The 116,100-nt window shown below is 39.3% G+C and overlaps 4 protein-coding genes and 15 non-coding genes across 19 annotated transcripts; 2 read left to right on the top strand and 17 right to left on the bottom strand.

Moving 5' to 3' along the window:
- Positions 1–14,431: 14,431 nt before the first annotated feature.
- Positions 14,432–21,087, bottom strand: LOC124127068 (angiopoietin-2-like). Its single transcript, XM_048399520.1, has 4 exons — positions 20,409–21,087; positions 15,641–15,771; positions 15,440–15,536; positions 14,432–14,687 (listed from the first exon to the last, which is right to left on the bottom strand). The coding sequence occupies exons 1-4, from the start codon at positions 20,746–20,748 to the stop codon at positions 14,515–14,517; spliced, it is 741 nt and encodes a 246-aa protein (XP_048255477.1). The 5' UTR covers positions 20,749–21,087; the 3' UTR covers positions 14,432–14,514.
- Positions 21,088–26,121: 5,034 nt separating this feature from the next.
- LOC124114536 (mannan endo-1,4-beta-mannosidase-like) lies at positions 26,122–36,918 on the top strand. The gene is made up of 9 exons (XM_046475164.2): positions 26,122–26,197; positions 26,973–27,027; positions 31,290–31,349; positions 31,755–31,940; positions 32,199–32,402; positions 32,966–33,185; positions 34,701–34,848; positions 35,294–35,365; positions 36,659–36,918. The coding sequence occupies exons 1-9, from the start codon at positions 26,153–26,155 to the stop codon at positions 36,908–36,910; spliced, it is 1,242 nt and encodes a 413-aa protein (XP_046331120.2). The 5' UTR covers positions 26,122–26,152; the 3' UTR covers positions 36,911–36,918.
- A 1,677-nt stretch (positions 36,919–38,595) lies between these two features.
- Positions 38,596–38,710, bottom strand: Trnal-caa. The gene is made up of 2 exons: positions 38,673–38,710; positions 38,596–38,641 (listed from the first exon to the last, which is right to left on the bottom strand). It is a non-coding gene; the product is annotated as a tRNA-Leu (tRNA).
- Positions 38,711–39,081: 371 nt separating this feature from the next.
- Trnay-gua lies at positions 39,082–39,172 on the bottom strand. The gene is given in 2 exon segments: positions 39,082–39,117; positions 39,136–39,172. It is a non-coding gene; the product is annotated as a tRNA-Tyr (tRNA).
- A 1,536-nt stretch (positions 39,173–40,708) lies between these two features.
- Positions 40,709–40,823, bottom strand: Trnal-caa. The gene is made up of 2 exons: positions 40,786–40,823; positions 40,709–40,754 (listed from the first exon to the last, which is right to left on the bottom strand). It is a non-coding gene; the product is annotated as a tRNA-Leu (tRNA).
- Positions 40,824–42,822: 1,999 nt separating this feature from the next.
- Positions 42,823–42,937, bottom strand: Trnal-caa. The gene is made up of 2 exons: positions 42,900–42,937; positions 42,823–42,868 (listed from the first exon to the last, which is right to left on the bottom strand). It is a non-coding gene; the product is annotated as a tRNA-Leu (tRNA).
- A 371-nt stretch (positions 42,938–43,308) lies between these two features.
- Positions 43,309–43,399, bottom strand: Trnay-gua. The gene is given in 2 exon segments: positions 43,309–43,344; positions 43,363–43,399. It is a non-coding gene; the product is annotated as a tRNA-Tyr (tRNA).
- A 1,553-nt stretch (positions 43,400–44,952) lies between these two features.
- Positions 44,953–45,067, bottom strand: Trnal-caa. Its single transcript has 2 exons — positions 45,030–45,067; positions 44,953–44,998 (listed from the first exon to the last, which is right to left on the bottom strand). It is a non-coding gene; the product is annotated as a tRNA-Leu (tRNA).
- A 371-nt stretch (positions 45,068–45,438) lies between these two features.
- On the bottom strand, positions 45,439–45,529 carry Trnay-gua. The gene is given in 2 exon segments: positions 45,439–45,474; positions 45,493–45,529. It is a non-coding gene; the product is annotated as a tRNA-Tyr (tRNA).
- A 2,071-nt stretch (positions 45,530–47,600) lies between these two features.
- On the bottom strand, positions 47,601–47,715 carry Trnal-caa. The gene is made up of 2 exons: positions 47,678–47,715; positions 47,601–47,646 (listed from the first exon to the last, which is right to left on the bottom strand). It is a non-coding gene; the product is annotated as a tRNA-Leu (tRNA).
- Positions 47,716–48,086: 371 nt separating this feature from the next.
- On the bottom strand, positions 48,087–48,177 carry Trnay-gua. Its single transcript is given in 2 exon segments — positions 48,087–48,122; positions 48,141–48,177. It is a non-coding gene; the product is annotated as a tRNA-Tyr (tRNA).
- A 1,638-nt stretch (positions 48,178–49,815) lies between these two features.
- Positions 49,816–49,930, bottom strand: Trnal-caa. Its single transcript has 2 exons — positions 49,893–49,930; positions 49,816–49,861 (listed from the first exon to the last, which is right to left on the bottom strand). It is a non-coding gene; the product is annotated as a tRNA-Leu (tRNA).
- Positions 49,931–50,301: 371 nt separating this feature from the next.
- Trnay-gua lies at positions 50,302–50,392 on the bottom strand. Its single transcript is given in 2 exon segments — positions 50,302–50,337; positions 50,356–50,392. It is a non-coding gene; the product is annotated as a tRNA-Tyr (tRNA).
- Positions 50,393–53,278: 2,886 nt separating this feature from the next.
- Trnal-caa lies at positions 53,279–53,393 on the bottom strand. The gene is made up of 2 exons: positions 53,356–53,393; positions 53,279–53,324 (listed from the first exon to the last, which is right to left on the bottom strand). It is a non-coding gene; the product is annotated as a tRNA-Leu (tRNA).
- Positions 53,394–53,764: 371 nt separating this feature from the next.
- On the bottom strand, positions 53,765–53,855 carry Trnay-gua. Its single transcript is given in 2 exon segments — positions 53,765–53,800; positions 53,819–53,855. It is a non-coding gene; the product is annotated as a tRNA-Tyr (tRNA).
- Positions 53,856–54,953: 1,098 nt separating this feature from the next.
- Positions 54,954–55,068, bottom strand: Trnal-caa. Its single transcript has 2 exons — positions 55,031–55,068; positions 54,954–54,999 (listed from the first exon to the last, which is right to left on the bottom strand). It is a non-coding gene; the product is annotated as a tRNA-Leu (tRNA).
- Positions 55,069–55,411: 343 nt separating this feature from the next.
- Trnal-caa lies at positions 55,412–55,526 on the bottom strand. The gene is made up of 2 exons: positions 55,489–55,526; positions 55,412–55,457 (listed from the first exon to the last, which is right to left on the bottom strand). It is a non-coding gene; the product is annotated as a tRNA-Leu (tRNA).
- Positions 55,527–63,466: 7,940 nt separating this feature from the next.
- LOC124127056 (protein phosphatase 1G-like) lies at positions 63,467–78,577 on the bottom strand. Its single transcript, XM_046490510.2, has 10 exons — positions 78,359–78,577; positions 76,899–76,974; positions 73,932–74,129; positions 72,609–73,366; positions 70,185–70,354; positions 69,587–69,689; positions 68,045–68,279; positions 66,876–67,005; positions 65,907–66,000; positions 63,467–65,246 (listed from the first exon to the last, which is right to left on the bottom strand). The coding sequence occupies exons 1-10, from the start codon at positions 78,467–78,469 to the stop codon at positions 65,031–65,033; spliced, it is 2,091 nt and encodes a 696-aa protein (XP_046346466.1). The 5' UTR covers positions 78,470–78,577; the 3' UTR covers positions 63,467–65,030.
- Positions 78,578–80,736: 2,159 nt separating this feature from the next.
- LOC124114514 (nuclear receptor-binding protein-like) lies at positions 80,737–113,926 on the top strand. Its single transcript, XM_046475122.2, has 14 exons — positions 80,737–80,970; positions 93,428–93,550; positions 93,826–93,927; positions 95,411–95,500; positions 96,423–96,463; positions 97,149–97,243; positions 98,081–98,161; positions 98,601–98,653; positions 99,058–99,159; positions 99,943–100,075; positions 100,356–100,461; positions 102,120–102,170; positions 102,775–103,081; positions 104,302–113,926. Exons 1-14 carry the CDS (start codon positions 80,851–80,853, stop codon positions 104,398–104,400), a joined length of 1,503 nt encoding a protein of 500 aa, XP_046331078.1. The 5' UTR covers positions 80,737–80,850; the 3' UTR covers positions 104,401–113,926.
- Positions 113,927–116,100: the final 2,174 nt, after the last annotated feature.

Here is a 116,100-nt window from a genome sequence, read left to right as displayed (position 1 = left end):
GTCCTTGATGTCCCTGTGGTAGGTTAAGGACAGGGCATCCGCCACATCCTCGGCACCCATGTCACGGATCACCTCAATGTCCCCAAGGATAACTGATTTAATGTCCTCATTTCTCCGGCGGCTGATGTCAAAATATTTATCACGGTCTGTGTTAAATAGAAAGACAGGTTCCAGACGATGGATGCGACCGATATCCTGGGAAATCACAAAAACCTGGCAATAATCAGTCCGGTTCTTCTTGCATTTTGATGCAAAATGTACAAGATCCCTGTCCACTGGGGTACCTGACAATGTGACGTGGACACCTTGCTCCTGGGGACGGGACAGGTAGCCATTCTGTCGAAGGTGTCTCCTCCACATGTCAACCTCAGTGGACAGGTCCGTTACATGCATGTATTCGGTTTCGTCTGGCAGCTGGATGTCCAAAACATGCATCATCTGTTGTTTCATCTGTTCCATAAAAAAATGTATATATTGTCAACAGGGTATGGAATTAGCCAGTTTAACTGGAGCCGAGGTATATGCCGAGGTAACAACTCCGACCCATCAAGCATTTCACTGGGGCACGCCAGGCATGCTCAATAAATACAAGGTGAGTACATACGGCAATAATATGAATACAAATAACAAATTTAGACATGTGTACATGACATTTATTCCGTATGTAACGTACTTACATATATATTCATAACTGAATACTGTGAATTAATTATGTTCTATTTATAGGGAGAAAACACCACCACGTGCAAGTCACCCGAGACAACAGGGGCTAGGTTCCCTTCTCCTGGGGAAACTACCCATCACAGGGAACAGCAGACTGACCTGTCCCACTTTAGACAAGCAGAAGAAAATCGCTGTTCCCTGTGTGGGATCGAGAGGGATGGGCCGGGGGACGAAGAGAAGGGTCCCTGGGTCGGGTGTGATGGTGACCAGTGCATATACTGGGTACATTACAGATGTACTGGCCACTATGTGAAGGACAAGGACCTCAAAAAAATAAAAATCAATACCATTCTATTGTCCACGGCATATTCCATAAAAAGATTGAATACAATGTACTTGTTTGTTGTTAATTTCATTGTGGCTTTGGGGTAGGGGTGGTGGGGACAGACACGGGCGATGACGTTTAGTAAATGTCTCATATTTACTTACATTCTCAAGTCTGTCAATGTTGTGGCATATCCTATCCCATCTCGTGGGTGTTGGTAGGCCAGGGGGCATCCATCTTTTAATGCGGCGGTTGCTGCTTTCTAAGATAAAATCACCCCCTTCACCCTTGCTAGGATGGCCAGAGACAGACATCGATGTAGTGCGGTCAAGGAAGGCACGCACATCTGTTGAGGCGAGGCGACGGGTATGGAACTCTGTCAGGACAGAATGTATCATAATATATTGCAGTTCATACTTACGTTTAAAACATTAATTGCAAGGGGAGATAATTCAAATGAAGCGTTAATTGTAATATGATACTATCGTTAAATGGCATGAGATTGTATAATTATTTAGAATGAAAGTGTAGTTTTTAAGTACCTGAACGTTAGTTCTTGATATTGTCATGTTGAGGCCGTAGTACAGATCACTCACACGGGTTTCACTCTCCCGAGCATGGTCCTGGTTCCCACGCCTCATTCCAGCTCGGAATAGATATACGGAGAGTACATACGTCAGGATGGAATCGACCATGAAACTATAATTGTCATTCTTGACAGTAAGCATCCATTTGGCATATCCGTCTGCTGTTGGATTGTGTTCTCTGCGGATGGCATCTCTGACATATGGTAACAACAGTTCCCTGGTTGTTCCCATGAGCAGGATCTCAAGTGTCTGCCACGCCTTGTGGTGATCGGAGGCGTTCTCACATGCAGACAATGCCTTTGGTGATCTATACCCTAGCATACCTGCCAAACCTTTAATGACCAAGGGCCACAACAACTTAAATATGGCACGAACCATGTTGATTTCCTTATGGCCGGGACCGGGGACAAGTAACAGGCGACCAAATGCCAGGTGTTCACTAATGTCACAATCGTGCAGGTTGTGTGACGTCACCATGTGTTGTCGGAAATCATCTGACCCACTGCAACACTCCTGACATATGGCGCACTGATACGTTGAGGCAATTAGTCGGGAAGCCTATCACACCCAACCACTCTCCACTGTCTACCACCCCCTACATTGGTCTCCACCATAATGTGCTGTAACACCCGTTTGCATGAATCGTAGGAACAGGGATTTACATGAACAGGATTTCCAATGATTAAGTTTGGTTTGGGCATGCTGATTGTTTCACTAATTTCATATTTTTCCGAACATGTGGTTTTTTTAGTGAACTGTACCTCATCATCAACATTTTGTACCTCATATTCTACCTGTTTTACGTCACTCTTAATTTCTGTAGGTGGGACATCAATGCCATCTCTTAAAAGGCTACAAATCTCTTGTTCAGAGAGGACAATCTTAATTTGTGCATTCAGGAAGCGCATCCTGTGTTCCCTGAACACCCCAAAAACATCCCTTGCAGCTATCATGGCGGATTTGGTTTCTGCAATAGCAGCTGGTGTGTACACTAACCACTTGTACGGGCAGTACTAGGGAGAGGTTTGTAGAGACGTATTTAGTTGGGGCTCCATATGCAAGATGGTGGTGATGACACTGATAAGGGCCTTGCAGTCATAACGGACACGCCAATTCCTTGCAAAGACCTGGTTATTGTCAAAAAAAGTTACCATATCCCCAGATTCTGGACATTTAATGGGCTCATTGCCAATTGTGTGAAGCCATTTCTGAATAGTACTGTACGAGCCACAAGGGCTTGAGGCTGCATTTACACTGCATCCACCCTTACTACCTGTCATGAGATATAACATGAGATTGAGCACAAACGTTAGTGGGGCCACAAGTCCACTTTTACATGTGGATAACAACTGCTCATAGCATCGCACTAGCCTGCCCATTTTTTGTGTCCCTGATGCATCATTTACACCCGTGGCACCCTTGAAAAAGGCAACTGTGACAGTATTTCTCTTTTCTAACCAGTCTTTGCTGTCAAAGGATTGTAATTTGGTCATATCTTTTTAATCTTGACCAATAGCATCTGCATCTTCCAATAAACTTTAAGTTTGGGATTGTCCAAGTGCATTGGCAATTACAGTCAATTCATCGGTGTCATATCGACCATCCACAATGTTCTGTGCCACATCTTTAGCATTTAACTTCTCACATGTTGGCACAAAATGTTCTTTGGCATATTCATAACAGGCTTGACATAAAAAGTTCTGGGTTGGCGTTAAGAGATGCCTGTCCCTTAGGCTTTGTATGACTGCAACTTTGAATTTCTTGCATTTCCTGATGTTTTGTGGACGCAAGTCTGTGCGACCAAGTGTGAATTCCACATGATTGATACAAGGACAATCCATAGTTACCCGTACGTTGCAGCGTTGTGGAGAGATGCTTTTATCTGATATTTTGTGGCTTTAAATACCCCGCCTTGAGACTTGTGTATTTCTGTTCGACCAATGACATTACTCCATGGGGCAATTATTGCAATCCACGGAAAGGCAATAATATTATCTGTTCCTATCTACTTTCTTATTTTGTCCCCTACACATCACCATAGAATTTGTTGTTGTCGACTATTATTTGTTTGTTTTGCGGAAAATACGATATCTCACCAGACATCCGGTCATGCGCAGTAGCCCATTGCAGATGTCGGCTATCCATGTGTGCTTCGTGTGAGTTTGGTAGGTTCATTTCAGCGTTTTGTGGGTTTATTTTTGTATTTAGTGAATTGCTTGTGTATTTGGACATTTATTACACCTCGACAGTCGCTATTTTGTAGGTGCCTGAGTTTTCGTCTGTGCATAATATGAATTTGCATTTGTCAGTCGTACTCATGCCTGACAACCGCTTTGCGGAAGTACGCATTAAAGGCACACTCCCTTGTTTTGATCGTTTCACCCTTGTAATAGACCGAATGATCTATGGTATTGTAGCTCATTTCATCTATTATAGCTGGTATCATCTATTATAGATCGTTTTAGGGGTAACCCGGACCTGATTAAAGAAATATTTTTTTCCAAACCAGTAAGATGCTCTTTTTTATTTATGATATATATGGTAATAATGGTGTTTTTGGAATCTGTAATAGTTTTTAAGTGTATTTGTATGCTGTATGTGTAATACTTTCAGTAATCTGAACAATTTGTTTCAGGACATCGGAGCGACGCCGTTCGAAATTACAAGAGAACTTCTGACAACCAAAAGGCAACGGTCTCTGACATACTTAGTATTTTGAAAAAAATGAACTCGCCATCACGTGAAGAAGCTGATCCAAAAAGAGCAGATGACCAATGACCTGAAGACAAACTAAATCGAACTGTGACGCTCAATTTCAATTTCATCTAATATTAATAAATAGTTGAGCCATGTTCTGTTGGGTATTTTTCATGCAGAAAGGTAATTCAATACAGAGGGTATTTTTCGGGACAAAAACCAGGCTTTCAGTAGAAAATCTCCCGGGATTTCTTGCAGAAAGCTCGGGGCTTACCCTAGGAATGCCCGGGGCTTACCCTGGGAATGCCCGGTAAACTACCAGTAGAGGTTTAGTAGGTAAAAGAAGACCCTGGCGAGACAATAGAGTGACGTCACTAGAGGTTTAAAATGGATGATAGGGATTTAGTTTACTTATGTTGTTTTGCGTTTGTTGAGGTATAAATGAAGATTCTCCTGCGATGCTAGACGGGTAGGGCGTGCTTGCATCAGCTCGCAACTCCATCCACACATTGCTTCATAACAAACCAGCCTAGTGTGGCAAAGGTATGATTAATTTTAGTGGAAACCATCATTACCTAAATGGCAAACTGTGTACCATAGTGAGTGAGTTGGGTTTAACGCCGCTTTTAACAGTATTCCAGTTATATCACGGCGTGTCGGCTTGTGGGAGGAAAATCCGAAGTGATGCAGGTCTCAGACGTTTACCACTTCGGTGAAACCCATGAGCGCGGGTATGGTGCTTACAAACCTAGAAACATTATCGGGGCGAACCGGGATTCGAACCCACAATCATAGGTTTCTGGAGTGCCCAAGGGACGCATCGCGGCGCCTTAGATGACTGGGCCACCCGTGCCCCGTGTGTACCATAACGTCTACTGATGTATTCATAGTAAAGATGCGTCAGTATTTATTACATAATCAAAGTGTTTTCAATGCAGTATATACATGCCTTCGATAATAACTTGACTATGCCAAAATAGGTTGTTCCATGATAATTGCTGAGTATTGATAGTTACAAACCATGGCAAATTTTATACCATAATATTTATCAAAACACTCTGAATGTAACCTATGGCAAAACCTATGGTATAGTTAATTTGCCACAGGTGACATTCAATCTAAAAAATCTATCAAAATGAGGTTACCACTAAGTCTATTTCATATAATTAATTTAACACACTTCGACTTCAGCATCATAAGTTGTAACACTATGAACATACTAGGATTTATGGGTGATGGATTGAAGCAAATGCCACAAAACTGATTATTTTATTTTTATCCCCCATGTTTTATTTATTTTTTCCTGAATACAAAAACCATTCCATCAATTATATAAATCCATCACTTCTTATTCAAAATGTTGGGGGGCGGTCGGGTAGCCTAGTGGTTAAAGCGTTTGCTCGTCACGCCAAAGACCCGTGTTCGATTCCCGACATGGGTACAATATGTGAAGCCAATTTCTGGTGTCCCCCGCCGTGATATTGCTGGAATATTGCTAAAAGCGGCGTAAAGCCGTATTCACTCACTCACTCACTCAAAATGTTGGGTGGCTTCCCACATGATGTTACGGTCTTGGTTCTTGAACGTGTGTTCTGAAATAGCGGATTTCAGGTCTAGGTTGTTGACAAAGGTCTGATTTTTTAATCTGGTGTTGAGGGGTCTGAGGGTTTCTCCAATGTACTGGATGTATATATAACAGGAATATTGCTGAGTGCGGCGTTGAACAACAAACAAACAAAACTTCTTGTCAGTGTTTTCATCACCATTTTAAAAGTTTTATTTTTTAACATATAATTTTGTTTGTTTGTCACCTGTAACAAAACGATAAATAAATGGGTGGTTCTGGTTAAAGTACCCACTGTGGTTAGGCCAATGGTCTTATCAAGTGAAGCATTAATTTGAATGAGGAAAGATTTGTTTGTTTGTTGTTTAACGCCGCACTCAGCAATATTCCAGCTATATGGCGGCGGTCTGTAAATAATCGAGTCTTGACCAGACAATCCAGTGATTGACAACATGATCATCGATCCATGCAATTGGGAAACGATGACCCAGTGGCCCAGTCGTCTAGGAGTTGCGTCCCTTGGGCACGCCAGAAACCTATGATTGTGGGTTCGAATCCCGGTTCGCCCCGATTATATGTTTCTAGGTTTGTTAGCACCATACCCGTGCTCGTGGGTTTCACCGAAGTGGTAAACGTCTGAGACCTGCATCACTTCGGGCTTTCCTCCCAAATTAAGCTGACACGCCGTGATATGACTGGAATACTGTTAAAAGCGGCGTTAAACCCAACTCACTCACTCACTCTGAGGAATGAGGGGCCCGATGAAGCGAACGTAAAATATTGCTTTCCCTTCGTGTTCTGCAGCGTCACTGGGCTCAATTAATGCTGCATAAATGTGCATCCGACTATGTGGTACCTTTTTTATTCCTCTAAATAATTTCAAATTTAAAGGCTTTAATGGACCTGTATCATAATTATTACAGTCCATACGTAAGAATTAAGTCTTTTTTTTCACTCATATAGCACACAAAAATAAATCACTTATTTTTTTACATACTCTTAGCTGATTCCTCCTAAACGGTGATCGACCATGTGGTCCTTTACCGGTAGCCTTCCCCATAATATATTTAACTTGTACTGTAGGTTTCTGTCAGGTTCTAATCTGGTGATATAGAGGGCCTCGAGGTCACCTGGACATTGTGGTTCAGTCGTATTTGGCATTCGCAATGTTCATGTGAAGAGTTGCGTCCCTTTCACACGCCAGAAATCTATGCTCGTGGATCGAATCCTGTTTCATCCCGATTATGTTTCTAGGTTTGTCAGCACCATACCCGTGCTCGTGGATTTCATGAAAGTGGTAAACGTCTTAGACCAATCTCATTAAAATCAGATCTTAGTTCTCGCTACCGCTAAAGAAATAGCGAGATATTGTTAAAATAAAAATACTTTCATTCATCATGGAAATGTTCACTCTCATGTAATATATATTATCATTTATTTAGATATGTTTCGTGTGGCATTTCGTGCTATCGCCTTTTTCTTTCAAATAATATCACAGACGGTATTATATTACATCATAATGTCCACTTCATTTACAATTATATAAGCTGTGTTATGAATCCCCAATATCATTCGTATTGGGGTAAACCAATAAATAAGTAACTTTTGAAACGTTTACCTCCATAAACGCAAACACATATTAAAGTCAAAACTTATAAATAAATAAGTTAACAAAAATAACTTCACAGACTGTTTATTTAATTATAAACACACAACACTCGACAACAATACGAAATCAGTGAACAATGCAATAATATAAGGGTAACGCTATTTTTCAGGGCATTATCATTTGTAGAAGCCCGAGGTTTTCCATTAACTGAAAAGACCGAGGGCTTCTGCAAATGATAATGCCCTGAAAAAGAGCGTTACCGTTATTATAGCTAAAATGGATGGAATTTATTATCAAATAAAAAGAAACAACATCGGTTTTGAAACATTTACTGCAATCAACACGAATGTCACTGACCACATTTTACAAATATGGAAACGTCATAGAACAAACTAGATGACGTCACTATAATACGTGCCGTCATTTTCTCTACCCTATGACGTCACCTAACAACGGGCTTGATAATGGCCCGTCGTCAAGCAATATGAGGGCATTATCAAGTTACAGTGGCCCGCTCATTTCTGATAACGTGCGGGCGGTTTAATGATAATTCTATCCATTTTAGCTATAATAACACAATAATAGCACAATAATAGCATAATAATATAATAATGCAACCAAAGCCCCGCCCATCCTATTATTAGCCAATCAGGAAACAGTAATTTATTAGACAGGCAGACAGTTTTAAGGCCTGATATATGGTCAAAAGTACATATACAATGCAATAACTTCAGCTTCCATTTGAGAACAATACATATTAAGTGAATTTATAAAGCGTACATTTAAGTTCTTGCAAGGGAGATAACTCAAATTAACTACAATGTTAAATGTGAAACACGTATTTTAAGTAAAAAGCTGTGATATTACCTTGCTGCTTAGACTGTAAAATATTTACAAGGTCTTTCTACATTTAAAGGCCAAGCAATATCTGGTAAATATCTATTTTGCAACAATAGATTTTTTACCAGTTAAATATAACATGACACTCAGCCCAATGTCACCACTATCACAATTTGTATATGCACAATCAGACTCCTGGCCCTCTTCCTTGGACGTTTATTTTTGAATTGTGCAAAGATTAGTTTTACTTACAGAGTGCCATTATTACGGTGGCCCATACCCGCCACTGGTGAGATCATTTTTCACTGTATACCTCTATATTTTATCTCATATTTGGCGTCCGCCAGACAAAATATAGAGGCATACAGTGAAAGATGATCTCACCAGTGGCGGGTATGGGCCACCGTACATTATTGATGATATACATTATAAGTTTAATAAACTGACGACAAAAAGAAGCTTTATCATAATTAAAATAACTCTAGTTAACAAAAACCATAAAACATGGATGAGTGTAGTAAAGTGTGTTGTAAAGATCGAAATCTCAATGAAATCGACGTTTGATATGAGTCATACGGCATCCTATATTGGCGTGACAGTTGCCCCAATTAAGGAGGGGAGGCAAAAACAAGTTTTCAATGTAATGGACACATCTAAAATCGCTTAAGTTCAATGGCACTTCACATTAATAGAGGGTATGACCATCCCCTGCTACAACAGTAATTGTGGCACCCGTCACAAACACATGCAAAGTCAAGTCAATTGTTCACCTGGAAAAACACAGGAACACATCGTCCATTTAAAATAGGGAATTGCATCAGACATTATTTTTGTCACTGATGCGTCAAATTTGAAAATATCCTCCACATAAAAATCTTCTACCATAAAACTTTTTGAAAGCTTTACGGAGGCATTGAATGTTGTAACCTTGGTCAAACAACTTCTGAGCAAGAGTCGTAGGACTCTTTTTGAAATCTTGGTAGAAAGAGCATGCTCGATTGTACCTCAAAAGTTGTGAAATGTAGACACCAAGGACTGGAGCTGCTGGAATATTGCCCGACATGAAGGGAATGTTGACTATTGGAAATTTGAAGTCATCACTATTGTCATACAGTGTTGTGGAGAGAGTTTTGTCATTCTGAATCTTTATGCAAGAAACGAAAAAAACTCTCCGGCTCTCAGAAAACGTCAGTCGTTTGAAGACGTCACGAGAGATACGTCGGCCTGGGTCAGTTCCTGTCGGTTGGCGGAGGACGTGGTTGCTGTCGAACAGGTCGATCCATGCCAACCCCGAGGTGGTGTATGGGGAACATGTTTGGGGAGCGTTCAGACCACGGCAATGCGGCTGGATTCGGACTGAATGGGGTCTGACGTTGTCATGCAGATACAGGACACCCCGTGGCAGCTGTTGTAGAAATGGTGGGACAACCGTCAAGAATGTCATCCATGTAACGCTGAGCTGTCACATCCCCGTTAACGATGACCAGTGGTGTCCTTTCCTGCCACAAGTTCCTCCCAAGATCATAACACCCCCTCCACCGTTTAACACGCTGTCTTCCATGAGCTCTGAACAGACAGAACTGACTTTCATCAGTGACTATACCAGTCACGTCGCAGACAAAGCCGTACAGTCCTGGACCATCTAAATCTCAGACTGACGATGATGTTGCGCTTTCAATAACTGTTCTCTTTAAGGTCTGTAAGCCCTAATTCGCGTTCATTGGGCGTCAGTCGTGGCATTTCTGTGGGGGTTTTATTTACCAGTGTGAGTGTCTGACAGGCCGTCCGTATCATGTATATACCCTTATTGCACAGGTAATTTCGGCTCCCCAAGCAAAACGTGAATTTCACTTTTTCTCTTCATAAAAACGTGCCGTGGATGTGTATCACGTTCTTCATTGAGCATTCTTGTGTTTGCACGATGTGCTTTGCATTGATTTAGTTTAAACTTGTGTTTTTAAAATGTTTGCAATTTCATTTTTAAAGTGGTAAATTTTCTTTTGGCTGTCAGTTTATGTACATTTCTGGTTGTAAATTGGATTTTAATCTGCTTAAGCCTTCAGGGATTTGGATGATTTTGAATCATGCCAGTTAGACGTTGCTTTCAAATGTCAATAAAAGTATCTCCAACATCTGGGGAGATTCAAACAAAGGCAAAACACGTAGAAAAAATAAACTAAGTACACACAAACAACTACACCTACATCATGGCATAATTATACTTCTAACCAATTTAACTGCAGTCACTTCCGCCAAGAAGAGATAATTCTCTACCACCACCAAAATATTTAAGGGTATCTCGAATATATGACAGTACACATTTATAAACCAAGAGTTTAAACATAAGCATATTTATTGAGCATATTCAATGAAGTATCAAACAACGCGATTCAGCAAATAACGTGACAGAACTGGCACACGGCTGACTTAGACAGGATCAACAAGAAATAGCAGATTTCATTTACAATGTGTGAGTCACATCTATGTATACATGTACCATCTGGTTTAATGAAACTGTATGAAAGACCGGTCAATGACAAAAATATACATTTCCATATTTCTTCCTGAAAACACAAACACATAAACTGACATATTCCTACAGTAGGCGGAAAATCCCCTTTGGCCCACTTGAAAACAGATTAACTTTGAAGTATTGTCATGAAATTGGAATCTTTTACATGGTGCTGTATGTATGACTGCAATTGCGTATTTTGGAATTATAGCATGACAAAGCGAGCGAGTTTACACCGGTAAAGGTCGCACTTTCATCACTGACGTTTTCAAAGAGTAATAATTACCACCCCAGGTAGTCCAGGTGATCCCCTTGGCCAAGCCTGTGTTGTTATATTCTCCATTTAGATTCGAATAAAGGCATTCGTTATACCACCACCCCCCTCGGTGATCTTCGGCACAAGAGTTAGTATCGCTATCAAGGTCACGATCATGGGCTGAAAATGCCTGGCCATTGTGATTTTGCATCGAGTCACCTGTAACAAAACGATAAAGAAATGGGTGGTTCTGGTTAAAGTACCCACTGTGGTTAGGCCAATGGTCTTATCAAGTGAAGCATTAATTTGAATAAGGAAAGATTTGTTTGTTTGTTGTTTAACGCCGCACTCAGCAATATTCCTGCTATATGACGGCGCTCTGTAAAATAATTGAGTCTGGACCAGACAATCCAGTGATTGACATCATGTGCATCGATCCACGCAATTGGGATCGATGACATTTATCAACCAAGTCAGCGAGTCTGACCACCCGATCCCTTAGTTGCCTTTTACGTATGGGTTGCTGAAGACCTATTCTACCCCGGAATCTTCACGGGTGAATGAGGAAAGACTTGCACTGTTGTATGCGTTTTCAACCCAGACCCTTAAAACAAGTATCATCTATTTTAATAATGCATCTATCTTAACTGGATACATTGGTTCCTGAAGCCCGAGATCTTGAAGCCGGATGAATGTAGACCATTTTGTTCGGAAAGGCCACTGCTTACCTTCACGCCACTAAAGCTCAAAATGTGCAGAGTATAGATTTCTGCGGGGCCACTGATCACCGTCACGCCAATAAGGCAGGATATGCAGAACATATAGTGCTTCAATGCCACTGCTTACCATCACGCCACTGAAGCCTGAGCCATGTAGAGCATATTGTTCTTCAATGCCACTGCTTACCTTCATGCCACTGAAGCCTGAGCCATGTAGAGCATATTGTTCTTCAATCCCACTGCTTACCTTCACGCCACTGAAGCCTGAGACACGTAGAGCATATTGTTCTTCAATGCCACTGCTTACCTTCCCGCCACTGAAGCCTGAGACACGTAGAGCATATTGTTCTTCAATGCCACTGCTTACCTTCACGCCACTGAAGCCTGAGACATGTAGAGCATATTGTTCTTCAATGCCACTGCTTACCTTCACGCCACTGAAGCCTGAGACATGTAGAGCATATTGTTCTTCAATGCCACTGCTTACCTTCACGCCACTGAAGCCTGAGACATGTAGATCATATTGTTCTTCAATGCCACTGCTTACCTTCACGCCACTGAAGCCTGAGACATGCAGAGCATATTGTTCTGCAAGGCCACAGCTTGCCCTCATGCCACTGAAGCCTGAGACATGTAGAGCATATTGTTCTTCAATGCCACAGCTTGCCCTCATGCCACTGAAGCCTGAGACATGTAGAGCATATTGTTCTTCAAAGCCACTGCTTACCTTCACGCCACTGAAGCCTGAGCCATGTAGAGCATATTGTTCTTCAATGCCACTGCTTACCTTCACGACACTGAAGCCTGAGACATGTAGAGCATATTGTTCTGCAAGGCCACTGCTTACCTTCACGCCACTGAAGCCTGAGACATGTAGAGCATATTGTCTTCAATGCCACTGCTTACCTTCACGCCACTGAAGCCTGAGACATGTAGAGCATATTGTCTTCAATGCCACTGCTTACCTTCACGACACTGAAGCCTGAGACATGTAGAGCATATTGTTCTGCAAGGCCACTGCTTACCTTCACGCCACTGAAGCCTGAGACATGTAGATCATATTGTTCTTCAATGCCACTGCTTACCTTCACGCCACTGAAGCCTGAGCCATGTAGAGCATATTGTTCTTCAATGCCACTGCTTACCTTCACGCCACTGAAGCCTGAGACATGTAGATCATATTGTTCTTCAATGCCACTGCTTACCTTCACGCCACTGAAGCCTGAGACATGTAGAGCATATTGTTCTTCAATGCCACTGCTTACCTTCACGCCACTGAAGCCTGAGACATGTAGAGCATATTGTTCTGCAAGACCACTTCTTACCTTCACGCCACTGAAGCCTGAGCCATGTAGAGCATATTGTTCTTCAATGCCACTGCTTACCTTCACGCCACTGAAGCCTGAGACATGTAGATCATATTGTTCTTCAATGCCATTGCTTACCTTCACGCCACTGAAGCCTGAGACATGTAGATCATATTGTTCTTCAATGCCACTGCTTACCTTCACGCCACTGAAGCCTGAGCCATGTAGAGCATATTGTTCTGCAAGGCCACTGCTTACCTTCACGCCACTGAAGCCTGAGACATGTAGAGCATATTGTTCTGCAAGACCACTTCTTACCTTCACGCCACTGAAGCCTGAGACATGTAGAGCATATTGTTCTGCAAGGCCACTGCTTACCTTCACGCCACTGAAGCCTGAGCCATGTAGAGCATATTGGTCTTCAATGCCACTGCTTACCTTCACGCCACTGAAGCCTGAGACATGTAGAGCATATTGTTCTGCAAGGCCACTGCTTACCTTCACGCCACTGAAGCCTGAGACATGTAGAGCATATTGTTCTTCAATGCCACTGCTAACCTTCACGCCACTGAAGCCTGAGACACGTAGAGCATATTGTTCTTCAATGCCACTGCTTACCTTCACGCCACTGAAGCCTGAGACATGTAGAGCATATTGTTCTTCAATACCACTGCTTACCTTCACGCCACTGAAGCCTGAGACATGTAGAGCATATTGTTCTTCAATACCACTGCTTACCTTCACGCCACTGAAGCCTGAGACATGTAGAGCATATTGTTCTTCAATGCCACTGCTTACCTTCACGCCACTGAAGCCTGAGACATGTAGAGCATATTGATCTGCAAGACCACTGCTTACCTTCATGACGATGAAAGTTTGTTTGCTTGTTTGTTTGTTGTTTAACGTCGCACTCAGCAATATTCCAGCTACGTGACGGCGGTCTGTAAATAATCGAATCTGCACCTGACAATCCAGTGATTGACATCATGAACATCGATCCACGCCATTGGGATACGATGACATGCATCAACCAAGTCAGCGAGCCTGACCACCAGTTCCCGTTCGTCGCCTCTTACGACAAGCATGGGTTGCTGCAGAAGTGCGAGAAATGTAGAGCATTGTGTTAGCAAGGCCACTTCTTATTTTCACGCCAATGTGGCCCCAGATATTGTGAGAATATTGTTCGCCAAGACCACTGCTTACCTTCACACCACTAAAGCCCGATATATGTCGAGCATAGTCTTCTGTAAGGCCACTGCTCTCCTTCGCGACAATGAAGCCGAAGAATGTTTTGAGCATATTGTTCTCAAAGGCCACAGCTTACCTTTGCGCCACTGAAGCCCGAAATATGTCGAGTATAGTCTTCTGTAAGATGACTGTTCACCTTCACACAATGGAACCAAAGATTTAGTGAACATTGTGTTCTAAAAAGACACTACTTGCCTCTGTCGCCACTGAAGCCCGAGATATGTAGAGCATAGTGTTCCATAACGCTGCCGATGGAGAAGTGTTGGTAAAGAGCATAACCATGTTCCCCTTCAAAGTTCTCAAGGTCGATACGCAGCTCGAATTGTCGCCCTTGCGTGATGCGCCAGATGTTCTCATTGCCTGAATCATAACGACATGATTGGAATTTCAAATATTTTGGGGGTTTTACTACATGTCTTTACTATTAAGGTTAGTAGACGTTACTTACCACCCCAACCCGATGACGTGGTTCGTTATACAGTTTTTTTAAGTAAATTGTTTTTCCATGATTGAGCGCGTCAGACTTAACGCCCCTAAAAACAGTTTTTACCCGTTCACTGGTATGGCGCTGAATACAGACCACATTTAACACTACCCGGTGATGAATAGGTCTTCAGCAACCCATGCTTGCCGTGAAAGGCGACTATGCTTGTCATTGGAGGCGACTAACGGGATCGGGTGGTCAGGCTCGCTGACTTGGTTGATGCATGTCATCGATCCCAATTGCGTAGATCGATGCTCATGATGTTAATCACTGGATTGTCTGGTCCAGACTCGATTATTTACAGACCGCCGTCATATAGCTGGAATATTACTGAGTGCGGCGTTATACAACAAACCAACAAACCAACAACCCTTTTCATGATTCTTGTGATGCCTAAAGTCTCGTTCAATGTGCCTAGTATTCAAAATTGCGGACCTGTTATGTTTTATGCAAGAAAAGGCGCATTGTCGGAATGTGACTGTCATACTGTCGCAATGTCATTGCAGTTGTGGTTAAGTGTTTTAACTGTTGCGATGTTAAAGCTTGTGTTTTAACTGTTGCGATGTTAAAGGGTCAAATCAAGCTTACGCCTACCCATATGTTTCATAGATTACTTGAACTGACTCACCCAACCAGTATTCCCGTTCTAGGTCACCGAACCCGTCTTTGTACTCATTCCAAGTTCTGTAGAAATTGTCGGATCCGTCAAGTCGTCTTTGGATCACCTAAGTTAAAATCAGTGTTACAGTGAATATATATTCTTTATTGTCACAAGGTACACGGACGTTCGGTTGTCACAATCGTGATGGAATCAAGTCTTGTTTCTTACCGTCCATCCGCCACCGTTGTGAGTCAGATCACAGTAAGCTCGGATCGGACTTTTCCCGTCAGGTGGCGTAATGGTGTAGGCGCCATCTGCCGCTGAGGCGATGTTGGCTTGAATCTCACTGCAATCGGGACCTACACAGACAACATTGACATTACCCACTCAACCGGACATGGGTACAGGACAGACAGTTCAACCATGTTTGTTCGCATTTCCATGGGAAGCGTTCGTTAAATAACATTCGTATCAAGGCGCACTTAAACGTAAGGTCGGAAATGTTAACAAGCAAACGCTTTTGTTATAAATATCATTCCCTTCCGGTACGGTAAACATTTATGTGTAATCATTCGTAAAACGGTTGTCTACAGCTAAAATAACACTGCTCCCACTGGTATCAAGCTGGAGTGACTACAACCAGATAAAGATAGATAGATAGATAGATAGATAGATAGATAGATACTAGATAGATAGATAGATAGATAGATAGATAGACTTCAAGTTATAGTTTACTGTTTGATTGGGTTTCTAAACATGCTAAAGGTTAGTGATAAAAGAAAAGAAAAACATTAATATGCTGCTTGTCACAACACTTCATATATATACATTATGAGTTGTGACAAGCAGCAGATTAACATTAATAACAACAGGTAATGGATAACAACTTATTATCCATAAAGTTGCATGTTTTTTTTTTATTTTTTATCATTTTCCAACCTTAAGAAAAACAATCAAACAGTAAGTTATAACCTGAAGTTAAAATGTTGGAGTACGAACTTCGTTTTATTTATTCGTTAATGAGTTGGGAAGTACTGTTCTGTATTTCTTAGTTTTTATATTTTTTCCTATTTGCCATAAGTGGATCATTTCTTTTAGACAGATTGTTACTGGAATTGCCTGCTTGTTCTACAAATGATCTATTTAGTCAGCATCGGACTTAGCTGATGATATATCTGATTCTGTTGTATCAACCTAACAAATTAGAACCGGGGCATCAAGGCTGGCATCTTCAGTATTTGTGTTTTAGTTCAAGAAGATCTTCTCCAGCCTTTTGCCCCAGGGTGAGATTAATTGCTGTGTTATTTCCTGCCACAAACCTATACAGATATTTTGTAACTCTTTTAAGTTATAACTTACCCATAGTTTTCAGGACCTTCATTTATGTTCTAGTTATGCCTTCCGCATCCCAATCATCTTGCTTGTTTGTTAGTTTGTTTGTTGTTTTACGCCGCACTCAGCAATATTCCAGCTATATGGCGGCGGTCTATAAATAATCGAGTCTGGACTCTGGTCCAGTCCAGTGATTGACATCAATCCACGCAGTTGGGATACGATGACATGCATCAACCAAGTCAGCGAGCCTGACCTACCGATCCCGTGAGACGCCTCTTGCGACAAGCATAGTCGCCTCTTACGGCAAGCACGGGTTGCTGGAAACCATATTCTAACCCGGATCATCACGGGTCACCCGGGTGGTCATTCGTGACCAACTCGTGTTATTCCGGGACAAGCCGAATAGCGACTCGTGCCCCTCTCATGGCCATTTTTGCGACCGGGTTCCGTCTTAGCGCAAACGGGCATACCTAAAACAGTTGTCAACCCGTTCCGTAATAGTTCACATATATTTCCCCATATATTATATACTGAACAACAAAAGTTCCTGTGACACTGAATAAGATTTAATGCAAAGTTATGTTTTTTACCAAATCTGAAACAATTTCGGTTTGCAACAGATAAAGACTCCTGTAAGTGTTCAAATGGTTTAATTTGCCATACTAACTTCAGAAAAAGCGTTATTTCATATAAAAAACATGAACATGCCAAAATGTCAATTTACAAATCAATAGCGTGTGTGTCCACCTCTGGTTGCGATGCAAGCAACACATCTTCGTCTCATGAAATGGACCAGGCGTCGCACAAAGTCCTGTGGGATATCTGTCCATATCTGTTGGAGTATGTTTCGAAGTTCCTGGAGTGTCTGTGAAACACGTGGTTGACGTCGAAGGCGCCGATCCATCTCATCCCACATGTTCTCGACTGGTGAGAGATCAGGGGAGCGAGCCGGCCAGGGGATGACATTCACGTTGTTTTGTTGAAGGGAAACCTGATCAAGTCGAGCAATATGAGGCCTGGCGTTGTCATGTTGAAAGGTAATGCCTGGGCCATGACGACGCAAAAACGGTGGAACAACAGGGCCGATGATCTCGTCGCGGTAGCGCTGTCCATTGAGATTTCCCTCTACCACTATCAAACGGGCCCTCTGTCTTGCTGTAATCCCATCCCATACCATAACGCTGCCACCCCCGAACCGGTCTTCTTCCATGACACAATGATTGACGTAACGTTCACCTCGACGTCGGTACACTCGAATCCGTCCATCGCTGTGGCTGAGGTGAAAACGAGACTCCTCCGTGAATAGAACTTGTCCCCACTGCATTGCCGTCCAGCGTAGACGCTGTCTGCACCACTGGAGACGTCCTTGACGGTGGTTTCCTGTCAAAATGGGACGTCTGGCGGGTCTTCTGGCGACAATCTCTGCACATCTGAGGCGACGACGTACGGTTTGTGAAGATATTCGTCGAAGGCCAGGGATGCTTCTTGCAGTCACTGTTGCTGGCTGGAATCGATTTCGTAGGTATGTTGTTCGAATCCAGTTGTCTTGTCGATCATTGGTTACGCGTGGCCTGCCACTCCGAGGATGGTCTCTGACTGCATTCGTCTGTTGCCAACATTGCCATAAATACCAAATGGTGTTTCTGTGGACGTTAAATTGTCTTGCAACATCACGTTGACTCGATCCTGCTTCAAGCATATCAATGGCTCGCAGACGCTCATTTTCGGACAGACGTGGCATTTCGTAATGTTGAATAATTGCGTAATTTTGTTGTTTTCTGAGTGGTTGTTGTCCGCACGATGCTAAACAATGCATATGGAATCCCGTTAACGCACACGTTTTCATCCCCATTCTTGGGTAGTGAAATGCATGGGGCTTGCATAAAAGTCAACTTTTGCATGGAATGCATGCTTTTCTGTAGCAATTGCGTTTTTGTGACTTGATTCCATACATGTACTACAATATTGAAAACCAAACTTTACTTGTTTGAAAAATACACAAAAATATTTGTGTCACAGGAACTTTTGGTGTTGACTTCAGACTGCTCGTGGTTGATGCGATTGTATCAGGTTCAAGAGTGTAGGGTATTGAGATTGGGTAGCAGCCAATGTTCTATCAAATCTGAAAATAATTACTTTTCCTGGTGCTAGTCACCTCATTTCTTTGTTGCCTTAGAGACAGACCCACACCCATGGACCAGACCCTATCAAAGGATGACGCCTTTCCCCTTACCTAATGGTAGGTAGTATGGGTGCTTTTTGTACAGTTGACCAGACTAGTTTTATTTTCCCAGGTTTGTAAAGGTAAATGATTTGGAAGCCCTGGTAATCACAAATGCTGCGCAGATAAGGTAAACGCATATATTGGAGGAGCGTTCTCTGAAAACTGCTCTACCAACGCCACGCGAAGTGTACCTAAATAGTTCTTCATGAAGAGCGATGATAAATGTCAGGGAAACATTCATTGTGTCCTTATTGTCCTCCGAAATTCTACTACAGCTCGGTGGCATCTCCTGCTTCTAAAGATTATACCCCGTGCGCCTTTTTCTATCAACCACGCACTGTAAAATGTGTATAGAATCCAAACACATACAAGACGTGTTTAGGAACGTGTTGAAATCCCAAGCGGGGTACATCTATTCTATTGTTATATCTAAACTCGTTTAGGGTCTAAATAAGCCATCGTCTCACACCCTAAACACAATATCCCCATAGTCTATACATGTTAAAAACATTAACATGTATTATGTTTGAACATGTCTAGAATGTCAACACAATTAAACATGTTTATGACACAATGAACACCATTGTGTATTTTCTTAATAATCTAAACATGTTTAGAATATAAAGTGCATATCATTGTTCATTAAGTCAAATATGGATAAGATGTGTAACATACATTGAAATGAGATTTGCAAATCAGATTCACAGGGACTTGCATAAGGCATATACCACCAGGATATAAACGATCTTGGTATTATTTGAACATAAACATGTACAAATACACCAGCCTAAGTTTACAATTGTGACGACAAAAGTCTCCCTAGCACACACACACACACACACACACACACACACACTTCTGTGTAGAATGCGCCCCTTTCATAAATTATCCACAATGAATTTCAAGGGCGTTTTCGGGTCTTTCCCTCAATTATACCCTAAACACGTTTAGCTCTTAAACACAATTCTGAACATGTAAACAATTATGAGAATGTGGTTAGGTTTGTGTTTAGGATCTTCACGCATTTTTATAGTGTGTATTAAACATTATTTTTCTCTGTTCCGTTTTTAATTGTGAGACGTCTCCTATTTTGTTGGTTTTATTTATGACACTTTTTTTGGTACGACAGACCAACTGTTCGGCAAGTTCGATAATACACCCTTGCCAAACTCATAAAGGGATTGCCCCTTTCTTCCTCAATTGTAAAGAACTTACACACATATGTACTGATGTCATGCTATTGTTGACAAAGCAAATGTATACCCATTATGTTATTCTTATAACTAACATTATAACCCATTGCACATCATTTTCCCCTGAACAAAAAATAATCAAATGACATTACATACGCCTAATAATGAAGTATGACTTCTAATATAAGAAACCTATGAAAACAACAGATGGTTAAGTGCACACCCACTTTACGCCCCAACTTACCAGTGTCCTTGGTATATTGCACGTAGTACTTGAACCCTGGCTGGGGATCCATGTCATCCTTGCTTGTGTATGTCCACGAATGAGCTTGACAGGATCCGGTTTCTGAATTGTGGAAAAATGAAGCGCATTTTCTGTGTCTTTTGCACATGGAGGCACAGCCAGACACTGCGAACTCCGTTTTCATCCATATCAGACTGGAATTACGGGCAAGTGCGTCTTGGAGAAGCTGGTCAGGTCTATAACTTCCCTGTCGACACTGACAGGTGACTCGAGCCACAAGAACAGCTGCTATGAACGCTGTATGCAGAATATGGTACTTCTGGACATTACCTGCCATCATCAATCAGCAACCAGAACTTATTCGTATGAAAAACGCAACGGTCTTACCGATCAATGACATCAATGGTTGTTATATCGAGTCGCTGGGTGTCTTCAGTATCTCCCTATACGCTTGTATATGTTCAAGCGATATTCATGCTGCATGAATAAGGGTGGTAGATAGTCAGGCGGTGTAAAATGTGTTGGTCAAAACCTTTATAGACTTGCACTGCCAACAGACTGAACCAGGTACACACAATGCCGTATGCATTCAATTTGATAATTTCTCAACTCTTGGCACTAAGGCCTGTTATTATTTGGAATATATGTTCCTCCAGTCGCATCAGCATTTGTATGTTGCCGCTCGCCACCGCCACTGATTTGGTTGGCCAGTGGTGTATTGAGCAAAGCGACTTTGACTGTGAAGTCATCATCTGTGGGGACCTGAATGCATGTGTAGGCGGTTGTAACAACCGCCAGAGACACTGGTTCAACCAGGCCTCAACAATGCAGCCTTTCCTGACAAAAACAGCTGTTCCGGTTGAAAACAGACAGTCATGTTTTGTAAACGCTTTTGGTCGTAAGCTACTGGAACTGTGCTTCACTCATGATTTATTTACAATGTATCTTCAATGCAAGACCACTGGATAAAGATAAAGGATGAAGTGTAATCGATTATTGTATTTGTTCAGTTAATGTTCACAGTTATTGTCAACCAATGCTTGTCGATAACATATGTCTGTATGTTTATATTCGGACATTTTTCACCCTGGAGTATCTAAAAGTGATGTCTATCTTTCCACCAAAACACACAGGTAAAAATGAAATCCATATAAGCGTGAAGTGTTTATAGGAAGTATAACAAATCTATGTACATCTTTTAACGAGCTTATCGTTCTGATACTTTGGATTTTTATCTTGCCCTCAAAAAAGATGTGAATGTTGTTCTTTGTGCCGCTGAATGTATGAAGGTACATTGTGTTAAAAGTTCATCCCGAAATACGGAGCTCATGTAAAAATCATGATTCGAAACAACGCTTCTGAATTTATTCATGCTTTGGAATTCCCAGGGGTTTCCTAAGGAAGGTGGCAGAAGTCCGCCTGTGTTTACGCCATTTCAAGAATACAGTCTCGTGAAAAACGTATGAACGTCAAAATGTGTCGTTCGAACGTCAGTATGTCCCCGGTCTCTCGTCCAATGGAAAAGCCTTACTGTATATAATGTAAACTTCACATTAATATTAAGAATCGATTTTTTGTGGGAGTTCATTGATGTATGAAGTTTCCTATAGTTAGAGCGAAACTGTAAGAGCGTGGGAGCTAGTTTATAATTTTTTTCATTTTACTATTCCACACCTCGAATGATCTTTAGTAGTACGTGTGACCTAATGTTTACATTGGCAGTCCATACAACAACAAGAATAGAATGTCTCTTAAAGAAAGGAGCGGGGACATGTAAACACTACCACGCGCTTATATCTGTGAACACTCACTGTATTGGCCCTCGTGTTATCCACGACTGCATGCGAACGATGAGGCCTGGCATTGTCATCCATGTACTGAGGTCGAGTAGCAAGAGGGTGGTTGTCAAAATGAAGAACGTCCCGGATGTACTGGGCCCCTGCTAAGTTGCCCCTAGCAGCTTTGTGGTCGCTTTGTGACTCGTCTAGCCCTCAGTCGTGCTGCTTTCAGACGGTGCTGAAACGACGATTTGGCAACCACAGCTGTTTCAGACGAGTACTTGTTAAAAAGGGTTCTCGGCACATGAGACGAAGAAGGTCCCTGTCTTCGCGATGTGTCGTCACAGGAGGTCTTCCGGATCTGGGACGGTCCTGTACATCACCGGTCTGAGCATGTTTCTCGACTAAACGGCTTACGACTTTGTGATGATACCCCAAATTCCGACCAATGGCATTACAAAACATTCCTGTGTTATGCATGCCGATTATTTGACATCTTGTGGCGTTTGATAATCGCCTTCGTGCCATGGACACACAATGTCATGGAATAACTGTTTAAACCCGAGCTTAAGAAAGCAATTTTAACGTTTGGATATACTGTTTTTAGAGATACATGATTACATCATCTTAAGGAAACATAAATCTTCTCGTAATTTTATCATGACTGTTACATATATTGGGACCAAACAACAATGAAGGTGAGGTGAAATGGGGTTTAACGTCGCGTCCAAGATTATTGCACTTGTATAGCTACATGCTACACGTGTGTGTGTGTGCGTGTGCGTGTGTGTGGCTGCTTGTACCCTGCCGGACTGATGCCGATTTATTGTGCTAGCACACTGAGATACCATGCCGCAGTTTAACATGAATATCCCACTCAGACACAGTATACTGACTCCGAGCCGACCAGTCCTTGTTTTAGCCCCTTAATGCCGAGCGCCAGACAGGGTAACAACAAGTACCATCTTTTAACGTCTTTTGGTATGACGCGGCTGGGGGTCGAACCCCGGACCTTCTGCTCTCCGGGCGGACGCTCTACCATTAGACCACGGAGGAGGTCCAAACAACAATGACATATACTAGGATGTGCTTAACCTTTTTCTTTGTGTATATGTTGACAAATCAAGATAATTAACTTGAAACTATGGACTCGATCTGTGTGTAGCTTGACAAGTGACAGCTTACAGCAACTACAACAGACTGGCCTTATGCCAGATTTCTCTCGGTCCGCTTTACATATCTTTGGGAATAATTATATAAATGTGTTACTACAACAGCGACAGTCAGGTGCATGGCCATACATCTATATACATCAAAGTGTCGGTATCACCAGCTCTCTGTAGGGCTTCAATGACAGCACGTGGAACTGTACAACCAATGTAAACACAGGATAACTACCCAAATGGAAATGTTATTTCATGTTTTAGGACATTTTCTCAATAAAAGTACCATACTATGATATAAGTTTCTCTAAATGGGTTATCTAGATGCTTGGACGCGACGTTAAACCCAATCTCACCTCACCTCACCTCACCTCACCTCACCTCTTGAAAGAGTCGCTGGTCTGTGCCAGAGGTTCTAGGCTGGCATACAGAAACACTTAACAAGCGCCCTTGTGATGACATGTGTATTACACGCGTGAAATGTGCTGGTATCTGACGATCGTAATTCAGCACCAAAACGTTGACAAATACGTCACAAAACGAATAACGTAATTTGTGAAATTGTGTTGCAAGATGCATCCGCAAAACAATGACCTGTGATGTCCTCCTAGTAACAGGGTTGCTGATGTCATCGAGTATGCATAAGCCTTTCTCAGTGATTTATCATCTCTACACGCAATGTCATTGAATAAGCACCAGAGATGTTGTGAGTGAGTAAGTTGAATTTAACGCCGCTTTTAACAGTAGTGCAGTTAAATCACGGCGTGTCAGCTTAATGTGGGAGGAAAGCCCGAAGTGATGCAGGTCTCAGACGTTTACCACTTCGGTGAAACCAACGAGCACGAGTATGGTGCTGACAAACCTAGAAACATAATCGGGACGAACCGGGATTCGAACCCACAATCATAGGTTTCTGGCGTGTCCAAGGGACGCAACTCTGCACAGCGAATCGCGGCGCCTTAGACGACTGGGCCACCCGTGCCCCCCTGTGTACCATAACATCTACTGATGTGTTTATAGTTGAGATTTACTTGTCAGTATTATGTACTCAAAGTGTTTTCAACGCTGTGTATACAGTAAACTACGGTTTTAACGAACTCAAAGGGACTACTAATTTTAGTTCGTTATAACCGTAATTCGTTATAAGCATATATACAGCATAACTACAGCATATAGTCGGGACTAAAAACTTAGTTCGTTATATCCGTTAGTTCGTTATAAGCGTGTTCGTTATAACCGTAGTTTACTGTACATGACTTCCATGAGATTATAAGACCTGCCAATGCAGCGTCCTTACTCAAGGTTTTGTACACAATACGTCTCCCCTTAGGAATAACAATTTACGTCAAAACATTGATGAGCCCACAAACCGTTCCCAATGGAACTGCGAAAGACATCATGCTGAGAATCTACGTTTAAACATTGATAAGTGTCCACAAAGCGTTCGCTATGGAACTACAGGAGAGATTTGTATAGAGGGAACGTAGTGGGTACACCCCTGTAAATTATTGACGGACCTTACAAGCCACGAGCATAATTCATGACAGTTGGACTAGTCAATGGCATCCAAACAGAACAGTTTGGGATTCTTATATTTACCAGCACTTTTGGGTCTGTCAAAGAGTAGAATGGATTCAGAACATTCTGCAATATTGTCACGGTGCTGAATTAGTGATTACCATGCCTATACTTTAGTGACGCCTCGCCCACAGAGGAACAGACTCCTAATTGTCAAAAAGATAATATATAGCGTACGCAAATGTACTGTTGAGAAAAACATCAATACTTAAGGCGTACTGACAAAGATTAACCAAACTGATGTTTAAGGATTGATCTATTTATTTAACACTAAGCAACAAACCAAGCTAAAAAGCATTAAATACGAGTTGAACTCGCACAGCGTGAGATACGTATTATATGCCAATACCCACAAGTATATTAGCAACACTGATAGTAAACTAGTCAGTACGTATATACAACTGGCCCGATCTAAATACACAGTGGTCTTAATTAAAGGGAAACAACACCAGCCATTGTATTACCAATGATTCCAACATGGAACCAACAAAAAACGATGTCCTATTAGCCAGTAGCCAGATCATTAAACAATTCAACAATTTCGATTAAAAGTGGCTGTGTACTTGTGAGGCAAGAAAGTGAATCTGAAAATATAATAAATTGTTTATGTTTTGATTTTGATTTATATGTTCTAGTGCTGTTAATATGGGGTTTGCTTGTGCCGTAAAATGGACCATTTATCTGATAGCCGTTGTGATACAGTCCTGGATCCAGTGACAGTGACTCTGTCAACAGTGTCACCATCCTTGGATCCATCTGTAATTATAGATTTGTAAGTGTTTGTTTGTTTGTTTTTGGTTTAACGCCGTACTCTGCAATATTCAAGCTATATGACGGCGGTCTGTAAGTAATCGAGTCTGGACCAGACAATCCAGTGATTGACAACATGAGCATCGATCCACGCAATTAGTATTGATGAGATGCATCAACCAAGTCAGCGAGCCTGACCACCCGATCCCGTTAGTCGCCTTTTACAGCAAGCATGGGTTGCTGAGGATCTATTCTACACCGGATCTTCAACAGTTCGCCGTGACATCTACGAGCCTGTATGTAGGTACTCCGGGGTTCAGAGGTTCCCTTCACAAAACGAGTGTCAATGTTGGTGTAGAGTAACGGCTGCAGTGAGATAATTATCGGAGTCCAACTGTCACACATGCGCAGACACTGCTGTATATCCAAGGTCGTGTGCTAAATAAAGTACTTATCTTGAGGAATCCATGCATACATGATAGTGCAACATTTAATGTTGACATACTTCCTCAAGATGAAGGTAGGTTTGTATATTATGTCGAGTTATAGGATAGATATATTTCAGAGTAACTGCTGTTCATGTGTTTTGACTGGAAACGTACTTTGAAACCACTGAAAAAATTAAAAACAACTATTTTTCCCAATATATACCACACTTATTGAGCCATATGATTGCGAATTTAAGGCAGTTTGACGATCTTTCGTGGATGTTATATTCTATAGGGGCGGTCTGGTAGCCTAGTGGTTACAGCGTCCGTCCGTACCGGAATCAGGTTTTTATTACCCATATGGCCACAATGGGTAAACCCCATTCCTATCAACTCTACCAATACAAAAGATATCTTTGTTCGTGACTACAGATACTGAGAGTGAATATTGTCATCACGGGTAATTATAAGGCACAAAACGCAGGTGTATACACCACTGTACACACACGTCACATGCTCAAAGTAGAATGCATACAGGTTAATCTTCAGTCACAAAATGTAGTTTCCTTTTGTTATGATCTTAAACAGTATGCACTCTTGGCAGCTGTTAGTTGTGTCAAATCTGGTGCTATCAATACCCGGAAAACAATTCTGGCAGGAACCTAGGAGGGTGCTCATTACATTACCTCCATAACTGTGGGGACGGTAAGAACCAGTCCATAGTAACCTTGACTTTTCGTCATGAAAAGTCAACGATGCAAGGTTAAGGTGACTTGGCTCATTATGTCTTATTGCGCCAGATGGATCATTTCTCACATTTGCGAATAAAATAAACTTTATTCAAGTAAGCATTTTCTGCCTTTGCAGCTACAGCTTAACGGATGTGTGTTGTTGATACTTGCTGGTTTTGCCAGCTGTTATGGTAAGTGTACATAACCTTATTTATCATATAATGGGCAGGTTCTCGGCAGGATAAAGCCAACGGATAAAAACGATATCCGTTGGGGTCATATGCGGAAAGAGATGCAAATATCAAAGGTCAAGTAGGACTACTTTCACTGTTTATAAACAAACATGGCGTCGTCCTCGTCATTCGGCGATCGAGTCAAAAGTAACCATCGGGAATCTGGATAAACAACAGGGATAATTGCTATCATTATCAAAAGAACAGTCTAATATACTGAAAATCAGTGTCTAACTGTGACGTAGCTAAGGCATTTTATAAGTTTTGGCTACTTTGGAGGTATAAATTTCGAAACAATTTTGCGAGGGCACGAGGCCTAGCCAAGCGGGATCAGTAGCAATATCTGTGCTTGTAGACCTCTGCGACTTGAAACCTTCTCCACAAATTAAAATAGTTGGATTTGGCAGAAATATGTTTGAATTGTTACCTTGTTTGGTTTTGTCGCTGTGTGTACATCTGACTACACTTCTTAACCTTATGACAGGACAGACCGACTGTCAACAACGTCTGTCCGTGCCCGTGACGTCTCATAGACTAGGGTTAGAGTAGCTTCCCTTTGACAAAGGGCAGTTACTCTAGCGGACAGACCGATGGATTGGCGCGAAAGGCAATTAAAAACAACTGTTGTTTTGCGTATATGTTGCTTCGCCACTGTATAAGAAAGATATTTCAGTTGGAACTATATTGGCTACTGTCACTGTCCGACTGACACATCACTTACCCTGTGACGTAATAAATATTAAAGCGCGCATTCCAGGAAAACTCGCAATGTTTCGGTAATGTTTGTGAGAGAGGGATAGCGATTTTAAAGCACAGAATTAAAGCATGACATTATATGATAAAGAGGTTATCACGCTTGTGTGTTTGGGGATGGTAAATATCCTGTATTAGGAATAAACACTATGTATTTAGCTCGCCAAGGCTCGCTAAATACAATGTTTATTCCTAATGCGGGATATTTACCATACCCAAACACACTCGCGTGATAACCTCTATGTATGTAAGTCACATTTTTCCATCGATGTATAGAAGAAGAAGAAGAAGAAGTTTATTCATGAATGAAGGCCACATGGCCCAGAGTTCATTTACAGGAATAATATATGCTATGCACATGCACGAATTTTCTTACAACAAACGTTCATATTTTTTACATTTGTATTTACATAGGTAAATGTATTTTTAAATATATGGACAACAGAATCACGTCTTGTAGATAGAAGACTGATAGATTTTGGAACAGATGGTTGTACATGGTAACATTTTGGAATTAAATTTTCTCTACTAATTTTATAAAAAGGACAAATTAACAAAAATGGTATTCATTTTCTACTTCATAGCGGTAACATTTCATACATAAACTAAACGATGACTCTGTGGTTGTATTAAATCGAGTTTTCTGTTCATTTAGATTATGGCTTAAACAACAGAATTTACATAAAGCTCTAAGAAGATCACTTACACATGCTAAAGTAGACAGATATATTTTTTGGTTCGATAAGTGATTAATGAGATGAAAAACATCAAGGAAATAAGAATTGGTGATTTTGTAATGTCAGTTTTGGACTTCTTTATCTTCACATCGTTGTTTGAATATAACCATGAAGCATGTCATATCGCCGCAATCCTGAGACAACCACACATATGAAAACCCAGTTTGAAACAATAATTGTCTTATATAAGAAACCCAGTTAGTTTGACCATTTTCGTCAAATGCTTTTAACACATGGTAACAGGCATACGGATATCTTGTTTCATGTAATCTAAGCAGTCGACACCAGTACTTAATACAACGACTGTAATAGTGTACACACAGTGATGTTCTTCCCAGCTCTCCTAGAATTGCATTTGTTGATGTTCTTTTACCAACGGAAAGAACACTTTTAAAGATATTACACTAAACCTTTTCAATGCCTTTTTTTTAGGCACATCTCCAAATTTCTGAGCCATATAAAATAACAGGAAGAATCTTTGAATCAAATATTTTAGCAGCAGTAGAAAATGGGAGAGATGGGAATTTCTTTATCATATTTAACACAGGAAAAGTCGCTTTCCTTGCTTGAATAGCTAGTGTATCACATGATTTAGTCCAAACAAGCCTTGAAGAGAATAGTAGACCAAAGTATTTGAAATATTATACAACTTCAATTTGCGAACCTTTATAAAAACATTTCTCAGTTTTCCTCAGATAACCACCCTTTCTAAAAACTATGACTTTTGTCTTATCTAAATTAACGTCAAGGCCCCATTTGTCACGATAAGAGCCTAAAGCATCTAGTTTTCTCTGCAGTCCAATTACACAATTATCAATAAGAGGGACATCATTTAGCAATTAATAATAACATGATTTCATCAAAATTATCTTTCACAAATATGCCTCTTAGCCCAGGAATCTCCATTTCACGTACAAACGCGTTTATAAAAAGTATAAAAAGAACAGGACTCAAGTGCATCCTTGTCTAACACCACTTGTTGCGTTAAACAAACTTGTTTTCACATCTTCAACCCTTACACGGGCTTTTATATTTTCATACATATTTCTAAGGATAATAAACATTTTACCATGAACACCTCTATTTAATAACACATATAACAATTTATTTCGATCTACATAGTCGAAGGCTTTTCTCAAGTCTATGGAACAAGCATACAATCTGTGGGGGTTTTTTTTGTGGTTTGATTTTTTAATTTTTTTTGGATATTTCTGACATAGGGATTGTAGAACAAAAAATTGATCAGTGGTGGAATAAGCATTTCTAAATCCCGCTTGTGCTTCATGTAGCATATCATTAACTTCGACCCAGTTTCGTATTCTCAGTTCCAGTACTGAAGTGAAAATTTTCCCAATGATATTTAGAAGCGAAATTCCCCTGTAATTATCTGGATTTCGAGCGTCACCTTTTTTTTACAGTGGGATAATCATTCCTATATTTCACTCATCTGGAAATCTGCCCCATCAAATACAGAATTATGAAGTATATCTAAATATGACACAACGGAAAGATCATTTTTATAAAGTTCAGAAGGAACACCGTCAATACCAGGTGCTTTACCAGACTTTAAACTTCTAATAGCTGCCCTTATTTCATCGTCATTAATGGCTTCGGACAGTATATGTGTAGTATTATAATTCTCACAGTTATCATAACCATCTTTCACATTTATATCAAAATCACTATGTGTTTCTGTATCTTTGATATTTAGCAATGTTTTTAAGTAGTTGTACCAATCAGGACTTGATACATTGTTGTGAACACTGTTAGAGCGAAGCAAGGATTTGATCTTTCTCCAGAACATTTTACAGTCGTTTGACTGTACGACAGATTCAATCTCGTGTACGACAGACATTTTAAAAGCTTTTTTCTTTTCATAACACAATAAACGGCATATCTTCTTTGCTGTCAGGTAATTTTCTAAATTTTCCCAAAATCTGTAGTTCCTTAGAAAATCTAAACTTCTTTCTCTTGGCACATTAACATTCAGATTCAAACCATGGAGGTTGTCTTACTCTATCATATGATCTATTTCTATTTATAACTTTAGAGTGATCGCCAGCATATTGGTGTAATTCGACAATTTTAGCAGTCGCTGCATTTACATTCGTATGTACAACATCAAGTAAATCATTAACTATGTGACTGCCCATATCAGAGTTTAATCGACTTTTAAACTCTTCATTACCGTAATCATGCCATTGGAACTTGAGTATTGTTTCGGAATCAAGATCAGTCTGCCTGTGATATGGCCCACTATGGGAAAGACATGGAAGTTGTAGCTCCACATGAAACTGGTAGATGATCAGAATCCGGTCTAGAGTGAACAGCTAGATCTATGATATATTGGAACATGTTTGATGATCCGATAAAGTAGTCTACCAAGCTAGTACTCCTATTACTGACACATGTAATATATATATATATATATATATATATATATATATATATATATATATATATATATGTTTGTGTATGTATGTATGTATGTATGTATGTGTATATATATATATGTGTATGTATATATATATATATATATATATATATATATATATATATATATATTGTTATCTTATTAGATTTGTTGTCTTTACATGTACGTATATATATGTGTGTGTGCGTGCGTGCGTGCGTGCGTGCGTGCGCGTGTGCGTATCATGAAGCATCTACGTCCTTTTATAGACAATCCATTTAAATATATTTCGTCATCGACATGAATGCATTTTTCAGACACAACCGCAGGACTTTCTTACAGAACTCGCGCGACCGGGTACACTGTTGCGGCAAGAAGTAAGACGACATTTGTGATTTAAAGAGATGACATTGTTCGTGCTCAACTATACTAATTTTTCACATTCGATCTCCAGTGTTTGTAAGTGGGTTGTCAGCCTTAATACACACAAACACAACAGCAACCAAGAACACAGTGGATACGTTAACCTTTATCTTCAAAATTCACTGATTTAGACGATGGATATTGAGACACAAAATATTACCCGTTTCAAAAAGTCATTGCCCCAAAAGCACAGGACCAACAACTGCCTGAACATTAGATAGTACCAATGAAATATTGCCACACCATCTTTTAAGAGATTGCCAGGTGAAAAATTACTTTGAACGTGAAATAACTTTGACGCCAGTTCCTAGAGAAATGGTTTTGAGCATTTTCTGGTACCAAACATATTTTGTTCCAAGATGGCGGCCGTTTAAAGATCCAAGGAAAGCACTTTGTTAAAGATGGGCAGCGCGTATTTTTGTCTGGCGTTAATCTGGCATGGATAGCGTATGGGTACGACTTCGGCGACGGCCAATACCAAAACAGACGTGATAGGTTCGAACACTACCTCAAACTCGTGAGCGACAACGGCGGAAACTCTATCAGTAAGTACAAATGGTAAACACTAAACTTCTAATTTGCTTTAAGGCGTATTTTCGCCAACGCCATCCTTTCACATTTAATGTAGAGTTGCCTAATGTGTAGCAGCACACATAAAGTGATATGTTGTCTGAACAGGTTGCAAGTTTTATAATACCTACATTATTTCATCTACCTACAGCCTATCATGCACGTTTTAAGTAATATTCTTCATAACACATGGTGAAGTTATGTTGGATGCTGGTATGAATCCTATATTCCAGGAGTGTGGGTTCACATCGAGGGGGCCACATCACCCGCCTTCAACGACAAGGGATACGTTGTTGGTCTTGATCACAAGGGGACATTCCTGAGTGACATGCACGAATATCTGGAGTCAGCCAGAAAGTACAACATCCTGGTGTTCTTCTGTCTTTGGAACGCTGCTGTGAAACAGAACCACGCCCACATGGACGGACTTATAAAAGGTACAACTGATACAGGAGTTCTTCGGACGGCAATCTGCTCAGCCAAGTTTCGGAATACCCAGTGTCATACAAGTGGGTACCTGGGTGATATGACGGGTCCATTGCACTGGAAATAGAATGTTGGGTGCAAAATGTCAGATGTGGATGAATTCTCACCTCATCCAGAAAAAATGACCATTCATGATGCAGCACAAACAACCATGACCCGTGAAGATCCGGGGTAAAATAGGTCTTCAGCAACCCATGCTTGCCGTAAATGGCGACTATGCTTGTCGTAAGAGACGACTAACGGGATCGGGTGGTCAGGACCGCTGACTTGGTTGATGCATCTCATCGTAACCCAAATAGCGTGGATCGATGCTCATGATGTCAATCACTGGATTGTGTGGTCCAGACTCGATTATTTACAGACCGCCGTCATATAGCTGGAATATTGCTGAGTGCGGCGTTAAACAACAAACAAACAAAAGACAAACAAGAAACAACCGTGTTCAGTCTGCCCTGTCGTGTTCTTTCACATACTTAATAAGACAGATGGTCGTTTTAATGCCTACTCTCCTCAGACATGAGCAAGCTACAGACTTACCTTGACAAGGCCCTCATCCCGTGGGTGAAGGCGGTGAAGGACGAGCCTGCCATGGGGGGCTGGGACATCATCAACGAGATGGAGGGGGAGATGAAGAAGAACTTGGTCAGTTCAGACCCGTGTTACGACACGACCGCACTTGCCCGCTCTGGAACTGGCTGGGCAGGACAGCTTTACTCGCCACAAGAGTTTCAGATGTTAGTGAAACTAAAAACGATGTACATGCGATCCTTTTCAAGCCTGTCAATACCCATGTCGTCATGGAGACGACATCAAAATGGAACATTTTTTTTCCGATAGGCATGTTAAAGTCTCTTAACGTTTTGTCTGATACCTCTGGACGAAAAATCACAAACCTTGCACCATAGCTATTCTGACACCTTGATCCGACCTTGATTTTGTTTTCAATATTCTTCTTGGGCAACGGTATTGAATAACCCATGCATAATCATGACACTCATATGGATTGTTTTTAGAAAAAGAACGGCATTGGCACATGGGTAGTATGTAGCAGAGCTCAGCGTACAGTTACGTTTGTCTGCTATATTCTGAATACTGACCCTCATGTCATCTTTACCTTTGTCTCCTCTTATCAGGCTGAAATTTGTAATGCATGTTACTTACAATGATGAAGCCATAGGCCATTGTCAAATAGTTAATTGTAATGATATTAAACAAATATCTTCAAATGGGTATACATTTCGATTGCAAAAAAATCTCTGGAAAATGAAAGATACGTTCATATGGTACAGTTGGAATCGTACGATGAACTCTTGTGTCTTGTTATTTAGAAATTCTTTTTTCGGATTTACTAGTGGCTCCAAGTTAAAAGCCTCCGTGAATCAGCGAAAGGAAAGTGTCCTTTATTCTCACAGTATTGTGCAATACCATAAAAACATAGTTGATATGTGGAAAACTTGAATCGAAAAGACTTTGATTGTCTTTTCTTTTTTAATATGAAGTAGATGAGTTCCAATCTACAGTCATATTCTTTTACGATCTATTGTCATACGCTTGGGAAAAGTGCAGGTATCTGTACTGACGCTTTGCATTGAAAGAATACAGAACTTTCACCCCATAACGTCAACACTGTATCTTGTCGTGCGAGATGATCTGTTTCATCAACATGGATGGTCCACTGTACCGGTACAATCTCATGCATTTGTCGAAGACTTTTTCGGACGTTATGTTAATCCATTTTCATATGTATAAATGAAAAAATGCGAAGAAAGTGGACTACAACCATCGTCACAGTCACATAAGTATGCCGAATGATGCTGGTGGTGGTGAGGTTACTGCTGCGACGAAAGCTGTTGCTGCTGCTTCTGCTGCTGAGGGTGTTGCTGCTGTTGCTGCTGCTGCTGTGAATAGTGCTGTGACGAGTTCTGCTGCTGCTTCTGCTGCTTTGGGTGTTGTTGCTGCTGGTGCCTTTGCCTCTGTTACTGTGGGTGTTGTTGCTGCTGCTGAGGGTGTTGCTACTACTGCTACTACTGCTTCTGCTGCTGTGGGTGGTGTTGCTGCTGGTAAGGGTGTTGCTACTACTGCTTCTGCTGCTGTGGGTGGTGTTGCTGTGGATGATGGTTCAGTCCGCCGTGTTAGTTTTTGTTTTTTGGGGTCAAATAGAGTGGATGGTTCAGCCTGTTTCCGTTGCCTGTGTCCATCCTGTTTCCTTCCTTTTTCCACATGTAGTCCCATATGTTTTGTCATCATAGATTCATCAATCGCCAGGTAGCGGCTATCAAGTTAGCAGACCCGGAAGCTCTTGTGACTGCCGGCTCTGGTGCTGACATCAGCAACAAATTGGGTGGCCAAAACTACTACAGTGACAACTGCCTCATCAAATCTGGCGGCCAAAGAATGGTCAGTGGCTGTCTGAATACGAACTCTTCGCACGTTGTTATATTTAGGCTGGAGTGAGTGTGTATGGTGTTACGCCGCTTTTAGCAATATTCCAGCAATATCACGGCGGGGGATACCAGCAATAGGCTTCACACATTGTACCCATGTCGGGAATCGAACCCAGGTCTTCGGAGTGACGAGCGAACGCTTTAACCACTAGGCTACCCGACCGCCCCTATTTAGGCTGGAGTGCAGCAGTGTAGAGGAAGGTACACCAGTAAGAGTAATAGCAATGAGTTCGTTTTTCAGTCATAGGAAGTGTCCATCTTGTCATATGCGTACACGTGAATTTCAGTGGGACATCTCTACGACTGTTTTGAAAGACATTCTGAAAATGGTCCTCTCTTCACTAGCAGAGTGAAACGGGTTTGTTCAATCTGTTTTTCATGCCGCATCTTCATTTCAGGGGACTTTGAGCTTCTACGCTGTTCATACCTACGACTGGCAGGGCAAGTTCGCCTCCGACTCACCGTTTCTGGTAAATGGGAACAATGTGTTTAGGGGCCCATGATTTAATATTATGAGGCCTGGGATTTGTTGTCAACAGAATACGTTAAGGCCACTGCTTCAAAGCATATATTTTCTTCTCTGAAAGAGAAGCAAAAACAGTTAGTTTTTCTCTTCCCAATATATTATTTCCAGGACATATAGCATGTGCAGTCTACCATTTCCTTGAAAAATTATTTTTCCAGTCGGTCACTAAGTGGGTAGTGTTTCGATCAAAGATGTCTTTTTCCACAGCCAGTATATTTTGTTAATAATTGCCCAGTCTTACAGGAAATGCATATACACAATCTAGACAGGGTATATATCATACGTTATCCGCCGGTGTGCTCTTGGTGCTGCTATAAATGCATAATAAAACCACCTGTTTTATTTAGGCAGCTGCCTTGCAGTGTTTTTCAGTATTCGTTCTCCACTTTGCTCCACTTTATATGTTCCGTTACCATGGTGATACCCCGGCGCACAGAAACCCGCACATTTCGACAGTCAGTCAAACTCGAAATGGCAAAGTCATACAATCATAATTGAAAGTAGAAATTGGAATTCCGAACTGTACCTTTGGCAAATGTTGGAGGATCCGAATCAAAATCGGTAGATACGTCCACTGCAGACACAGCTCACTAGCTAACCAAATCGGCCAATAGATTCAGTCTGAAATCACAAACATACAGACATGAGTTTTCGAAGAAAGGGCAAAACAGTGAACGATAAATTCACTTTTAACTTGAATTGGAAGATGCTAAGTATTGCATGAGTGAGTGAGTTGGGTTTAGCGCCGCTTTTAACAGTATTCCAGTTATATCACGGCGTGTCAGCTTAATATGGGAGGAAAGACCCAAGTGATGCATGTCTCAGGTGAAACCCACGAGCACGGGTATGGTGCTGACAAACCTAGAAACATAATCGGAGCGAACCGGGATTCGAACCCTAAATCATAGGTTTCTGGTGTGCCCAAGGGACGCAACTCTGCGCAGCGAATTGCGGCGCCTTAGACGGCTGTTCTGCTGAGACAGGACAAGAAATGTTAGTAAGCTAAATAGCTTCAGAGTCTTGTCTCCGGGAACGTAGCCAAACAATGCGCTTGATCCGTTGTTTATTTCCATGTAGTGCAAATACATTTGATATCGGAACTGAAAAGCCACAGACCCCTCGTAAAATATAGTTCACGCCCGGGTTTGTAATAAATCATGATAGGTGCACAATAAAGTACGAAAAGCACTGAATCACTTCTTCAAACTGAAAATATAACAGTCTGTATAATCCTCAGCACTCAGCATCCGACTATGGGGCCGACCGACCAATCATCATCGGAGAATTCAGCCAGGTCAAAGGAGCAGGAAGGAAGATTGAAGACATGTTCCAATGGGCCTACGATAAAGGGTATGCCGGAGCGTGGAGCTGGCAAGCCCTGGCGACTGGGGACGGATCTGACACCATCGACACCCAGATGAAGGCTCTCCGCTACATGAGGAACAAGACCGATCAGACCAAAGGTGGCCTGGTCACAATAAAGCTGTAGTTGATGTATTTGTCGGAATGTGCTACTGTAACTTATGAACTGACCATTTGATACTCTGGGTGTGGAGATGAAGATGGCGGGGTTGGACAATAATTTTGCCTCAGGCTTAAAGAAGAAAAATAAATACGTTCTTTGGTTCCATGTTTACAAGACAACAACTGCAGTGACCAAAGTGATATTCTGTTTATGGCAAATCATATCAGCACCCGCTAACGCCCCCAACCCCAACCCCCACCCCAACCCCAACAATATCAACTGATCGATCTCTTTACATCATTTGGTGATTACAGTTGACAATCTGCAGATCGATGTTTCACACCTGCTCCGACAGTAGTCCGGTAGTTGCCCAAACTATGGTTTGCCTTTTTTGCAAGCAAATGACAATACCAATGGTTATTGCCTATGGGACGTTTTACGAAGTAGATCTGGGCTTTGGGTCTCAACGTGATGCAATGTGTAAAATTTCATAGAGAACTGGAAAATGATGTTTTGGTGTGAAACACTCATTCACTATGCACTACAACTTTCCGCAGTTTTTAGTGAGTAAGTGAGTGAGTGAGTTGGCTTTTAACAGTATTCCAGTTATATCACGTACTGTCAGCTTGGTGTGGGAGGAAAGCCCGAAGTAATGCAGGTCTTAGACGTTTATCACTTTGATGAAACCCACGAGCACGGGTATGGTACTGACAAACCTAGAAACTGGGATTCGAACCCACAGCGAATTGCGGCGCTTTATGCGACTGGGCCACCCGTGCCCCCAGGTGCATTTTAGAGTACCACTGAATATATATGCCAAGCAATAAAGCGTTTAATAACTCCATGTATAGCCATTTCCATTTTCGCGAACATCTGGTACCATCACTATTTGATAGCTTATTCCTAAACCCATGCTCATGATATAGTCGGAACCGGTACTGTGAGGTGGATTATATGTCGTGAAATCTTTAGCCACCAAGTAAGAAAAGTGTGGCTTTGATTTGGTTTTGTATATCGTCAACAATCGCCAGATGTACAATGCAAAGCAGAATACAAAGATCACTGAATTTTCAGAGCTTAAATCTTAACCTCAATGCCTTCATAAAATTCCGACACCACCGAAAACCAATCACCCACCCCTACATCCTAGTGTGAGAGAGGAGGATGGTTAAACACTTTCCATAAAGCCTACTTCTTGCCTAAATGCATTTCCCCAAAACTTTACATATATGTTATCGTTTGTTTGTTTATTTGTTGTTTAACGCCACACTTGGCAATATTCCAGCTATATGATGGAAGTAGACTTAGAATAGGTCTTCAGCAACCCATGTTTGTCCTAAGAAGCGACTAACGGGATCGGGTGGTCATGCTCACGGACTTGGTTGATGCATGTTATCGTATACTATTTGCGTGGATCGAAGCTCATGATATCAATCACTGGATTGTCTGGTACAAACTCGATTATTTACAGACCGCTGTCATATAAATGGAATATTGCTGAGTGCGACGTTAAACAACAAACAAACAATAAAACAACAAAACATTCAACAATAATCGAAAGGGCTTAATCAAAGACATTTTGGTGTCAGAAGTTGGCTTTGAAAACAATAATGAAGTTAATTGCCATTATCATCTGGCCTATTAAGTAGTTATAACAACAAATAAGAAAATAGATAGAAACATGAACGAGAGAGAAGAATAAAAGTTTGTGTCAGAAGTGGGATTTGAACCCACGCCCACATTCGTGGACCAGAACACCCAATCTCTGTGTTAGAGAAGGCATAGCCTTGAGTCTGGCGCCTTAGACCACTCGGCCATCCTGACAGCTGTTTGGTAACCCACTGTACGGCGTATTTACTCTGGATACATCTTACAAGTGACAGAGTGTGGTCTCACGCCGTATTTTGTAGTATTTCAGCCATATTATTACATTCAAAGTAATTCAGTCATATCTGTGTATTCAATGTCAAACCCACAATTCCTTGTTCAAAGTTAACATCATCACGCAACCGAGCAAGTGGATTGCGTCACTCCGTGTATTTCAAATCTGCTTTCATTCACTGTAAAACAAAGAAATGGGCACCGAGTACAAATTATTCCATTTCCTCACCAACTTTTGACAATGATCCTTTGGATTAATTAAATTCACTTGACACGTGGTCAAAATGGAAAAATCTCCTATACGGATAAAAAGTTCCCGCGAGGCGGATTTGAACCACCGACCTAAGGATGTCAGATTTCAATAACCACTACAGTCCTCCGCTCTACCAACTGAGCTATCACGGGTCCGACCAACATAGAGAAACTTATGCGCTCAAACAATGATAAGTAGATCTATAGTCGACAGACAAACTAATGTTTAACACGGTATCCTCATAAACAGTGTAACACTCTTAATATCTACAGTTTGTATATACTTGAGAACCATGCAGGCATTTGAGGAGAATGGGTGAGTGAGTGAATGCCGACACCTGCACCATCTTTTAATTTCTTAGGATTATGTAATGATTTTTGTGGCTTCTATTTATTGAATTAACAACCGGCTGTGACTTCTTACAATGCTATAAATGACATAGGTCCTGTCGCCTCACCTGCCACCGTAGTCAGTTGGTATGGTTTGTTTAGGAAAGCGAATAAACTAGGACAATGAAGAACTGAATACCATGATATCTGCATTAAATTTTACGTTGGCATTTTTTGCGTTTCTAACTATAGCTACAGCTAAATATTGTACCCAGGCTTATTGATGGAGATATGCCACGCGTTAACTTGTGTGCCTCCTGTCCGCTTAAGATGACAAATTTGGATACTAAGCTGGACAAATATCAATAAATACGCTGTATGTGTTTGTCCTTTACAACATACAGCATAAGGTTTTGAAAAAAAGGTGTGTCATAAGTGGGATTTGATTTGTTTGTCTGTTTGTTTGTTGTTTAACGCCGCACTCAGCAATATTCCAGCTACCGTATATGACGGCGGTCTGTAAAAAGTGGGATTTGAACCCACGCCCACATCCGTGGACCAGAACATCCTGTCTCTGTGTTAGAGAAGGCCTTGTGTCTGGCGCCTTAGACATTTTTTTTCAAAAAGATACTTCAAATTTCTTCATTTGATTAACGGAAAATAAGAATCCATGTGGATCAAAAGACTGTAAAATGTAGAAATACTTCGGGTTTTTTAATGAAAGCGATTTTTTTAGGCACGTGGTCAAAATATTAACAAAGTTAAATGTTCTTAATTAATTTTCCAAATGGTCTGATGATTATTTATATGTCCCTGAATACATAAGGCTGAATTTGACAAAACATTTCTCTATGCGAAAATTAAACATCTAAATTTTTTTTATAAAATTCCTCAAAAGTGATTTTTGTAACATGGTAGATTTGTAACAGTTATCCGTACATACAGATCTGTGTATGGACTTTGTCCTACATATGAATATTTTCACTTTACAGTTAATTATGCAGTAAAATGTACACTAGTTTCACCATTTCGAGTACATCATGATTCATACACGTGTCAATGTAATAATGGTGAGGGAACGGATCAAGAATGCCTGAAATTAACTGCAGAATAATTGTAAATTTGTGATGATAAAATGTCCTCAAATAACCAAAATAAATATCAGCAGCAAATAGCTTTACAACAACAAACCATTCAACAATATCCGATTTTCAAGGGGTTCACCAAAACATAATGGTGTCAGAAGTTGGATTTCAACCAACATATTCAAGTTAATTACCATTATTATTTAGCGTATTAACTAGTTAAAACAACAAACAGGAAAACAGATGGAAACTATATAAGAAAGAATAAAAGTTGTGTCAGAAGTGGGATTTGAACCCACGCCCACATTCGTGGACCAGAACACCCAATCTCTATGTTAGAGAAGGCATAGCCTTGAGTCTGGCGCCTTAGACCACTCGGCCATCCTGACAGCTGTTTGGTAACCCACTGTACGGCGTATTTACTCTGGATACATCTTACAAGTGACAGAGTGTGGTCTCACGCCGTATTTTGTAGTATTTCAGCCATATTATTACATTCAAAGTAATTCAGTCATATCTGTGTATTCAATGTCAAACCCACAATTCCTTGTTCAAAGTTAACATCATCACGCAACCGAGCAAGTGGATTGCGTCACTCCGTGTATTTCAAATCTGCTTTCATTCACTGTAAAACAAAGAAATGGGCACCGAGTACAAATTATTCCATTTCCTCACCAACATTTGACAATGATCGTTTGGATTAATTAAATTCACTTGACACGTGGTCAAAATGGAAAAATCTCCTCTACGGATAAAAAGTTCCAGCGAGGCGGATTTGAACCACCGACCTAAGGATGTCAGATTTCAATAACCACTACAGTCCTCCGCTCTACCAACTGAGCTATCACGGGTCCGACCAACATAGAGAAACTTATGCGCTCAAACAATGATAAGTAGATCTATAGTCGACAGACAAACTAATGTTTAACACGGTATCCTCATAAACAGTGTAACACTCTTAATATCTACAGTTTGTATATACTTGAGAACCATGCAGGCATTTGAGGAGAATGGGTGAGTGAGTGAATGCCGACACCTGCACCATCTTTTAATTTCTTAGGATTATGTAATGATTTTTGTGGCTTCTATTTATTGAATTAACAACCGGCTGTGACTTCCTACAATGCTATAAATGACATAGGTCCTGTCGCCTCACCTGCCACCGTAGTCAGTTGGTATGGTTTGTTTAGGAAAGCGAATAAACTAGGACAATGAAGAACTGAATACCATGATATCTGCATTAAATTTTACGTTGGCATTTTTTGCGTTTCTAACTATAGCTACAGCTAAATATTGTACCCAGGCTTATTGATGGAGATATGCCACGCGTTAACTTGTGTGCCTCCTGTCCGCTTAAGATGACAAATTTGGATACTAAGCTGGACAAATATCAATAAATACGCTGTATGTGTTTGTCCTTTACAACATACAGCATAAGGTTTTGAAAAAAAGGTGTGTCATAAGTGGGATTTGATTTGTTTGTCTGTTTGTTTGTTGTTTAACGCCGCACTCAGCAATATTCCAGCTACCGTATATGACGGCGGTCTGTAAAAAGTGGGATTTGAACCCACGCCCACATCCGTGGACCAGAACACCCTGTCTCTGTGTTAGAGAAGGCCTTGTGTCTGGCGCCTTAGACATTTTTTTTCAAAAAGATACTTCAAATTTCTTCATTTGATTAACGGAAAATAAGAATCCATGTGGATCAAAAGACTGTAAAATGTAGAAATACTTCGGGTTTTTTAATGAAAGCGATTTTTTTAGGCACGTGGTCAAAATATTAACAAAGTTAAATGTTCTTAATTAATTTTCCAAATGGTCTGATGATTATTTATATGTCCCTGAATACATAAGGCTGAATTTGACAAAACATTTCTCTATGCGAAAATTAAACATCTAAATTTTTTTTATAAAATTCCTCAAAAGTGATTTTTGTAACATGGTAGATTTGTAACAGTTATCCGTACATACAGATCTGTGTATGGACTTTGTCCTACATATGAATATTTTCACTTTACAGTTAATTATGCAGTAAAATGTACACTAGTTTCACCATTTCGAGTACATCATGATTCATACACGTGTCAATGTAATAATGGTGAGGGAACGGATCAAGAATGCCTGAAATTAACTGCAGAATAATTGTAAATTTGTGATGATAAAATGTCCTCAAATAACCAAAATAAATATCAGCAGCAAATAGCTTTACAACAACAAACCATTCAACAATATCCGATTTTCAAGGGGTTCACCAAAACATAATGGTGTCAGAAGTTGGATTTCAACCAACATATTCAAGTTAATTACCATTATTATTTAGCGTATTAACTAGTTAAAACAACAAACAGGAAAACAGATGGAAACTATATAAGAAAGAATAAAAGTTTGTGTCAGAAGTGGGATTTGAACCCACGCCCACATTCGTGGACCAGAACACCCAATCTCTATGTTAGAGAAGGCATAGCCTTGAGTCTGGCGCCTTAGACCACTCGGCCATCCTGACAGCTGTTTGGTAACCCACTGTACGGCGTATTTACTCTGGATACATCTTACAAGTGACAGAGTGTGGTCTCACGCCGTATTTTGTAGTATTTCAGCCATATTATTACATTCAAAGTAATTCAGTCATATCTGTGTATTCAATGTCAAACCCACAATTCCTTGTTCAAAGTTAACATCATCACGCAACCGAGCAAGTGGATTGCGTCACTCCGTGTATTTCAAATCTGCTTTCATTCACTGTAAAACAAAGAAATGGGCACCGAGTACAAATTATTCCATTTCCTCACCAACATTTGACAATGATCGTTTGGATTAATTAAATTCACTTGACACGTGGTCAAAATGGAAAAATCTCCTCTACGGATAAAAAGTTCCCGCGAGGCGGATTTGAACCACCGACCTAAGGATGTCAGATTTCAATAACCACTACAGTCCTCCGCTCTACCAACTGAGCTATCACGGGGCCGACCAACATAGAGAAACTTATGCGCTCAAACAATGATAAGTAGATCTATAGTCGACAGACAAACTAATGTTTAACACGGTATCCTCATAAACAGTGTAACACTCTTAATATCTACAGTTTGTATATACTTGAGAACCATGCAGGCATTTGAGGAGAATGGGTGAGTGAGTGAATGCCGACACCTGCACCATCTTTTAATTTCTTAGGATTATGTAATGATTTTTGTGGCTTCTATTTATTGAATTAACAACCGGCTGTGACTTCCTACAATGCTATAAATGACATAGGCCCTGTCGCCTCACCTGCCACCGTAGTCAGTTGGTATGGTTTGTTTACGAAAGCGAATAAACTAGGACAATGAAGAACTGAATACCATGATATCTGCATACCATGATATCTGCATTAAATTTTACGTTGGCATTTTTTGCGTTTCTAACTATAGCTACAGCTAAATATTGTACCCAGGCTTATTGATGGAGATATGCCACGCGTTAACTTGTGTGCCTCCTGTCCGCTTAAGATGACAAATTTGGATACTAAGCTGGACAAATATCAATAAATACGCTGTATGTGTTTGTCCTTTACAACATACAGCATAAGGTTTTGAAAAAAAGGTGTGTCATAAGTGGGATTTGATTTGTTTGTCTGTTTGTTTGTTGTTTAACGCCGCACTCAGCAATATTCCAGCTACCGTATATGACGGCGGTCTGTAAAAAGTGGGATTTGAACCCACGCCCACATCCGTGGACCAGAACATCCTGTCTCTGTGTTAGAGAAGGCCTTGTGTCTGGCGCCTTAGACATTTTTTTTCAAAAAGATACTTCAAATTTCTTCATTTGATTAACGGAAAATAAGAATCCATGTGGATCAAAAGACTGTAAAATGTAGAAATACTTCGGGTTTTTTAATGAAAGCGATTTTTTTAGGCACGTGGTCAAAATATTAACAAAGTTAAATGTTCTTAATTAATTTTCCAAATGGTCTGATGATTATTTATATGTCCCTGAATACATAAGGCTGAATTTGACAAAACATTTCTCTATGCGAAAATTAAACATCTAAATTTTTTTTATAAAATTCCTCAAAAGTGATTTTTGTAACATGGTAGATTTGTAACAGTTATCCGTACATACAGATCTGTGTATGGACTTTGTCCTACATATGAATATTTTCACTTTACAGTTAATTATGCAGTAAAATGTACACTAGTTTCACCATTTCGAGTACATCATGATTCATACACGTGTCAATGTAATAATGGTGAGGGAACGGATCAAGAATGCCTGAAATTAACTGCAGAATAATTGTAAATTTGTGATGATAAAATGTCCTCAAATAACCAAAATAAATATCAGCAGCAAATAGCTTTACAACAACAAACCATTCAACAATATCCGATTTTCAAGGGGTTCACCAAAACATAATGGTGTCAGAAGTTGGATTTCAACCAACATATTCAAGTTAATTACCATTATTATTTAGCGTATTAACTAGTTAAAACAACAAACAGGAAAACAGATGGAAACTATATAAGAAAGAATAAAAGTTTGTGTCAGAAGTGGGATTTGAACCCACGCCCACATTCGTGGACCAGAACACCCAACCTCTATGTTAGAGAAGGCATAGCCTTGAGTCTGGCGCCTTAGACCACTCGGCCATCCTGACAGCTGTTTGGGCATACACTGTACGGCGTATTTACTCTGGATACATCTTACAAGTGACAGAGTGTGGTCTCACGCCGTATTTTGTAGCATTTCAGCCATATTATTACATTCAATGTAATTCACTCATATCTGTGTATTCAATGTCAAACCCACAATTCCTTGTTCAAAGTTAACATCATCACGCAAACGAGCAAGTGGATTGCGTCACTCCGTGTATTTCAAATCTGCTTTCATTCACTGTAAAACAAAGAAATGGGCACCGAGTACAAATTATTCCATTTCCTCACCAACATTTGACAATGATCGTTTGGATTAATTAAATTCACTTGACACGTGGTCAAAATGGAAAAATCTCCTCTACGGATAAAAAGTTCCCGCGAGGCGGATTTGAACCACCGACCTAAGGATGTCAGATTTCAATAACCACTACAGTCCTCCGCTCTACCAACTGAGCTATCACGGGGCCGACCAACATAGAGAAACTTATGCGCTCAAACAATGATAAGTAGATCTATAGTCGACAGACAAACTAATGTTTAACACGGTATCCTCATAAACAGTGTAACACTCTTAATATCTACAGTTAGTATATACTTGAGAACCATGCAGGCATTTGAGGAGAATGGGTGAGTGAATGCCGACACCTGCACCATCTTTTAATTTCTTAGGATTATGTAATGATTTTTGTCGCTTCTATTTATTGAATTAACAACCGGCTGTGACTTCCTACAATGCTATAAATGACATAGGTCCTGTCGCCTCACCTGCCACCGTAGTCAGTTGGTATGGTTTGTTTAGGAAAGCGAATAAACTAGGACAATGAAGAACTGAATACCATGATATCTGCATACCATGATATCTGCATTAAATTTTACGTTGGCATTTTTTGCGTTTCTAACTATAGCTACAGCTAAATATTGTACCCAGGCTTATTGATGGAGATATGCCACGCGTTAACTTGTGTGCCTCCTGTCATAACTGTTCACAAGGAAAAGTGAGGAAAACGTTTCACAGTGTAATGCAGATCCCAAATCCCACTTATGACACACCTTTTTTTCAAAACCTTATGCTGTATGTTGTAAAGGACAAACACATACAGCGTATTTATTGATATTTGTCCAGCTTAGTATCCAAATCCAAACACGCGTTAACTTGTGTGCCTCCTGTCCGCTTAAGATGACAAATTTGGATACTAAGCTGGACAAATATCAATAAATACGCTGTATGTGTTTGTCCTTTACAACATACAGCATAAGGTTTTGAAAAAAAGGTGTGTCATAAGTGGGATTTGGGATCTGCATTACACTGTGAAACGTTTTCCTCACTTTTCCTTGTGAACAGTTAATTTATTCTGCTGTGCTTTTTTTGTAATGTACACTTTAAATTAAATTTTACGTTGGCATTTGTTGCGTTTCTAACTATAGCTACAGCTAAATATATTGTACCCAGGCTTATTGATGGAGATATGCCACGCGTTAACTTGTGTGCCTCCTGTCCGCTTAAGATGACAAATTTGGATACTAAGCTGGACAAATATCAATAAATACGCTGTATGTGTTTGTCCTTTACAACATACAGCATAAGGTTTTGAAAAAAAGGTGTGTCATAAGTGGGATTTGATTTGTTTGTCTGTTTGTTTGTTGTTTAACGCCGCACTCAGCAATATTCCAGCTACCGTATATGACGGCGGTCTGTAAAAAGTGGGATTTGAACCCACGCCCACATCCGTGGACCAGAACACCCTGTCTCTGTGTTAGAGAAGGCCTTGTGTCTGGCGCCTTAGACATTTTTTTTCAAAAAGATACTTCAAATTTCTTCATTTGATTAACGGAAAATAAGAATCCATGTGGATCAAAAGACTGTAAAATGTAGAAATACTTCGGGTTTTTTAATGAAAGCGATTTTTTTAGGCACGTGGTCAAAATATTAACAAAGTTAAATGTTCTTAATTAATTTTCCAAATGGTCTGATGATTATTTATATGTCCCTGAATACATAAGGCTGAATTTGACAAAACATTTCTCTATGCGAAAATTAAACATCTAAATTTTTTTTATAAAATTCCTCAAAAGTGATTTTTGTAACATGGTAGATTTGTAACAGTTATCCGTACATACAGATCTGTGTATGGACTTTGTCCTACATATGAATATTTTCACTTTACAGTTAATTATGCAGTAAAATGTACACTAGTTTCACCATTTCGAGTACATCATGATTCATACACGTGTCAATGTAATAATGGTGAGGGAACGGATCAAGAATGCCTGAAATTAACTGCAGAATAATTGTAAATTTGTGATGATAAAATGTCCTCAAATAACCAAAATAAATATCAGCAGCAAATAGCTTTACAACAACAAACCATTCAACAATATCCGATTTTCAAGGGGTTCACCAAAACATAATGGTGTCAGAAGTTGGATTTCAACCAACATATTCAAGTTAATTACCATTATTATTTAGCGTATTAACTAGTTAAAACAACAAACAGGAAAACAGATGGAAACTATATAAGAAAGAATAAAAGTTTGTGTCAGAAGTGGGATTTGAACCCACGCCCACATTCGTGGACCAGAACACCCAACCTCTATGTTAGAGAAGGCATAGCCTTGAGTCTGGCGCCTTAGACCACTCGGCCATCCTGACAGCTGTTTGGGCATACACTGTACGGCGTATTTACTCTGGATACATCTTACAAGTGACAGAGTGTGGTCTCACGCCGTATTTTGTAGCATTTCAGCCATATTATTACATTCAATGTAATTCACTCATATCTGTGTATTCAATGTCAAACCCACAATTCCTTGTTCAAAGTTAACATCATCACGCAAACGAGCAAGTGGATTGCGTCACTCCGTGTATTTCAAATCTGCTTTCATTCACTGTAAAACAAAGAAATGGGCACCGAGTACAAATTATTCCATTTCCTCACCAACATTTGACAATGATCGTTTGGATTAATTAAATTCACTTGACACGTGGTCAAAATGGAAAAATCTCCTCTACGGATAAAAAGTTCCCGCGAGGCGGATTTGAACCACCGACCTAAGGATGTCAGATTTCAATAACCACTACAGTCCTCCGCTCTACCAACTGAGCTATCACGGGGCCGACCAACATAGAGAAACTTATGCGCTCAAACAATGATAAGTAGATCTATAGTCGACAGACAAACTAATGTTTAACACGGTATCCTCATAAACAGTGTAACACTCTTAATATCTACAGTTAGTATATACTTGAGAACCATGCAGGCATTTGAGGAGAATGGGTGAGTGAGTGAATGCCGACACCTGCACCATCTTTTAATTTCTTAGGATTATGTAATGATTTTTGTGGCTTCTATTTATTGAATTAACAACCGGCTGTGACTTCTTACAATGCTATAAATGACATAGGTCCTGTCGCCTCACCTGCCACCGTAGTCAGTTGGTATGGTTTGTTTAGGAAAGCGAATAAACTAGGACAATGAAGAACTGAATACCATGATATCTGCATACCATGATATCTGCATTAAATTTTACGTTGGCATTTTTTGCGTTTCTAACTATAGCTACAGCTAAATATTGTACCCAGGCTTATTGATGGAGATATGCCACGCGTTAACTTGTGTGCCTCCTGTCATAACTGTTCACAAGGAAAAGTGAGGAAAACGTTTCACAGTGTAATGCAGATCCCAAATCCCACTTATGACACACCTTTTTTTCAAAACCTTATGCTGTATGTTGTAAAGGACAAACACATACAGCGTATTTATTGATATTTGTCCAGCTTAGTATCCAAATCCAAACACGCGTTAACTTGTGTGCCTCCTGTCCGCTTAAGATGACAAATTTGGATACTAAGCTGGACAAATATCAATAAATACGCTGTATGTGTTTGTCCTTTACAACATACAGCATAAGGTTTTGAAAAAAAGGTGTGTCATAAGTGGGATTTGGGATCTGCATTACACTGTGAAACGTTTTCCTCACTTTTCCTTGTGAACAGTTAATTTATTCTGCTGTGCTTTTTTTGTAATGTACACTTTAAATTAAATTTTACGTTGGCATTTGTTGCGTTTCTAACTATAGCTACAGCTAAATATATTGTACCCAGGCTTATTGATGGAGATATGCCACGCGTTAACTTGTGTGCCTCCTGTCCGCTTAAGATGACAAATTTGGATACTAAGCTGGACAAATATCAATAAATACGCTGTATGTGTTTGTCCTTTACAACATACAGCATAAGGTTTTGAAAAAAAGGTGTGTCATAAGTGGGATTTGATTTGTTTGTCTGTTTGTTTGTTGTTTAACGCCGCACTCAGCAATATTCCAGCTACCGTATATGACGGCGGTCTGTAAAAAGTGGGATTTGAACCCACGCCCACATCCGTGGACCAGAACACCCATTCTCTGTGTTAGAGAAGGCCTTGTGTCTGGCACCTTAGATATTTCTTTTCAAAAAGATACTTCAAATTTCTTAATTTCATTACCGGAAAATAAGAATCCATGTGGATCAAAAGACTGTAAAATGTAGAAATACTTCGGGTTTTTTTAATGAAAGCGAATTTGTTAGGCACGTGGTCAAAATATTAATAAAGTGAAATGTTCTTAACTAATTTTCCAAATGGTCTGATGATTGTTCATATGTCCCTGAATACTCTGTATAAGGCTGAATTTCATATATTATTTAGCGTATTAACTAGTTAAAACAACAAACAGGAAAACAGATGGAAACTATATAAGAAAGAATAAAAGTTTGTGTCAGAAGTGGGATTTGAACCCACGCCCACATTCGTGGACCAGAACACCCAACCTCTATGTTAGAGAAGGCATAGCCTTGAGTCTGGCGCCTTAGACCACTCGGCCATCCTGACAGCTGTTTGGGCATACACTGTACGGCGTATTTACTCTGGATACATCTTACAAGTGACAGAGTGTGGTCTCACGCCGTATTTTGTAGCATTTCAGCCATATTATTACATTCAATGTAATTCACTCATATCTGTGTATTCAATGTCAAACCCACAATTCCTTGTTCAAAGTTAACATCATCACGCAAACGAGCAAGTGGATTGCGTCACTCCGTGTATTTCAAATCTGCTTTCATTCACTGTAAAACAAAGAAATGGGCACCGAGTACAAATTATTCCATTTCCTCACCAACATTTGACAATGATCGTTTGGATTAATTAAATTCACTTGACACGTGGTCAAAATGGAAAAATCTCCTCTACGGATAAAAAGTTCCCGCGAGGCGGATTTGAACCACCGACCTAAGGATGTCAGATTTCAATAACCACTACAGTCCTCCGCTCTACCAACTGAGCTATCACGGGGCCGACCAACATAGAGAAACTTATGCGCTCAAACAATGATAAGTAGATCTATAGTCGACAGACAAACTAATGTTTAACACGGTATCCTCATAAACAGTGTAACACTCTTAATATCTACAGTTAGTATATACTTGAGAACCATGCAGGCATTTGAGGAGAATGGGTGAGTGAGTGAATGCCGACACCTGCACCATCTTTTAATTTCTTAGGATTATGTAATGATTTTTGTGGCTTCTATTTATTGAATTAACAACCGGCTGTGACTTCTTACAATGCTATAAATGACATAGGTCCTGTCGCCTCACCTGCCACCGTAGTCAGTTGGTATGGTTTGTTTAGGAAAGCGAATAAACTAGGACAATGAAGAACTGAATACCATGATATCTGCATACCATGATATCTGCATTAAATTTTACGTTGGCATTTTTTGCGTTTCTAACTATAGCTACAGCTAAATATTGTACCCAGGCTTATTGATGGAGATATGCCACGCGTTAACTTGTGTGCCTCCTGTCATAACTGTTCACAAGGAAAAGTGAGGAAAACGTTTCACAGTGTAATGCAGATCCCAAATCCCACTTATGACACACCTTTTTTTCAAAACCTTATGCTGTATGTTGTAAAGGACAAACACATACAGCGTATTTATTGATATTTGTCCAGCTTAGTATCCAAATCCAAACACGCGTTAACTTGTGTGCCTCCTGTCCGCTTAAGATGACAAATTTGGATACTAAGCTGGACAAATATCAATAAATACGCTGTATGTGTTTGTCCTTTACAACATACAGCATAAGGTTTTGAAAAAAAGGTGTGTCATAAGTGGGATTTGGGATCTGCATTACACTGTGAAACGTTTTCCTCACTTTTCCTTGTGAACAGTTAATTTATTCTGCTGTGCTTTTTTTGTAATGTACACTTTAAATTAAATTTTACGTTGGCATTTGTTGCGTTTCTAACTATAGCTACAGCTAAATATATTGTACCCAGGCTTATTGATGGAGATATGCCACGCGTTAACTTGTGTGCCTCCTGTCCGCTTAAGATGACAAATTTGGATACTAAGCTGGACAAATATCAATAAATACGCTGTATGTGTTTGTCCTTTACAACATACAGCATAAGGTTTTGAAAAAAAGGTGTGTCATAAGTGGGATTTGATTTGTTTGTCTGTTTGTTTGTTGTTTAACGCCGCACTCAGCAATATTCCAGCTACCGTATATGACGGCGGTCTGTAAAAAGTGGGATTTGAACCCACGCCCACATCCGTGGACCAGAACACCCTGTCTCTGTGTTAGAGAAGGCCTTGTGTCTGGCGCCTTAGACATTTTTTTTCAAAAAGATACTTCAAATTTCTTCATTTGATTAACGGAAAATAAGAATCCATGTGGATCAAAAGACATTTGAGGATCAGGCATTTGAGGAGAATGGGTGAGTGAGTGAATGCCGACACCTGCACCATCTTTTAATTTCTTAGGATTATGTAATGATTTTTGTCGCTTCTATTTATTGAATTAACAACCGGCTGTGACTTCCTACAATGCTATAAATGACATAGGTCCTGTCGCCTCACCTGCCACCGTAGTCAGTTGGTATGGTTTGTTTAGGAAAGCGAATAAACTAAGACAATGAAGAACTGAATACCATGATATCTGCATTACACTGTGAAACGTTTTCCTCACTTTTCCTTGTGAACAGTTAATTTATTCTGCTGTGCTTTTTTTGTAATGTACACTTTAAATTAAATTTTACGTTGGCATTTGTTGCGTTTCTAACTATAGCTACAGCTAAATATATTGTACCCAGGCTTATTGATGGAGATATGCCACGCGTTAACTTGTGTGCCTCCTGTCCGCTTAAGATGACAAATTTGGATACTAAGCTGGACAAATATCAATAAATACGCTGTATGTGTTTGTCCTTTACAACATACAGCATAAGGTTTTGAAAAAAAGGTGTGTCATAAGTGGGATTTGATTTGTTTGTCTGTTTGTTGTTTAACGCCGCACTCAGCAATATTCAAGCTATATGACGGCGGTCTGTAAAAAGTGGGATTTGAACCCACGCCCACATCCGTGGACCAGAACACCCAGTCTCTGTGTTAGAGAAGAAGGCCTTGTGTCTGGCACCTTAGACACATTTTTTTTAAAAAGATACTTCAAACTTCTTCATTTGATTAACGGAAAATAAGAATCCATGTGGATCAAAAGACTATAACATGTAGAAATACTTCGGGTTTTTTTTAATGAAAGCGATTCTGTTAGGCACGTGGTCAAAATATTAACAAAGTTAATGTTCTTAATTAATGTTCCAAATGGTCTGATGATTATTTATATGTCCCTGAATACTTAAGGCTGATTTTGACAAAACATTTCTCTATGCGAAAATTAAAAATCTCATTTATTTTATAAAATTCCTCAAAAGTGATTTTTGTAACATGGTAGATTTGTAACAGTTATCCGTACATACAGATCTGTGTATGGACTTTGTCCTACATATGAATATTTTCACTTTACAGTTAATTATGCAGTAAAATGTACACTAGTTTCACCATTTCGAATACATCGTGATTCATACACGTGTCAATGTTATAATGGTGAGGGAACGGATCAAGAATGCTTTAAATTAACTGCAGAATAATTGTAAATTTGTGATGATAAAATGTCCTCAAATAACCAAAATAAATATCAGCAGCAAATAGCTTTACAACAACAAACCATTCAACAATATCCGATTTTCAAGGGGTTTACCAAAACATAATGGTGTCAGAAGTTGGATTTCAACCAACATATTCAAGTTAATTACCATTATTATTTAGCGTATTAACTAGTTAAAACAACAAACAGGAAAACAGATGGAAACTATATAAGAAAGAATAAAAGTTTGTGTCAGAAGTGGGATTTGAACCCACGCCCACATTCGTGGACCAGAACACCCAACCTCTATGTTAGAGAAGGCATAGCCTTGAGTCTGGCGCCTTAGACCACTCGGCCATCCTGACAGCTGTTTGGGCATACACTGTACGGCGTATTTACTCTGGATACATCTTACAAGTGACAGAGTGTGGTCTCACGCCGTATTTTGTAGCATTTCAGCCATATTATTACATTCAATGTAGTTCAGTCATATCTGTGTATTCAATGTCAAACCCACAATTCCTTGTTCAGAGTTAACATCATCACGCAAACGAGCAAGTGGATTGCGTCACTCCGTGTATTTCAAATCTGCTTTCATTCACTGTAAAAAAAAGAAATGGGCACCGAGTACAAATTATTCCATTTCCTCACCAACTTTTGACAATGATCCTTTGGATTAATTAAATTCACTTGACACGTGGTCAAAATGGAAAAATCTCCTATACGGATAAAAAGTTCCCGCGAGGCGGATTTGAACCACCGACCTAAGGATGTCAGATTTCAATAACCACTACAGTCCTCCGCTCTACCAACTGAGCTATCACGGGGCCGACCGACACATTGAAACTTATGCGCTCAAACAATGATAAGTAGATCTATAGTCGACAGCCAAACTAATGTTTAACACGGTATCCTCATAAACAGTGTAACACTCTTAATATCTACACTAAGTATATACTTGTAAACCATGCAGGCATTTGAGGAGAATGGGTGAGTGAGTGAATGCCGACACCTGCACCATCTTTTAATTTCTTAGGATTATGTAATGATTTTTGTCGCTTCTATTTATTGAATTAACAACCGGCTGTGACTTCTTACAATGCTATAAATGACATAGGTCCTGTCGCCTCACCTGCCACCGTAGTCAGTTGGTATGGTTTGTTTAGGAAAGCGAATAAACTAGGACAATGAAGAACTGAATACCATGATATCTGCATTAAATTTTACGTTGGCATTTTTTGCGTTTCTAACTATAGCTACAGCTAAATATTGTACCCAGGCTTATTGATGGAGATATGCCACGCGTTAACTTGTGTGCCTCCTGTCCCCTTAAGATGACACATTTGGATACTAAGCTGGACAAATATCAATAAATACGCTATATGTGTTTGTCCTTTACAACATACAGCATAAGGTTTTGAAAAAGGTGTGTCATAAGTGGGATTTGATTTGTTTGTCTGTTTGTTTGTTGTTTAACGCCGCACTCAGCAATATTCCAGCTACCGTATATGACGGCGGTCTGTAAAAAGTGGGATTTGAACCCACGCCCACATCCGTGGACCAGAACACCCATTCTCTGTGTTAGAGAAGGCCTTGTGTCTGGCACCTTAGATATTTCTTTTCAAAAAGATACTTCAAATTTCTTAATTTCATTACCGGAAAATAAGAATCCATGTGGATCAAAAGACTGTAAAATGTAGAAATACTTCGGGTTTTTTTAATGAAAGCGAATTTGTTAGGCACGTGGTCAAAATATTAATAAAGTGAAATGTTCTTAACTAATTTTCCAAATGGTCTGATGATTGTTCATATGTCCCTGAATACTCTGTATAAGGCTGAATTTCATATATTATTTAGCGTATTAACTAGTTAAAACAACAAACAGGAAAACAGATGGAAACTATATAAGAAAGAATAAAAGTTTGTGTCAGAAGTGGGATTTGAACCCACGCCCACATTCGTGGACCAGAACACCCAACCTCTATGTTAGAGAAGGCATAGCCTTGAGTCTGGCGCCTTAGACCACTCGGCCATCCTGACAGCTGTTTGGCAACCCACTGTACGGCGTATATACTCTGGATGCGTGGATCGATGCTCATGATATCAATCACTGGATTGTCTGGTACAAACTCGATTATTTGCAGACCGCCGTCATATAAGTGGAATATTGTTGAGTGCGGCGTTAAACAACAAACAAACAATAAAACAACAAAACATTCAACAATATTCGAAAGGGCTTAACCAAAGACATTTTGGTGTCAGAAGTTGGCTTTGAAAATAAATAATGAAGTTAACTGCCATTATCATCTGGCCTATTAAGTAGTTATAACAACAAATAAGAAAATAGATAGAAACATGAACGAGAGAGAAGAATAAAAGTTTGTGTCAGAAGTGGGATTTGAACCCACGCCCACATTCGTGGACCAGAACACCCAACCTCTATGTTAGAGAAGGCTCTGCCTTGAGTCTGGCGCCTTAGACCACTCGGCCATCCTGACAGCTGAACGCGAACTACAAAATCAGAAACGGTATCATACCCACATCTAAACGCGGCTTGTTTGAGTTGCGCCTCTTAGTCATGGCATATTGCGGAGGAATAGTTCATGGGACGAATGTTTTACACAACTAAATCGATTGATTTTTGCTTCTACTACCAACAAATGTGAAGTCTTCACGCAACGCTAGCCTAAGGTCACGTGATACTGCACACGACGTGCCCGCACGGTTAGTTTTATCGACTGGTTCTCGTTCGTTCCTGCGATAGACTGGGACAGATTTCTCTTCGAAGGGAGAGCAGCGACACAAAGCGGAGGATCCGGGAACCAGTCTATATGTTCGGACAAGCACTCACGTTGCTCAAACCCACGCGCGACTCACTGTCATTCAGTGCCCAAGTCTTATCGCTTAGCTTGATAATCTGTATATTTTACACCCAAGACACGGGTTATTACTCTATATAAGATAGCAACGCGATAAATCGCAAAGAACAATGAAGAACGATCATGCAGCATGTTTTTAAACAAATAAACGACGAGTTTGTTTATCGTACAATAAAACACTGCAGGGAGAATAAACCATGACGGGAGAGTCGTTTATTTCTTATATAAGATATCAACAATATGTACAGCCTCTAAATGTTAAATGTTCAACCTTAAAAAATTTAAGCACGAAAAATTGGATAATGACTCCCTGAATAGAATCCTGCCTCGGAAAGTCCATTTTACGAACAGGTGGGTGAAGTTTGGTATTTCACGAATATTCTCACAATCCACATGTCGATCATCTGTACCTTTTCTCCTCATACCGATTTCATATCTGTCCCTCTTTTGGATGCGATCGCTTATCTTAGTAGTTCAGCTACATCTATTGGGGAAAACGTACTTCAGACACTTCTATCTCAAAAATTACGTCGTCCAATATATGACGTCATCAAGTTGGGAGGGCATATTCCAACTTGAGAAATGACGTCATGATAGAACAATGTGCTGTAGTTTCCATAAGACAGTTAACCTCTGAATTATATTTCTTTATTCTTTTAAAGCCGCGTTTCAGAACAGGTGCGACCCGTGACGATTCGGGGTAGAATACGTCGTCAGCAACCCATGCTTGCCGCAAAAGAGGAGACTTACGAGGTCGGGTGGTCAGGTTAATGAGTAAACATTTTTGTCAAAGATCGAGCGGGAGCGAATAATCATTGATCAAACTTCGATTAATCTAGATATTTTCGATAATAGAAGCCAGGCCATTTTTTTCTTATTTGCCTGGATGTTTGCAAGGCTAAAATTGCTTTTCCTATTTGTTTATTTCTCTAAGGTATATTGATACATTTGAAAACGCGTAACTTTTAACGCAAATTCAGAAAGGATAGGTCTTTGTGTGCTGAAGTCCATCTCCAAACACATCGTATGAGATTCGAAGATCTTAAAACCCAGAACAACTTAATTGATTTTCAAAGTGTTTCAGTATATAACAAAACATAGTCACGGAGAGACCTCTTACTTTCATGGGGGAAGAGTTATTATAATTTCTTTTTCAGCCTTAAAGTAAACTTATGTCGTTTTCCAAAATACAGGTTTTATCAAAGGATATTCTGGTGTGCCCCGAACATGAACATGTGAATCCATAAGGACGTCTGCCATTCATTAGCGACATGTTAATCACTTTCCAGGATCATGTCCTTCTGACTGACTGAAGTAGCTGTAATATCTTCAAAGGTTGTTCTCACGATGCGATACGTAGCGGCGACTTTCAGCAGGCAGTTTGTTCCGCCTTCAAAATCATATTAAACAAAGTTTTATGGTCGCATTCAACAATCTTTCCATCTCCTCGCGAGCTCTTGTCCCTTGTCTGAAATGACAAACACGAACTACGGGTCGTAACTCAACTCCTTTCAACAACGCATGCACTTTGGCAGCAAAGCCTTGTCATTAGTCGCGTGAAATATACTATTCACAAAAAGTTTAGGACCGCCAAAAATTTCATATTACTACAATCTGCCATTTCATAAAGATTACTTACAGACTGGTCTTGAGTGAGTATGGTTTTACGCTGATTTTAGCAATATTCCAGCAATATCACCTCCATTCAATAGTCAGCAAAGTTCCTGATTATTCACCAGGACACCCACTAGAGCAGTAAATTAATTTTGAAAATCCCCATTAGCCCTCAGTCTCCAACTTGAAATGGCTGTTAATTACAGTATTAATGAAAGTATCATCCACCGAGTCACTACTTAGGTACCAGAAACATCTTGATAAAAAAAAATAATTCCGCCACAAAAAATATTGTGGTCGGTCCCTTACATAACCTATACATATGGCCCTTTAACATCACATAGTACTGACTTCACAAGTCATACGTGCAAACAGTTACTGCATCCTTAAGAAAATAAAAATGTTTGTTTCATGTTGTTTAACGCCGCACTCAGCAATATTTCCAGCTATATGATAGCGGTCTGTAAATAATCGAGTCTGGACCAGACGATCCAGTGATAAACATCATGAGCATCGATCCACGCAATCGGATACCATGACATGCACCAACCAAGTCAGCGAGCCTGACGTAACCCGATTACATTAGTCACCTCTTACAACAAGCATAGCCCTCTTACGGTAAGCATGGGGTGCTGAAGACCCATTCTAAGCTGGATCTTCACGGTCCCTTAAGAAATGAGAACCAATAGCATAATGAAACCCTTCATATGAATGAGTCAGTTTATTGTACAGCAGTGTCTTATTGAAGCATAGCATCTGTACAAATATTGTCAAAGACTCCAATCATGAATCTCAGAACACTGTTTAACACATGCATTGCAAAAAGTATCTTAATTTAACAATTGTTAACAAAATGCTGCTCTCTGGAATTTGGACACATATACAAAGGCTCACTACTGAATCTACAACAAAGTCGACAACAAACTCTTGGTTTTATGAATCCAAACAATGTTACCATGGTTACACAAACTTGTATGTACAGTGATAAATACTGACATATGGTAATGAACAATATTAACAGCGTATTGGGAGGCATCTATGCACGAACTAGATGCTAGAATGGAAATATAAACAACCAGTCATAAACAATTTGATTAAACAAAGTAAGCAAGTACATTTGTTAGCTATGGTTACATTCACAGGCTGTCGTCACCAAATATCTTAACTATGTTATCTTCACAGTTTAGTTAGTTTGTTGTTTAACACGACACTCAGCAATATTCCAGCTATATGACGGTGATCTGTAAATAATCGAGCCTGGACTAAACAATCCAGTGATTGATATCATGAGCATCGATCCACGCAATTGGGATACGATGACATGCATCCACCAAGTCAGCGACCCAGACCACCTGAACCTTTGACAACAAGCAAAGTCGCCTTTTACGGCAAGCATGGGTTGCTGAAGACTTATTCTACCCCGGATCTTATCTTCACAGTGACCCTAAAATGTTTCGTATGCATCCAGATTTGAGTTTTATAACGCCATTTTACAGTCTTTCATAAAATGTTTCCTTGAAAATAGTACAGTGCAGTAAATATTAATCGTACAGTAAAAAAAGACTGCAGCCCCAAGATATTTGATTAATGTTTAATGAAAATTAAAGGAAAAGACTTCAAGTACTACACAGTTTAACAATCTTATGATTACAACAGACTTAACTACAAAAGAGTTGACAAGGTTCAATGTTGTAGTAATCAGGGTAGCAAATAAGCATTGTTTGGGATTAGTGCATAGTCAAGTCACTATACATAAATAAAAGAAAAAATCTCATAAATTCGGAAGAAAGCTGTGATATTTAACGACCACCAAACCTCACATGAAATTCAGCAAGTTTCACAATGCCTACATAATCAAATCAAGACAGATGTTGAATACAAGGACGTTTCATAACCACTGTTGAATACAAGGGTGTTTCAAACCAGCTGTTGAATACCAGACTTATAAAGCCTCCAGTGAACACTGTAACACAACATCTAAATGGGTTTTTGTTTCCTATGAAATATTCTTCACATGAAATATTTCATTAAGGCTTTCAATTCAAGAGGACCAAGAACGGAAACTCAATTCTGTGATTTTTAAGAGGGGACGTTGATAGAAAATCAAATCCGAGCCTTTAATGTGCCAAGCAATCACACGGCCAACTACGTCACCCCATAACAAAGAGGCTGTGAAGGCCAAGGCCAGGGTTCAACTTCCCATCTCATATGAAATGGGTACAATGTCTGAAGCCAACTTCTGGTGTCCATCGTCGTGATATTGTTGGAATATGGCTCAGAGTGGCGCAAAACCCAACTCACAACACTAGCCTCAAAGGATATTAGACTGAGACCTAGAACGTCAAACTTCATGTTGACATGATGTGAAAGTTCAGTTATAAAACTCTTGTCAAAGAAACAAATGGCAGTGCCACTGGAACATTTTAATAAAAAGAATTCAAGATCCCATATAATTTAGAGAATTGACAAGATTTGTCTGGTGAGCATCAGTGGTGTATTGATAAAATAGACAATATTTGGAGACGACATGTCTAAGAGATAATGATCAGACTAGATATCAATAAATTTCCAACATGCATCATACACGACTACATGAAAGAGCAAAACAAACTTGGCAGGTCATACCATAACCATGAAAATATGGTGGTCAGTTTAATAAGAGGATACACATCCATCAACAACAACTGCATTTTCCCCCCAATGATAACACACAAAAGAAGTTGTTTGAATGATTGGTCTTTTTCAATACAAAGACATTTGGTGCTTTTGACATTTTCAAAACATGATGCGGAGAAACACAGGAAACTGGACAAAATAAACAAATATTCATTTTGTTCTCTTCGTAAATATAAAATCCTAATACAGATATCCTTCACACCATTCAACTGCATTGATCTAGTATAAAGTATGAATGTGAGGTTAATGGCCTAATTACATGCCATCTCTACTGGTTTGTCAGATGCTCTAGGTCTTCATTACACACCCACAAATAATATCATGTAGTTAACAAATATATGTTCATTTCAAATAAAAAACAACTTTCAAAAGCTTAATATTTAGTTAAACCTGGTTTGGACAAAACTGTCTTAGTAAGCAAGATTATTTTCTGATTTTTGCGCTATAGCCCTATGACAGTTGTAATTGTAATGATAAGGTGGGTACAAATCAAATATCAATAGGGGATAAAATCTGGTGCTGGTCAAAAATTTTACCCTTTCAACAGGGACAAAATTTTGGCAAGTTTGAAAAGGCATTTATTTGCTTGAACAGTTGCCCTCCCAAATGACGCCCTCCACCTGGCCCCCCCAAGGACACACACATTATCCTAAAGTTCAGCATGACTTAAACACAGCAGTCAGCTCCCTTGGTTAGTGTGACTAACTCAATGACAATGCTGAATGTACAAATCTCATGTGTAACCAAAATGAAATCACAACATATGGTTAAAATTGGTGTTCCCTACATTTTTAAAATAGAAATGGTCAATACTGCAGTTTACCGGGCACAGGTTACAGTGCGATGGCTTTGGCTTTCATTTGCTGATATGGCGTGTCTCTTGGATCCTCAGTTCAATTACTGTAGGTTACACCCACAGCCATGTGATTGTAGAATGACAGGCTAGACTGAAATGACTAGTTTTTTCTGCGGAGGAAGGCATGTCTCCAAAATTGCAAGTTTAACATCGAAAACATTGTAAAAAAGACAATAGACGGAATTGTTTTGAGATGAAAATATCACATGCCTGACCTAATTAACCTTGGCCCTCGGATCCCATAAAGATGACATAACCATGTAAAATCCCCAGGGTTCTGCACCTTATTCAATACTTAGTGTTAGGTACCCCTTTACAATTCTTAGGGTGAAGTACCCCTTTACAATTCTTAGTGTTAGGTATCCCTTTACAATTCTTAGGGTTAAATACCCCTTTACAATTCTTAGGGTTAAGTACCCCTTTACAATTCTTAGGGTTAAGAACCCCTTTACAATTCTTATGGTTAAGTACCCCTTTACAATTCTTAGGGTTAAATACCCCTTTACAATTCTTAGGGTTCAGTACCCCTTTACAATTCTTAGGGTTAAAATTCTTAGGGTTAAGTACCCCTTTACAATTCTTAGGGTTAAGTACCCCTTTACAGTAAGTACCCGGTCTAAATAATCAAGTCTGGACCAGACAATCCAGTGATTAATATCATGAGCATCGATCCACGCAATTGGGATCGATGACATGCATCAACCAAGTCAGCGAACCTGACCATGCGATCCCGTTAGTCGCCTTTTACGACAAGCATAGTCACCACAATCCTTAGAGCTAGTTGTGAGATAAGGTTAGAGTTAGCTGTCTCCCATTATTACCAAATTAATCCCATGTAAAGTTAACCAAACAACCTGTGCTGATCACGAGGTAATGTGCACCAATTATTTGCGATACCCCATGTGGTAAGGTGTTGGCTAATCGGACTTAATCATTAGTCTGGTTTACGTTGCAATGTGAGTTTGATCTGCTCACAGCACTAACTGAAATCAGACCAAATGCATCCGGTTTGTTGTTTAATGACGCACTCAGCAATAATCCAGCTATATGATGGCGGTCTGTAAATAATCGAGTCTGGACCAGACAATCCAGTGATTAAAATCATGAGCATCGATCCACGCAATTGGGATCGATGACATGCATCAACCAAGTCAGCAAGCCTGACCACCCGATCCCGTTAGTCGCCTTTTACGACAAGCATAGTCGCCTTTTACGGCAAGCATGGGTTGCTGAAGACCTATTCTACACCAGATCTTCACGCGTCCGGTAAATTGCAGTATATAGCTTGACTATAAATGATATCCTGGGCCCAAAGAAAACCCAAAAGCGATCAAAAAGCAAAAACTGTTGTAAGTGCAGCAGTAGAAACTAACAGTTTCAGTTTAGTCCTTATAATGATAACATGTAGCAAAACTCCTGATAATGGCAAATTTCTTCTAGTTTTTATGATACCTTTACAATTGGACACGTTTGGCAAGGACTACAGGACTAGTGCCAATTTCTAATGCTGAAGTCCCATACTTAGACATAGATTTATGCTAGTTGTCAGGCTACAATTGCCTTGTGTAACAGGCCAGAGGCCGTGAACAGTTCAAGTCTTCCATTGTATTATTAAATTCCTACAGAAAGGTCATTACAGCCTTCATCCATACGTACCAGCCAACACCACCGACCTACAGACTGAAACAGCAGGGTTGGAATGAAATAACAGAGGCATCAGCCATCAGGCAAGAGAAGCTCGGGGCTGGTCACTACATAATAATAATAATAATAATAATAAGTGCATTTATAATGCGCCAGATTCCATTCACCAAGTGGATGCTCATAGCGCTACACTATTATTACCCCGGTCAATGGATCAGTGAGCACTCGATTTTCATTCTCAGCTCCCTGGGGAGTATACAACCCAAGCTGCCTGTGAGGCGCTAGAAGGTAAACAGCCACATTACCATCTCATCCTACCGGGTACCCACTCACTGCTGGGTGAACAGAGGCACATTCCGAACAAAGTCACTTGCCTGAGGAGACACCACATGTGTTACATGTGCTTCAGTGTGGGGCAGGACCGAAGCCCTAGAAACTCTCAGGAGTCAAGCTGCTGAACATGGTCACCCATCCAACTACTCTCCGAGATCGTCGTTGTTTAACTTCCCCTGATTTGTGATCTGTGCGCTGTGCACAGGACCACGTGCCACCAGATACATGACTCAGGCTGAGCACAGCTTCCCACTAGGATTAGTTCAGTTGGGAAATATATGGATAGCACAGCAAGGCCATATTGAAACAGTTGCAGCTACCATCAAGCAAGAGAAACGAGGGGATGGTTGCTATACTTAGCTAAGCTTAGCTTCCCACCAACCTCTCAAATTACGATCAGTTTCTGTTGGGAACTTATTGACAGAACGAGTGATACATTGGTTCACTTTAATGTGAGGTCAGATATTTGGCGGGTATGTATGGAGGACGACCAGTCATAAGAACACACCAAAGTCTACTCTACAGCTATGAACATTGTCAATGCACTCACTGAACATCCGTCACCGGGTAGTAGTTCAGTTGGATGATCCGACTAGGGCATTTCATGCCAGTTATGAGATGAACTTTTCACAACAAATACAATTCATAGTGGATTGTAATGAACACAAGCAATGATTATTCACAATGAGTTATGCACAAAATACATCCAAATAGGACATCATTCACAAGTTCTTCGAAATCATACAGTATGGAGGATAATGAAACCCTAGAAGTGTTTACAATTCAATCCACAAACGTCCAGCATACAATGGCAACACTGATCTTAAGAATGTCAAGATGGATGGAAAAATATATCATTTATGTTGTTTTAATCTCTTTTCTACTCATTTTCAGTGTTCGGTGAAATATTACATATTCAAAACTATCCCGCTTATTTATTATTTCACGTATGTTGTTTACTAACATTAATACTCAAAAGTACAAGCGATCAATTAAGAGGGAATATTTCAAACTTAGTACATGTACAAGACAAAATATTTCACTCTGACAATATTGCTTTTGAAATAGAAGAACATTCAAGTGAATATATGAAATGCCGAAAGGTGCCAAACATTAGTTGGATAGAACTGTGTACCTTTCAATAAGACTCAGGCCAGGTTTTTTATACATCATGGTTTTCTGAATAGTCAATTTATTTCATCACACAGGAATGAAGTGGGACATACAGTACGACGTTACAAGTTAACAACACACTTTGAAAACGCATATTCAAATTTATATTATATTTGGCAAAATAGCCACAAAAATAGAATAGTTATTCTTGGTTATCAGGTTTAGATAAACAACAATGTTGTCATATGGCTTCGAATCTCATTTGACGCATTTCAACACGTACTGCCAAAATCGTTTATTCATCAGTTAAAGTTGATTATGTGTTTTCAGTGTGTTTCAGTATATACTGAAGTAAAAAGTTTGGGATCAGGAATAATTAAGGGGGATATTTTTTTAGTGTAGACTGAGCACGCAATTTTATAAATATACTCCCCAAAATATTCATGAGTCCTAAGTTTTGGGTTCACTATATATATCATTTGTCAACTGCAACATTACTGTGTCAACAATGATTTATACTACATACTTTAGAGTCATCCTTCACTGACAACTTCTGGTAAAAAACTTTGCAGTTCAAATTCTTCGATTTTTAATCTTCTTGCTACACGCTTAAGAAACAGGGCAGAAACGATCTTTTATAATCTTTATATTCATATAAAACGTTTCAGAAACCATGAAAAACAAACAATCTGGTCTCATTCTCAATCCTATTGACATCAAAATCTGCAGGTTTTAAACAGCATTCTGATATCGGCCAAATGCGCAAATTGTGTCATATCAACAAAAGAAACAAGGTTTCCTGGAGCTTAAATCAAATGTACAATGCATTTATCTTAAAAGAGGAGGAGGACATATACAAGGCTACAATAAGTTAAAAGACCCCAAGATCACATGTCTTCATGAGTGCTTTCAGGTTCCACTTTAGCTTTCTTTTCGCCTAGTTTCTCATCACTACTGCAAGACTCCATCTCGTTGGCACATCGTTTATTGTTCTGCACTGAGGCGTCATCTTGCGACTTGTTGAATGTCACAATTATACAGGTCATGTTATCACAACCAGTACCATCACCAAATGTATTCGGCGCCAAACAGTAATCGAACAGCTGAAATAGAAACATCAAAAGCATTTAAGCAATGTATTTCTGGTATGAAATGTTAACAGTATACCATGCAGTAACAATAACGATTAATGCAAATGTGAAGAGGAATTACTTATTAACTTTTTTGTCTCTTGCATTAAACAAGAAAAAAGACATAAACTTTTAAGCATTATTGAGCTTGTACTTTTTGTCTGAGAATAATTATTTTGAATCACAGGAGTGAGAGAATGCTGCGGAACAGTGTTGTCCATGTTATTCAAGCCACATCACAGTAGCCACAAAATAGTTTTAGTCCCGGGCAGGCAACCAGTGGGCCATGGGCATAATAAGCACACACTGTCGCCACTCTATTCTTAGTTGATCTTAATGACGAGTATGGAGAACTGTGAGTGCCTCTTCAACTCACGAGTTGGGTTTCATGCCACTTTTCTCAATATTCAAACAATATCTTTGCAAGGGACACCACTCACACCAGTAATAAATGCCTCAGATGGGAATCGAACCCAGGCCTTCAGTGTGATGAGCTAACACCCTAACCACTAGGTTTCCGCATCTCCTCTCATCTCCTCAAACTTTCCATGGAAATATCAGCCCAGCTGACAACCAGTGGAAGACAAGTAATCAGAACCACCACAACTATCATATAATGTTTGCTACAATTACCTCTTCACACACAAGGGAAGGTTTTTCTCTCTTGACTGGATCACTTAGCTTCTGCCTAACCATGTCAACCACCTCCTGACTTGACATGAAGTTCCTGCAACAGCAACAGGACAATATGACAACAAGACAACCACAACAGTCCACAACAGCAGTCACCACAACAGCACCAGGGTAGTCTGCACAACTTCGCATACAAGATAATTACACTTTATTACATATATAGTGACGTACGTGCGTGTGTGCATGCCCGATGGGCGTGGCAGTAGAGACCTGCCTCTGATTCCACACAGGTTTATCATAATCTGAGAATAACTGGTAATTAAATACACTGTAACAGTACAGAAACAACATGGCAAAGTTAACTTGTTAATCATATACATAAACATGATAAAGCAAATGCATTGAAATGTGTCATACTATATATTATCCAAGTACCATACACCCAGTTATCTTATCATTTGCATCCAATTTCTACGTGTGTATGATATTTTCTCGTGGTCTAGAGTGCATGTGTAGAGCATGAACATCCCGTGCACCGCATTCCCCTGCTAGATGATGGATTCATTTGTTGCATGTGGAATGCCTGCTGTCTCAAAAGTTTATTTAGCACTGAAATAGCGGTATGGTGTGTGCATGTAACACTAACCATATTCAACCCGTGAAGGTCCGGGGTAGAATAGGTCTTCAGCAACCCATGCTTGCTGTAAAAGGCCACTATGCTGACAGGTGGTCAGACTCAAAGACTTGGTTGATGCATGTCATCATATCCTAATTGCATGGATAGATGCTCAAGATGCCAATCACTGGATTGCCTGGTCCAGACTCGCTTATTTACATGTAGCTTGAATATTGCTGAGTACAGCGTTAAACAACAAATAAACAAGCAGAATAAGAAGTGAGTTATTTACAGACTGCCGTCATTCAGCTGGAGTATTGCTGAGTGCAGCTTTAAACAACAAACAAACTAACCATATTCCATCACAGGCAAGCACCATAAACTCGTCCTCCTCCTGTAGCGTTGTGACGAGGATGTCAGGCAGAGATGTGATCATCTGCTCTCTGAGAGACAGTTCATGGTTCCTCTTGTAGAAGTGGTCCCCTACAGGAATGGAGGCAGTCAGTAAGTAGTCAAATCACAAACCATCACGATAAATGAAAACTCCAATTTACTAAACCGTGTTATTCTGATGTAATTTCATTGCCTGCAACATTTTTGTCATACATTAGATAATAATTCCAGTCGGTGTGAGGCTTGTAAATTGCATTGAATAGAACTTCCAATTTCTGTGGAACCATTTCACTTAATTTGGTAAGTAAATAACACTGTTTAAAACTGTATTGGAGTTATAAAACATCTGTAACACTTTCGCCACATCCACAAGGTATGATATTGACAAACCAAAGAAATGATCTCAATTGTGAAACTCGAACAGTCACTAGATCCTGGCACAGTTAAGGGAGGCAATTTTGAGCAGCAAACTGCAGCCTTTGCCAATTAGGCCACTCATTCCTAAGACTTGCATGGTATTACTGGTATACAAGCATACTGCAATATGCTTTTCAAACGATACATATTGTAATATTTTTTCAGTGTTCCAGTATGTTGGGTAAAATATATAGAACCAGTTTCATCATATTTTGCATCGTTTAACCTAAAAACTACATGAGAATTCAGTCACAAATAATGTTTCACTTCGCAGAAGTAATTTTTCTCTCTCATATTGTTACCTCCCCTGTATCCATGACTACAAAATGGTGGTGACTGACAATGCTGACATTAACATAGTAATATTTACTTTAGTATTGAACTATTGATAAAGCATTGTCAAATACTTTCAGCTCCCAATTTGGGGCGGTTGGGTAGCCTAGTGGTTAAAGCGTTCGCTCGTCACGCCGAAGACCCGGGTTCTATTCCCGATATGGGCAAAATGTGTGAAGCCCATTTCTGGTGTCCCCCACCGTGATATTGCTGGAATATTGCTAAAAGCGGCGTAAAACCATACTCACTTACTCACTCACTAAGCTCCCAATTTATCGTTGTGCAGATACTAACACCGCCATATATTGCAATACAAATTTTATGCCAATACACAGGACTCCTCATTCCCCATATTACCACATGATAGAGAGGCACTTACCAAGAGCTCTGGAAAGATTAAGGCCTCCATTAACTCTCCCGTCTGAGGTGACCTTCCCTCCAGCCTTTTCAATACGAGTTCGCTCTGGTATATCCTCTGGTTTGTGATCAAACGACAGATCAACAGCCTTTCCATTTCGACTCAGCACACATCTGGAGTCTCCAGCATTGGCAACATACAACTCCTTCCCCAGCAGCAGCGCAACACAGGCAGTGCAACCACTGTCAGAGCCTGGCTGAAAGGTAAGCATTAGGAAACTGAACATCACAGTGGTTTGTTTGTTTGTTGTTTAACGCCGCACTCAGCAATATTACAGCTGTATGACGGAGGTCTGTAAATAATCAAGTTTGGACCAAACAATCCAGTGATTGAGATCATGAGAATCGATCCACCAATTAGGATATGATGACATGCATCAACCAAGTCAGCGGGGTTGACCACCCAATCCCATTAGTCACCTCTTACAACAAGCATAGTCACCATTCACGGCAAGCATGGGTGGCTGAAGACCTATTCTGCCCCATTTCTTTACAGGTCACATCACAGAGGTGTATGACCTAGCTCACATTAACAGAGTGCTTCATTTCTTGTCATAAGAACCAGCATTTCAGATACTAGTTTGAAACATTTTACAACAATGAGCTAATTGCAATAATTTTGAAGCTAAAAGATAATTCTTCCCATAAGGAAATCTGATTAAATATACAAAAGAATGGATGCAAATAGGAACAAACTAACAAGCCATAATCTGATGTTAAAGATGTCCTTTCAAAAGGTCGAGCTGAAATGGGGTTTAACGTCACATTCAAGATCATTGCACTTATTTGGCGACATGCAGGTACATGTGGCGTGGCGTGGCGGTGCGGTGCGGTGCGTTGTTGTGTGGTGTGTGTGTGGCTGCTTGTACTAGTCCGGACTGATGCCGATTTATAGTGCTAGCTCACTGAGATACCATGCCGCAGTTTAACATGAATACCCCACTCAGACACAGTATACTGACCGACCTTAATGCCGAGCGCCAGACAGGGTAACAAGTACAATCTTTTAACGTCTTTTTGTATGACGCGGCCGGGATCGAACCCTGGACCTTCCACTCTCCGGGCGGACGCTCTACCACAAGACCACAGAGGCGGTCTAGGTAGTGAAACAACAAGTTCTTTTAACATCTCTGGACAGAGGCTCTACCACTAGACCATTGAGGAGGTCCTTTAAAAAGGGGATAGAGGAGAGGGGAGAGGAGGGAGAGAAGAGCCTGGGATTTTAGTTAGAAACGGAATGTTTTCGATCACTGTTACATGTTCAAGACCTATTATTTTTTATTATTTTGCTCTACAATATTCGGCATTAAGCATGTCCAGCAAACAAGTTGAGTTCTTCAAATCCAAGGCATATTTTTTCTTGCATTTTAGAGAACACATTGTATTTTTAATGTCCTCTCCAGGAACATCAAATAGATGGCTTTAATGACAAATTATTCATCCCGAGAATACCCTCAAGGTTGCAGCAAATCAGTAGGTAGTAAGATGTTCCCATTCAACTCACCTCTTCATTTGTCATGTCCATAGAAGGGTTGTTTATGTACCCTCCCTCTCCCTCCTCCCCATCTTCTTCTTCCTCCTCCTCTTCTTCTTCCTCCTCATCATCGCTACAATAAGGCAATCAGTTAAGTGGCAAAATCATTTAGGTCATATGTAACAGATCATTTGATCCTTTTTGGACAAGGAGGGTCCAGGAGAGCCAAAGGTTCACAGGTTAAAAGGTTGAATTATATTCAGTCAATAATTTTTACAGTCAGCTGCACAAGAGAAATGGCAATACAGTAGGTAGTAAGATGTTCCCATTCAACTCACCTCTTCATTTGTCACTCAAAGGGCCACTCAATTCAGTATTTACTTAGGGATGTTTTTCAAACAAGAGAACCATAAATGTTCCATTTTTTTAGTGAGAGAGTTTGTTTCAACGCCACTTTAGCCACTTTGGCAAAACCCACGAGAACAGGTATAGTCCTGAAAAACTGAGAAACATCTGAACCCGCTAACATGTTTCTGGCATGCCAAAGGGACAACTCTGCAGAGCGAATTGCTGGCCTCATCTTCTGTCAAAACATTAAATATGGCGACAGTTCAGACGGACAGTTTACCTCTCTTCCTCATATTCTTCATCATCCTCATCAGCATCATCATCTTCACTGTCTGCCTCCAAGATGCCGCCAGGACTACGACCGCTGCTGCTGCCGCTGCCACTAGGCCCAGGCTCCCCATCTACATTGCTGCCACTACTGCTTGCTCCACCACTGCCGGACGTACACGGCTGGAACATTCCACACATGAAACATGATCATATCTTCCACAATCTGCAAGCTGTTCAATGTTTTCACCAAACCTCTCACATGCAAGTCTGAAGTTTATCTGCCCTTTAGGTGAGTGACAAGACATGAGCAGATGGAACGTAACATGGGCTAAACAAAACATTGCATTTGGATTAACTTTATTTACACTTATGGTGAAATATTTGATATTTTCTTAGTTGAATCAGGAACTTATTCAACGTTAATGAAACAATGGATGGGCAATGTCCATGCAACTTGGCAGATATCCACAGCTCCAGATAAGCTGCGTATCTGCGTAAAGTACGCATCAGAAATGCAGAAATACGCAGTAAACAAAATCCAAGCGAATCAAATATGCAACGAACATTACAGATACAAAAATAAAACTTGTGCGTATCATCAAAATATTGTGAAGTAACCCTGCGTATTTGATTAGCAAATCGGCAACTTATTTTGAAATTATAAACGGGCATTCTGTCAACCTTGCCAAACTCCAGGATGACAGTTACATCAGGATCATTTGCCATCACACTTTCTTGTGGAAGTATCGTGGTATTTTCTAGTCCTATAAAGCTCTCGAACCCACACGACATCAGTTTGCAGGGACTAGATGTTTTTAAATAGAATAGTGTTTTTAAATATTTAACTTAAATACCCACATGTGTAAAAACTAGTGGGTAACAGAAATTTGAATACCCAGATAGAATTACTGATTCCCAATGATTTTAAAATGCATGGGTAAAATACCCACAACACCAAAAGCTTATCTGGAGCTCTGAATAGATGGGCAATGTCCATGCAACTTGGCAGATATCCATCATGTGATGTCCCTAGGTTGACCATATCTCCATGGTCTACGGGATAATGCCTCTGCCTTGACAGTGGAAGGTCGGTGGTACAATTCACAGACATGTCATACCAAAAGACGTTAAATGATGGTACTGGTTCCCTGCCTAGTGCTAAGCATTAAGGAGATAAAAGTAGGACTGGCTCGGCTCGGAATCAGTTTTCCAGGTCTGAGTGGGGTATCCTTGTTAAACTACGGCATAGTATCTCATCATAAAACCGAGATAAATCCAGGCTAGTAAAACAGCCACACACACAAATGTATGCACATTGCTGTAGAAGTGCAACAGTCTTCAACGCAATGCTAAATCTAATTTTACCTTACACCCTTATCTAGAGTAAACATGTTAAGGCAAAATATGAACTTGTGAAATGAATGATTTGATACTGTACGTGTCCTGACACATCCCATGTCACCTACTGTAGCTACACACCTGCGCTATGACCATGATGACAGATACATGAGTTGTGCTTGTTTGTTGCTATATACCTCACTCAGCAGGGCTAGACTTAGCTATATAAAACATGCACAAGTGCAACCAATTATTCAAAATTGCATCCTAACATTTATGTCTGCATGCATCAAGTGCAGTGTTTAAAATACCTGCCTGCCTGATAGTCTAAGACGGTTATTTCGCTGACTGTCGGTTTTGAATAAGTGTATGCCCTATGGTCAGGAGTTAAAGTTACTAAGTTGACAATACCCCAGTTTATTGTAACTTTCAGAGAACAAACATTAAACAGTACTATTCATAAGTTAACCCTTTTGATACTTTTGTTCATTAGTCTGAAAATTCTGGACTGGCAACACTTTATCTGGTCTGGTAACTTTGCAATGTCTGGTTGTCTGACTGAAATTTTAGGGAATTTTATACACTGACCAGTGCAAGTAAAAAATTCAAAATTGTGACAAAACCTTACTTGTCCACAAAAAAATCTTTCTTTGAACTCACTCAAAACCTCTTAAGTTTATTTACCACATGACATCACTAATCCCTGTTACATGTAATTTGTCATGCCTTCTTAGGCTTGACGTCATAAAGCTGGCACTTCAAGATAATGTGCACATGTTCCTATTATGAATTACAGTAATGGGACTGCAGATTGGCCCATGTTTCAACTTTGCTAAATTCATGGAACAAGGGTGCAACCTGGTTTTGTTAGGTGCATTTGGTTTTCATGTCAACAAGCACCTAATACAAGTCAAATCAAGTTCCTTAAATCAAGCCCGGTTCAGCAAATTCTAGCCATATGACAGTCGCCACAGACAAACCAGTGATTGATATGTGCAACAAGAACCACTTTATGGGGTACGATGACAACATGCTTCAAGTAAACAGGCGAGAAATGTTAACAGCCCATAGTTTGTGCCTTAAGCCTATACCATACCTCATCTACGGAACTGGAGCACGGTCCAGGTCCAGGTCCAGCGCCAGCTGAACTTGATGAACTCCCTGCCGAACTAGAACAACCCCCTGAGCTGGAGGAACTGCCAGCAGAGGAACTACCACTATCTGCTGCCTTCACCTGGCAAGCATCTGCCTCCCCAGGCACAGAGCTTGTGGTCCGATCACTGGATTGTGACACCACTCGATCAGTGGACTGAGACGTAATTTGTCCATCACTCTCTTCCTTTCTCTGAGCACCATCTTCTACTCCATCAATACTGGAGGACGAGGACACTGCCTCCTCGCACCGCTGTGCTCCCCCTCCAGTGGGCCCCCTCTGCTGCTGGTTCAAACTATCCTGAATCTCCTTCTCTTTGTTCAGATTGTTCTCATTGTCCGCATGTCCATTGATTAGCTTGTCCTCTATGTTAGCAGACATAGGACACCGGGACACACTGCTGTTATTAACATTAGAGTCTTCACTACTGTTGTTTGCATTGTTCTCTCTACTGTCACCATCACCGAGTAGCTGGCCGCTCCTCACCGAGGAATCGGCTTCCTCGGTCTCATCCCCGAATATTTTCTTCTTGGGTCTGATGGAAGGGGAGAGAACTTTCTCTCCCTGCTGTTTGCGGATGTCTCTGAGTGGTCCTGCGCCTGGAGGTGCGGTTTCATATTTTGACAACAGTTCATCAAGAGGCATATTCGCTTCCTGGCGCAACAGGTCTGCCTCTGTCTTGCCAACCGGCACAGCACCATCTGAAACACATACGATAGTCTTTCACATCCTCTTAAGTCGTAAATGGAATTATTCTTCCATTGTAGGATACCTTCTTGCAATTGATTTCACCAGACACTCAATAAATGTTCCTTATTTGTTATCCAAAACATGACATATGCATCAATACAAAGATATCTAATAAAAGCAAAATCTTGTGAATAATCAGCAACATTACTGTATTAATTATGTATGTATACATTACTGTATTATGTATGTATACATTACTGTATTATGTATGTATACATTACTGTATAGCCTGAAAAGAATACAATCATGGACCTTGTCGACAAGCATGTGAGAATGGTCTCAATAAGTGAACTTTTGAGATTTTTATTTAACAAATTCTTACTCAAAACATCTGGGCGATCCACCTCATCTCGGACAAACATTCAGAAGCAGCCAAATTCTCTTCAATAATACCCTGTCGCGAAGGACTGAATATTTTATCTGAACCAGAGAATACCTACTTTCCCTTTAATGCACTTAAACTCAGTTCCGTTCTACTCTAAAATGTCTCAGAAAATTGACAAAACAATCACTTGCCTTCCTCCTCTTCAGCATTGCGATCGTCGTCACCAGCAAGGGCTCTAAGCTCCTTCACAACACCCTCCTCAATCAGAGTGCTGTCAAACTGTAGGAAGGCATCTTCCAAAGCCTGCTTGACATTTCCTTCTTTGTAGGCATCCACCTTCTTCACATAGTCAGGAAAATGCATCGCACAGTACTGGGCAACCTCAGCACCTGAAACGTAATTAACCACATGCTTATAAGAAAAACAAGCCAATTCTCTATCCAACTGCATGAAGTACGTATGACAACAAGATGGTGAATGAATTTTTGTTACTCCAGCATCAGTTTTTAACTCTTAAACAGTTATTCACATTACAAAAACTTATTAAAACCTGTAAATATGAAATAAGAGTTTACACATTAAAGGACCTTGAAAGAATGAATTGCAAATTTTGGTGCTTATTTCACTAAATGAAACTTCATCGACATTACGATCTGTCCTCCAAAGAGACTAACACCACACTAACAAGGTTTAAGGACAACAAAATTAAGGCTGACCAAGAGAAAGTTTCAGGCAATAAGCCTCAGGGGGCAAAAAGGTCACACTGGTATTAAAAACTTCACTGTTGGTAACACAGAAATAGCTTGAGATGACAGTGTTGTCCTGTTTGATGTGACTATCTACCCAATGCTAATGTGTATAGCCACATAACAGCGACATTGCTGAAATATGCAGAAAGGCTGCAAAAGAACTAGCAGGAATAAAAAACACATGGACCTTTATCAAACTAGGCATGGGAAGAATTTTATTTACAAAACCTTATTGCTTCAAACTTTAATTACTGTCCCCTTATTTGGCACTTCTGCAACAAAGCCAGCACAAAATTGTAAAAAATAATTTGTTTATTATGATCATAACAGCTCACCTACTGGTCTTCTAACTGTGGCTGGGACCAATTTTCTTCATATAAATCAATGAAAGGACATGGCTCATGAAGTATTCTAAATTGTCAAGAAAATTTCTCCAAACTACATTCAAAACTTAAGCTTAAACAAACGACCTATTCCCTCAACCAGGAAGTAACAGTGGAACTCCCCAGGTTATGTCATCAAAGTGTGGGTTAAAGTCCTTTGCATCTCAGGCTTCTTGGGTCAGGACTACTCTGCTGAATGAGCTCCGTACATCAGAATCAGAAGGATTTCTGCAGACTATTCAGAACTGGATGGGCCCAATATGCAACTACAGAGTTTGCAAATACAGTAAACAAGCTCGACTGCTAGCTCCACTGCTATATTATTTAGTTCTTAGTCACTGTCAGTGTCATTTTCACTTTTTATTTCCAGCACATACTCTGTCCATGTTATTTACGGTATGCCAGACGAATAGTTCCTAAGAGCTAACGTATTTTATACCCAACACGACATTGAATATATTTGTATCTTGATCCAACGGTGGAAGAACATGTAATTGTCAGCAATAAATATTATCTAAATCAAATTTAGAATGATTATCAGTTCCTCCTGGTATTTACAAATTATATAGATTGTCAAAAGAAGTTTATCATCTATTATTAACTTTATCCTGGTGGAGATAAATTTTATCAATTATTTTCCCCATTATGTTAGACATAATAATACACCAAAATAATGTATACATCATGCAGTACATCTTATAAAATTTCGATTCCATTGTTATTTGCTGTGGACATGAAAATATCTTTGCATCTAGTACAGTGATCCCTCGCTACAACGCTACCTTCTGGGTCCAAACAGCGTTATAGATGATCAGCGGTTTAGCGAAGGTCGAGTTGTAGGTGGTAGATGACCAACAAAACAGTATACATGCTCTGCCTACCGATCTACGTTGCACATTTAAGAGATTCAAAAAAGATTAGAATAGAAGTTATTTATGATTCAAAGTGTAAAAAAAGATTTATCAAGTGTAATATGCGCTTTCAAATTCAGGTGAATAAGCAGGTAGATCTATAACAAACTTGGTCAATAAAAGTATGAAATTTGATATAAAACATCAGTAGACATGAAGATTTACCATTTAAAATGTATTTGCTGCTCTCAAAGGCATTGTTTTACATGCAGAGATTGAGATTACCGTGTGTATTTTCTCGTAAACTAAGCTGGAAATAGCAATCAGCTGTGCCCATGTTTCCTGCCAATCTACCGGTGAATGGCGGTGATTGAGTTAAAACATACCCAGTGATACCACTTTAAAGAAATTTGATGCAATGGTCGGAAGAAATTGTATCTGAAATTATTATTTTATCAGGAATAATATATTCCAATACAGTGTTATCTTATTTGCAGCTTCCACCATGTATACTTAAAATTATAAGAACCACAAGCGTAGCACTTTGGTACAGGTTGTATCCAGAATATTTTTTGCCATATGGAACGATTTTGACCAGTCACCGCAGGGACTTCCCGCGCAACATGTATTTCGATTGCGAAAACGTTATGTTGACATTTAATTGTCAAACTGCCTCAAATATGACTTTTAGCGGGTCATGGCAAGGCATTTATGATATGTGTATCCATTCTCTTGCAACTAAAGTTTGTTTCAAGACGTCAATAGCGGTAATCTGACCATGGTTGCTGTTAAACGGTGAGTTGTGCGATCTACCGATCACTTCGCATACGATTTTGCCGAATTAATTGTAAACATTATTGAATGAAATTTGGAATATAATTTAAGAAAATATATTGCACACATTAGTCCAGATAAACAATGAATTTTTTTTTATATTACCAGATATTATAATAATAGGATTAAATTGCATACTTCAGTTCGGATTTGTTGACTGGTATTTCCGGTGTTACGTGGTCGCGGTGATCAGCTGATAATGTTTTCTGAGATGGGGGAAAACATTGTGTCATTGGAAAACTTGAGTTTATTGAAAATGTTAGTAAATTTTGGGAGCCATGCTTTTCCGCTGTCACCTGTCACTATACATTGAACACTGAAGGAACAGATTTACAACTTACCACCATGTCCATCATACACAGCAAAGAAAGCTCCATCCTTTCCTTCTTCAAAATCTGGCAAGCAATTGTGGGCATCCTGAAATGCAAACATTTCAGTTAGTTTGGTTAATTCAGAATTAGACTAGAATGAAAGTACATTCAATTTTTTTTCTGCAAAGCAATTCCAATAGAAAAAGTTTTCATCTAGGATTAACATGATTGAGCATTGCTTTAGCTGAAAGGACCTTTGCAGGAGAAATAAGAATACAATCACATTTGAAAGATTTATGTCAATAATAGTTTTCATACTGCCCAAATAAGAAAAGAAAATTTGTAATTCTAGACTTGGATATTGGTATGATTGGCAGGGGGTTCATTTTTTTAAAAAACCAACCTAATAATGTGTCATACATATTATTTTGGTTAATCAACATTTGAACCCCTTATGGTTATCCAAACTTTGTTTCAGCAAAACTATTAATAAATGTCTGTGGAAAGTAATGAATACTGTTACACAGGTTGTGCACCTAGACATTTGTATTCTTTGTTTCTTAAAGCAACAACGAAAGCAACATGGCTGCATTAAAACTACACTATACAAAAGCTGAGTCATGTATCCATTCTAGGTCTCCAGCTATAAATAAGCATTATGCAATAACTGAAGAATAGTGTTTGATATGTCGATTAATCATACAACAAGCTACTAGATAAGTTTGAATTTTCAAGTGAAAAGAAACATACACAAAATACTAACTAGACAGCATCATGGACTTAAGCAATCAAAAATCAATCATGAATTTGAACAGAAAAATCTTTTATCAGAAAAGTTCATTCAGTGTTCTTTGGGTATATTAGGTGACAATACATATTACAAAACCCTGAAATTATATTTACTATTCTCAGCAGAACAGACAACTCATCTACTTGTTAAACACTACAGTGGAAGATTAATTGGAAATAGAATTTTGATAACAAAATATTCTAAGCTTTACCAAACCAAATATTCCAATTAAAAGCCAAACATATCACTGAAAATCAACCAATCACAAATAAAGTCAAAACACTGTGATTATCCACATTGTAAATAATAATAGTGAGCTACACACTTCACGCTTCAACCCTTATTCATCAATATGGCTTTGTGGCTCTTGTTGACAGCAACAAATGTTTTCCTCGTCTGAAAACTGTAACAATAGCCTTTACACTTTTTACACGTTTGCTGTGTATAAATTATGTATAATTCAGATAAATGCAAGCACCAATGTGATAAAACAGAGCCTCAGTTGTTTGAAAAATGGAGCCAATGAGTGACATACAATTTGGCATGACAAGCAAAATTAATGAACGGCAAAGCGTGAACACAGCAATATTTACAAAATAGACACAACAGTCCACATGCAAAACATAAATGGTTTAGAAATCAAGCATGTCTGACAGATTTATTTAGAAATCTTCAACCGAACAAAAGGGAAGATGGCCACCTCTTGAGTCATTCGCCATCCCTGCATGGATGATGCTCCATATCTAAAGTTTTTGCACGAGTTGTCGATAGATATTTTGTCTGTAATTGGCGAGGACAAATAGACACCCATCTTCTTATTAGTGCTCTAAACACAATCACAAAATGTCATTCTCCGATGAATTACAGCGATCTACAACACGTGTGTTTTCCTTCTCTCACTTCGCGGGTACATATTCTGTGTCACGTGACGTACACTACGGAGTAAAAGGGTGTTTCGTGTCTGATTGATTGGGTTTTTTAAATTTTAGTCCCAGATGTCCTCCATTCGGCATCAGCGATCACACCAATAAAATCAATAAGTAGTATTTTAAGAAGTATACTGTTTCATTATTGTGAGTAATTCCAAATCTAAGTTTAGAATTGATTGTAGGACTGCAGAAACAGAAGTGTCTTCCCGTCAACTATTTCGAACTTTACGCGACAGAAGGCCTTGTCTAAACTGTGCGTGGTTCTTCGTTTTAATTTCAAATCATCTACGTTCTATGTGAAATTATTTTTTTAAATAATTTTAATAACATGAGGTTAACATTTCTTCCAGTTGGTCAAACGTGACTTTGATAAAAATATGTTAAGATGCTATCCTACTTGACCTTGTTACTGCAAGCTTTGCGTATCTACATGTCTTTCACTTTCACCTTGTCTTTCAACCCATGCAGTGATTGCAAAGTCAAGACCCATTTCACCCACCCACCGCCAACAACAACCACACACCCACCACACCCTGGTTTTAATTATGGAGAGCTCACTTTTAAGGTTATTTATGTCATGTTAGCTGTTTCAAATTTTGTTTGTTCTTCTAATTCATTTCAAATCCTTATTATAAGAATATGTATTAACAACTTCAGGATATGTTTCAAAATCTACTCCTACAATACAGTTTATTCATGAGCATATCACAAATCAAGCCTTGCTATACTAGTAATGTTGTCGACGACTGTGTGTTAACCCATAACAAAGTAAAATAATTTGTTTTATTTTCGATGCGAGACAAATGATTATCTATCAAATACACAACACCTGTTATCTTTTGTTTATCGATCATTGTGTACTACTTGTTTACCCACTCTAACTCCTTCCTCGTTGTGTATACATAACACACATAATTATATAATTAGTTTCTATCGGTAAAGCACCTGTTTGTTTGAAGTAGAACGAGCGATGTGCGCTGCACTTGCCGTCAATGTAAAAACCTAATTTGACTGCTTAATTCATTTTAGTATGCGTTAGCTGGACACTAGATGATCTGTTCCCATGGAGATTCGTACCCAATGGAAATGGCTTACCCGCACCTACAATTCTCGTCGGATTCGTACCTGTATTTTCTTTTAGCATTTGTACTTTATTTGGCTGACCCGTACCCAATTTTGAAAAAAACTTACCCAAATTTGGAGGACCCGTACCCAGATTTGGATAACTCGTACCCATTTATTTTGTATATTGTTGTTTTTGTATTTAAACTATTAAGTCTTAGCAGAAAACAAGTTTAATCCTATTAATGATTAAAGTTTCAAATCATATATATTTTCATTGGGTACGGACTCGCTTTTTGGGGCACAAGTCATCCAGTTGATTTGGGTATGACTCCGCCCAAAATGTTGGGAAGATAGACACAATTTTTATGGATAACAACTTCTTTAATACTGTAAAAGGCGACGTTTCGGTATAGATCCTTATACCATTGTCAAGCAAGACTGAATGAGGGACATAGTGCAGAATATATATAGCAAGTGGAGGATTAACAGTAGAGGATTAATAGTAACAACAAGGGCATACATGAGTGGGATAACATAGGTAGGTGTGACAACAAAGGGATTATGCTATCACAACACGATGGACAGAAAACACATAGCTAGAAGCCAATGGGGGCATGAAGCCAATAAACAGGTGATTATTGGTTGATGAGTTCATAGTAGGCGGATGGGATGAAATAGCCTTGATCTCTGTTGATTGATGGCTTGTGGCGGCGAATGTGGACTGCTTCTGTTAGTTTTCTTTTGGTGAAGTCATGGAGGTTGTTGGCGAGGATTTGGACGTTGTCCCAGTTGATGATGTGATTGGGACAGTTGGTGATATGGTCCGAGATGGCTGATTTGCTGTCGGATTTGATGGTGGAGGTTTTATGCTCTTTGATTCTGGTGTTGATTGGGCGGGATGTTGGGGTACGAATCTCCATGGGTACGGATTTTCTAATTCCCAGTTAGCTGATGTTATCAAGTTTTGTAATATCCAAACAACGCTGAACAATTATGAAGTATAAATGAAATTATTTGAATTTTAGGAAGTCGCCTGACAGTCTTCGTTACGTCGAAACAAGTACAGCTTGTTGTAACGATAGTAGCATCTACATACGCAGTCGTCTGAATAAGACAGGTTTGTCGTAGTTGGAGTACTGAATTGTTTGCCGAAAATTAGAGTATAATCGGTGGTTCTTGGCTTTATCGGCCTCACAGTATGACAGAGGCAGAACAAGAAGGCCATCCAACAAAAACTGACAGCGGAGATGAATCTGAGGATGAAAGCGAAGTACTAGAAGAGAGCCCATGTGGACGATGGCAGAAGCGACGAGAAGAGGTGTGTAATAGTGGAAATATTGAACTTGTTCGCACATCTGTCAGTCAGTCATATTCGATTAAAGCGTTTTCTGTCCGGGATTGTAATATGTCAGATATATTGTAATCCTTATTGTTGTTACGAGGTTGTTTGAAGTTTCGAATGACACTTCTTTGCTCTTCCACCTCATTCTCAAATGTGACCCAGCATCATGAATGACTTGACCTCAGAGGTCAGCAGTCATCGAAATGTGTCAGCTTGCATGTTTTGACATATTCGTGATGTCGGTGCGTCAGTGTCTTTGGGGATACGACGAAGGAATTTACTTTTCCGATAACTGCTCTGCACATATGTGTGTAGGAAATAGATCCAGATTGGACATAGATCCAATCAACGATTTATCCATATCAAATTCAATACTAATAGTCATATAAATTGATAAATCATGTTATGTTAGGCCTAAAGGTTCAGTGAAAGAAAATAAGGGTAATCCTGTTTTGACCAATGCAGTAGATGTTCATCCCATAGAGGCACCAAAACACTCTGTTTCACAGCTAAGTTTTAGGAACACATATCTCTATTAATTTTCAGACCATGTAATATTTCATTTGTTTCTTTTTTTCTGTTAAATAGTTCAGTTACATCTCCATAATAATCAAACACTGTTCTTGCGACTTGAGATGATATTGCAGTGTATGTTGTAATTACTTCATTTTTCGTTTAAATTGCACAGAATGTGAGAATATAAAAGTTGAATAATATGTTCTTTTTCCATGTAGAAAGTTCAAGCCTCGGATGATCATTCATTATCTTATAAATTATTATGCTGTGTGCAGTAGACTAAAATCTAGTCTCTGAAATGAACATATTGTACATAAAAAAACAGATGTTCAGTTATCTTAATAAAAATATAATAAAAAGGAGCCCAGTGACTCTCTTCATTTTCAGATACTGCAGTGATCTAGACTTGCCAAACATTATAGACTTGCATGGGCTGTATTTGATATATATTTGTATCAGGGTCTGTAAGACAGACTATGTGTGCAGCAGCACTGATGTTTGTGTTTAAAACAATGTTGATATCTATTATTGACCATGTTGACCATTGTTCCAATATTCTTGGAAATAAGACTGTTCCAACTGACCAATCATCAGTTTAAATCATTTTCATATTTTGAGGCTTTTTAGGAAGTTACAGGTACATGTCAGCATGTCAAAGCACCTGTTCTAAGTGTGAACAATGAAAATGCTTAATTTTGTTGGAAATAATCCAAATAATAATAACAAATCATCCTATCTGTTGTTAATGTATCAATTCAATAGAAATGGTTAAGCATTTAATAGGGCTCAAATTAACTATATATATAACATGCACCAGTACAACCTATTTTTGTAAAATACAACCTAGTATGTTTGTCTGTACATGCACCAAGTACATTTGAAATTTGTGTCTGACTTACCCTTCCTTGTCCACACAACATTGACCTTTGAACACAATACATGAGAGCTTTATTTACCACACAGCATCAATAATCCCTGTGTTATGTGTAATTTGTCATGGGCTTGACATCATCAAACTGTGGGTACTTCAAAATTATGTGCACATCTTCCTATCACATTTTACAGCAATATGTCATTAACTTAAAGAGAATAGGTTACCACAATAAATCATTCATTTGATGCATTTTTCCGATATATTATGGATTAAGATTAATCACTAGAACATTGGTAATGAATAAATGTTTGCAGTTATTTGGGGGGCACATTGACAAACAAGGATTTGAAAATCACAAAATATGATTTGTCGTAGAACATGTGCTTTTTGGTTCACTTCGACTGATTTCTGGATCAGAGTTCTAGATCACCTTAGAATACCTGAGCAAGCTTAGTCCCAGATAACCGAGGTATACAAATTTCAAATGCTGTGAAAGTCCCTAATTTAGGTCTAAACAGGTATGATGACAAAGTGAATAGTTTAATCTTCCCCATTTGATCCTACACATCTTTTATCATGTTGAATAATAATATGGACTATGGAACCCTTATTGAATGAAGCAAATGTGGAGTAATCTTGTAGTTTTTAACTTTCCCTACCAGTGTTTAAAATTAGGCATGTCATTGAAATGGTCCTTGATATAACCCTAATGCCAACAATTTAGGAAGCCCTAGGTTCAAGAGCCTGTCCATCATCAAGATCAGGTGGTCAGATTTGGTCACTTGATGGCTTGTCCTCGTCCCCCATGGAGTGGATTAGTGCTGGTAATATCGATCACTGGATTATTTACAGGCCTCCGTCATATAGCTGGAAAATTGCTGAGCATGGCAATAAACAAGAAAGCTTTCTATATCATGCTTATCATACCTCTTCCTCTACATCCTTCGAAATTAAGGGGGATCCTTGAGTTTTGCTCCTATTGTATTTGAATGTAGGGACTCTCAATATTAGAGTTATGACAAGGACCCCTTTACTTTCATTTTAATTTAAAAGAACTTGTCTCCTTTTACTGAAGGTTAGGCCGGCCTAACAGAATGACAATTTGTTGTATAATCGGCATCTCATGTCAACTTTATCATCGAAGACTGCTTAAAAAACTTAAATACACAGCTAAGTACAAGATTACTCTCAGGTCCCACATCACCTGGGCGTACATGCATGTCTTCCCACACCACCACACAGATATTTGTATACCTAATTAAGATACTGGATGTCGTGGGCTGACACAGCATGGTAGTTGTACAGGGAAAAGTATTACTAATGAAGTGTGAAGGAATATGGGATGCATGTTGATTTAATCTCTGCATGTTTTGTGCTGGCATTTGTTGCAGATGAAAAGGTCCTATTACTCACTGCTTGATGTACAGTACTACGGGTGTGATTAATCAGATTCCATTAGGTAGACCTTCTAGATCAGAATTCCTTCATATTGATCATGTTTTGTATTGTGAAGGCAGTGATACAAGATATTAGGAAGAACAAACACTCAGACTATTCAAATATCATTTGTACATATTGTAAATCTGGGTCTATTGAACATGTTGAAGATGAGTTTCTTGTCCTGTTAATCTCAATCTCATTAAAATCAGATCTTAGTTCTCGCTTCCGCTAAACTGAGATCTGAGGACATCTCATTAGGGGTCAAGTCAGAAAGACTTTTCATCCGACCAATCAGAGCGTCACTTACCAGATCATGAAAGTGACAGTTGGAATGTGATTTCTAATCATGCAACCTCGAAACTTTAACACGGGGTATTCCGAACTATAGTTACGGGCTTAATGACTGAAACCATACAGTCTAGACCATCAATTAGCCATTCCAGAATGTGCTTTTGTTCAGGTTTCAATTTTCAATCAAGAATTTGCCAAAATATGTTTCGAAGCGTATTCGCCAATTTGAAATTAATGCCGTAAAGCATGAGAAAGCTGCCTTCTGATTGGCTAATGTCGACTTCTTGTCAGTCATTCCATTGGTCGGTCAAAGTTCGCGCAAGGTCGGTCTGACGTTACCTGTAATGTGATGTCCTCAGATCTTTGTTTAGCGGTGGCGAGAACTAAGATCTGATTTTATTAAGAATGTGTTAATCTGGGATGGCTTTGATTCCCAAAGAAATAAATATTTGCAACATTTAGAAAGTGTGTCCATAAATCACACTGTAATGCACAATTTACTTAACTCAAATTATGTAAATACCATAGAAATACTCAAATTATGTAAATACTTATTGAATCTGTTTACAGAGCCACAGATAAGCAGCGTATTAGCGTAAAATACCCCCCAAAATGATTCAAAAACCAATTACTTTCCATTAACTTGTATACAGAAATGCATGCATTAAATGAAAAACTCAAATGCATAAAAACAGCACGAGTATATACCCAATGAAGATTTATCAGCATGCGTACAAATGAGCTAATTTCTGAAGCACAATTACGGGCAAATTTACTTTCTGAGTCAAGCCTATATATTTAGAACAGTTATCATGGTTATATACATCTAAAACATTATTTAATTTTTTTTAAATCTTAAAATGTTCACTGTTATGGGGGAAAAACCCAATAGAGTGATGAAAAGATGAGTGAAAAAATATTGGTTACCATATGAAATATGTAAAAACCCAATTAAAATAGAAACCCTAGAGTAAAAACTCAATTGCTCAAAAAGTTATCTGGAGCTCTGTGTTAAGTAGCTATCTTTATCAAACCTGTTTTCTGTAAGATTTCTACTGCCATGATATTGCTGGAATGTTGATAAAAGTGGCGTAAAACCATACTCACCCACTATAAGATTTCTAAGTGTTAATTTAGCAAATGTCCTGTCGGTGATATGACTTCAACTATATATTGTTCATTCAAATGTACTCACATTGTGTCACACAACCAGAATACTGACTGAACACTTCTGTCTGCAGAGGCACTGCAGTGTTGTGATAAAATGTATATTGCACATTGCACAATGTTTCGTTTCATTATTGGTGATCAAACAGATGGTGAACTAATCTTATTCATATTTAGTTCTACACTTTACTTCTGTGGCACACCATATAAAATTATGGACTAATAATTAGCTGAGCATTAGACAGGATTGATACAAGACTAGAATTCAAGCTTCTGTCTAGCTGCTAAGTTGCAGAATGAAAGATGGTTATAAATCCTTTTTGAATTCACCTAAACTTTGGTGTGTGTTGTCAAGAAGGGAAGTGTAATCCTTGTGTAGATCAGTCATAACAATTCCACTCAGTAGTGTTGGAAATTAGGAGACAGCCAGGGGTAACTGCTATATGTTTTGGATCTTGGGACCCTCTAACTCTTGAGGCTTCTTGACCTACTTCAAACTTTAATTTAGGGTTATGACAAGGACCTCCAGACTTTAATGCTTGTTTGGAACACTGCTCAGACTTGTGCCAGTGGGTTATGTGTACTCACCGACTGCTACGTGGGACAATCAATGAAGCCCTTTTCTTGACCTCATTCAGGCTTATACCACAAGCAGATCTAGGTAATAGAATGGACTTGCACAAGTCTCCAAGGTGATGATTATTAGTGTAAATCATAATTCTTAGATTATGATAATATTAAGGACAGGTTTTCCCAATTAAAGGCATCCTTAGATCTAGATTTGCCTATTATATGGATAGAATTTCTGTACCTCCATGGAGTTATTAGTCAGTAAAGCCTTGGAGAAAGGCTAGTAATAGCCGAGGTGGGACTGCTGAGTTTGTTTAGGGATAGGATGATAACATATTTGACCTATGACCAAAACGTGTCTCTCAACAGACCAACAGTTGTATACATACAACCGTGAATGCCTGGGCACTTTTCTATGCAATAAGAAAGGCCTTGGAACATTTGCAAAATGTTTTAAAGGTTTAGTTGTTCTTTCAGTATGTGTCATGCATTAGTGGGGCATGCACTGCCACTTTTCAATGTGCTATGGGAACAAGCAAACTTGTGGAATGTTTATGGCCATATGTAGGAAGGGTGCAGCCCAGCTTGATCTTTTGTGTTATAAATAAGTCCTTCCCCCCAGGGGTCCTGGGTTAGAACAGGTCAGCAGCACTCTATTATTAGTCAAAAGTGGACACAAGATTTAATCGGGTGGTGTTTGTGTGTCTTTGTGTGTCTTTGTGTGTCTGTGTCTTTGTCTTTGTGTGTTGGGGGGGTGGGGGGGCTTATGTTCATTATATCAACCACTTGGTTATCTGACGAGGACTTGAATATTCGCCATGTTCACAGGCTGCTGTAAAGTAGCTGGAATATTGCTGACTGCTACATAAACAGTTTCCTCTAAAAATATAACAGGGTTTTGAAATTTATTGTGTTAGACTTCGAGTGCTAACGGCACAGTTACATTAAGTTCCCGTGTCTGAAGGGCACACTTGGAAAATGTATTTTTGTACTAAAAATAGCTTGTTCTTTAGCATTTTATTTTTTACGTTTAATTTGGGATAAATATACTTTTGAAACTATTTTGGACAAACACAAGGAAATAATTGATCATGTAAACACAGTATGATTCAGAACAAAAACCTTGGGATTCAGAAGTTGGAAAGGATATATTTAATCTCAATGAAAAGAAAAGGGGCAAACTTTCTAAAGTTACATCTAATTTAGCTAGAAGTTGGATCAAATGTATTTCTTCTTGTTAGCACACTTAATTCCAAAAGGGCGCAGTATAAACATCTATAAACATGAGTGCCCCCTGTGACACTTGAAAGGAACTACATTTCTATCCCTGAATAACAGGGTTCGAAATTAGCAAAAGTCCACTAGTCCGAGACTACTACAGTTCACTAGTGGCATTTCCTTGTGGACTTCTTCTTTTACCATTTCACAAAAACACCACTGTTTTTTGTTTTCGATCTGGAAACCTATTCAAAGTTTACATTCGATGAAATAAAGCATACATTTTCGGAGGTGAGTGAATAAAGAAGAATGATATTTCAATTTTGTGGCAGATCAGTAAATCCTATAGTGCAAATCTGCTATCTTTTCTTACATGACAAGCCATAGCTCCCAGCTAAAATTAAAAAAATAAAATGAACACACAAGGAATAAATAAGGGGATATGGTAACTGCAGCTAGCTCACTCACTCACTCACTCACTCACTCACTCACTCACTCACTCACTCACTCACTCACTCACTCACTCACTCACTCACTCACTCACTCACTCACTAGGCCCAGCTAAAATTAAAAACATAAAATGAACACACAAGGAATAAATAAGGGGATATGGTAACTGCAGCTCACTCACTCACTCACTCACTCACTCACTCACTCACTCACTCACTCACTCACTCACTCACTCACTCACACACACTCTCACTCACTCACTCACTCACTCACTCACTCACTCACTTGCCTATAGGCCGACATGTAATGGCTGTGATATTGCTGAATACAGTGTAACATCCCACTCACTCTGCACTTGAATACAGTGGACTAACAGGATCCCCAGAAAGAGGCGAACAGTCCATTAATTGGACTATTGAGCTGACTTCCACGTTAGTATGTTTTGCACTTTTGCCATCAGTGCGCAATGAAGTGGTGATTCAATCTGTTTATACGCAGTGAGGTCAGACAGTCAGCACTAGCTGGAAGCAGTGACCTGAAAATGCCTCCCAGACAGGGTTAATGTGACCATATCGACTTACACACTCAGTTCACCTGATACAGTACTTATGTTCAGCCTTGGAAATCGTTAACTTCAGGTAGGGAATTCATTGTAGTGGAAGCATTTGGGATGTAGGTAGGCTGTTTTACAAATATGTTTTTATAAAACTGGTTTCATTTGAAAAATGTCTTGGTTAGAAGTGTAAAATGTCTGTCTAAGGGTCATGCCAATAAACATTGCATTACACATTATCAGTCTGTATCAAAAATATTTTGATCTGGCCTGAACATGGCTCTCAACATCATTTTCAGTAGAGTTTAGTGTTATTTTGTGGACTGTTATCAGCTGAGTTTACTAGACTGATCAGAATTGTACTAGATTGGGACCACACTTTCTTAATCTTATGTTTCACAGATATATTCCAGCTTTGCCACACTGCTGTGGAGTTGTGTATAACATTTTTTATTGTAAAAGAGGGTCTAAATTACTTGCGGGAGAAGTAATAAAATTTAAAATATTTTTAAGGTTTAATTTATTTCTTAGACCGACTGCTTTTCATTAGGGTGGTTGGCCCGTGAAATGAAAAATAAAAAATGTGAGGCCTTAAGTTGTAGACAGCATTAGACTAATGCACATTAAATGACATTATCACTGAACAAAATAGCACTGTGGGCATGATCTATTTAAGCTCAGTGATGATGCGATAATGAAGTTTGACCCGTGAAGAGTCCGGGGTAGAAAAGGTCTTCAGCAACCAATACTTGCCGTAAAAGGCGACTATGCTTGTTGTAAAAGGCGACTAACGGGATTGGGTGGTCAGGCTAGCTGACGTGGTTGATGCATGTCATCGATCCCAGTTGCATAGATCGATGTTCATGATGTCAATCACTGGATTGTCTGGTCCAAACTCGATTATTTTACAGACCGCTGTCATATAGCTGGAATATTGCTGAGTGTGGCGTTAAACAACAAACAACTGACAAAGCGTGAACTTATGTCAGGTCTTCAAATATGTGTTGAGCGGACACTTGGTAGGTTGGTTAGTTAGTCTGAGTCGGTTGGTTGTATATTTTGCTAACCCTAAAGTTGCCCATGGACTTTGCAAACTGGATCTCACTGATCTGTATTCCCATTGCATGTTGAACTTTGCCTTGTTTAATGTACACTGAATTGCATGACCTGGATTTGTCTACTCAAAAGTATGTGAGGGGTGGTAAGATCAAGGATATCAACCAGTCACTTACTTTTGTTCAAGCTGTGTTTCTGTTTGCAAAAATAAACGCTTTGTGATGCTGTCCAAAGTTGGACATTGTGGATATAATGTTTAACTGCAGAATGCATGTAAGAATGGGAGAAGAAATTGATGTGCTCTTAATGGGTCTGACTTTAAGAAGCCTCTAGAATGGGAAGCAGAGGGTCACTATGTCTGCAAAGTTTGATTGGAAAATGCATGAATGATGAAGGCAAAGAGAAGGCTTTATAATACTGAGGAGACTGACATTGTAGTGTTGGGAATCACTTTACAAATGTGGATCAGTCATCACTGTTCGTAAAATAACTAATGGTCTAGCATCATTTGAAATGTTCTTGCCATTGTAACACCACTTATTATGGGTATAAAATATGGATATCAACACCATTTTAGAAGAGATGCTTAGTAGATGCACATCACTGACTCTATCACATGTACTTGCTAGTCTCATGAAGGGTAGGCACCATGAGTGTTCCAACTTCTTGTCAAACCCTGAAGATCAGTCATAAGAAATCCTGGTTGAATAGTAGATGTGGGAGGTCTACCGACCAGACACAGATTTAATCCATTAATGGAAGCACCACTAATGCCTTCTGTTAGCTATTAATTGTGATAATGTTCCTGATTACCGTTCATTTATTTGCCAGGTGTGGAGTCTGGGCAGTTACTAGATGTGCCTGCTTGTCAATAGAACAAATTTAATGTGGATGGTAGCTTAGTGGATAGAGTCTATACCATATATCGCCGTTTATACAGGGACCCCACCAATAATGCAACCCCCTGTACAACCTACAAGCCTTCAAAATCAATGCTAATTTATATAGCCTGTCTATAAAGCGAATCGGAATGAAGCACATTACCAGCGCATACACAGCTAGTTCCTACATAATAAAAACGTGTTTGTCTTCCGCAGAAAAAAATAATATTGTATCCCTTCAGTGAATTCAGGGAAATGAACAGATTATAACAATTAAACTTTGTTAATACAACTGTGAAATTTGAGATAAAACATCACTAGACATGATGATTTACCGATTAAATTGTATTTCCTGTTCTGCTATTCATTGTTTTATATGCAGAGATTATGATTACCGTATGTATTGTCTTGTAAACTAAGCTGAAAGCAGTCAGGTACTTGTTATGCCCCAGACATGGGCAAGTTTCCCCTCATTACTTGAGACTGAATATAAGGTATCTTCTGACCAGTTCATTTCAAAAGTAATCAGTTTCAAACTGGTGAAGGGGCGGTCGGGTAGCCTAGTGGTTAAAGCGTTAGTTAGTCACGCCGAAGACCCGGGTTCGATTCCAGACATGGGCACAATGTGTGAAGCCCATTTCTGGTGTCCCCCGCCGTGATATTGCTGGAATATTGCTAAAAGCGGCGTAAAACCATTCTCACTCACTCAAACTGGTGAACAGACTCTGTTTCCAACACCTTGATTATACAGGTTATATGCTGTTTTCTAAAACTAGTTGATTTTAGAGCGAAATAGGTCCCAAATACAAAATACCTGAGACCACTGTTGGTTGAAAATGGGTATTTACAAGATGTCACCTGGTTGATTGAGTGTAATGTCCTCAACAGACCTTGAAACAAAACTATCCAAAGAACTCCCAAGCAAGTCTTAAATAGTTTGGCAAGTCGAGAAAGCTTCAGTTCCAGTGTCTGAAAATGAAGAGATTCTCTGGGCTCCTTTCTGTTATATGTTTAAAGACAATTAATCAAAAGAAAATCATAAAATATTTCAGAGATAAAATGTCTCATTCCCCAATGGCATAGATTAGTGTTGTCCACACTACCATCCACCGACTTGCTTGGGCCAAACATTATTATTTACAGGCCATGTGACAATGGTATTGTCAGAATATTGCTGACTGGCATCACTGGGATAGACAATAACCTAGGAAGTCTACTCTACTACACATAGTCTCAATAGTGATGCTGTGCAAAGTTGCGTCCCTTGTCACGCCAGAAACCTATGATTGTGGGTTCGAATCCTGGTTCGCCCCGATTACCGTATTTTCTTGAGTATAGTGCGCACTTTTTTTCGAAAAAACACAGCTGTGTAGAAGGGGGTGCGCATTATACACGAATTATGAGTTTGGATGTTTTTTCCCCCCATGGAAAGACATTACCGTGAGCACGAAACACCGGAAATACCATGTCAACAAATCCATACTGAAGTACGCAAAATACTTATGTAATTACACTGTCTGGCTATAAAAAGTGTTCTTTTTATATCTGGACTTATGTTTGTAACTTATTTCATCGATTTTATTCAAAATTCCTTATAATATTGTTTTTATTAATTTCGGCGAAATCGTGTGTGAAGCGATCGGAAGATCGCACAACTCACCGTTATTAGCAGCAACCACGGTCAGAATACCGCTATTGACGCCTTGAAACAAACTTTAGTTGACAGAGAATGGATATATATATCATAATTGACACTTTGCCTCGTTAAAAGTCTTTTTGTTTTTGTTTGACGATTCTATGTCAACATGAAATTCTCGCGATCACGTGATCACGTGCGCGTGAGCCTTGACGGTGACTGGTCAGACATGTTCCATATAATTAAGAAAATAATGGAATATATTATTCCTGATAAATAAAATAGTTTCAGATACAATTGTTGCCGATCCTTGCATTAAAAATCTTATAAAGTTATATCATTGGATGTGTCTTGACCGAATCACCGGTCGATTCCAAGAAAATGTGTGTACAGCTGATTGCTCTTTCCAGCTTAGTTTACGAGAAAATACACAAGGTAATCTTAATCCCTAAATATAAAACAATGCCTAGCAGAACAATAAATACTTTTTAAACGGTAAATAAACATGTCTGGTGATTTTTTATCTCAAATTTCGAATTTGTACTGACGAAGTTTCTCAGCACCCGTTCGTTTGCCGGACTTCGCTGAAAGGGTACGGTGTAAAAAATTTCTGCGCATAATATTCAAATTTCTTTTTTCCAAAATATTGAACCCGCTAGAGGGGGGTGCGCATTATACATGGGTGCGCACTATACTCAAGAAAATACGGTACGTTTCTAGGTTTGTCAGCACCATACCCATGCTCGTGGGTTTCACCGAAGTGGTAAAGGTCTGAGACCTGCATCACTTCGGGCTTTCCTCCCACATTAAGCTGACACGCCGTGATATGACTGGAATACTGTTAAAAGCGGCGTTAAACCCAACTCACTCACTCACTCACTCAATAGTGATAACGTATTCAGAGCTCTAGATCACTTTTTGAGCAATTGAGTTTTTACTCTAGGGTTTCTATTTTAATCATGTTAATTGGGTTATTACATTTTATATTGGTGTCCAAAATATTTTTTCACTCATCACTATTCATCACTCTATTGGGTTTTCCCCAAATTAGTGAACATTTTAAGATTTGAAAAAAAATGAAATAATGTTTTAGATGTATATAACCATGATAACTGTTCTAAATATATAGGCTTGACTCGGAAAATAAGTTAGTTCGTAATTTGTGTTTCAGAAATTAGCTCCTTTGTACGCATGTTGAAAAAGCTTCATTGGGTATTTACGCAAGCTGTTTTTGTACATTTGAGTTTTTCATTTAATGCATGTGTTTCTGTACACAAGTTAATTGAAAGTAATTGGGTTTGGAATATTGGGGGGGGGTATTTTACACAAATATGCTGCTTATCTGTATCTCTGCATATTGGAATGCCCCAAAGGTTTCATAAATCTACCAGCTCTGAGAATACTTAACCATTAGCTTAACTGCCTCGGGTTAGTGGGCAAGTTCTAATTTCTATCCTGTCATAGAACAAAATTCACAAAGAACTAGTTTTTCTTACTGCAGCAGCCTGTAATTTTAGCCCCTAGTCCAAAGCAGTCTAGTAAGCTTTACTAAGGAAAATCATCACATTAGCACTGATATCTGTTGACAATGATGTCAAGAGACAGGTTCTGGCTGGTAGACTCAAGTGAGTTTGACGCAGACTGCTCTGTGTAGAAGTAGGTGCACCAACTCACTCAGTGGTGACACAGAAAAAGGTGATAGTTTTGAGCAGGTAGTAGAGGATCAGTGAGTTCTCCACGCACTTCCCCATTCCCTAACCTTATGACATTACGTGTTGCAGGTAGAGCAGCGGGATGTCCCTGGCATCGACAATGCCTTCCTGGCCATGGACACAGAGGAGGGTGTGGAAGTCGTATGGAATGAGGTCCAGTTCTCTGAGAAGAAAAACTTCAAAGCCCAACAGGTATGTAGTGTTTACTCAGGATTTATCTAGGGCTTAATTGTTGTTAATAATTAGTTTGACTCTTTTCAGAAATTGTGCGATTTTCTAAAAGTCATGACAATGGCGTAAAAAGGCCTGACATATATGTTTTAAAATAATAAACACATGAATAGGATTCAAAAGACTTTTTTTTCTGCCCAAGTGACTTTTTCTAAGATGATAATAATTTCCTCTGGTTATCCAGTATCAAACCTGTATTTATGTGTCTGCTGTAATTGTCAACCTCTCACCCGCAGGACAAGATCCGACAGGTGTTTGACAACCTGATTCAGTTGGAGCACCCAAACATTGTCAACTTTCACAAGTATTGGACTGACACCAAGGGAGATAAGCCCCGGGTACGTGGACAACACTCACTGAGATAGGCCTTACAAATTGCTTCAGTTTCATGCTGTTCATGTTCTAGGACATTGACTGAATGCTGTCATTAATTTAAGGTTGTTTTCAAATTGATAATCATGAAGACGAATGCCCTGCAGTTATTGATAGCATAATGAAAGTATTATAGATTGTTCTTATATCATATGATGCTAGCAAAATCACAGCACTTCTGTCTCAACAAGATAACTAGTAGGACATTTTTTTATAAATGCTCTCTTAAAAATAATGTTTACTTAAAGCGAAAAGAATTTCTTTTTAAAATTTAAAATAGATGGAGAATATGTTTTTCCACAATGATGTGAACTATAAAGATTTAGTTTTATTTTCTCATATATTTTTTTCAATAATTTTTAAAGTAATCCACAAACCAAGGAAAATGAGACTAGATGTTGCTATTGCTAAGATTTAAGAATTAGAGTTGCAATTATTGTTTATGATTCATTCTGTGAAGAAAGTTAAACACGAAGTGGAGTAAAGCTGAACTTGTTAGTCTGGATCCAAGCTACATGTAGTTGATTGAAGCCATACCTGGCAGCATTTTATTCTTGTATATTTAACAAAATAAAATCTAGGTCAAGACACTGTGAAACAGCTAAGACGTGTGATTGTGACGTGTATCATCGAGTACCCTGTTTTCGAACGACACCATTTTTTGATAGCCATATTGATCGTGATTTGTCGTATTAAGATGAGAGGTGTGACATTGTCAAAGCTGCCAACATGACAGTGCACACAAACATCCTGTCAACACTGGTTCATGTGAAGTACTGATCACCAGTTGAACAGTCTGTCTCATTCACAATTTTGATGCCCAAGAGTAAAATAGTGTGAACACTACAAATTCATATTTTGCGAAGAGGTTTCAAACTTTCAGTTACCTTTTTTATGGCACCCTTAGGAATAATGTTGAGAACTGTGCACCAGTTTGTTGTTTAATGCCGCACTCAGCAATATTCCAGCTATATGACGACGTTCTGTAAATAATCGAGTCTGGACCAGACAATCCAGTGATTGGTATCATGAGCATCGATCCACGCAATTGAGATACGATGACATGCATCAACCAAGTCAGCGAGCCTTAATATTGATATATAGCTGAATTCTAGACATCATCTACCAGTAGGAACTCAAATCTACATTTGGATTCTCTCATCCCTTGAAATGTCAGCAGTGGTGTTGTAAGTGCTCGTAGGGGTGATAGGGTAGCCTAGTGGTTAAAGCGTTCGCTCGTCACGCCGAAGCCCCGGGTTCAATTCCCGACATGGGTACAATGTGTGAAGCCCATTTCTGGTGTCCCCGGCCGTGATATTGCTGGAATACTAAACTCACTCACTCACTGTAAGTGCTTGTAAATGGGGTATAAGAGGATATATGTTTATATTGTTGAGTGTGTATATATGTTTTGAACTTCTTAATTGATTGATGTTTTTGAAACTGCAGGTTATCTTCATTACGGAGTATATGTCCTCTGGATCTCTCAAACAGTTCATGAAAAAGACCAAAAAGAACAACAGGCAGTTCCCTCTAAAGGTGAGTTACAAATATAGGGAGAAACAAAGCTGCTCTTTGTACTACCCATTGCTTTTTTTCTGAGAAAATGTAGAAAAATGTGGGTTTCCTGATCTCGTCAGCTGAGTTACTCCATTGTTGAAACAACATCACATAATGTCGTCATGAACAATGGATGTCGTCAACTTTAATTATGTGTGACAATGTGTTCATATGATGTCATGTTGCTATTGGTCTCTTCACAAAGTATGATAGCAATGGAACAATTGTTATAGTGCTCGGTGACAATCACTGAAAATATTTACCCTTATGACAAACATCCAGTCTTCAGGTCGACTAGGTTGTGTTGTATTTATAGCTTCTGTTGTGTATATTCCTAACAAAGTAAAGTAAGGTAAAGTTTCAGATACATTTCGTTACTTGGGCTGGAAAAAAGCTGAGGTAGAGTTGAGTATAGGGATGTTATCAACAATTGTTGTCAAGACCGAAATAACATAGAAAGTGCAGATTTCCTGGTTTGTTGGTATGAACTTTGCATGCGTTCTCATGTAGTGTTCCAGTAACTTGTACATGCTTACACTGAGATGTAAAGGGCACAAAATTGGGTACAGTCTCATTCTACATTAGACCCGTGAAGATCCGGGGTAGAATAGGTCTTCAGCAACCCATGCTTGCCGTAAAAGGCGACTATGCTTGTCGTAAGAGGCGACTAACGGGATCGGGTGGTCAGGCTCGCTGACTTGGTTGACGCATGTCATCGTATCCCAATTGCCTGGATCGATGCTCATGATGTCAATCACTGCATTGTCTGGTCCAGACTCAATTATTTACAGACCGCCGTCATATAGCTGGAATATTGCTGAGTGCGGAGTTAAACAACAAACAAACATCATTCTACATTAATTAACATTATACTATATTCTTCTCTCTTTTCATATACCAGAGTTGGAAAAGATGGTGTACTCAAATACTCTCAGCTTTGAGGTGAGTTGTATCTATGTTCATTATCCAGCCTATTTCTAGCCCACAGTTCATTTCAGTTGAGTGTTATTTGTACAGATCCATTGTACAGAAACAGCACGATTGTATTGTATTGAAGGCCAAGTATTGCAATGCACTGAGTTTTGTTTCACCATGGAAAAGAAGAAATCTTGACAAAATATGGTGTCATGCCTTAAAAGTAGCCCCTCTACAGGGTTAGAACAAGCAAAACCGCAAAATCTAGACCTGTGGTATCAATTCAAGTTTGGATATTTGCATGTGCCAAATAGAAATGTTCAGGTTTCTAGAAGCAGTACATTTTGTCATTCAGGAAACTCAAATAATTTGAAAGATTTCTATATCTTCAGAACAAATAATCAATTGTTGTTGCTCTAGTGCCTTGCTTATGGACCCGTGAAGATCCGGGCTAGAATAGGTCTTCAGCAACCCATGCTTGCAGTAAAAGGCGACTACATGTTTGCTTGTCGTAATAGGCGACAAATGGGATCGGGTGGTCAGACTCCATTGCGTGGATTGATGTGCATGATGTCAGTCACTGGATTGTCTGGTCCAGACTCGATTATTTACGGCCGCTGTCATATAGGAGGAATATTACTCAGTGCGGCATTAAACAACAAACCAAAGCAAAACCAAAGAACCTTGCTTATGATCTTGTGTTTCTTCCTAGTTATCTACATTCCTGTAATCCTCCAATCATTCACGGCAACTTGACGTGTGACACCATCTTTATCCAGCACAACGGCCTCATCAAGATAGGCTCAGGTACAGTCTCACAGCTAGGGAGAAAAGTTTCACTAACTGAAGATAGTAGATGCATTTGTGGTTCATTTTATAAACATATGCTACTCCACTTTTGATTGGGGTATATTTTTCTTTCATTGATACACATACATGATTCTCATACTATGTCATGTGTATATTTAATTAGAATTACATATCTGATTACCCTTATCAGAAGTTGAGTAGTATATATAGTGCTCAACTGACTTGTTGAAGTCATGAAAGTCATACAACAGGAGTCTGTGGAGATACCTGTCAAAAGAGCCAACTAAATGTATTGGGTGGACAGGCTCACTGACTTGTCGTATCCCAATTGTATGGATCGATGCTCATGATGTTAATCAGGGGCACAGGTGACCCAGTCGTCGAAGGCACCGCAATTCGCTGTGCAGAGTTGCGTCCCTTGGGCTCCCCAGAAACCTATGATTGTGGGTTCGATTCCCGGTTTGCCCCGATTATGTTTCTAGGTTTGTCAGCACCATACCCATGCTCGTGGGTTTCACCGAAGTGGTAAACGTTTGAGACCTGCATCACTTCAGGCTTTCCTCCCACATAAGGCTGACACGCTGTGATATAACTGGAATACTGTTAAAAGCGGCGTTAAAACCCACCTCACTCACTCACTCATGATGTTAATCATTGGATTGTCTGGTCCAGACTTGATTATTTACAAACTGACGTCGTGTAGCTGCAATGTTGCTGATTACAGTGTTAAACAACACACAAAACAATACAATGAAATCATTTCATTATTTGATAGAATAACATGTATAGTAGCAAGGCCACATGGTTGTACTATAACTGTGATGTGTGTTTCAGTTGCTCCGGATGCCATCCATCTGCATGTGAAGACGTACCGGGACGACCTGAAAAACATGCACTGCATCGCTCCTGATCCAGGTAATAAGGCAGGGAGAAATAACACTTGTGTCTCAGGTAGCATACCTTTAGCAGGTATAACTTGTAGAAATTTATACATTACTTTATTAACTTTTTGAATAGTCTACTAAGGAACTTTTTGTTTATTAGTACATTTTCCATAATATTAATGTTCATCACTTTTCCTGACCAGTTACTGATGAGATAAACACAAAATCCTATGTTCTTACCAGTGTTTGCTTGGTTTACAAACCTTTTTTTGATGATCCTATGAAATAGATCTTTACAGGGACATCACCATCACCTTTACCCAACATTACATTTAGAGTTGTTTTAAAATATTTTTTCAAAAATAAGTTCCAAATTGAATGAACCCTGATTTTGAAATCCCTTTATGCGTTTATTTACGATGGTTTGCTGTATGTGATGAAATAACCATCTTTCCCCTTTTTAACTACAGAACCCATTACAACGAAAGTAGACCTCTATTCCTTTGGAATGTGCGCCCTGGAGGTAAGAACTGATTTGTCACTACTTCATGTAAGTGTTATTATAATCTTGCCTATTAAGAGGATTTAACATGGATTTCTTCAAAATGAAATTTCATGTAAGTGTTATTATAATCTTGCCTATTAAACGGATTTAACATGAATTTCTTCAAAATGATATTTCATGTTAGTGTTATAATCTTTCCTATCAAACGGATTTAACATGGATTTCTTCAAAATGAAATTTCATGTTAGTGTTATTACAATCTTGCCTATCAAACGGATTTAACATGAATTTCTCCAAAATGAAATTTCATGTAAGTGTTATTATAATCTTGTCTATTAAACGGATTTAACATGGATTTCTTCAAAATGAAATATTTTTTTATAAAATTAAATGAATAAAACGGTTCACTTTTCTTCACACAGATGGCAGCACTAGGTTTCCATGGAAATGGTGAAGGCGGGAATCTTGTGACCCTTGAGGCAATACAGCATACACTTGACTCTCTGGATAATAAGCTTCTCAAGGTATGTGTGATGTGAATTAGTCCTTTAAGGCTTCTGCCCAAGTCGACCCCCCTAAGTCTGTCCCCAGCCTTGCACTTTTGTTTTTGAAACTATGTAATGCTTGGACACTTTATATGGGCTCTTTGTCCTTGTCAAACTAGTCAACATCTGATCGGAGAGGTTTATTATAGGACATAGGAATGCTGTCTGTCCATGCTGCAGTTTATCTAAGAGGTACTTGTCAAGATTGAATTTGAAATTGGTCCTGCCAATTTTTATCTTATTTATAGAGTTATGGTCCTTGATCCATATTATCTAACTTGGTACATTGTGTCTGGTTGGGGACAAGTTTTCTCAGAAACTACTGAAGTTAGCCTATCTAAGAGGTAATTATCAAGACAGTTATTTTTTCCAGAGAAGGGGCCTTTTGTGTGTATTAATTTCACTTTTAATCTTTTATTCTGATGACATGAAGCAGCCTAAATGCCTATCTTTTCTCAAGGCTTTATAGGACTCTTTTGTTTTAGTTTATATTCACTACTATAAGAACAAAGAATATTCTAATGTGCCCCATGGCGGGAGATAGTGATGACACTGTTTTTACTTGTCCAATGTCACTATATTTTCCAGATGTACTTTATTACTGGTGACAAAGTATTTGTTGCCATAACCATAATCAATTTCATACGCTTCGCAGACCTTGTTTATGTTTTACTATAGTACCATAATACACCTTTCTGCAACCTACAATGAAGTGTTTTTGGTAGACGTGTTTAGATAAAGTCTTTCTTATCCTATTTTCAGGATTTCCTGGTCAAGTGCATCGATAGGGATCCCCACAAGCGCCCCAATGCCAGAGAGCTGTTGTTTGAAGCAGTATTATTTGAGGTCCACTCTCTGAAACTGCTGGCTGCACACACCTATGCCAAGACTACATGTAAGTTATATGTACTTGTTACAACTGCTGCTCAGTAAACTGTGTTTGTGTTTATATTCAAGTTGGTATTTCCGCTATCTAAAGTGTACAGTGAGGTCATCTTATTGTTGAAAGACATTTATCTTTTCAGACATAAATGCAAAGTTTCATTAATGTGATCAAAGACCACTCTCATTTTTCGCATTTAATTCACGCTCACGTCAATTTCAAGATTTATAGTATTGTGCTTGGTTGAACAATGAAATGTCACAGAATCACTTGTAATTTATTTATTTTGCAGCCAATCTTCCAGAGAAGCTGACAGAAGAGGCCTGCTTTACCAAATCTGATCCAAACAAAGTGATAGCAGAGATACACCATCCGAACAAAAGCCCATTTCAGATGAGGCAAGTGAATACTGCTGTCACACTTAGTAAACCCAGCTGTGATGTGACTGGAATACTGGTGTTACTTATGTAAACCTATACTCACAATGGGTTCCATGTGTGAAGCCCATTTCTAGTGTCCCCTGCTGTGATATTGCTGGAATATTGGTAAAGGCGACATTAAACCCAAACTCGTTCACTCTCCATACTCACAGATACCTAGTGTCTCCATGTTAATATCGAACTAATTGTGCGTAAAATGTGATCAAGATGGATAATTTATCCTTCCTTGAAAAGATAAGAAAACACTTTATCATATAATGGGTAGGTTTCTCGGCAGGATAAAGCCAACGGATAAAAACGATATCCGTTGGGGTCATATGCGGATAGAGATGCAAATATCAAAGGTCAAGTAGGGACTACTTTCACTGTTTATAAACAAACATGGCGTCGCCCTTGTCATTCGGCGATCGAGTCAGAATTAACCATCGGGAATCTGGATAAACTACAGGGATAATTGCTATCATTATCAAAAGAACAGTCTAATATACTGAAAATCTGTGTCTAACTGTGACATAGCTAAGGCATTTTATAAGTTTTGTCAACTTTGGAGATATAAATTTCGAAACAATTTGGCGAGGGCACGAGGTCTAGCCAAGCGGGATCAGTAGCCATATCTGTGCTTGTAGACCTCTGCGGCTTGAAACCTCCTCCACAAATTAAAATAGTTGGATTTGGCGGATATATGTTTGAATTGTTACCTTGTTTCGTTTTGTCGCTGTGTGTACATCTGACTACACTTCTTATTGTAATGACAGGACAGACCGACTGTCAACAACGTCTGACCGAGGCCGTGACGTCTCATAGACTAGGGTTAGAGTAGCTTCCCTTTGACAAAGGGCAGTTACTCTAGCGGACAGACCGATGGATTGCCACGAAAGGCAATTAAAAACAATTGTTGTTTTGCGTATATGTTGCTTCGCCACTGTATAAGAAACGGATTTCAGTTGGAACTATATTGGCTACTGTCACTGTCCGACTGACACATCACTTACCCTGTGACGTACTAAATATTAATGCGCGCATTCCAGGAAAACTCGCAATGTTTCGGTAATGTTTGTGAGAGAGGGAAAGCGATTTTGAAGCACAGAATTAAAGAATGACATTATATGATAAAGAGGTTATCACGCTTGTTTGTTTGGGGATGGTAAATATCCTGCATTAGGAATAAACACTATGTATTTAGCTCGCCAAGGCTCGCTAAATACAATGTTTATTCCTAATGCAGGATATTTACCATCCCCAAACACACTCGCGTGATAACCTCTATCTATATGCATGTCGTAATTTTGGCAACCCATGCTTGTCGTAAGAGGCTATGTCACTAATGAGATTGTATGGATAGGCTCAATGACTTGATTGATGCTTGTCATCGTATCCTGAGTATGTAGATCGATGCTCATGATGTCAATCCCTGGATTGTTTGGTCCAGACTTGGTTATTTAGGATGTATGGTTATTTATCATATACCTGGAATATTGCTTAGTATTGTTAAACAACAAACAAACAAACTGAAACTCTGGGAACGTTATTAGTGACTGTAAAAGTGTAAGTGTTGTTGAAGTGTTGCAACAAAAAAATGCTTGTATCGTCTGATACTTATGTTCTTGCTTCCTCAGGTTTTCACAAGTGCCAGCATTGGAGTTGGAAAAGTTCCTTGAAGATGTGCGGTAAGTTTTAGGAATCGCTTTCAATTATTGTGCCATGAATCCATTGACATGATATGTTTTGATTGATATCTGTATCTTTGGGACACAAGCACTCTATCAGTCTAACACCAGACAATTTGCTGTACAGAATTGCATCCCTTAACCTTAACCTTTGTTTTTTTCACTCATTTGAAGTTGAATTGTAGCTTTTAGAATTTAAGTGTGCCAACTAGTAGAATAATTTTAAGCCATCATCAAACACTTTGAATATCGTTTCACCAAGGCTACATAACAAGCAGTTGTATTTATGAAAGTTTGCCCCTTCCTTTTCATTGAGATTGGTAATCCCCGCTGTCATTTCTATATACCCAGTTATATTTTATGAAATATAACTGTGCATTAAGCCTGTTCCCATGTTCATCATTTTCTATATATTGGTCATGTTTTTGGATGGATTCATACAATACTAATAATAATCTCATGGTCTTGTTAACAAACATGATTATAAGTGTGCCCTTCAGCAACATTGCCTTTTTGATTTGAACCATGGCTTTGGCATTGAAATACAAGGAACCTTGCAATGTTGAGAGCAACCCAACTCACGCAGTGTCTATGTGTTTACCAGGAATGGAGTGTACCCGCTGACAGCATTCGCAATGCCCCGTCCTCCTCCATCTAGGCCACAGGCCAAAACACCAGAACTAGCCGAGTCTGTGAAGTCGGAGACGCCGGAACACATGGATGTTGAGACCAGGATGGTGATCAATATGTCATGTCAGACACGCAAGAATGAGGACAACCCCACCAAGTTGATTACTATATTGCTAAGGATGGACGATAAAATGAACAGACAACTTCAGTGTGAGCTATCAGGGGAAGATAACTCCACAACTCTAGCTGAAGAGTTGGTTCACTATGGATTCATTAATGAGGTAGGAGTGAGTCAATAGAGCTTAATGCGAGTTTTTGAGCAAGTTGAGCTATTGGAGCATGTAATGGGGAAGGTATCAGTATACTGACACACAATGAAAACACATAATCATGAGACCCATGAAGAGTAGGTCTTCAGCAACCCATGCTTGCCGTAAAAGGCAACCATGCTTGTCGTAAGAGGCAACCAATGGGATCGGGTGGTCAGGCTCGCCGACTTGATTGATGCTTGTTATCGTATCCCAATTGCATAGATAGATGCTCATGATGTCAATCACTGCCTTGTCTGGTCCAGATGCGATTATTTATGAAATATGATTATTTATCATATACCTGGTATAATGCTGAGTATTGTTACACAACAAACAAATTGAAACTCTGGGAACATTATAAGGAATTGTTGGGTCCAGGCTCGATTATTTACAGACCGCCGTCATATAGCTGGAATATTGCTGAGTGCGGCATGGGTTGCTATTCTACCCCGGATCTTCACAGGTTCAGTGTTTGGGTATATTTTAGTAAATGGGAATACTAAAGTACTTGTTCATAAAACTCCATATCGTTCTTGAGAGGCAGTCCAAATGGAAAAGGGGCGGTCGGGTAGCCTAGTGGTTAAAGCGTTCGCTTGTCACGCCGGATACCCGGGTTCGATTCCCGACATGGGTACATTGTGTGAAGCCCATTTCTGGTGTCCCCCGCCATGATATTGCTGGAATATTGCTAAAAGCGGCGTAAAATCACTCTCACTCACTCACTCACTCACTCACTCACTCACTCACTCACTCACTCACTCACTCACTCACTCACTCACTCACTCACAAATGAAAATGAAGTGAAGGATTGAATGAGGGCAGGTAGTATGTGAATGTTGATTGACAATGAAGAACAATGAGGCACTGACTGTGCACCAGTAATGGGCTTCACACATGTACCCCTGTGGGGAATCAACCCCAGGTGTTCAGAGTGACAAGTGAATGCTTTACCCACTTTCACCAGGAAGACAGATTGTTGTTTGTATATGTTGTCTCTTTAGCTTCCGGTTTCGTCATATCCAGATTGTTTTGCTTCAATTTTGGGTTGCCCTGATGTAGCAGGCAAAGTGCTGATACAGCATTAATCCACTCGCACACAAATTGATTAAAAACATTCCTAACTGTCCAGGAAACAATGTAGATGTATTTTTGCAAGAACCTTTAATATCAAATAATTGCTCTCTTTTCAGCTTGACAGAGACAAAGTTGCCATAATGATCGATGAGAATTTGAAAAATGGTATGTGCAACGAATCGCCCACTCCACCAATAGCCATTCCATCCTCGTAACTTCGGGGCTCTTCGAAATTCCCCAGGTTTTCGGCCAAATACTTTACAGGCTCTTCACCCATGATAAATTATGGGAACTGCCTAAACCAGAGCGAACACTTGGTTGCAGTACAAAACTCACGGAAATCACTGTAATATCTGTCCTAGTCAATGCAGTAAATCAACAGTCAAGGAAACAAGCACATGCTTCCGTAGTTTATCGTGGAGATGTGTCCAGTTGCCAACTCTGAAGAAGAAAGTGCCTTTACAGAAACTGTCCTGAGTTCCAGTCCAGCATCCTCTGATATATACCCAGTTCAGTAGCTGGTACATTGATATATACCTGGTACAGTAGCTGGTGCATTGATATATACTCAGTTCAGTAGCTGGTACATTGATATATACCTGATACAGTAGCTGGTGCATTGATATATACCCAGTTCAGTGGCTGGTACATTGATATATACCCAGTTCCGTAGCAGGTACATTGGTATATACCCAGTTCCGTAGCTTGTACATTGATATATACCCAGTTCTGTAGCTGGTACATTGATATATACCTGGTACAGTAGCTGGTGCATTGATATATACCCAGTACAGTAGCTGGTACATTGATATATACCCAGTTCTGTAGCTGGTACATTGATATATACCCAGTTCAGTAGCTGGTACATTGATTTATACCCAGTACAGTAGCTGGTGCATTGATATATACCTAATACAGTAGCTGGTACATTGATATATACCCAGTACAGTAGCTGGTACATTGATATGTACCCAGTTCTGTAGCTGGTACATTGATATATACCCAGTTCAGTAGCTGGTACATTGATATCTACCCAGTACAGTAGCTGGTGCATTGATATATACCTAACACAGTAGCTGGTACATTGATATATACCCAGTACAGTAGCTGGTACATTGCTGGTACATTGATATATACCTGGTACAGTAGCTGGTACATTGATATATTACCAGTACAGTAGCTGGTACATTGATATATACCCAGTACAGTAGCTGGTACATTGATATATACCCAGTACAGTAGCTGGTACATTGATATATACCCAGTACAGTAGCTGGTACATTGATATATACCTGGTACAGTAGCTGGTACATTGATATATACCCAGTACAGTAGCTGGTACATTGATATATACCTGGTACAGTAGCTGGTACATTGATATATACCCAGTACAGTAGCTGGTACATTGATATATACCCAGTACAGTAGCTGGTACATTGATATATACCTGGTACAGTAGCTGGTACATTGATATATACCCAGTACAGTAGCTGGTACATTGATATATACCTGGTACAGTAGCTGGTACATTGATATATACCCAGTACAGTAGCTGGTACATTGATATATACCCAGTACAGTAGCTGGTACATTGATATATACCTGGTACAAACCCAGTACAGTAGTCAGTACATAAGCAATTCAACATCAGGTTGCCTGGGAGGCTCCATGTATTGGATGCTTTCATACAAGTTACTTTGAGGTTTGTTCAGTTGTATCATATAATTAAGAAATAATGATAATTACCAAAGCAAGACTTGTGTTTTGTTTGGGGAAGAAACTCTTTTGTTGTTCCTCTCCTATCTCATTTGACACTGTGCAACAATAGGGGGAGAAAGTAACTCAGTTTTATCACTAATTTCTTATAACGTGATGGAAAAGTACTTAAATGTTAGTATTTTGTAACCATCCTATGATGCCTATGGATACCTTAACCTATTTCTATTTGGATGGGACAAGTGAGAATTTCTTTTCGAATATTCTAACACATTTCAGGTTCATGTCAAATGTAATTCTTGGACAGCTAAATTTATATGCATGCTAAGGAAATTAATCACATCTTTGTATAAAAATTTACTGATTTCCCCCCCCCCCAAAAAAGAAAACCACAACAAAAACAACAACTGAAAATAAATGAGTCATATAACTGTAATCACAATAATGGAACCTTTGGTGGTACCACAAAAGTTTTCTTTTAAGTTCAGCTGTAGAATTTTCCAGAAACACTGAAAGATGGTAGTATGATAATGACAATCGTTGAATCCGTATGTTTGTATGATATTAGATGTTATTAAATTTCATTTTTGGTTTGGGTATGTATCAATTGTGAATGAAATGTATTGAACTGTTTTCATTATCTTCATAGTTGACATTGATTTTGATATCTGTGAAGTAAATTCTGGTTTGTTTTAAGATTTTGGTGTATGTGCCAGTACTGTGTTTCAAATAATTGAACACTTATGAGATTACAAAACAGATCTAAAATACATCTTGTTTCAAATTTCATCAACTAAAGAAAAGGCAGTGGCCATTGGCAACACAACTTAAAATGTTTTGCACGTACTCAGTCCTCATTGCTCCTGCATCTCAACAGGGTTGGGGGGCACGGGTGGCCCAGTCGTCTAAGGCGCCGCCATTCGCTGTGCAGAGTTGCGTCCCTTGGGCACGCCAGAAACCTATGATTGTGGGTTCGAATCCCGGTTCGCCCCGATGATGTTTCTAGGTTTGTCAGCACCATACCCGTGCTCGTGGGTTTCACCGAAGTGGTAAACGTCTGAGACCTGCATCACTTCGGGCTTTCCTCCCACATTAAGCTGACACGCTGTGATATAACTGGAATACTGTTAAAAGCGGCGTTAAACCCAACTCACTCACTCACTCACTCAACAGGGTTGTTTTAGATTCTGAGCCTATTTTGACATACTCTGATGACTATTGTATGCATGTGATATATCTTGTTGGTGTAAAAGCAGGTACTTGCATCAGTGTATCATTTAGCTGTTTATTATTTTGGTCTGTTATCAAACAGTATTATTCAGTGTATAGAGCTGTATGCCTGGGTTATTGTCTGAGTATATCATGGTAGCAATGTGGATGTTTTGCTGTGTTGCCGAATGTGTTAATGCAGTTTGTAAAAATTATATATATGTATATAAACTTAGCAGTATAAATACAATAGAAACTTGAACATGGGACGTCTTGTGTATGCATGGACGAATGGACGATTTTTTTCTGTAAACATTTGTGATTGGGCAAACCCCAAGACTCGTTTAATGATTGACTACAATGGTCAGTTTGGAGTTGAAGTGTTGAATTTGTTGACTCAATAACTGGAACACATGTGAATGGAATTTTATAGACATGAAAAAAAACACATAGCAATTCAGTTAGGGAGTATTTGCTCACCTGAATAGAAATCAAGTGAGCAATGGCATTGTCCTTCTGTCGTTACCGTATACCTTTTTGACATTGAATTTGCAAGGCTTATGGAGGTGCTGAAATTTGTATGAATGACCCCAGTGATGGCTTTTCTGGAAATTGATCGTAGAGTTCCAATCTGATTTTACACATGGTTGCCATTTTTTGTTCAGAATTCAGGTGAACTACACAGCTTTGTGACTCTATATTATTAGTTTTATTTGTCCAATTAAGATATTTTTTTCAGTGAACACAAATGTAGTCTTTTACCCATTGAAACTGCTCTCAAGCCTTGTATAGTTCTTCCCCAGAAGCAGTCCACAATTACTCGAACTAGGATAAAGATTGCAGACAGGACTTTTCCTTGACAGTCCTGGTTGAAGCAGAGCATTTAGCATTCACAGCCTTGTATAGTTGTTCCCCACAAGCAGTCCAAAGTTTCTCAAGGGGGCACGGGTGGCCCAGTCGTCTAAGGCGCCGCAATTTGCTGTGCAAAGTTGCGTCCCTTTGATTGTGCCAGAAACCTTTGATTATGGGTTTGAATCCTGGTTCGCCCCGATTATGTTGCTAGGTTTGTCAGCACATTAAGCGGACATGCCGTGATACTGACACTGTAATACTGTTAAAAGCGGCATTAAACACAACCCACTCACTCAAAGTTTCTCAAAACAGCTTTTTGGGGCACATTGTGACAGTGTCAGTATACACAAATACAGCCATTGTAATGATACCCCAGCAACTGACATGGTTTGTGAAGACAAAAATGATGTGCAATGATGTTTTGTGTACAGAATGGATGTGAAGTTAATTTTGATATGTTCAGTGTAATATGAGCTCCTATGAAGTTTTTTTTATGTCAACTTTGCACAGGATTTGTGTTTGCCTTGTTTCCAAGTTGAATATGGACTTGAAGCCGACTTAGGTAAAAATTGGAATGGAATATTCATCTCCTCTTTGATAATTGTCTATTCTAAAACATAGTAGAAAATATTAAAGGGGCCTTCAGCCCTTGTTTGAGAAGTATTTTTGTTATCAGATTAAGGGTGCAGTGATAAGTGTCATGAAACACACTTACTGTTAAAGCGATATATTCAAAAATACATATCGGGGGTTACTCTTGAGTACAGAATTGGGATACAGAAACATTACCATCATATTGTTTGTTTTTATTTTTAAAAGTAAACATAAGAATTTGTTCACTGATTTTAAATATATAATTAATAAAATATTCAAAAATGCATATCGGGGGTTACAAGTAATCTTTTGGCTTATGCGTTACTGAGGTATTGACTTGCTGCGGTTGCGCAACCATATTGTCCCACGGAATAAAAAAATACAACACGGATTATAACCTGAATGTGTGGTTGGTGATGTTGTACATATGTGTTGGGTCTTGTGCTATAAATGGTGCTTCTGTCTGCTGCTTTTGGTGTGGACACTTTGTGAAATAAGATTAAAGTCATGTATGCTTCTCTAGTGTGTTTTAAGTGTGAAAAAAATCCTGTGATTATATTTTCTTACAAAGTCATTCAATGTATTTCCAGTAGTGAAAATGTTGATTTTTAGTTAAGTTACTGGTATTGGTAAGTACTTACAAGCACTGCAGCTCCCAGAGACAAAAAGTAGAGAGTCAAAATGATTTTGAAATTTTCATAGTTTGTTTAGAATTTCATGATACCATTTGCTAATGATAATCACAACAAAATCAAAATAAATCTCATTTAAGCTAAGATAATGGTCGATTTCTCCATTCCAGCTGTCAGTGTAATTAGCCAAAGAAATGGATTACAGTGCGTGTTATATTGTCCTTGTTTACATTGCTTGGAACAATCATTTTGATAGCACATGGAGAGATTTGTAAATATGTTTGTAATCACCATGGTTACAATGTATGGTGCTTGTTTCAAATACATGTTTTTATCCAATCTTTGTGGGTTATCTCCCTTTACTCTGAGCCAAGATCACCTGGAAAGTTGTCTTCTGCTAATTCATCATATTCCACACTGGGGTGTAGAACTGCCCCTGAATGTTGTCCACAATGTCATAATGTTTTCACATAGTACATTGATTGAAATCAACATTTAAACATTTGATTATGTTTCTAGGTTTGTCAGCACCATACATGTGCTCGTGTGTGTCACTGAAGTGATGAACGTCTGTATCACTTCAGGCTTTCCTCCCACAGTATGCTGACGCACCGTGCTGTAACTGGAATACTGTTAAACACACCTTTAAACCCAACTTGTACACTAAATGAGGGTGTATAATTAGGCCAGACTGAAGTTTATTTTCTCTTTTTTTTCTCTCAGAATTTCCAGATTAATATGACATGCCTTGAGGCAGGAGCAAAGACATAATATAAAATCGTCTTGATTAAGTTTTTGAAATAACATGCCTCAAAAAGTGTATTTTCAACCACATGCAACAATTTATTGCTTTTATATCATTTTAACTTTTACAAACTCCAGAGCATGCCCTTAACAAGATTAGATAGATCACACCTTTCATTGACACAAACCAGTGATTGTGGCTTCAAATCCCTGTTAATGTTTCAAGGTTTGTCAGCACCATACCCATGCTCGTGGGTTTTACTAAAGTGGTAAATGTCTAAGACCTGCATCACTTCAAGCATTCCCACATTAAGCTGACACGCCGTGATGTAACAGGAATACTGTTCAAAACGGTGTTAAACCCACACAAAGCAATTTAGTTGCACAGTGATCAACTTGCTGAGGCTGTGTCTTGTTTTGACAAGGTCATCTTTAATCAGGGTAAAACCTCTCTCACATTTGGTCCAGTTGGTCAAGGGAGGTAACTCACACCATCCTATCCACTTCCCTTTATTTCAGGATCTTGACATTATTGTATGACATGTAGATGTATATTTATTTCTTATTGTTCTTCATGCAGATGTGTATCACCAAAGTACTGTGGCATGAATTCAGTATTTGTTCAAAGGCATTATTTTTGGTTCCTGCAGTATACATTATTCTTTGATTTGGTTGTATATTTCTTTGTTTATGCATACATCCACTCGAATTCCAATTTAATTCCAATTCAGTGTTCATTGTGATTTTTCTGTGTAGTCTCAAGACATCCTTCTTTCATTTTGAATACACTGATCCAGTCATTGAATTTCCCGGTACTATTCAAAGCATATATGGACAATATTTTGAATTGGTTTTTAACCGGCTGTTTTATTTCTCAGATACCTGTATCATTGATAACCAGTTGCATAAGGTTCATTCTTTGTTGAAGCGGTGATGTGAAGTTAACTTCCAAACAAATGTGATCTTTTCATGTCAGGTAATTTTCACCACCGTAACAGGGTTCGACAAATATGCAAGGCCCCTTTCCACAAAGCGATCTTAGTGCTAAGTCGATCGTAACTCCCATTCTTTAACAGTGACTTACAGCAGTTGTAGCGCTAAGATCGCTTTGTGGAGTGGGTCCTAGGTTCTCAAGACAAATACCATCCTGGTAGAGAACATGGAGATGGTCTGACAGGAAAGTAGGAAATATGAAATGTCACCTTCATTCGTGTTCACCTTTAACAGAAATTGGAAGAATATTTGCAACTTGAAGGTGTTAGAATCTTTGTAGAACTGATGTCTTTCTGTGGATCATGAAATTTCTGTAGCAGTGGTGGCCTGAAAAATAATATTTGTCGAGCCCTGCATAACTTGTCCGAGGTAAACATTTGGATTAATGTTACTTAATGCATGTTTAAAGTGTGGTTTTTGAGTGTTTGAATTGACCAAGTTTAGTTTGAATTCAGCCAAGTACCTTCATGTATTACTGATAATTTGCGTTCTCACAATCACAACATGAGCATTTGTAGTTAAAAAGATCTTTCATTGTACTGATGAAAACCGTTTTCAATTTATCTCCCCCCGCCTCAACTAAATGCCCCGAGGGGAAGTCATATATGGCCATAATTACTGGAAATACAATTTCCTGACATCCTACATGGTCATATACAGCTCCTAAGTCAGCCTTAGGAACAGGGTGACAGTCAAGTTAGATCACTTCAAACATGTGTAAGCTGTCTTCATTTTACAAATATTGAAAACAAATTTGTAATATATGTTCTGAAGTGTTGGTTTACTTCCTGATTTCTTTCACCATATCTGTGCCAGGTTTGATTGAAAGGGTACATTGTTTGTAATGGCAGTAGATTATTTGTGTCCCAAAGGCATGCCAGAAAGCAATGATTGTGGGTCAAATCCTGGTTCACCCTGATTATGTTTCTTGGTTTGTCAACACCATTCTAGAGCTTATGGGTTTCACCAATCACTGGATTGTCACTTCTGGTTTCCACCATATCAGCTGACACACTGTGTTGTCATTGTTTAAAGCGGAGTCAAATTCAACTCACGCATTCCTAATTATTAGTTTTCCCATTTGTCAGATTTTTTTCACCGAAAATTGGTGTTGTAAGCTCTCCCAAACAAATAAATTGGAAACGGTTACTGTATTTAGAATTTTGCCAGTTACTAAATTTTAATTGAAAAATGAAATGATCTAGGATGTAGGTTTTGAAACTGTTTGATCTTCGTCAAGCTGGTTGGTACAGCAACATGCTCATTTGTTAACAGTCCCAATCCTGTGGAGTTACCATGACCAGTGTGAATACAAGTACGAAGTTCTTTACGGATGACTTTTGTTTTTGCAGTTCCAAAATCATAACTTGTTATCATTCCAAACTAGGAAATTTCTCTGAACTAGAAGAAACAAGACATTTGAAATTTTCTTAAATGTTTGTTGAAAATATCACAAAAAATCACTTACATTATTATGTACAAATGTTGATTGTTTTAAATTGAATCTTGTTCTCAAACCTTGCCATAATACATATCTGAAGACCTGTCCAGTAGGATCTATTCGTTGTGGAATCTCAGTATCACAAGTGCAGTTCTTTGAAATTGTTTGTGATTCCTTCGAGAGATGAAAGAGTGTAATTATGTACATAACAACCTGTTCAACTGGTAAAATGTGTTTGCAGTACGAAGTGTGTAAAGATGCAATAATTGTGAACTGACAAGTTTTGAGTATAAGTTGAACTGGACGGTGAGACAGGGTTAGACACAACCATTAGTCAGAGGCCTGAACCATACTAGTAAAAATGTTCAGGATCACCCATTTCTTTCATATTACTATCATTAATCTGTCATTGCATGAGAGGCGCTGGGGTTTTCTAGTGGTTAAATCGTTCGGTTGTCACCGAAGACCCAGGTTGGATTCCCCACATGGGTGCAATGTGTGAAGCCCATTTCTGGTGTCCCCCACATTGTGATTTTGCAGGGAATATTGGTAAAGCGGTGTAAAACCATACTCATTGTCATGGCATGACAGATTAACTATTGTAATATGAATGAATTACGTGTTCCTTAACCTTAATGTTACAATACAGTAACCATTAGTTTGAAATTAGCTGGTGACTAGATTGATTTATCTCATGGTGTCTACCCCAATATGGTGAAAGTTTCTATACAATGTTGTCAGGAGGTTAAAAAAGTAATTTTGGTAGTGATCTTGCAGCTCTTTAACTATATTAAACATGCATTCTTAAGAAATGAGTACTAGTAAGAAGCATCCTATCATTCCTATGCATGGATGACAAACTTTTGGCTATGCAGAATTGAAAGCCAGTTGGGTCATTTCTGTGAATCTGTTTTCAATCATTCAAGCCTACGAGGTGTATATTTGATGGAGATGTGACTTCACTCAAGCATCAATGAGATTGTTTATCAAAGGTATAGGTAGATGTTGACACTAGCCTGGTGGATTCCGAGTTTGTCCAGTGATGATTGGCCACAATCAGCACAACAGAAGAAAAGTAATGTCATTATTCTGTAGGCATTGAGCTGTGTTTCAAACCAGGTATGAAAGTCACATGGTCCTTGTTATGGCCCTAATGTATAAAGTTAACTGATTTGGGGTCTCCAGCTTTAAATGCAACGCAAAAGGACTTAGAGGATCAGATGACACCTCTATTTCTTACACACTTGGCAGTTCACTTGTGACTGATAAAATGACAAGAGTGAAGCTGCAAGTTTTTAAGGTATGTGAAAATTAGGGTGTTTCTCTGGTTAAGAGAGAACATGATTTGCTGTATTGGGCACCCCTGTACATCTGTGCACCACTTACCAGTAGTACAACACTGACATGGACGGTTTGACCTGTGGCTGTCACATTCTCACAGAAATCTCTCACTCGAAACTCTACTATACAATTGCCAAGCAATGCTTCGACAAAAGAAGTATATACTAATGTAAGCATGTAAATTCATTTTGCTCAATCATTAAACTAAATGAACCATTACCAGTGTTTGTGTTTTTTAGGCAACATGGGTGTCAACAATAGAGTGGATGCCTGGTGTTTATAGGCTGCCGTTCAGGAGTTATTGGGTCCATCTGGTGTGAGTCCCCAAGGGGAATGTGCTCTGTCACTCAGTCACTATCTGTATGTACCATAGCGGAAAATAAACATGCATTTTGTAATTGGTTGTGCAATGAATGATGCATATGAAATTGCCCTGTGGAAATGCTGGGGGGGGGGGCGCAGGGGCACGGGTGGCCCAGTCGTCTATTCGCTGTGCTCAGTGCGTCAATTGGGCATGCCAGAAAGCTATGATTGTTGGTTCGAATCCCGGTTCGCCCCCATTATGTTTCTAGGTTTGTCAGCACCATACCCGTGCTCATGGGTTTCACCAAAGTGGTAAACGTTTTAGACCTGCATCACTTCGGGCTTTCCTCCCACATTAAGCTGACACGCCGTGATACAACTGGAATACTGTCAAGCTTGGTGACTTGGTTGATTGTGTGTCATCGTACCCCGACAGCGTGGATTGTTCTCACAACATCAATCACTGGATTGTCTGGTCCAGACATGATTATTTGCATGACGCCGTCACATAGCTGGAATATTGCTGAATGCGGCTTTAAACAAAAAAAGCATATGCACATTTTGCCCCATTTTCATTCGAACATAGATTAATTAACAGCGACTGGCGAAGTTTATGTCTCCAAACACCAAAAATTGGCTTGTACCCATGGGGAATCAAACCCAGGACTTCAGTTTGAAAAGCACAGGTTTTAACCATGATCTTTCTTCACAGATTGAATGTCACATCGACATTATTTCAGCTATATATAGAGGAGAACAAATTTTAATATCATCAAGCATCATAGAAATACAGCAAAGATATATTAAAAAGCAAATTTGTCAAACATATTTTAGCATACACAGTGTAAGATGAAAGGACCTTAAAGATCACTGACCATCAATTGATGAGGTGAAGGAAGAAAACACCTGTATTTTCCCACGTTTGTTTTTGAGTCACTGAGTACAGACATTTGGCACCAACGGTTTCTAGTAATGTGTCCCTGTGGGAAAGCCAGATATGTTGATGGGATGGTGTGTGAATACATCATGTTGAGTGTACCAGAGGACTTCCGGCGGCTCTTCGATATCATCAATTTCAATTGTTCAGTTTCAAATTAGGTATATAAAGCCCGAAGTGATGCAGGTCTCAGACGTTTACCACTTCGGTGAAACCCACGAGCACGGGTATGGTGCTGACAAACCTAGAAACATAATCGGGGCGAACCGAGCTGGCACCACATACAACAGGACCGATCCGATGATCGTGCAAGAAACCACGACCGGTCAACGTTATATGGACCAAATGTTACGTCCAGTGGTAATCCCATTTACCCTCGAACTATATATCATTATTAACACAAACAATGTGGACATTTGGGTATTTTCCACAAAATAAACTATTCAGCCAACAAACTATTCTTTTGGGGCATATTTCTGATCAAAAGTGCTTCAGCACGTGCTTGCCCGGGCGGGGACCAAGGGTCGCTGCCACACGGGCGAGAAGCCCGTTTTAATGTCCATTACATGGCCTGAATAGTACCAAAAGTAAAATCTCATTCAATTTCTCGGTAGACATGTATTTATGTCATAGCGTGCTTTAGAAGGAGTTTACATAAAGTTACAGAAGCCTTTTAATTGACAAAGCAGTAACAACGTTTTGAGTTGAATCAGTTCGGTGTTGAGTGTGTAGGAGTTGTATTCCTATGAGGGTAGCATTTGTCAAATAGACCAAAATCGAAAGGGGTTCTGTCACCTTGACAGTGGTCCCCTGCATGTCGTTGGTACTTGTTACCCTGCCTGGCGCTCGGCACGAATGGGATAAAACAAGGACTGGTCAGCTCGGAGTATACTGTGTCTGAGTGAGGTATTCATGTTAAACTGCGGCGTGGTATCTGAGTGGGCAAGCACTATAACCCGCATTAGTCCGTACTAGTACAAGCAGCCAAACACACACACGCACGTCGCTATAAAAGTGGAGTAATCTTGAACGTGACGTCAAGCACATTTCACATCGCCCTTTCATTGTCCTTGTCTTGAAGCAACTGAGATGGGGAGGGGAGGGGGGTGGGGGTTTATTAGATATTTGCTGGTGAGACAAGCTTGTAAGCGGT

The sequence above is a fragment of the Haliotis rufescens genome, unplaced genomic scaffold (genome assembly GCF_023055435.1).
Source record: "Haliotis rufescens isolate VD_foot unplaced genomic scaffold, xgHalRufe1.0.p SCAF_2, whole genome shotgun sequence".
Taxonomy (NCBI): domain Eukaryota; kingdom Metazoa; phylum Mollusca; class Gastropoda; order Lepetellida; family Haliotidae; genus Haliotis; species Haliotis rufescens.
Note: the sequence above shows the minus strand (reverse complement) of the source record. Positions and strands in the feature narration are given on the sequence as shown.

What these genes read in the sequence shown, in the direction of transcription:
- LOC124127068 (XM_048399520.1), bottom strand. Translation starts at nt 20,748, where the DNA reads ATGATGGCAGGTAATGTCCAGAAGTACCATATTCTGCATACAGCGTTC. An exon ending in GCAATATACCAAGGACACTG is followed by an intron (nt 15,772 to 20,408) that starts GTAAGTTGGGGC and finishes TTGTCTGTGTAG; the next exon opens with GTCCCGATTGCAGTGAGATT. An exon ending in ACAACGGTGGCGGATGGACG is followed by an intron (nt 15,537 to 15,640) that starts GTAAGAAACAAG and finishes ATTTTAACTTAG; the next exon opens with GTGATCCAAAGACGACTTGA.
- LOC124114536 (XM_046475164.2), top strand. Translation starts at nt 26,153, where the DNA reads ATGATAGTGCAACATTTAATGTTGACATACTTCCTCAAGATGAAG. An exon ending in TGGTTTTGCCAGCTGTTATG is followed by an intron (nt 27,028 to 31,289) that starts GTAAGTGTACAT and finishes TGCATTTTTCAG; the next exon opens with ACACAACCGCAGGACTTTCT. An exon ending in TCGCCACAAGAGTTTCAGAT is followed by an intron (nt 33,186 to 34,700) that starts GTTAGTGAAACT and finishes TTGTCATCATAG; the next exon opens with ATTCATCAATCGCCAGGTAG.
- LOC124127056 (XM_046490510.2), bottom strand. Translation starts at nt 78,469, where the DNA reads ATGGGTGTCTATTTGTCCTCGCCAATTACAGACAAAATATCTATCGAC. An exon ending in GATGGCGAATGACTCAAGAG is followed by an intron (nt 76,975 to 78,358) that starts GTGGCCATCTTC and finishes TTTGCATTTCAG; the next exon opens with GATGCCCACAATTGCTTGCC. An exon ending in TAATCTTTCCAGAGCTCTTG is followed by an intron (nt 67,006 to 68,044) that starts GTAAGTGCCTCT and finishes CCATTCCTGTAG; the next exon opens with GGGACCACTTCTACAAGAGG.
- LOC124114514 (XM_046475122.2), top strand. Translation starts at nt 80,851, where the DNA reads ATGACAGAGGCAGAACAAGAAGGCCATCCAACAAAAACTGACAGCGGA. An exon ending in GGCAGAAGCGACGAGAAGAG is followed by an intron (nt 80,971 to 93,427) that starts GTGTGTAATAGT and finishes TACGTGTTGCAG; the next exon opens with GTAGAGCAGCGGGATGTCCC. An exon ending in TTGGAATGTGCGCCCTGGAG is followed by an intron (nt 98,654 to 99,057) that starts GTAAGAACTGAT and finishes TTCTTCACACAG; the next exon opens with ATGGCAGCACTAGGTTTCCA.